At 46.2% G+C, this 144,179-nt stretch overlaps 1 protein-coding gene across 1 annotated transcript; it reads right to left on the reverse strand.

Moving 5' to 3' along the window:
• Positions 1–38,164: 38,164 nt before the first annotated feature.
• Positions 38,165–105,072, reverse strand: LOC119178237 (clavesin-2-like). Its single transcript, XM_075888578.1, has 8 exons — positions 104,421–105,072; positions 58,015–58,331; positions 52,686–52,845; positions 51,512–51,573; positions 45,137–45,330; positions 40,710–40,820; positions 40,543–40,642; positions 38,165–38,570 (listed from the first exon to the last, which is right to left on the reverse strand). Exons 2-8 carry the CDS (start codon positions 58,277–58,279, stop codon positions 38,416–38,418), a joined length of 1,047 nt encoding a protein of 348 aa, XP_075744693.1. The 5' UTR covers positions 58,280–58,331; positions 104,421–105,072; the 3' UTR covers positions 38,165–38,415.
• Between the last annotated feature and the right edge of the window lie 39,107 nt (positions 105,073–144,179).

A 144,179-nucleotide genomic window follows, 5' to 3' on the forward strand; every position in this document is an offset into this window, starting at 1 on the left:
CTCAGAGACTCAAGATAGCTAATAATTTTTTTTTACCGCGCACTTAAACACGAACACAAAAGACCATTCCAATAACAAGGCGGCCACCTGTGCGCGATATGGAATTGGTGACCTCGTTCCTATGTTGCAGCAGTACGCCTTGAACAGGCCCGCTACGGCGGGCACCACAGCCGAATGAAGGCAGTCTACACAAAGATAAAGTAAGATTTACATAAATAAAAACATTCGGTTGATGTAAGATTACAAAGCTTTCAACGAGCATTGTCTGGGTGAAACTCATTGTTTCCACGCGCCTCGCTCTTGTATCTTTCTTGTCGTATGTAAACGCCAGGTGTGTGTATGCGCAGCCAACTCCCATTCAATGGCTTCTGTGGACGAAGCCACGCCCTGACTGCAGAAAGTAAGCCAAGGCAAGAAAGAGAAGCACGAGAGACTATACAAACGCTCGCAGTGACATGCATAACGGAATGCAAAAGACGGAAAAAATAAAAACAAACAGGGGTGCTTTTTGTACGGAGTGCGGGGATTAAAAAAAAAAGAAAAATAAAGACTATGTATGCCGTTTTGTAAACGCAGTGAAACCGAAGACGCCCTAACAACGAAAACAGGTAATCCGACCTTGTACGTTGAGGTCCGTTCAATTAAACTCGGTTAACATCTACGAAAGGAGTTATAGGTAGCCGTACAACAAAAATACACTTCGTCTTCTTTGTATTGTAATTGATGACTGAAAATTTACGGACTTAGCAGTCGGCTTCGAACGTGTGTTCGTTTATTGTCAAACCGCGCCCATGTCAACGCCGTATCCGTGTAATGTTAAAGAGTTCAATGTAAATGGATTTGGAACGTCTAGCCGGTCCGTGTCGAGGCGCTACGTGGATTAGGCATGGTACCTTATTCATTGAGTTTAGCAATATATTTTTATTAATGTTTGTCCAATCATTGAGCCATTGGTCCGGTGTATACATGGGTGCTCCTATAACTTCAGTCGTGCGCCTGTTTTCTCGCGTGTAGGTTATGTCACACAGAGAATAGGTCATCAATAAGTGTGCATATGAATCCAAACACACGGACGTATCTTCATTTGGTACGCGTGAAAGCATTGCGGCCGCGACTGGAATGCCAACCGATTTGACCGCCACATCTTTGTCAATATAAGCTAATGGCCCAACAGGACGTTCATTGAGCCACAGTAGGATATATTAGGAAGAGTATCAATGAAAAAAAAAAGGCATAAGCTAGCGACTGGTTGCCGTAGCGGCAAGAATGCGACACGTGGCATTGTTTTTCCTCAGCCCACCGATACGGAGAGCGTCAAGAACATTCCATTTGCTAAAGCAGGGGTGGCCGGCGAACAGTACTGCAGCAAGCGGCTCCTTCTGGAGCAACTGCGATGAAAATACCATCATCGCTACTCCCAAAAGAGAAGAAAAAAAATGTAAAGCAGTCATGTGCGTAGCCACATCTGCCGATAAGCAATGAGCAAGCCTTTCTGAAAGATATGGTCTTTCCGATGAGCCAACAGCAAGGTGGGCTGCTTTCCGCGGGTCTGCCAGCCACCCCTTCTTTAGGAAATGGAATGTTTTTGGCAATCTCGCTATCGGCGCGCTTGTGAGCGAAATGCCGCGTGTCGTGAGTTTGCGACCCGCGCCATTCAAGGCTTGTGCAATTTTTTTTTTTTTACCTGTTGAGACTGTACATAACAGATGTGCCTGGCTCGCCTGGCTCTTCTGAGCTTAGCCAGTGATCCGGGAACTTTGCAGATAGCAGGTGTATATGCCTACACGTGGTTTCCTTGCACCGACCCAGTAACGCCATGCTCTTCTTACTACAACGCCCCTCATTGCCCGCAGCGGTGATGGATTGCAGGGCAGGCCGCTCGCAGTAACTTTGTTCCACGCGGACTGTTTAGCAGCACATTGCCTGCGCATGGGCGGTACGTGAAGAAAAATGGATCCATTTCCGCCGCCACGAGCTAAAGCGGCCATCGCAGAATAATAACACCGCGTTCTTCATCTTTGGCGACAAGCAATGTTCTTCGCACCACGTGTCCGACTTAAAGAGAAGGTGAGGTATCGTTCATATATACTTCAGTGTCGATTCTCGTTTTCAAGTGTATATAGTCTACAGCGGGGCACCTCCGTGCGTGCGACGAGCGCATCATATTTTCCTTCACGCAGTAGGTGCGGATAATTTTGTACAGAAGGAAACAGCCTTAAATTAGGTGGCTCACTTGGTGCTGAGCCTCAGTATACGTAGGTGCAAGATCGCACGCTTGCCGCATAATTAGCACACTAAAATGCGTAATACGGTGCAAATGTATCCGATCACCAGGTTATAAAAATGTTCTTTTTAAGAGTCGTGCAAATAATCGTTTCCTAATTGTGTCGTTTCTATAGCAATTAAGTAATTACGTAATTGACTTTATGGACTCAACCAAATACAGGTTTTTGACGAAGCGTGATCCTCTATCCTCAATAATGGAAACGATACTCACGGTGATATTCCAAAATCTCAAACCCTTTCAATGAGAAGCTTGTGTTCAGCAGGCCCCCAAATGGGATTCACTACCGGCTTCTCAGTCAGCTCTCCCGCCAGGATGCAACTTTACTGTGCCGCCTGTGGTTAGGAATGGCTTTTACGAAGGCGTACTCCTTTCGCATAGGAATGGCGGATAGCTCCCGATGGGAATCGTGCGACACTGACGAGACAATAGAACATCTACTGTGTTCATGCGAACGTTTTGGGAGCGAACGCAACTTGCTACGCGAAACGTTAGAGACACTAGACATTAGACCTTTTTCCGAAGAGAAGATCCTTGGTTCATGGCTCTACGTGTCGCAGGCCAGCAAAGCGACGCGGACATTGCTAAGTTTTCTAAAGACGACCGGACTACACAACCGCTTTAAGCGTGCAATGGACAAGGTCACATCTACACACACGTTGCCTTTCACTTCTATCTCTCTTCTCCTTTAATCCGCTCACCCCTTTCCCCAGTGCAGGGTAGCAAACCGGACGTGCGTCTGGTTGACCTCCCTGCCTTTCATTTCTTCCCTTGCTCCTCCTCCTCTGTGGTTTTTCACAAGACACTCCCGGGCTATTCTTCATTTTCATCTATGTAAAATCCCACTTCCATGTGCGGAGCGCTTTAAGAACTCGGGTTGTCGTACGCTGTCTTCGCTCGGCGTAACACGTGCTCAACCACGTATCAAAATAGAAAACGGGAAGAAAGCAAGAGAAACAAAGAGCAAAATAGAAATAAAGAGATAAAAAGTAGGAAGAACTAAAAAGTACAAAAAAAGAACGAGAAGAGGAAAGAGAGAAAGAGAGAGAGAGAGAGAACGAAAAGACCGGGAGGTTAACCAGATATTGGCATCTGGTTCGCTACCCAGCGCTGGGGGCGGAGAAATGAGGGCAAAAAATAGGGGGTAGGTAGAGAGAGAGAAAAAAAAAACGCACGCGCACTCATGTGAAAACGAAAACACACATAGGAAGGCCGTCCTAGCTACTACCGTTCAGTGAGGCCGGTCGATCGCAAAAAGTGTAGTAGCGCTTTCAGGGCCTTCTTCTGTGAAGGTGCATCTTGTCGATATTGTAGAATTCCTTGCTCCGACAGAGGTTGATTATCTAATTTGCTGAGTTCCTTGCGTAGGCATAGTCGTTGTTTACTATACTCTAGGCAGTCACAAAGAATATGTTGGATCGTTTCTTTTTTGCCACAGTGGCCACAGGCTGTGGTGTCGGCCATCCCAATGCAGAAAGCGCAGGCGTTGGTATATGCAACGCCCAACCACAGCCTACATAACAGGGTCTGGTCTGCTCGGCAAAGCCTCGACGGCACTTGAAGACTTAGCGTAGGGTTAAACGTGTACAGTCGGGCATGCTTGAAGTGTGGCTGATTCCATTGTGATGTGGTTTGCTGGTGAGCAAGCCTGTGGAGCTTTCGTGCAGCATCTGTCCTAGAAAGTGGTAGTCGTAGTTTATGATCTTCTGTGTGGGCTGAGCGGGCAGCTTGATCGGCCCGTTCATTGCCGATGATTCCGCAGTGACTGGGTAGCCACCGAGATGGAATTTGGTGCCCTTTCTCAGTCAGGTGGTGTATAACCTCTGCTATCTCTAGTACCAGCTGCTCATGTGGTCCACGGCGTAAGGCTGATAGTAGAGACTGCAGTGCCGCCTTCGAGTCGCAGAAAATAGTCCACTTGCGTGTAGGTTGATGAACGACAAATTCCAACGTGGCACGAAGTGCTGCCATTTCTGCTGCCATTGATGTTGTTGCGTGATATGTCTTGAATTTAATTGTCGTGGCCAACCTTGGTATCACTACTGCTCCTGTAGAGCTGTCCGGCTGAACCGATCCGTCAGTGTATATATGTGTGGAGTCTCGGTATTTCTCATACAAGAGAAGTAGTGTGAGCTGTTTAAGAGCCGATGGCAACCAATTGGTCTTTTTCTGGACGCCAGGTATGTTAATATTAATCATCGGTTGAGCGAGGCACCATGGCGAAGTCACAGGTCTAGCGGCGGGAGAGAACGAAGTTGGCATCGACTCGCCATGTGCAATCACTGTTTTGCAGTAAGATGTGCATGGTCGGTCCACTGGTAGAGAGGCTAGGTGATATCGAGGAGTTCGAGCAAGGTGTCGTATATGTGTCCTCAACACTTCATTATTAATGTTGGTCTTGATGAGGTGGTCCCTTGTGATGGCGATAGTTTCCGCTGTTGATGCACTTTGGGGCAAGCCTGAACAAATCCGGAGTGCTTAAGCCTGGACACATTGAAGCATTCGTATGCTTGTTTTACTTGCGTTGGTTAACGCAGGTAGGCTGTACCGAAGGAATCCAAGGAAAAGAACCCTGTATAGTCGCAACATAGCAGCTGTGGACATTCCCCAGGTCTTTCAAGCGAAGAACTTGACCAAATGACAGGTGCCTGTCAATCGCCTTTTCATGTATGATACATGTGGGCTCCATGAGAGGTCTCTGTCAATTATAATACCTAGGAACTTGTATGATCGGAGGTGACGTATTCTTTCGCTGTTTATCAGAATGCTATAGTTCTGCATTGGTTTGCGGGTAAATGCCACAAGTGCACATTTCTCAGAGGAAATTTCCAGACCCCGTTGGCGGAGGTAAATAGCAACTTGAGTGGCAGCTCTCCGAATTCACGCTCGCAGCAGCAGACGTGTTACTGCAGACGTCCAAACGCAGATGTCGTCCGCGTACATTGACAATCTGACAGTACTTGGCAGATGCTCTTTGAGAGCTATTAGCGTCAGGTTGAATAGTACAGGGCTAAGTATGCCACCCTTGGGAACGCCACGGTGGCTGTAACGTAGCGAAGTGTCACCATCCTCGGTTCTCACGAAAAAGGATCGCTCAGAGAGATAGCTGCGTAGCCACTGAAACATCCGACCACCCACTCCTACCTCCTTGAGAGCGGTGAGGACAGCTTCATGTGTGACGTTATCGTACGCCCCTTTAACATCAAGATATAAAAAAGCGCAGAGACGCTTACGGCCTTTTTCGTGTTGCACGTAGCTGACCAGGTCTATGACGCTATCAATTGATGACCGGCCACGGCGAAAACCCGTCATAGCGTCCGAGTATATGTTGTGGTGCTCCAGAAACCATTCTAGCCGTCCTAGTACCATTCTCTCCATCACTTTCCCCAAGCAACTAGTCAGTGCAATCAGGCGCTACGATGTGAGCACTAAAGGTGACTTGCCAGGCTTCAGTAATGGAACCAAACGGCTGGTCTTCCAGTTAACTGGGAGGGTGCCCTCTCGCCACGAATCATTGTATATCTCGAGGAGGGCACTCATCGCACACTCACCAAGGTGGCACAGTGCTCTGTATGATATTCCATCAGGCCCGGGTGCTGATGTCCGTCTACACAAAGCCAGTGCTGCTTTAAGCTCATGAATAGAAAAAAATTGGTCCATGTGGTGATCGCGTGATGTCGTGCCACCACGTGAGAGCGTGGCGATGTTGTGATCTGCGAGCTGACCAGATAATTTCGCACAGAACTCTTCTGGCACGTCCTTTTAAGGAAAGTTGGAGAAAAGCTAAGGGAATCAAAGAAGGCTTGTTGGGCGAAGTAAACGTAGCTGTGTGGTTTGCTCGATATTTTAGAATTTTACTTTTTGTTTTTGTTGCTTTATCTCTTTGCTTTTCAATTTTTTTTCTTGCGTTATTGGTTTTTTTGTTTTTCATTAATACTTGTTTGTTACAAATTCATTCGGAAGCATTGTTGTAGTGCTTATAGAAGAATTACGCATTGCTTTCTTGGCTATTTCCCCCAGAGTGTTATGTGCCACATTATAAAGGAATCAAATCAAGGCTGCCCCACTCCGTCTTTCTTTCAGGCTTGACACCACTGGAGTGAAGCTGCCCTTGTTTGCAGCCTGGATACCATGGCACATACCCACTATGGGGGATTGGTCAAGAAAACACATGGCATCCTATGAGTGGTAACGCGGCGACAAGTTTCTTAAATGCGAAGCATTTCTTAGCGAACGTCGGCGACCTTGAGCGTATCTATCTATCTATCCATCTATCTCTAGCCGCTTACGTTTGAGTGCTCTCATGGTCACCCTCTTAACGTGGTGTGAACCACAATTAGCATGGGAGGGTAAGATGGTTTGACGGATATGACGTGCTGGTCAAGACATCAATAACGTCACAATCCCGTCACGTGCGTCGTCAAACACTTTCCGCCAGACAGTGGCACATACCCACGGGCGGGTATGTGCCACTGGTATGCCGGTATGCGCGACAGGTGATTGAAACTCAGTATCTACCCAGGAACGACGAGAGCACACATGGACAACTTTAACGCTCGAGCGTTAAGAAATACCCGACATCGGTAGCGTCGACCGGACGAATGTAAAGAATAAATGCCAATGTTAAGCAAAAAGCGGCCGTAGGAAGCGCCTATACCCCCATACGAATGCCAATAATAAATTTCAGCGTCTCAACAGGATTCGAACCTAAGCATACTGCATGGCAGTCAAGCATTCTACCACAGAGCTATACGCCAGGTCTCGGAACTACTTTTCAAATAGATGCTAATCTTCCTGAAACGTTTAACAGTGGTTGCAGTGCTGCTTACACAATTTTATAAACATTACATATGTACTCCTTTCATACATCCGTCACGTCGGGCTAACGTCAATTGTGGTTAGGTGCCATGCGCTGAAGTTGAGTTATGTAGCAGTGTTCAGGGCCAGCATCTTCGCGAGTGTCAGTGCTTCATATCAGCTTCTGGTGTTGCTAATACGCATGTTCTCGGCATATTTGTGCAAGTGCAAACAACTGATTATATAAACATCTGCAGCTCTTCATTATATATCCGTGCGTGCAACATTTGTACATATATTTCGCGTAATTTCATGACGTGTTGCTCAATAAAAAAATTGCAACACGGACATGTTCCCTCCGCATGCTTCACATAACGTCGATTCCGAGGTACGAGGGACCTGCCGAATTTTTAGGGGCGAAGCTCCTTATAGCGGCACCCGTTCATCCCCCGTAGTATGTAACAAGTATACCATTTTGACCTCCAAGGTGGTGCCGGTGAGAGACTTCTTCTGTGCGTTGTTGAACAATAAAAAATAGTGCTCAATGTACATGTCAACGGCTGCCAATGGGGAATGAGAAACAGGAGCATTTGGCTTTTAGTTAACGCGCAAGCTGCGATCAGCATTAGCAGCCATTGGCATGTACATTGAGCACTATCTGACAAGAAAGGGTTGCTACGTTATACTCGCTGGGTGTAACCTCCTTAGCTTTAGAAAGGTTTAGCGAGCGTTGAGCCACAGTGCCATGAATACAATGAACTTGTATATACCATGAATGAACACGAGGTGGTTAAAAATAGGAAGTAGATACGAAGCGCGAGCCGTAAGAAAGTAAAAGCTGAATTCTTCGCCTCTCATTTCCCATTAGCAGCCATTGGCATGTACATTGAGCACTATCTGACTGAAAAAGTTTGCTACGTCATACTCGCTGGGCGTAACCTCCTTGGTTTTCGAAAGGTTTAGCGAGCGTTCGGCCGCAGTGCCATGAATACAGTGAACTAGTATATACCATGAACTCGAGGTGGTTAAAGGCGGGAAGTGGACCCGAAGCGCAAGCCGTAAGAAAGTGTGCGTGTGCCACCTCTCGTTTAGTCCTTGGAATGTCCGCTGGATGGCGGTGCTTCTATATGGGAAATATATGATGGAAAGATGTGAGATGGTGGTACTTGGAGTGTTGAATAGATGGACGAACGGACACATAGACAGATGCATGGATGGACGCATGAACGGACGCAGGGGCGGCTGCATGGACGAACGCAGGGACAGACGCGCGAACAGACGCACGCACGGACGGGCTGATGGACGCATGAACGGTCACACTGACTAACGCATGGACGGACGGAAACAAGAACGAATGGACGGACGAATTCTTCGCCCCACTCTCCATCATTCACTCCGTAGATATGCTGCCATTTTTTTGACAAGTTTGCTGTCGCCCACTGTACTTCGGACGCACAAGTTCAATGCACAACAGCACAGCACCGACTGTGTATACTGAGTACACCACGCAGCACCGACCGTTGTGAAAAGTACAACTGTGCATCTACTACTATACCGAAAGACGATGTTAGTATACGTATTAATTAAGTCACTGTGAAGCAGTAAGTATAATATCAGGTTTCGCGTCCCAAACCCACGATAGGATTGTCAGGCACGCCTTTGTGGTGGACTCTATAGATTGCTATCATCTGGTGTTTAAAGGGACACTAAAGGCAAATATTAAGTCGATGTCGATCGCTGTAATACCAGTCCAAAAACCTCGTAGTACTACTTTTGCGCCAAGGACGTGCTTGTTTTAGAATAAAATCACTTTTCAGTGGTCGCATCGCACACTTCTAATTACCCGCCTCAAGTGGAACCTTTCACGTCACTGTTGCCATGCGCAACGTGGCTCGACTTTACTGCGCGGCCATCGACACTAGTATAAGCAGAAGGAAAGTAGCGGGAGCCATAGCAACAACAACGGCCATTGAACAATTTCCTACCATGGCCTCCGAGATGGCACGCGTGCTTGGTTCAACTGGGCCCCACTAGATGGCATAACCTGTCCCGTTTGACCTAAACCCCCTTGATAGATCTAGTTTAACCAGGCAGAAAGGGAACTTTTGAACCACTCACGCCATTCCCCAAAGTAAAGTCCGTTTTTTTTTTGCGTGAATCAAACAGAAACGAACAAGCAGCATTTTATTACTTCTCTTGATAAGCGTAAGGTTATTTAGTGGAGCTAGTTCGATTACTAGTGATAAATTGTAGGTGGTAAGTCTGACGTCATTGGGATCATTTCGCGAATGTCCTATACTCGTGGCACATGTGTTCTCGTGCATTTACGTCAATTTCTCGGTAAGTAGGGCACTGTTATTGATAATAATGTCGTATTAGACGTTGTAATACATTGAGCTTTCACTCTGACAAATTGCTATTTGCTTTTAGTGTCCTTTGAACGTTCACTAACATCGCACAGTACGCATTCCCTTTACCATTTTGCCTCGGCCGATATAGTGTGAAGCTGTAAAGTGCTGTTATTGAAAATTTTTTGTGAAAGTCCATGCCCATACAAACTTGGTGATTTTATGCCTGCCATATACATTGCGCAATGCCAAAGTGCCGTATGATGTAAGGCTATTAATCTCACTCCGCGCTATAGGCAATGAAGGCAGCATAACGCGTCTCAGCGTATAAAAACAGAGTATGATTTTTTTAGTTTTCGGCAAATTTAGCTCCCTTTAACGCAGACCTTGCTACACTGAAAGTAAGTTTCAGGAGAAGTCGGAAACTAAATGCTCAGTGTTGATTGAGATAGAGCATGGCACACATTCTACGGCAATGCACACAGGTCCCGGTAATATACCCAGAGGAAAATAGAGGACCGGACCGTCTCGAGGAGCGATGGCTAAGTTTGCTGACTAGCTCATATTTGCACGACCAACGGTGGGCGATCCAGCGGGCCCAGACAGCGGTGAAAAGGCTATTCCTCATCACACATAACGTCACTGTGGACTGATTCCGGGCTGGTCACCTTGCAGGTGTTTTTTTTAACAAGCTTTTTTCTGCCCGTGCGTTCATTGATCTTAATTTGAAATGTTCAAATCTCCCGCTCTACATTCATTTGGTCAGTGCTACCACACTTGGATTGGAAAAACAAGGTAACCTCCGAGATGGCAAGCTTTTCGCACCACGTGATTTCAAAGGGCACCCTCTCGTAGCAACGCCTCAAAGCTGCATCCAAGGAGGCTATACTAAACCTCCTAAAGTGCCAGAGAGTCTCCGTGGTTGAAGCCGCCGCGCCGTCATATTGCTCAGGGCAGAAAGCAGATAGCCGAATTGTAGCGTGTGGGGCTTTTGCGTTGTTTTTGTTCTAGTATTGTTGCGCGTGGTGCCTTTAACTTAACAAGACGGTTCTGAAAACGTTTATTATCACAGACGATGATGGGGGGCTCTTGGGTAGCATTTGGCAGCGCAAATCATGTGAAGCGGACACTGGGCACAGCTTTCGATGTTTCAGTAGGGATGCTTCGCTCGCTCACTTTTCCTCCCATATTTTCGCCACTACGACTGCATTCGCGAATACATAGATTTCCTTTTTTGCGTCTGGGTGCACAGAGACACTGAGAATAATTTTTTGTACGTTTAAGGATTCCGAAGACGTTATATATTGCGCAGCACATAAAAGTGCACTCTGAGGCGAGAAGGCTAAACGTCAAAAAAGAATGACGACACGACCGTGTCGCCTCCGGTCAGTACACACGCTGAAGCAGGTTGCTTCGATGAGACAGGGTCAATAATTAGACGCAAACTTGTAACATTACTACCGTGTTTGCATCGTTTCCATGCGCACTTAGAAAAGCCAGTACTTGAGTGTGCCTAATCAAGTGAGCTCTTCGTTTCTTAAAGGTAGTTAATGTAGCACCGGCTCTACAATTCTCAGATTTTTAGTTTCTTACTTTTGCATGAGCACTACGCTCCAAATGCCAAAATTTCTGATGTTGCGATATGCCTCTCTTTATGTAGAAGAAAAAAAAACGATACCCTTTGAAGAGACAGGGAAATACACTTTCGCCTAAAGCGTCTCTCATTCATGGAGCTGTCAAAATCCCACCACACCTAAACTTCAACCACAAAGGAGGGGTACAGGTGAAAAACAAGACAAAACGAAAGCTTAATTACTCGCGAACAAGGCACAGTTAACAGCCGAAAAAGAACGGTAAGGCATCGTAGCAATGGGGCGTTTTAAAATACATTAAGACTTCTCGGAATTTCATTGACCAGATAATGGAGCAGAGCATATTATCAGATGAAAGATCGGAAGTTTTTTAAGCATGGTTTTCTCCGAATATCCAGAGAGAGAGAGAGAGAGAATAAAATGAGGGAAAGGCAGGGAGGTTAACCAGAAAATGGAGCATCCGGTTTGCTACCCTGCACTAGGGGAAGGGGGAATGGGGAAGAAAGATTGGAAAGAAAGCGAAGAGGGAAATAGACGCGCGCGAGAAAAAAAAAGGAGGGGGGGGGGAACTGGGGTGCTACAGTCTATACAATAGGCCGCTGCCACGCAAAAAGTTCAGTAGGGCCTTCACTGATTTTCTGTGAGCACACAAATCATGTCGTCTTTCCAGCACTGATTGTTCAGACAAAGGTCTGTCGTCAAGGCGAGCTAACGCAGCAGCTAGTTGCCGTCTTTGCACGCTGTAACGAGGACAGTGACAGAGAACGTGCTCTATAGTTTCATCGCTGCCGCAATGACCGCAAGCAGCACTGTCTTCCATGCCGATTCGGAAGGCGAAAGCTTTGGTGAAGGCGACACCAAGCCATAGTCGGCAAAGCACCGTTGTCTCGAGTCGGGAGAGTCCAGACGGAGGCCGGAGTCGACGAGACGTGTCCAGTCTACGCAGTCGCGTGTGCCGTAAGCACTCGGTGTTCCACAGGGATTTTAATTCTGCATTAGCGATTTTTCGGATTGTAATTGCAGCATCAGTCCTTGAAAATGGTATAGATTTTTCTTCACCATCTTCGTGTGCTGATCGGGCAGCTGCATCGGCATGTTCGTTGCCCAATATGCCGCAGTGACTTGGAAGCCACTGAAACGTGATTCTGTGTCCTTCGTCGAAGAGGTGGTGAAGCAGCTCTCTAATTTCCACCACTAGTTTTTCATGAGGTCCCCGGCGTAAGGCGAATATCAAACACTGTGGTGCTGCCTTAGAGTCCGTGAACACGCTCCATTTCTTGGCTTCTTGGTGTTTAATGTCTTGAATTGCGCTACGTAGAGCAGCAAGTTCCGCAGCTGTCGATGATGTCTGGTGGGATAAACGAAACTTCACCGTTGTCGCTGTTGCAGGAAAGATCACCGACCCTGCAGACCCATCCACTTTAGTTGAAGCGTCAGTATATAGATGAGTATGCTCACTGTATTTCTCATATAACAAGAGAAGAGAAAGCTGCTTTAGCGCTGGAGACGAGAGCCGGGCTTTTGACCCTATGCCTGGAACCGTGAGTTCAACATGTGCACAGGTCATACTCCATGGGGGAGTTGAAATCCTCGATAGAGTTGTATATCCCGTAAGAATGCGTGTGCGATATGACAAGACTGTCTGGCAAAATGAGGCACGAATATCCAGAGCTTCTCAAAGGAGTACGTGAAAAACGAATACCCCCCCCCCCCCTAATAAAAAAAAGTTTGCACCACACGCTGCACTGTTATTCACCAAGGGCATATATATATATATATATATATATATATATATATATATATATATATATATATATATATATATACATTTACATATACTGCTCACGGCTGGTTATTTTTTCATCCACTTTTCTTTCTTCTTATTTACAATCCATTGGTTCTAATAACTTCCCCTGTAAATTCCTTGGCATTACTGTCTGTTAGATCTCAATAATATTGTGTTAAAACACGGAAAAACGAGCCATTAGGTATACACTTTTTTCCCATATATATATATATATTGTAGCGAAGCCTCCGAACTCTGAAATGGGTCGAACGCTTGAGTACCTTCTAGTGGGGCTACCCAACAAGAACGCCGCTCGCGCTGGGAGTCCGTGCTTGGCCGTTACTGCCGCCATTGTGTATACTCGCTGTCTGCCCGCTAATAAACGCCATAACAAATTGGTGGAGAGTGCTACGATCCCTTTTGATGCCCTGGGAACTGCGTTCACGTACCCTGCAATCTACAATGTCCCACGACGCCTCGCAGCAAACGCCTCCTCCCATGCCACCCCCTTGTGCCGGTGTCCCCAGGATCCGAGATCCACCCATCTTCACGGGCGCCGATGGCACTGACGTGGAGGACTGGCTCGCTATCTACGAGCGCGTGAGCGTCCCCAACAAATGGGACGAGGACGGCAAGTTGACAAACTTGGTGTTCTACCTTGCGGGCGTGGCAAGCTTGTGGTACAACAACCACGCGTCCGATTTCGCAACCTGGTCCAATTTCAAGACCGCTATTACCAACGTTTTTGGCCGCCCTGCCGTTCGTAAGCTGCAAGCCGAGCAGCGCTTACGCGAACGCGCTCAGCAGGCCGGTGAATCATTCACCAGTTACATAGAAGATGTCCTGGACCTTTGCAAAAAATCCAACGACAGCATGTCCGAATCAGACAAGATCCGGAACGTCATGAAGGGCATTGACGATGATGCCTTCACGATGCTGCTTGCCAAAAACCCAGGCACAGTAGCTGAGGTCATCACGCTGTGCCAGAGCTACGAGGAGCTCCGCCGGCAGCGTTCGATGACCCGTCGCTCTACACCACGAGATGCAGGGCTTGCAGGCTTGGAGGCGAGCTGTGATCAGGTGGCACTGCTGGCAGACCTCAAGTCCTTCATACGTGAGGAAATCGCGCGGCAGTTCTCTCTCCTGCCCTTTGCCCACCCACCGGCTGCTCAACAACCGGCCCATCTGCTTTGCCTGCGGTTACGCCGGTCACGTAGCCCGTACAACCGGCTCTTTCTTCGCCTATTGCTGGCCACCTCAGCCGTCCCTATCGCGACGAACCACCGTCTATGCCACCGCCGTCTCGCCCAGGTCCATCCTCCGAAGGTCGCCGTCTCCACGACGTCGTTCCCTGTCCCCCATGAGGCCAAGTTCGGCTAATCATGAGCGGGAAAACTAGTCGTCGCAGTCCCCGAGGCAAGGACTGCGATGCTATTGCGATGTGAAAGCCCTCAGAACCGCCCATCTAATGTCATAGACGTGCTTGTGGACGGTGTTCATGCATCTGCTCTTATTGACACTGGAGCTGCAGTATCCGTTATGGACGAAAACTTCTGCCGCTTGCTTCGAAAAGTGACGACGCCAATTTCTGGGTTGTCCCTTCGTACTGCCGGTTCACATCGTATCCATCCTTCAGCAGAGTGCACAGCTCGCGTTGTCGTTCAGGACGTTCTGTATGTCGGCCAATTCATCATCATTCCTGCATGCTCTCATGACGTCATCCTGGGGTGGGATTTTCTCTCCCGCAACGACGCCGTCATCCATTGTGCCGCTGCCGAAATTGAACTCTCACCGTTCTCGCATTTGACGCCGGAAGACAGTCCCTCGACACTGAGTAAGATTCTCGTGAAAGACGATACCATAGTGCCTCCAAGTTCGGCAATGGGTGTATCTGTCTACTGCGCTGGACTCTCCGACACAATTGCACTCGTTTCGCCATCCGACCGTGCTTGCCGAAGGAAAGGGTTGCTAGTACCTTTCGCGACCGTGCAAATCACCCAGAGCAACGCCGCTATTTTTGTGACCAACCCATCCCCGTACACTGTTACCTTGGTTCGAGGGGAATGTCTCGGCAGAGTGGAACCAGTGGATAACGCACAAGTCCTGGACGTACCTGATGACTCGCGTTGTCCCAGTTCGTGTACCGTCAGCGCTGTTTCCACTTATGATTCATCATCTCCTGATGTATTTGGCCCTTACATAAATGACAATCTTACGTCGGTACAGCGTTCCCAGCTTCTGGACCTGCTGCGAGAATATCATTCTTCTTTCGATGTCGGGCGAAGTTCTCTCGGTCGCACGTCCGCTGTTACACATCGTATCGACACTGGTGCCCATCCACCATTACGGCAACGTCCCTACCGCGGGTCGCCTGCTGAACGTCGGGAAATTAACGAGCAGGTTGATGATATGCTCAGACGCGACGTTATTCGGCCCTCGGACAGTCCATGGGCGTCTCCTGTTGTTCTTGTCGCCAAGAAAGATGGTTCTGTGCGGTTCTGTGTGGACTACAGACGGCTCAATAAGATCACTCGCAAGGATGTTTACCCACTGCCGCGCATCGATGACGCAATTGACAGCCTTCACGGAGCCGAATTTTTTTCTTCTCTCGATCTGCGCTCCGGGTACTGGCAAGTACCCATGGCTGATGACGCTCGACCGAAGACTGCGTTCATCACACCCGACGGCTTGTACGAATTCAACGTCATGCCGTTTGGTCTATGTAATGCACCTGCGACCTTTGAGCGCATGATGGACACCGTTCTGCGCAACTTGAAATGGCACACATGCTTGTGTTACCTCGATGACGTTGTTGTGTTCGCTCCAGATTTCTCCACGCATCTCCAACGTCTGAAAGAAGTTTTCGCACGTGTGAGCAATGCCGGCTTGCAACTAAATCTGAAGAAGTGCCGCTTTGCAGCACGGCAACTCGCCATCCTAGGGTACGTCGTGTCTAAGGATGGCATTCTTCCTGACCCAGCCAAGCTTCGGGCCGTGGCTGAATTCCCCAAACCTGCGTCCGTCAAAGAACTGCGTAGTTTTGTGGGCCTGTGCTCATACTTCCGACGCTTCATACGAAACTTTGCTACGATTGTATCACCGCTGACGAAGCTCCTTGGAAGTAACGGGCCCCTCAATTCGTGGTCGTCTGAGTGCGACGACGCGTTCGCGAAGCTTCGCCATTTGCTGACGTCTCCTCCCATTCTACGCCACTACGACCCTACGGCCCCGACGGAGGTGCACACAGACGCCAGTGGTGTAGGCCTTGGCGCTGTCCTGGCACAGCGCAAACCCGGATTCTCTGAATAAGTCGTAGCATATGCAAGCCGTACGCTCACGAGAGCCGAGACAAACTACACCGTCACGGAGAAAGAGTGCCTGGCGATCGTCTGGGCCCTTACAAAGTTTCGACCTTATTTGTATGGTCGCCCATTCGATGTCGTCACCGACCATCATGCACTATGCTGGCTTTCATCACTGAAGGATCCCTCAGGCCGTCTCGCCCGTTGGGCTCTTCGCTTACAAGACTATGACATCCGCGTGCTGTACCGCAACGGACGCCAGCATGCTGACGCCGACGCCCTCTCGCGCTCCCCTCTGCCTGAAGGTGATGTGCTCTGCTCAGTATCCTCGGCTGCTGTTTCTGCCATTGATGTTGACATCATCGCTACCGAACAGCGAAAGGATAATTCGATCAGCCCGCTCATCGACTTGCTCTCTGATCCATCCGCAACGCCATCCACGCGTGCCTTGCGTCGTCAAGCTCGCCATTTCGCCATCCGTGACGGCCTTCTACACCGACGCAATTACGACGCCGATGGCCGGCAGTGGTTACTCGTGATACCCCGCAGTCTGCGGTCAGAGATATGTGAATCCTTCCATTCTGATCCGCAATGCGCGCACTCTGGGGTATTCAAAACCTACCGTCGTATTCGACAACGCTACTTCTGGCGCGGGATGTACCGCTATGTGCAGCAGTTCGTTCGCTCCTGCCTCGCTTGCCAACGCCGCAAACCGTCAGCACACATGTCGCCAGCCAGTCTGCAGCCGTTACCTTGCCCTGAGCGTCCGTTTGGGCGCATAGGTATCGATTTGTATGGACCACTTCCTCTGACGTCAGCTGGTAACCGCTGGGCCATCGTCGCCGTAGATCATTTAACGCGATACGCCGAAACCGCCGCTATCCCTGCGGCTACTGCGCGTGATGTTGCGTCCTTCCTACTGCATCGATTTATACTGCGCCACGGTCCACCTCAGGAGCTTCTCAGCGATCGAGGCCGTGTCTTTTTGTCGGAAGTCGTCGAAGCCATTCTGACGGAGTGCCATTCTGTCCACCGCAAAACTACTGCTTACCATCCACAGACGAATGGCCTCACCGAACGCTTTAACCGCACCCTCGGCGACATGCTTTCTATGTACGTCGCTGCCAACCACACTAATTGGGATAATATACTGCCCTTCGTCACCTACGCCTACAACACCGCCCCTCAGAGCACGACTGGTTTTTCACCTTTCTACTTGCTGTACGGAAGGCACCCGTCGCACACCATGGACACAATGCTCCCGTACACGCCGGATCCATCTGAGTGTACACCTATTTCCGAGACAGCCAGGCTTGCTGAAGAGTGTCGCGAGCTTGCCAAGACTTTTACGATGCAAGAGCAAGAGCGGCAGAAGAGTATTCGTGATGGCTCCACCACTTCTGAGCCCACGTTCCTTCCTGGTGCGCTTGTATGGCTCTCGATCCCGACCTCTGCAGCTGGCCTCTCTTCCAAACTACGTCCCAAATACGAAGACCCCTACCGTGTCATCGAGCGCACCTCACCCGTCAACTATCTGATTGAACCCGTTGAACAATCTTCGGACATGCGCCGCCGTGGGCGAGACATCGTCAACGTGGAGCGCCTGAAAGCTTATTATGACCCGCTCATAGTAACAAGCGGTTAGGTCGCCAGGCGGCTCCCTCTTCGACCCCGGGGTAATTGTAGCGAAGCCTCCGAACTCTGAAATGGGTCGAACGCTTGAGTACCTTCAAGTGGGGCTACCCAACAAGAACGCCGCTCGCGCTGGGAGTCCGTGCTTGGCCGTTACTGCCGCCATTGTGTATACTCGCTGTCTGCCCGCTAATAAACGCCATAACAATATATATATATATATATATATATATATATATATATATATGTATATATATAGTCAAGTAGATCCTCCGTGAGCGGTCACAACGTGGTTTATTTCGACGTTTCGGCCTAGAGTCTGGCCTTCATCAAGATTAGGTGGTGGTAGTGGTTAGAAGATGCAGTGCCTTTAATCTTGATGCGTGCAGTAGGGAGGCCCCTACTGTCGCGTGAAGCCGGGAGCCCCCTACTGCACGCGTAATCCAGAAGCGGGCAAGGAATTCGCATTGCGCCCGCTTACCAGCCTCTGCCGCAATACGCGGCACCCCTCTTTCTACGACGAAATGTTGACGGGGCGCCGAGTAGTTAAAAACTTAAAACTTCCTAAAACGCCCGCTTACCAGCCTCCGCCGCAATACGTGGCACCCCTCTTTCTACGACGAATTGTTGACGGGGCACCGAGTAGTTAAAGACTTAAAACTTCCTAAAAAGCCCGCTTACCACCCTCTGCCGCAGTACGCGGCACCCCTCTTTCTACGACGAAGTGTTGACGGGGCGCCGAGTAGTTAAAGACTTAAAACTTCCTAAAAAGCCCGCTTACCAGCCTCTGCCGCAGTACGCGGCACCCCTCTTTCTACGACGAAATGTTGACGGGGCGCCGAGTAGTTAAAGACTTAAAACTTCCTAAAAAGCCCGCTTACCAGCCTCTGCCGCAGTACGCGGCACCCATCTTTCTACGACGAAATGTTGACGGGGCGCCGAGTAGTTAAAGGCTTAAAACTTCCTAAAAAGCCCGCTTACCAGCCTCCGCCGCAATTCGCGGCACCCCTCTTTCTACGACGAAGTGTTGACGGGGCGCCGAGTAGTTAAAGACTTAAAACTTCCTAAAAAGCCCGCTTACCAGCCTCTGCCGCAGTACGCGGCACCCCTCTTTCTACGACGAGATGTTGACGGGGCGCCGAGTAGTTAAAGACTTAAAACTTCCTAAAAAGCCCGCTTACCAGCCTCTGCCGCAGTACGCGGCACCCCTCTTTCTACGACGAAGTGTTGACGGGGCGCCGAGTAGTTAAAGACTTAAAACTTCCTAAAAAGCCCGCTTACCAGCCTCTGCCGCAGTACGCGGCACCGCTCTTTCTACGACGAAGTGTTGACGGGGCGCCGAGTAGTTAAAGACTTAAAACTTCCTAAAAAGCCCGCTTACCAGCCTCTGCCGCAGTACGCGGCACCGCTCTTTCTACGACGAAGTGTTGACGGGGCGCCGAGTAGTTAAAGACTTAAAACTTCCTAAAAAGCCCGCTTACCAGCCTCTGCCGCAGTACGCGGCACCCCTCTTTCTACGACGAAGTGTTGACGGGGCGCCGAGTAGTTAAAGACTTAAAACTTCCTAAAAAGCCCGCTTACCAGCCTCTGCCGCAGTACGCGGCACCGCTCTTTCTACGACGAAGTGTTGACGGGGCGCCGAGTAGTTAAAGACTTAAAACTTCCTAAAAAGCCCGCTTACCAGCCTCTGCCGCAGTACGCGGCACCGCTCTTTCTACGACGAAGTGTTGACGGGGCGCCGAGTAGTTAAAGACTTAAAACTTCCTAAAAAGCCCGCTTACCAGCCTCTGCCGCAGTACGCGGCACCCCTCTTTCTACGACGAAATGTTGACGGGGCGCCGAGTAGTTAAAGACTTAAAACTTCCTAAAAAGCCCGCTTACCAGCCTTTGCCGCAATACGCGGCACCCCTCTTTCTACGACGAAATGTTGACGGGGCGCCGAGTAGTTAAGGCCTAAAACTTCCTAAAAAAGCTCTTTTTTGCCCCTTATCGAACCGCCAGAGCCAGGAGGCGCCGTCTGGTCGGGAAGAATGCGTTAGTGAAAGAAAGCATACACAGACCAGTGACATCAGAAAGGTGAAGGGGAAAAAGGGGAGAGAGATGAAGTGGAAGTGGAAGGAAAAGTGGAAGGGGGGCGCATGGGGGGGAGTCTACCTTATATCCTTTTCCCTTTTTTCTTTTTCCTTTTTTTCTCTTCTTTTCCTTTTCTTCTTTTTTCCTTTTTCCTGTCATTTTCCCTCTTTCCCTCTGATTTGAGATTGTATAAAGCTGAGCACCAACAAACTGTACCTTTATTCCTGATGAAGGCGCGACTCTAGATCGAAACGTCGAAATAAACCACGTTGTGACCGCTCACGGAGGATCTACTTGACTATATGCAACACTACGGCCACTCAACCACCATGCCTGCCTATATATATATATATATATATATATATATATATATATATATATATATATATATATATATATATATATATATATATATATTGTTAAGCGGTTTATTGACGGACACTCAGCGATGATTCACGACAGCGACAGTCAATGCGGGGATCGACTCTCTGCACGAGCTGCTCTTCTTCTTAAGAAAAGGGCGACCCACTAGAAGGCGTTGAAGAGGATGACCCACTGTTCAAAGGCTTTACCACAACTACCCCGGGTACGAAAAGGGAGCCGCCTGGCGACCTAACAGCTGGTTACAATGAGCGGATCATGATAGGCCTTGAGGCGCTCCACGTTAACAATGTCGCGTCCTCGACGACGCATGTCCGAAGATTGTTCGATGGGTTCAATCAAGTAGTTGACTGGAGAAGTGCATTTGACGACACGGTATGGGCCTTCGTATTTAGGCAATAGTTTTGAAGATAGGCCGGTTGCAGTAGTAGGGATCGAGAGCCAGACGAGCGCTCCAGGGAGGAATGTGGGCGCAGTAGTACTGGCGTCAGCGCGAATGCTTTTTTGCCGCTCTTGATTATGCGCAGTAAAGGTCTTTGCAAGTTCTCTACATTCTTCAGCAAGCTTGGCTGTAGCAGAAATAGGTGCCCACTCAGACGGATCTGGCCTGTACGGAAGTATCGTGTCGATGGTGTGTGACGGGTGCCTTCCATATAATAAAAAGAAAGGTGAAAAGCCAGTAGTGCTCTGAGGGGCGGTATTATATGCGTAGGTGACGAAGGGTAGAATGGAATCCCAATTTGTGTGATCGGCGGCGACGTATTTGGAGAGCATGTCGCCCAGCGTACGGTTGAAGCGTTCTGTGAGGCCATTCGTCTGCGGGTGGTAAGCAGCAGTTTTGCGGTGAACAACGTTGCACTCTTTGAGAATGGCTTGAACGACTTCAGACAGGAAGACACGGCCTCGGTCACTGAGCAGTTCCTGGGGTGGGCCGTGTCGCAGAATGAATCGTTGGAGCAGAAAGGAAGCCACATCGCTCGCTGTAGCCGCGGGAAGAGCGGCTGTTTCGGCGTATCGCGTGAGGTGGTCTACAGCAACAATGGCCCAGCGGTTACCAGCCGACGTTAGTTGAAGTGGCCCATACAAATCGATGCCAACGCGCCCAAACGGCCTGGCAGGGCAAGGTAGAGGTTGCAGACCTACCGGCGACAGGTGCGTTGAAGTTTTGCGGCGCTGACATTCTATGCAGGAGCGAACGAATTTCTGCACGTAGCGGTACATGCCACGCCAAAAGTACCGTTGGCGAATGCGGTGGTAAGTCTTCGATACCCCGGAGTGCGCACACTGCGGATCAGAATGAAAGAATTCGCATATGTGAGAGTGCAGACTGCGAGGTATGACTAGTAGCCACTGGCGGCCGTCACCGTTGTAATTGCGTCGATGGAGGAGGTCGTCGCGAACTGCGAAATGGTGGGCTTGACGACGCAACGCGCGAGTGGATGGAGTGGATGGATCAGTCAGCAAGTCTATCAGTGAGGCAATCCATTGATCCTTGCGCTGTTCAGTAGCAATGACATGAATGCTAATCGAAGAAATGGCAAGGTGAGACACTGAGTTGTTGGCATTGTCGTCAGGCAAGGGAGAGCGCGACAGGGCGTCGGCGTCAGCATGTTGCCTTCCATTGCGGTACAGCACGCGGATGTCATAGTCTTGCAGGCGAAGTGCCCACCGGGCGAGACGGCCTGAGGGATCTTTCAATGACGACAACCAGCATAGTGCGTGGTGGTCGGTGACAACATCAAATGGGCGACCATACAAATGAGGTCGGAACTTTGCAAGGGCCCAGACGATTGCCAAACATTCTTTCTCGGTGACTGTGTAATTAGTCTCGGCTTTAGTAAGCGTACGGCTCGCGTACGCCACGACATATTCCGGGAAGCCTGGTTTGCGCTGCGCAAGGACAGCGCCGAGGCCGACACCACTGGCATCCGTGTGTACCTCTGTAGGGGCCGTAGGGTCGTAGTGACGGAGTATGGGAGGCGACGTCAACAAACGACGAAGTGTTCTGAAAGCGTCGTCGCACTGTGATGACCACGAATGGAGAGGCCCGTTACTTCCGAGAAGCTTCGTCAGCGGCGATATGATAGTCGCGAAGTTTCGAATGAAGCGCCGAAAGTAGGAACACAGTCCTACGAAACTGCGCAGTTCCTTCACGGATGTCGGCTTGGGGAACTCGGTCACGGCCCGAAGCTTGGTTGGATCAGGGAGAATTCCGTCCTTGGACACGACGAAGCCGAGTATTGTCAGCTGCCGAGCTGCAAATTGGCACTTCTTTAGGTTCAGTTGCAGACTGGCGTTTCTCAGACGCGTTAAAACATGCCGAAGGCGTTGAAGGTGCGTCGAGAAGTCAGGAGCGAAAACGACGACGTCATCGAGGTAGCGCAGGCACGTGTGCCATTTCAGGTCACGCAGAACTGTATCCATCATGCGCTCAAAGGTGGCGGGCGCAATGCACAGCCCAAACGGCATAACGTTAAACTCGTACAAGCCGTCAGGGGTGACAAAAGCGGTCTTTGGTCGAGCGTCCTCAGCCATAGGTACTTGCCAGTACCCTGAGCGCAAATCGAGGGATGAAAAGAATTCTGCTCCTTGCAGGCTGTCAATCGCGTCATCTACCCGCGGTAGTGGATACACGTCCTTACGAGTGATCTTGTTGAGGCGTCGGTAGTCCACACAGAACCGCACAGAACCGTCCTTCTTCGTGACGAGAACGACAGGAGATGCCCAGGGGCTGCTAGAGGGGCGAATAACATCGCGGCGAAGCATGTCGTCGACTTGCTCGTTGATTACACGGCGTTCTGTGGGAGATACGCGATATGGACGTTGCCGCAGCGGTGGCTGTGCGCCTGTGTCGATGCGATGCGTAACGGTGGATGTGCGGCCGAGAGAAGGTTGAGCGACATCGAAAGAAGAGCGGAATTCTTCCAACAGGCCCAAAAGCTGGGAACGCTGGCCCTGCGTAAGGTCGTCGGGTATGCAGGGACCGAATATATCATCGGATGATGAAGCAGATGTCGAAACAGCACCAAGCGTACAGGAACTTGGGCAGTGCTTGTCATCGGGTTCATCCATAACTTGCGCGTCTTCGATGGGTTCCACGCTGCCGAGACATTCTCCTCGCACCAACGTAACGCTGTACGGAGATGAGTTCACAACAAAAATAGTGGTGCTGCCGTGAGTGAGTTGCACGGCCGCGAAAGGAACCAGCAAGCTTTTTCTTATGAAAACTCGATGAGATGGCGAAAGGAGTGCAGCGGTGTCAGAAAGGCTTGCGCAGTAGAGCGACACCGCAACAGACGAGTTTGCAGGCACGAGTAACTTGCTTGCAGCGGATGGACTGTCGGCCGGCGTTAAAGAAGAGAATGGCGCGAGTTCTATTTCTGCTGGTGCGCAATGAATGACGGCGTCGTGGCAGGAGAGAAAATCCCATCCTAGGATAACGTCATGAGAACATGAAGAAATTATGATGAATTCGACCGCATACATCACGTCCTGAATCATAAGGCGGGCTGTGCACATCGCTGTAGGGTGAATGCTTTGGGCGCTGGCTGTACGGAGGGAGAGCCCGCAAAGCGGCGTGGTCACTTTGCGCAGTAATGGGCAAAGTTTTTCGTCCATCACGGATACGGCGGCTCCAGTATCTACAAGGGCAGACGCACGAACGCCATCCACAAGCACGTCTATCACGTTCGACGGGCTTTCCTGAGGGCTTCCGCAGTTCGACAGCGTCGCAGCCCTTGCCTCGTGGACTGCGACGACTAGTTTTCCTGGTCGCCCTCGAGTGGACGTGGCCGCATCGGTGACAGTGAGCGACGTCGTGGAGATGGTGAACGGCGGGTAGATGCAATGGGGCGGGACGACGGTGACATAGGCGGCGGTTGGTCGTAAGAGCGGCTTGACTGGCTGGGAAAGTTGGAGGCGACCTGCGGTTGCTGCACACGATTGCAATATCGTGCCACATGACCGACGCAACCGCAAGCAAAGCAGATGGGGCGATTATCAGCAGTGCGCCATTGGTTTGCTGGTCGTATCCATGTCGCAGAACGCGATTGGCGAGCCGGCTGCTGATATGAGTGCATGGTAGGCGGCACTCGGGGCACGTGGGTGACGCCGGCGTATGTAGGCGAGACAGGTTCTCCAAAGGCCTGGGGCCTCGCGACGGTTTCGGTGTAATTTAGCGGGACAGTGACAGAAATCGGTGGGGGCGGCCTGGCAACAACTTGGGCGTAGCTGAGTGGCACAGATGCAGGAGGTGGCTGGTGGTATTCAGGGACGACCTCCGCGATTTCCTGCTGAATGGCTCGGCGGAGTGGAGGTGGAAGTGTACTTGATGGCTGTTGAGCTTGTTGTGGGGAAGCAAAAGCCAGTAGAGAGACCTGGCGGGCAACTTCCTCACGCACGAACGACTTGATTTCGGCGAGCAAGGTTGCGTGGTCTGGAACTGCTGACAAGGCCGAGAGATCAGCATCACGTGGTGGCGGGCGACGGGTCATCAAGCGCTGCCGCCGCAGCTCGTCGTAACTTTGGCATAACATGATGACTTCTGCCACAGTGCGGGGTTTCTTTGCCAGGAGCATGGTGAAGGCATCGTCGGCGATGCCTTTTAGAACATGCGTTATTTTTTCAGCCTCTGACATGTTCAGGTCGACCTTTTTGCACAAGTCAAGGATGTCCTCGATATAACTTGTGAAGGACTCACCGGTCTGCTGGGCTCGTTCACGTAAACGCTGTTCAGCTTGCAGCTTACGAACGGCAGGGCGGCCGAACACGTCGACGACAGCGGTTTTAAAAGCGGACCAAGTCGGGAAATCAGATGCGTGGTTATTGTACCACATTCCGGCCACCCCCGCAAGGTAGAAGAACAGGTTGCCGAGTTTAGCTGCCTCATCCCAATGATTGGGGACGCTCACACGTTCGTACATGGCAAGCCAGTCCTCGACGTCAGTGCCATCCGCGCCGGTGAAGACAGGAGGGTCGCGGATGCGGGGGACACCGGGACATGGCGTCGGTGTAGGAGGAAGCGTTTGCTGGGCGGCGTCTTGGTACATGGTTGGAGGCACGGTACGGGATCGAAGCTCCAAGGGCATCGAATGCTGACCGAAGGTGTTTGAAGGGCACAGCACCTCCACCAAATTGTTAAGCGGTTTATTGACGGACACTCAGCGATGATTCACGACAGCGACAGTCAATGCGGGGATCGACTCTCTGCACGAGCTGCTCTTCTTCTTAAGAAAAGGGCGACCCACTAGAAGGCGTTGAAGAGGATGACCCACTGTTCAAAGGCTTTACCACAATATATATATATATATATATATATATATATATATATATATATATATATATATATATATATATATATATATATATATATATATATAGACACCGTAGTGGTCCACCGCCGTCACTCGTAACGAGTATCGAACAAAAAAAAAACTCGGTAAATTAAAAATACCAATGACACATTGTGATTTTAACCCGGATCCACTGCGGGCCTGCCGAGTATTCTACCACTGAGACACGCCGGTTCTATGAACTCAGTAAATAAATAAAAAAAAACATGCCAATGATACAATAGCTTTCTAACCCGGGTCGGCTGCGTGCCAACCCAGTATTCTACCACTGAGCCGCACCAATGCTTGGAACTCGTTTCCAAACTGGTTTTAAGCAGGCTTGATGTCGGGAAAGGAATCGCGTTAATATGAGTAATAATGCGTTTTAGAACATCAAATGAACAGCCAGGCATCACACAATGCGAATTGCGTAACGACTTGGTCTTCCAATGCTCCCACCCATTACAAAACTTCCTAAAAAGCCCGCTTACCAGCCTCCGCCTATCTTGATCACCTATTAACTATGGCAAATAACCACTTCGCGCATATTTCTTCGTCGTCATCAGCCACTGCATAAAAAAAAAAAAGCACCATGATTTCCAACAAGTGTGTGTAGCGGATACTGCATACGCTTCTCCAAAGAATTACGAAGGATAGCATAGTGAATGCTGGCCTACTACACAAAATTTATTATATTTATGGCGCTGTGTGTACCCAGCAGTGTAGCATCCCAAGGAGTGTTTAGAAAAGGCTCTGAAAGGCCGCTCTACTAGCTTTCGCTGCGACTATGCTGCGCTGGCGTTTTTTTAAGACGCTCCAAACGCCAAGTGTGAAAGGAAAATTAAAGCAGATATGCATTAAAGTCCCTCCCACGTTCGCCTCTTAAAAATATTAAAAAGGTACTTTTGCAGCTATAAGCAAACACACGGCTCTAAGCACCCAGATCATTACGGCGCAACAAAGCAGGCCCCGCCTCCTTTTGCCCTGAGCAATATGGCCGCCGCGGCTTCACTTTGATATACGGGCGCGTATGCAGGACCACCACTCCAGAAGTTTCAGTATAGCCTCCTTGGCAGCATCAAAGAGAAATCGCGCTTTTACGCAGCCACTATTATTGACATGCTTCACAGACGTTGAAGTTCTGCGAAAAATTGCTAACTAGATTTCCAATTGATAACGGTATTTGGGGGTTCAGAACATCTTACAAACCCAACACAAGGGCAGTGAGGCTAAAGTGCTGCTCTCTTCCGAGTAGGTTAGAAAACTATGCTGATGCTTCGTTTCACGGTACGCCGAGACGCGTCGCCAGCACACACACAACACGTTTGTCTTATTTTCGGCAACTTGTAGTTTTCATATCTCAGTGGTTTTTTTCATCTGGATTCACCTACGGTTGCCGGTAGCGCTCCGTGTTTATGGACTAACCCCCTCCCCCCCCCCCCCCCCCCAAAGTAAATGTCGATAAACATTACCGGGTAAAATGTTTTTACAATTCGGATTTATCCTTGGAAGCTGCCATTTTAAAAAAAGCATTCTGAACGTTCAATGGTGTTTTCAAAGCTGTGAGTGCACCTCCATCATGGATAGTTACCTTGTAAAGTATGCTTGTGTCTATTACAAGAAGAAAAAATGTTCTAACTCGATTACTGGATTATCATATTTTCATGTTCAGATAGTATTTCATTTAATAATAATAATAATAATAATAATAATAATAATAATAATAATAATAATAATAATAATAATAATAATAATAATAATAATAATAATAATGATATGTCTTTTATTTTTGATAAAAAAAGATGAGAGAGGCTGGTATAATAGACTGTGGAGCACCTTGTACATTCGCCCGGTGCTTGAGTTTGGGTGTGCGTTATACGCGGGGGCACCTGCCTACAAGATACATCCTCTGGTAGTCATAGAGAGACAAGCCTTGAGACTATGCGTAGGTCTCCCCAAGTCTGTTTCAATCAATATCTTGTATCTTGAAGCTAGGCTTCCCCCACTTGCAACCCGTTTTAAATTGTTAGCTACACAGTCATTTCTTAGGCTCTATGAATCGCCGGTAAGGCGCTTAGAAACAGTTTTTATTGACCGTCCTGACTTGTTTTTTGGGGAATACTGGCCGAGATCTCGTATACCACAAATTTTGGTTATACAGCGCTTTCTAGATGATTTAGATGTTCAAATTGATCCTGTTTCTTTAATCAGTACCTATAACAGTGCTATTAAATTACAGTTTGATGATATCTTTCCGAAAATTCAAAATTGATGCCGCTCAGTTCTTTAGAAGCTATATTAGGAGATTACCTGGAACATACGCCAATACAAGCAGTCATAGCAACTGATGCATCACAAAGGGAAGAAAAATGTGGGATTGGTATTTTTTCTCCTGCCCTAGACTTGTCCTTTCGCTTCGCCTTCCCGATTATGTGCCCATATTTGAAGTAGAATTTTTTGCGATAATTTTAGCTCTCTGTAAAATAACTGCTTCAGTAAGAACCGCAGTAATTTTAACAGATTCACTATCAGTATGCGCCTCCCTTACTGCAGATGAGAACTCGCATGCTCAGAACGCTTTCAAAGCATTAGTTCCCTCGCATCTCAATCTCATCAAACTGGTCTGGGTTCCTGGACATAAGGGCATTTATATGAATGAAATGGCAGATGCGTTGGCCAAGTCATCTTTAAATGGACCTGTTATTGGTGTATTACCGGCATCGAAATTCTTGATAGGCGCTAGATTAAGAAGGAAACTACTGTTAGAGAAATTTTCTACGCCTTCACTAACAGCCACACCAGAATTCAAGCACTTGTTATACCATTGGAATAGTAAAATATGTCAAACGCGAGGAACGGAAGTCGCAATAACTAGACTGCGCTGTCCAATTCCACAGCTGAATTTATATTTACACAGAGCTGGTCTGGCAGCTTCCCCTCATTGTCCTGTTTGTGGAGTAAATGAGTCAACTGAACATTATCTCATTTATTGTAATAGATTCTCTGTCTTACGTAAAAACACTTTAGGAGCCGTTTGCCACCTTCTCGAAATAGATTTAAATACTGAAAATGTGCTTTCTTTCGGGGCTTTGTGTCTAGGCGACAGCGACGGGAAGATCGTTGACGCATTGCAGGTGTTCGTCAAAAGTTCAAAGAGGTTTAAGTGTTGAAATCATTGTTCGGTAGATTTTGAAATTTCCAAATTAATATTAAATCAAATGTGATGCTTTATTGCATTACACTACACATTATTTACAATTCAACCATCAAATTTGTCTTGTTGCATCTTTCTTTTATGACTCGTAAGTGGATTAATTTTAATCTGTTATTAAACAAGAAATTCATGAAAACTATCCTGTTCTTGGCCAATACCCCAGCGTGGGTATGCGCCACATCGTCAAGGATCTTGACTTGACTTGACTTGACTGGCTCCTGCCTCTGAATAGCTGAATAGATACTTAGGTGATTATTAAAGAATGTAAATGAACAGCCTCGTTAACAAAGTAACTAAGCATCCAGTTATAAAAAAATGGAGAAGCTAGATTATCAGAAACAATGCAAAGCACTTTCTTTGGAAACAGTTTACCGTAAGGCCACAATGCACCATCTTATAATGCATAATTAAATGAAGAATTTCAGAGAATTGAAAGTTTATGAAAAATAAACTTCGGTAAACGCAGAATTTTTTCCATAAAATAAACTCAAAGTAACACCCTCAGAATTAAAAAAAAAAACAAAACTCCTAAAATATGAACGCCCCGCAGCGGTGGTCTAGTGGCTAAGGTACTCGGCTGCTGACCCGCAGGGCACGGGTTCGAATCCCGGCTGCGGCGGCTGCATTTCCGATGGAGGCGGAAATGTTGTAGGCCCGTGTGCTCAGATTTGGGTGCACGTTAAAGAACCCCGGGTGGTCTAAATTTCCGGAGCCCTCCACTACGGCGTCTCTCATAATCATATAGTGGTTTTGGGACGTTAAACCCCCCATATAAATCAATCAATCCTAAATTATGAACTCCCACTGATGGTCTTTAGCGCTACAAAACAGCACTCATAGTTTGAAGTGCTGGGCACAATTTGGCCTAATGAACGTCTTTAATGCCTAATCAAATGTAAGTACACCAGTCTTTTTTTTTTCATTGAGTCCCTAATAAAGTCGGGCAGCTCCTCGGACGGGAGTCGGAATCGTGACTTTGCGTTTCATACTAGACCACCACAGCCTTGCGCTAGCGATAGCGAGTTATGGCCGTGTTGTGTAAATGCATTAGGGCTCATGTGATTGTTATCGTCTATGAGTCTCGCGAATTCATACAGAGTGCAACACTTGAGGCTGCGCAAGAACCTATAGCTGCTCAATGCGCTTCCAGCCCAGGAAAGGTGGGGCCACTAGAGTCGTATCGTTGACGAAACACCAAACGCAATTTATGCTGAGGGCGAGCTGCCACCGCTTGTGTCCCGATACAGGATTATACATCTAGTACGTCATTCAGTGCTTACAAGCTGGAAAGTCCTCTAGCGAACGCGTGGACAGTGAGTTCTTCATTTCGCGCGGTTGCTAGAACGTGCTCAAGATCTTTTTGAACGTTGAACCTTAAGCGAACAGATTGATAACCTGGGTGTATACATTGTTACATTAGTATTCGCATATTTTTATTAAAGACATTGCTTGAAATACATACACGTGCGTATGCACACTTGTTCAAAAAAAGGTGTCTAAATTTTAACTTTCGAAAGTGTGTCTGTTATCTCAGTTTGTTGGCTCATAAGTATTGCTTAGGTATCATATCGTAAATGCAAGAGAAGCCCTGTAAGGCCGCGTTATATGAAAATCGTGATTGACGTTGTGGCTGGGGAACCTTTACGTGTGGTACTTTGCACATTATAGAACAGCTGTAGAACAGCTCACTAATGTGCATGACTAATGCACCTCGACAGTGACAACGTCATTTCAAAGGCTTGATGTAGCATGTCGAAGTGGAAAAGGTATGATAAGAACGACAATCACTTCATAACTACTGTTATGTGATGGAGTTTGACGTTTCATCAACGACATGCCATAATGGTTAAAGTAGAATAATGATGCTTCGCATCGCTTTTAAGATCATGATACTGAGTCAGCTTCATCCTGCGAGACTGATGAAAGAAAAAGGTGATGTACGTTTTATGTAACTCTACCATAGCACAATGTTGAGCTGCAGTGAAGCACAAGTTTTGTAGCCTGGTGAAGAAATCGAAAATTTGCACGCGTGCTAAGCGTCGGCAATAATTTAATATTTGGTATACATCGGTGGTGCTTCTGGGACAAGGTGAGCGTAGTATGAAAAGCAGCTAATGTTTAGGCGGGGCATTCCCCAAGCAACACGTGTGTTAGAGATGTATACGACCAGTAGTCTACTACAGAAGGGTGGTTTTACGTATATGTGAAGCGGGCGCACTAATTACGGTGCGCTTCGACCTGAGTGGTCCCAATTTATGGGAAACCTTAACTTGAAGCGAAACTTGATTTTAGGTTGAGTAACGTAGCGCTTTGGGCATATTAGTACGTCATACCATAGTTTTTTAGCACTCGAAAAAAAAAAACACGAATGAATAAAAACGGGACAGGCGCTAACTTGGAACAATGTTCATTCCAAAAAAGGTAACCGTATATATAGGCAACATTGCTTTTCGAACGCACATTGCAAATAAGTATGTATCACATATCTTTGCAAGTTCCCATATATTTCGGAATGCGCACGTAGGATGGCAGCCGAGGGAGACACAACCAAGTGAGCAAGCCAACAGCAGCTGTAAGTACACAAACAGCGTTCAAGTAACGTGAAACCATTGAACTGGTCGCGTTTACTGCGGGGCGCTACCAAAGTGGTAGGTGTTCTGTGGCGCTACGCGTGGGAACTGCTCTATTCCAGTGGGGGAAGCAGATGCATACAATCTTGTATGAACATGCCAAGGGGTACATCACGAATGATCCTATCACTTGCCGTAATTCGGCCCTTGCTACAGTGACACGACCACCTGTGACCGATGAACACTTGATAACGGACAATACGAGACACTGCTTCGCTTTATTCCCAATGGTGGTCTTACGGTGCATATCTAATGCGCATATACACGTGTATACATAACATACACCCAAAATATGCGTTAACAACCAACTTGGGTTGCCTATATATATATATATATATATATATATATATATATATATATATATATATATATATATTATTAGGTTGTATACGAGGGACTATTGGTCAGCTGCCAGCGCGTAATAAGTTCACGTGCTACGTGACGCCAGACATGCTCATAAAGTGTGTGCCACACTCGCCTCCATGGCTACAGGTGGCGCTGACTGACACACCCACGTTTATAATCACATACAAGCCCAATAAAGTGGCTGGGGGGACAGCCGCCGTGGTTGCTCAGTGGTAGAGCATGGAACGTGTTATTCGAGGGTCGCAGGTTCGGTTCCTGCTCACGGCAAGTTATCTTTTTACCCACTTTTCTTTCTTCATATTTACTTAATTTTCTTCATTTTCGTCATTTCTTCACTTTTGGTTCATATTTTCATTACAGAGAGAGCGACAGAAAAGCCACCAGCCAGCTCCGATAGCGGGCACTGAGGCTCGTGACATTCCCTTCATCAGGCTACTGCATTTGTATGCTTTGCAATTCTTTCATATACAGTAAAACCTCGGTGACACGATCACGACTCGTACGTATTTCGTGGTGATGCGAATTGTTCACTGGTCCCGGCCAAGGCCCATTAGCCTGCGTCGTAGCGTTGTACGGTTGTTGCGAACCACTTTTCACCCAGGGACGTTTGATACAAACGTACGCTACCGCACAGACGACGCTGTGATTGCCGCGTCCTCGCTGTCACAGAGGACGCGGCAATCACGCGCGGGCCCCGGAAGCCGTGTGCGAGCCTGTGCTCTGCGCCTGCAGTTTGTCAAATCAGCAGCGCGTCGTAGCTTCCGAGGTTATGTGCGCGAATCTTGGGGGCTTAAATTTGCCTTCGTGTGCCTTAGCGTTGTGATTATGGCATTGGGATTGCAAATTTTTTAATTGCCTCGAGGCGTGTTACTGTGCACGAGGTGGCATAGTTGTACTGTGCTCACGTGTGCTTGCCACATTGATGCAAGTTATGTCATCGCAATCAGACCTCCTATGAAAGGTTGACGAGGACCGAAAGAAGTGGGCGGTCGTGGCGAAGCAGCTGGACCTCGCAACGCCAACATGAATGATTGTTGGGGTCGAGAACCCCTGTCAACCCTCCGATTCGCACGGGTGACTCCTTAATGTGCATAAACCCTCGCGATTATGTGGTTTCTGCCGTAAATCTCCCGAAAAAATGTCTCTCAACACCATTATGATAATAGAATAATTGAAGCAAAGGACAGCGGTTTGAAAAACTTTCTTACCTTCATCTATCGCGAGCAAAGCGCTTTGTGTGTCAACTTTGCCGCAGTGCTTGGTCGTCTTGCAAAAAAGCGTGATAAGATTTGAAAGGGCTTACTAGCTCTCACGGATCACAGCACATCTGGTTCATAAATTACACGGGCAATATATTTACGATTAGTAGTATAATCACTGACATACAAAAAGACTTTGTGAGTGCTGTTCATGACAATGCTGCGGCCCTGACAAACAATAAAGGAAAATGTACGCCAGCCTTCTTTTGTTGCGTACTAATAATCAGTGTTTAGGATGACAAGAATATTTTTCATGACCCGAAAGATGCATATCGCCGAGGTTTTGTTGTATGTAGTTGCACTGCTTTAATTAACCACCTTTTGTCAAGCTTTGAGGTGGTATCGTATAGCCATTATCTTTTATAACCGCAAAGTATCACGTGACAGTGGTGTGACTTTAGACGTGCGCTCCATTTGCCTTCTTGTTTTGGTGGACGTTTTTTGTTGTGGTACTTACCTTTTTTTTGTGACACAAAGGTTTTTATGATGATGACCAGACGCGGATCGATGTGGCACATACGCATTTGTTGGGCGAAAGCTTGCATTAATTTTAAATGCGAAGCATTTCTTAGCGAACTTCGGTGACTTTGAGCGTATCTATCTATCTATCTATCTATCTATCTATCTATCTATCTATCTATCTATCTATCTATCTATCTATCTATCTATCTATCTATCTATCTATCTATCTATCTATCTATCTATCTATCTATCTATCTATCTATCTATCTATCTATCTATCTATCTATCTATCTATCTATCTATCTATCTATCTATCTTTTTATCTATCTATCTATCTATCTATCTATCTATCTATCTATCTATCTATCTATCTATCTATCTATCTATCTATCTATCTATCTATCTATCTATCCACTTACATTTTGGTGCTCTCGTAGTCACCCCCCCTCCCTCAACTTGGCGTGAACCAAAATCACCGCGGGAGGGTAAGATCGTTTTAAGAATGTAACGCGCTGTTCAATACAGGAATAATGTCGCAATCCCGTCGCGTACGTCGTCAAACACTTCCCACCAGACAGTGGCACATACCCACGGGTGGGTATGTGCCACTGGTATGCGAGTGTGTGCCACAGGTGATAGACACTTGGTATCTACCCAGTACCGACGAGAACACACATGGGCAATTTTAACGCGTGAGCGTGGAGCAATACCCGACGTCGGTAGCGTCTACCCAACGAAGACACACTGCAGAGTAAATGTGAGAAAAAACTGACACAGGCAGCGTTGACCCCCCGACGAATGCGAATAATAAATTTCGGGGTCCCAGCAGGAATCGAACCCAAGCATTCTGCACGGCAGTCAATCATTATACCACAGAGATACGCCATGTCTCGGAACTACTTTTCGAATAGACGCTAATCTTCGTGAAACGTGAAAAGTAGTTCCAGTGCTACTTACCGAATTTTATAAACACTACGTATATACTTCTTTGGTGCAGCCGTCACGTCAGGTTAACGTCAATTGTGGTTATGTTCCATGAGCTGAATTTGATTTATGTAGCAGTGTCCATGGTTCACGGCCAGCATCTTCGCGAGCATCAGCGCTTCATATCGGCTTGTGGTGTTGCTAATAAGCATGTTGCAGTTGACATCGTTGCGCAAGTGCAAACAACTGATCATGTAAGCATCTGCAACTATTCAGCATATGTCTGTGCGTGCAACATTTGTATACGTATATTTAGCGTCATTTCATTACGTGTTGCTCAACAAAAAAAAAAATTGCAACACGGTCACCTTATCTCCGCGGGCTTCACATAACGTCGATCCCCAGGTACGTGGGATCTGCCGAACTTTTTTAGTGGACAAAAAGCGAATCATGGGATTTACCCAATTTCTGTGGCACGCACCCGTTTATGAGGCCCACATGTGTTACCACAGACCCCACGCATCAAAGCCTCGACCAAGCCCAGGTCCACAGATTAAAAAAGAAACCTATACCACGGCCGCTGGATAAAACACATTTTTTATTCAGCGGCCGTGCCTATGCTTAAGCGACGTCAAATGCACTGGAGATATGAAACAAGCAGACATGAATCTTGGCCACAGCTTTATACTTATTAAAATTTGTGTCACTCTGTCCCTATCAACTAAGAACGTTCACGAAACACTTAAAAACATGATGGGCTAACACGTTATGGCGTGTACTCATAGCGTCATATTTTTTGTTCTCTTCGTTGTTAAAAATACATTCTCGAACTGCATACCAAGCAACTTCTTGTTCCATTTTCATCTGACGTAGCACACCAAGCTTGCAGCCTAACTTACGTTCCCATCTTTCACTAAGATACCGTGCCTGTCGCCATGCTTCAATCATTTGTAATTTATACAATTTCACTTTTGAAGTCAGCACTCTAATTTTTCAATGCATTTATCGTTTGTTGAATACGTAGCCTCAAAATAGCGTTTTATTCATCATATTCATGGGTTCCTCTAACTTATAGCAATTGCTGCCCCTAATGACCACGTACTATCATGATGAGTGGACTACAGTCCAAGTGTACAAACTTAGTTTCACGTATTAGGGAGAATATATGGGAACTCTTTTCTCTCATACCAAGATCCCTTGCTGTCGTTCTGAAGGGCAGTGTCTTTCAATGGCTCGGCTATGCAAACCAACCTCCAACAATATAAAGCCGCGTAATAATCCATTTTTAAGCAGGGCTTTACCACAGGACATTTTTGTAACACTGTGGAACCAACGCAATGTAATGCGGTGAAGCACATTTGCCAGGCAACGCTCTCACAAACCACATTACACATTTCACTGTGGCAAACCGGGTACTCTCATGTGGTTGAATTACATGACTTCCCGCTATGTTTGTCATGGTGTGCAATCAAGAAACTGAAGAGTGAATGGTTGGGGCAGCTCGAGCAGTCGTTTTAGATGCGGAGCGTTTCTTAGCCCCACGTGGTCGCACCTCAGCTGTGGTCTTGCACTGCCACTGAGATCGGCCCACTTTTGACTAAACGATGATGTGATGACATCGCGTGAAGTCAGTTGAGATGACGCCATACGGATGTTCTGATGACTTCACAAATTTTAGCGACTTTTGACTTCACGATGGCGTAATCAGCTGACGATAATTTTTCGCATCACTCCTGTGTACGCCGATGGCAGACGCCGACGTGGGAAGCTGGTCATTTTACTTCATATTGCATCAATTTGCAACCTTCAATTTACACTTTAGCATTCTACGCAATAGTTATGAAGCGATGATATCAATATTTTCGCTAGTCTTTATATGGTAACAAATGATATTCGCAACAAAAACGAATTGCCCGTCCATCAACAATGCGGCATTTCATAGCACCTCCGGCGGTAGTTTGAAAAAAGTAAAATTGTAGGCCACTTGAGCTTCATTTTTAAGAGTAGCGTAACACGATAGCGTAATTGATCCGAGTTCGCATCACCTTCTGACACGTTATCGTGGATTCACTTTTTCGTGACAACGTTAACCACGGCGCTATAGTAAACGAACATATGTGTACCTAAAATATGACATTTAAACTATCCTGGAATGCCTACAACAAGTACAATTGCGAAGTGCCCACTACGCCATAATTCTTCCACTGGCGATTTAAGTAGACGCTACGCGTGTCCGTAAGGCAAAACGCGCAGCTGCATAGCTGCAAAATTTCACGATGCGGTAGCTGATAACCAGAATTGTGCCTGAGCGCCTTGTTAATGTTGGGCCTTTAAGTTCGCTTCGCTACTCGCTGCGCTATTCACACGTTCTAACGCCTGGGGTGATTCTGCCCTGCCGCCTCGCTTTATTACATGCGTCAAGGAGACATCCACGCACAACACGACATTATTATCAATTTTTCTTTTTTTTTTCGGAACAATTTCAAGCATAGGCATGGGTCTTTGTTTGAACACCCATACTTACCGTGCAGAGGACCTGAGTTCATTTCCTATCCGAACCAATGATAATTATTAGAAGCGAAGTTCCTTGGGGTGTGGGTCATTCCCTTGTAGTAGTAGTAGTATGTTGTAGTAGTAGCCACTTCTAGTTAGTTTCAAGAATTGCTCACAAGGTGGCATTGTGTGTATATGTCCTTAGAAATATTGTCACTAATTGGCGTTAGTGGTTTTCGTATAAGAAATTCACAGCATATCCGTGGAGTGAATGATGATGTGTGGGGCGAAGCATCCATCCGTTCATCCGTATGTCCGTCCGATGCGTGCTCTAGTGTGATAGGAGCCGATGGAGAGATAGACAGTCAGACGGATCGACGGACGGACAGATGAACTAACAGACAAATGGATGTACGCTTCGCCCCAGTCATCATCATTCACTCCGTGGATATGCTGTGATTTTTCACTTATTGCATCTTTCTGGAATGTTCCCTCCCGAACAACGGAAGTTTCAGCTCATAACCAACGACAGCGAAGCCGACACTGGAATTTCTGCGAAACAACCTCTTTAACGTTCTCGCGTTGATTCCGATGCTCATGCACGATGCTGTCGTCAATGCAGTGTTGATTCGTTGTACGATGCAACCAGCTGACCTGACACGTCGCTCAAAAATTACAATTGACTTCTTCTCACTAGCCTTGCCCGCCGTGGTGGTGGGGCGGCGAAGGTCACAGTGTCCCTTGCGTCCGCGGTGGTCGCATTTTCGTGGAGGGGAAACGCTGGAGGGTCATGTGATCTCAGTGCACGCTAAAGCTTCAAGAATACCAGGTGGTTACAGTTTACGGCGCCATCCACTTCGGCACCCCTCATAATCACATCGTGGTTCTGAGACGTAAAAACTTAGGTATCATTATTTCTCAATAGCCTGTATGAACAAGTGTCGTCTGGCAATAAGAATAATGACGATTACCTGAACTTGAACTCATTTTTTCAACAACCACTGTAATCTCAGTGACATAAACATTACTGACACTGCAAGGCAATGACATGCTAATTGATTATTATTATTATTATTATTATTATTATTATTATTATTATTATTATTATTATTATTATTATTATTGTTAATATTATTATTATAGCTGCTATTATTATTCTCGTTATTATTACCATTCTGATGGTTATCTGGTCTTTGCACCTTTTTGCTGTGGCCTTTTTGAGTTGTACTTACCATTTCGAGGTCCGGAGATTCCCAGGCGAGGTTTTATAAAATGCTGCTTTAACAGTGCGGAGTGAAAAAAGAAAGTTGTGTGGGTTTATTATCCGATATTAACAAAAAAAGCGTCTTTTTCTTGCATTGGCTGAGTGGCTGTCCCGCAGTGAGGCAGGAGTGTCGCAAGTACGAAACAAACAAACAAAGAACAAAAAGGGTGGTGTGCGCATGAGCGAGAAAGTGTGGGCGCGCGTGTCCACATTTCTATAGCACAATATTGTGGCGCTGGGGGTCGTCAGTGTGAAGTCAGTCCAGGGCGGGTGATCGATCAGTAGACCTCTAACCGCGTGATGCTGTTCCATAGCCTCATGAGGCTGTAGCCCTGACGTTTCTCCTTTTTGGGCCGCTTGCTCTCGTCGATGCCCATATGGTCGAGAGACATCAGCAGGTCCCGTTTCTCCTCGAGATTCTTGATCCAGGCCGCTTGGGTACAAAGCGATTTACTGTTAGCATAACGAGCTAGAACAAGGCCTCTCGACCTCCTATCAGGAAAAAGATCACATGCAGAGAACTCAGTGCCTCAAAGACTGCACTATTTAAACACAAAAGCGTTTCATTCTAAGTTCCGCCAGTATTTCGACGTCACTTCCGCGATGGAAATCACAAGTGCATTTTCTTCGTGCGAATTCTTGATGACGTCATTCTCGTGACGGAAATGACGTCATTAAGAATGCAAGTGAACCTGTCACAGAGAAAAAAAATAAGAAAACATTTAGCGTGGCACTTGGTCGCGATGTGGAAATAAACACTTCTTGGTTCGGGAAAATACGAGCCGGGCACACTAGCCGATGCACCACCAGCGGTAATGCTAAAAATGGCAAGAACATGCCTCATATTCTATGCGAACGCCTCCCCCGTTTACTACGCTTTTGGTAGATGCCACGCTGAGAAATACCAATATAGGACTAGAGTACAATTGCATCATTGCCATACTCATTTCTTGCGCGCGGTCCGCGCACAACTACTTCTGTGACGATGTATCTTTTTTTTCATGCTACAACGATTTCAAATGGGGAGGGATCAACCATCTATTTTCTCGTATGCGATGACGACAATGAACATGATCAAAGGTGTATGCAAAGGCAGGTAAGGCTCGGGATAAATCAAGAGGCGAGTGACGGCCAGATGCTGGTGGCGCAAGGACGTGAACAGCAATGTGTTTAATCTAAAACAAATGTCGGAGATGACGACTAACCCGATTTAACAGTAATCCGCCAACTGACAATGTGCCTTTGACAAATATATGCCCACCTGCCATAAAGCTGGCCTGCCTGTCAGGTGCGCTTATTCCTTTTCATACAACCTCTTCAGCACAATGTACTTAATGCAGAATAGAATAGCAAATCCAAGCTATTACAAGAAATTAAGGTACAAAGGAAGCACTCCTCAGTTCGCTAAGCGCAAAAGTAGCCTGCCTCACTTTTCTTCTCTACCCTTTATGGTCTTGGCTACTCGTACCAGGCAATGGTTAAAATACTGATTTATGAGAGTGTGACTTAGGGCGACTGGGCAAACCGAACATCCCTGACCCGCGGTCTAGTTAATAAGGCACTCGGCTGCTGACCCGCAGGTCGCGGGATGAAATCCCGGTCGCATTTTCGATGGAGGCAAACGTCCGTGAGGCCCGTGTGCGTAAATTTAGGTGCACGTTGAAGAACCCCAGGTGGGCGAAATTACCGGAGTCCTCCACTACGGCATTTTTCATAATCATACAGTAGTTGTGGGACACAAAACCACAACAATTAATATCAAACCGAACGTCCCTGCTCTTGAATTTTTTTATTTTTTATTTGAAGACTGCAGCCTTGTCGTAAAAATGACTACAATGCGTATTTAGGACCATATTTTCGCGTAAGGTACACCGCTGTGCCCACTGATGTTTGCCCTGTAAACAGTACCTTTATCAAGTAAATTGCTCAAGTAAACTACTGCTTCAGTGAAATCACAAAACAATAAGAAAAGAGAGCAGTGACTACGGCCTCTCAATTGTTCACCATTGTGCAGAAGCAGAGGGCTTCTGCACAAGCATAAGGCTTTGGTCTACTTTATATGCCCATGAAAGTGTATGACAAATCATGTTTAACTTGATCAGGTCTTTGGCTGTTTGGATCGGCTAATTAAAAAAAAAAGACACTCTAAAACGAACTTCTGGAACAGCGTGGCCCAAATTCGTATGAAATGCCAAATATTCACGGGAAGTGAGAAGTTTGAAGTGAACAAGCATGCAACGTCTAAGAAGAATTTGAAGGTGGCAAAGATGTATACTTGTAGCTGTCAGAATGAAATTTGTTTCATGACATCCTACTAGAGCTCCGCCCAATGCGACAGTCTCTGCGTGCTTCCGGTCGAAAAATGTTAAACACTGTGTCATCTGTGGATACACTTGGTTTCCTACCTGCCATCTCCTTGATCGGAATGCTCCCTCCGAATTCCAGGGGCAAGATCTCGGGGGCTATGTGCTCATGGAGACTGGATACCTCGAAGTGGACAAACATCTGCAAGTGACACAGTTAATGAGGTGAGATCACTGTTATTGAGTGGGCTCCAGAGTGAACTGCATACCCTGCTCTGCAGCTTCCGACTGAACATGCTCAGGGCCAGCTCGTAGATGGCCGAGATGTACCTCGGCACGTTCACCCAGTGGATGTTTTTGTGGCGCATCGGCCAGCCTTTCTGCGGAGGAGAAACGTAGGCAGGCGGCACAGCAGCTGTGGTCAGTGATCATGCACCGTTAGTATTAATGCATAAAACACGATTCTACTTGTTTGGGCAGCATGAAAGATGCCGCAAAGTCGCAAGTGATAATCAGTCAGAAAACAACATCAAGTTCACTTCAACTGTGGAGACATGGTGCATCTAACAAAATTGTGTTTTCCCATTGGTCGTTTATTTGTAAATTGTTTAGGTGCGCTGGCATAGCACAGTGACAACAGCTTCGCTAGTTTCTTTCTGGCAGGTTATCTAAAGGCAAACAAAAGTAGAAATCTGTGCGCCGTGCAGCAACATTTTATATTTACCTCAACAATGGTTCGGCATAGTTTAAGAACACATCTTGGAGCTGGTTAGCACGGTATGTTGAACGTTGTTTGTGGGCACGAATTAGTGCATAAAAGGGCGCTCCTTTTTCGTGAATGCTAATTCACGTCAAGAAATAACGTTCAAGAATGTTGAATATTCTTTCGGTGTATGGCATCACATGTGGCTTGAGTACAAGCACAGCTGTGCTGTGCTCGCTTAAGTTCCCGTGATTATACATCAATCGATATTATGAAGGGGGAATGTTTTGTTACGTTTCATGCGTTACAAGCAAAGTTTTTTTGTAATTTAACTAGCCGGAGACAACGGGCGTTAGTGAGTATTATACAGATGGCAGGGGGATGTGTAGGATGTACTCGATGATGTTGAAACAGGATTCAGGCTTCAACAGTGTAGCGAACCTGACAAAGGCAAAACTGCACAAGGCGAGAGCTGATTGATAACTGTATATTTCGTTCAAATGAAAAAAAAATGCCGCTTACATTTGTGGCTGGAACCTACAACAGAGCTGATGTTGAACATAGCGAAGTTTTGCTAGAGATGCTAACTTTTTGCTAGAAGTATCAAGTATGGCTAGACTTGGCTATTCTTATCCAGTTTCGGTCGGTTCCTCATCTTACGTATACGTTTCTCGTCGTTTTGGCGGGAAGAAGTAATGTGACTAAGTATATGATTCCAGGTGATTAGGTCCAGTGGCTTGTTGTTAGAAATTGTTACGTTACTGTGGTCCCGCGACTAGCTGTTATATGGTTTTTAGCGGGAACATGTCACATGACTATGTGTTGCTTGGTTTTAACGAGAAGATGCCAAATTATTAGCAATCACGTGGGGTTACATGATTTTAGTCACATGACAAGCTCTTACGTTGTTTATGGCGGGAACGTGTGACAAGGCACGCTGTTACGTGATGTGATTTTAGTAATGTCACTAGCTGTTACATATTTCATGGCGACAACATGTCATGTGGCTTGCTGTTGAATGACTTCATGTGATTTGAGTCATGCGACTAGTCGTTAGGTGTTAAGCGTGGCTAGTTGTTACGTGGTTTTTGAAGGAGCAGGCCAGACAACTAGCTGTGACATGGTTTTGGCAGGAACATATCATTAGACACCATGTTATGATACGTCATTTTAGTCACTTTTCTACTTGTTTCGTGGTTTAAGACGGGAAACAGCTGTCATGCGGTGTTGCATGATTTAAGTCCTATGAACACTTATTGAGTGATGTTAGTTACATTAATTCATGTTGCCGTACGTTACGTGATTTTTAGTCATGTGATCAGTTGTTATGGCATGTCCCATGATTTTAGTCCCATGACTAGTTCGATGATGTTACGTGGTTTTTAGGCTCCTAAATGTTACGCGATAATAATAAATTGCTAGTGATGTGGCTGGTTTTAGGTGGTGTTATGCGATTTTGCTGACGCGGCTGTAATGCGCGATGTTAGGTGATTTTAGACGTGTGACAACTTCAGGAATGTCACGTGATTTTATTCCCGTGACTAGTTCTTACGTCACCTTACATAATTTTTATTTACATACCTGACTCGCTCATAATAGCCACAGAATTTCACGTCGGACAAATTCGTGCACGTTATGTGGGAGTTGAAGCAGAAGTTGAAGAAGATGAAGCAAGCGTGTACCGGCTGATGATAATGCTGATTTCTGTTCGCACTATACCGCGCAGTGAAAACCCCGAAAAGCTCCTCTCTTAAACAGAAAATATAGAATTACACACGCAACCTAGAGTATACAACAAAAGAAGTTAAGGGGCCTGCTGGAATTGTCGCGTGTTATCCAGATGTGCAACTTGACAGTGACGAAGAGCAGCCAGCCTTTCTGTGACACCATGTAACCTGAACGAAGATATATTGTGTGTGAACAAAATTCTGCTATGTGTGTGAACGAAAATGTATTTCAGTTATTTATGTGTGAACAAAGTTGTATTGTGTCGGTGAACGGAGATGTACGTCATTTATTGATGTAACCCCCCTGCTATAACGCCTTCGGGTGCTGCGGGTTATCTGATGAATAAAGAATAAAGAATAAATTTTTGCAAATAAAAACGGCTGCAGCAATATCTATTTGGGAAAATAGTAATCCATGTCTTAGCGCCATGGTGATCCCGCTTAATGAACGTGGGATAACATGTCTGGAAAAAGCGTGATGATGCTTTGGATGTTTTGTTAAATTTAGTAGGTTGAGCGCGCCATCGATAATGTCATTATTTTTTCATTTCAAAAGTGTAGTTAGCTGTAAATCAGCGCTTCTGTACTGAAATTTCTCGCTTGTTTCATGTTCTACCCTGTTTGGACAATGAATCCAACCAATTGGCCATTTTTCCGAAACAGGAACTCCTGAAAAGAATGGTACTTTGTTGTTATACGTGCCAGGGTCTGAAGTATCACCATGTTCGGTCTGTCATGGATCTGTTTTAGTGTTAGAAAATAAATGATATACTTTCATGCGGTAAATATCTGAGGCTGCACTGGTGTAAGAGGTTATTTGTGTAGATTCGATTGAGTAAGTTTTTACCTTGTAACCTTCCTGTCACAGGAACATTTCTATACATATCATGTGCAACAAAACCAGTACTTTTTAAGGTTGTCGATTGTAGATTCCAGATGTTCTGTCCTGTCGCACGTACTTACAAGCCAATTTTCTTCTTTTTCATCCATCCTTCTTGAGCTCCGTATCTAAGAGATGTCCTTTCTGCAAAAAATCTCAAGTGTCTCTCGCTTTGTATGAGCACTGCTCGCAGCCCGATAGTGAAAGTGGCTACGTTTTGATTTTATGTCAAAGGCTTGGTTGTTGTATAGAATTCATTGCTAGCCCCACATTCATCTTGTTTTAAGTCAGTATATCTAGATAACCTAGGTATGACGAAAAATATACGTCAGAGACTTGAAGTCACTCGTTCCTGTTAAATTATATGAGGGAGTTGGTCCATGGCATCTTCAAGTTGGCGCATTAGGGTACCGTGGACACATCGAGTGTTGCCGCACCCCTGCTCTTGCTGAAGGTACTCCATGATGGCGTATTGCAACTTGCGAAACAAGCCTTAGTACGCAGAACAGCAACTGCCCTGCATGTATGCTATTTCTGTGTGTATATATATTGAAGATTTTAGTTATGAATGTAGCACATCAATTTTTGCATGAGAGTGCTTATGCCGTGAAAAAAAAAACTTTTTGTTGGTAGTGTATGACTCATAGTTATGTCGTTAGAGCACACTTTCCTATAGAAAGGGACGTTTTTTCAATGGCTGTACAAGAGCTGTTTTGATGGTTAATTCTTTGTTAATTCTGGACCAACATGACACAAACCTCTCTTCTATGAGGACAGTTAGAACCTAGGGTCTCAGTAAAACAGTTATTTCCTGCAGTAAATGGTACTTCCCAGAAGAAGGCAGATTCTTCTCGTACAACGAACAACTTTCCAGAAAATTTATAGGATAGCGATATCTGAACATTTTGTATCATAACTTGCAACTATACATCATTAGAGTGCAAAACTCTGCGCTGCATCATAACTGTGTGCTACATCATTAGAGTGCAAAAGGGTTTGGCTAGAAATTATGCAAAGCTGTTTTATTTTGTAACACAGCTCGCGTTCCTCCATAACTATAGGCAATGTAGCACTTCTTAGAACAATCCAATGATGCAAGGATGAATTGGCTGCATACAGAATATGGGCTGAGGACTTTCATACTACGTGGAATAAAGTGAAACGATGGAGCACCAGGACGAATCGAATATTGACGGGAATTCATCTAATGCAGCGTTTAAAGCTAATAATGCGCGCAATCACCCTCCCCTTCGTCTATTGTTTACGAAGCTCTCAATGTAGACGGAGGAGATGCGCGACTCATCGACACTAGTGCTTATCATAGATCTAAGTACACACCTACACCTTAAAAGAAGGTAACTTTCTACCAATGAGAGGAGCACTTGCCTCGCCATTGATCATGACTCGTTGGACATCCCTAAGGTTGACGTGCGCCAAGTGACTTAGCCTGAATCCGCTCTCGTCAAGGATGTAGGTGAGGCCATTCTTCTGGTTGTCCTCATCCTCCAGCAGCGCCTCGAAGCTCATTGAGAACGCCCGGTAGATGTCGATTGTTTTGTGGATGCGCGGTTCCAGGGCACCTGCGCAAGTTCACAATGTTAGCCATTTATGAAATGTGCAAGGCCTCGTGTTTACTAGTTGTCCGAGTTTGCTACAGTAAACTCTGACAAGTTTATTCGTGCTTAGAACAATTTTCTCACGTAAAATGAGTTAAGGCCAGACATCACCGAAATACGGCAATTTCGTTTTTGTGGAGATTTACACATTCACGTCGGTTGAGCTTATTGTCCAGTAAGTTGGTCTTACCTGTAAGGAAATTATTCTTATACGTGACTATTGCACATATTCATCACCTTCCTGTCCCCATCATCATACCTCATCATATTTGTTTGCTTTTTTTTTCTCGTGCAGAGTAGCAGCTGAGAGTGTACTAGCTCCGGCCCACCTCTCCATCCTCCTCAAAATAATTTTCTGTCTCTCTCTCTCTCTCTCTCTCTATGCCAATTCAATACCTGACTCACGTCAAGCTCCAATAAATCTGATCGTTGTCGTGAATGCACGTATCATTATCAAAAAACAGGTATGCAACAAACTTGCTAATGTTGGTACACCGGGCCTTTGTTCTAGTTAATGAGACGCTGAAATGAAAAAAAAAATTCACAGCATATCGATGGAGTGAATAATGATGATGAATGGGGTGAAGCATTTGTCTGTCTGTCTGTCTGTCTGTCTGTCTGTCTGTCTGTCTGTCTGTCTGTCTGTCTGTCTGTCTGTCTGTCTGTGGATATATGCTGTGTTGGCTATGCACTGCCCTAGACCATAATGAGGTTTGCCCTTAAAAGGTTAGGCCATTCTGTTTTAGAGATTCTGGGATAGACCGCGAAATATGGACGCTAGAACAGCGTGAGCGAACACATTTTTGGCATTATGGTGCGACTACCTTGAATGACACTGAAAGAGAAAGAGGCAACAAGTTTAAGTACTTTCCTAAATTCTAAAAACATAGGTTTTATAACTCACTAATTAGTCTATGAACTCGGGTTCACACAGGTTAGGACCTACCAATGAGTCAGAGTTCACGAAAGACCAGTAAATTTTGGCAAGTATCGCTCAAGGTAGTCTATCCGAGTGAAAATTTCTATGAACCTGAGTGAGCCCTAAGAAAAAAAAAACTGGCCCCGGATCTGCATGGTGCAGTGCATATGCCATTGAAAGACGATAATCTTGCGTCTGGAGAAAGCGAAAGAGACATTTATTTGATGTTCTGCGCGAGAAAATCGGTGAATGGTATACTGGAGGCGCTGCGTTAGAGTGCCTCGAGCGTGCAGCGGAGGTGAACGAGCGCATCAAGTCACGTCACACGTGAGACATAAGCGCCATCTGGCAGTTGTCTTAAAAAACAAAGCGCGTGGCTCAGAGACGGATGTGCGCGCCCGCCTCAGAGGTGATAAGGTGTAGAACGCAAGGCGACGGGTAGGTGCCACTACCGTTTCGTTTTAGCAAAGCGTTGGAAACACTCGCCTTTCCGTGCAAGCGTTGCATGGTCAGCGCAGCGTGATAAGCGCTACGCTCCTTAAAATTCCTTATGTATGCCTTTTCTAGTAAAAGACACACATTCAGAATATATACGTATCGTTATGGTGCCCCGGACATGCGCAGTAATTGCTTTTTTTTAATTGACAATTGCACAAGCATGAAGTTTCAACCTTGAGCAACATAGGTGGGCGCTGTGGATAGGGTCGGCCGTTTCAAGTACCCGATGCCTTTAAGAATGGACAAATAGACAAATGTACAGACAGACAGACAGACAGACAGACAGACAGACAGACAGACAGACAGACAGACAGACAGACCAAAATTTTTGCGTCGAAGGTCCCCAAGAAAGACTATCGCCCTTAAAAAATGTATCTTCGGAGTCAATTAGAGCAAGTTATGTGCAACTTGCGGGCTTGACGAAAATGATAGTCTCGGTAACGGCGGCGGTGTGATCTAGCGCACCGTGTTCATCGCGGAAATGTCCACTATGGTCGTGTAAGAGCACCCTCTGAAGTGCACGGGCACTGTTCACGTTATCGTGTGACTTCGTGGCTGTCACTTGCAGCCCTCACCCTAAGCTCCCAATTCAGCAATGTGTATCAATTTTCTCAAGCTCCCTTATCCCAGCAGCATTGACAGGACAAATTGACTGAGCTTTAACTAAGCAATGGTGGCGCTAGGCCTGAAAATCTCCACTCTTCCGCCTTTTTTTTTATTTGATGCTCTGTCAGTGTCTCCGCCGGATGCAGGCTTGAATGAAAAGTGGGGAAGGTTCAACGAGCTGCGCGAAACGTCTAAGCTTGTGCCAGTACGCCACGCGGCGCTATTTCACCCCTGCCCTTCAGGTCACATATTGCTAGAAGCTTCGGTGCGCTGGCTCTGAGGCTGCGAAAAGCGTGCGAGATCGACGTCGGAGATAATAACGTCAAGGTTCGTAGAATTAGATGTACTTAGGCAGCTGGTTCAATGCCTGTTCCTGCTCAGTGCTCGCCTTATCTCAATCACGTGCCTCATATCGATGCTGCTTGTTTCAGTGCAGGAACTACGCAAGCTTGAATTTTTCGCGACTGAAGACTGGCGCCATACTAGTTTCCGCGTACAACTGAATACCGCTTGACGCTACTCGTATCAGCGCAGCTGACTTTCCGTCTGAGGAGATGGGGGGCGGACCCAGTGCCCAACGCCAGCTTCGATAACACCGAGGAAGGTGTATGTTGAAGTTTCGACAGTGCTCGAAACGTTCAATCGAAAATTTTCAACCGCGAGTGTCGTGGAGGAAGAAAGGAATCCTAGGAGCGGGCAAGATGCCAGGCAAGTATAGCATAAGCCAGCTTCCTCTGACGCTAAGCTAAGACGTTCTTGTAGGTGCTTGTTTTTGAGATGGCTCTTGGGGAACACGCCCTCCACTGTTGCCATACCTTTACAAGGTTTCGGTACCATGTGGCACACTCTCACTAGGCGCTTCGTAGCAACCCTGGTCGCAGTTGCCCTCACCACATGGTCTTTAGCGAGCATTATTCTTTCGCGCATACTACACATACTCAGAGGCCAGAGAGAGATGAAAAAAAAAACAGCAAAGTTAATGACATATTTGTTTACGATTTGCTACTGGTTGGGTAAATAGATGTTCAAAAGAAGATGCTGAGGGAGACAACCCCCAAAAAGGAAGTAAACACATAAACACTTCCAGGAAGTGCGTTATAATACATAGTTTCAGAAAGGCCAATGAACCGCAAGAACTGCAGTAGCGTTTGCATAGCCTATACTTCTACTCACGCATGGCTCGATAACAGCCTATTTAGCAGAGGCATTTTTCTTTATTCTCAACTTTTGCTGCCGTGGTTGCAAGTAAAACATCCCAGTCATTGAAATTATTTCGAATCTACGGCGACCTAGAAATAATTTGGGGACACTAAAGCTTCGCCTTTAGGAGTTGAACGCAATAGCGACATGTTGTTTCTAGTGCGTACTTCAAACACTTAGTGCATGAAACCTTTTCGAATTTGCTATGCACCAACTATACGTGGCCTTCGGGGAATAGGTGCAGTAGCGTGTGTGCCTTTTCTAGTGGGGTACCGGCTTTCAACCACGGAGCCATTATGATAATCACATATTCTGACGCCCGTTAGCAATGTACTCTTGTACCACGCATTATTATTGCAATATTTTATGTTGCATTGCGAAACATGTATACAGGACGCGTGTGTTTGTGAAGCATGAAAGCTACTTTCACTACATTTTCAAGCGGAAAAAAGTTCTCACCGTTTGCACAAGCAGAGGCGGGTCCGTGTGGCAGAACATCCGCTTGCCACGCAAACAACTCTGGTTCGATCCCCAGTTGGACCCAAACAGGCCTGCTTCATTCCCCGCTCTGCTTCAGGATATTTTATTATTTACCTACTTTGTTTGCACCGTTCTCAATTTTTCGGTAACACACAAGATGATGATTTTTCGCTCACAACCAACTACACCGACGCCGACGTCAGAACTTCTGCGAAACGAGCTCTTTAACGCCATCGCGTAAATTTTACGCTTTAGTTCACCCTATAGAGACAGTGGCGGTACCTTCTCGTTACAAGAAAACCAAATTTAATTTTTTCTTGCCGTTGTTCCACGCAGCACCGTTTCGTGTTATGGGCACCTTATGGGCAAGAAAGCTACACTATTTTAACAGCGAAGTGGCTCCAGCTCGGCGCAAAATGTTTGCAGGGACCGAGAACTGTCTTCATCGTGCACGAGCACACACTGTCTTCTCCCTCCTCATTGTTGTCCAGTTCGCTTCAAGTACGCGTGCGCCGACTTCTAAGCGGTTATGAACAGAAGAATTGAAGAAAATAGGGGTGACCAGACAAATCGGCACAGATATAACGAGTGGAGAATGAAAGGTATTGGAGAGATAAAGAGTTCGCCGGCATGACTTGTAGTAATCCTGGTGGGTGAGACAACGAGTAGAAAAACAGAGAAAAATCTGAAAGAAGAAAAATAGATCCTTGCCCCCCCCCCCCCCCCCCAAAAAAAAAAAATTCTTCGCGAGACGGGATTCAAACACGGGTAGCTGCAATGCCACACAAGGGTGGCGCTAGAACGTTTTTAGGGGGAGGGGGGTATTCATGGTGTTTTACTTTGGAGGGTGGGAGAAAGGGTAGCACTGATATGATGTTTTGAATATATTTGCTTTCAGATGGGTAAGGGATGCAGGCGAGAATTTCAGGGAGCTGTTGCACTGAGACGCGCAAAGCTTGGCACATTGAAGATGACTGACCGTCAAGGAACTTTCAACGTACCAAACCTACTTACGACATATCAAAGCACAGCAACAACAACCATCTACAACATAGTGGCATATGGAGTTAGCTTAAACACGTGAGGATCGACCAGCTTCCACGCATTAGTACAAACCTACCGATCTTTGAATAAATGGATAAATTTTTGGTATTCGATTGAGCCTACATAAAAGATTACTCGCATGAAATTGTAAGTACTCCGAACATTCTGTCGGGACCAAGTAATTGGCTTATGTTTTCCACAAGGCATTACTTGTTCAGTTAGTTTAGCCGTCATTTAATGGAATGAATTTCTAATACCGCGTTCAGCTCATTTCTTTTCTTCAAGGGGGTTTTCACAACCGGATAAGTGTAAAATATGTGGGTTACGTGCGCCTTGTCACTGTCGTACTTGTTTACCTACATAGTGTGCATGATACATTAACCAGGCGTTGCGTTGTTATCAAATATCTCTAGCTATTTCCATACCGCAAATAATAAAAATTTATTTGCCTGTTCCGCGTACAGCTGCTCAAATCGAGGGCACGGTTTTGAGCAGTTACCACTGTGCTCGCACGTTGTGAAATTCTTGATGCACGGTGGACAAGTGCTCCTTTGCAGTGGAGATAGAGAGATGTAGACTTTATTAATTTCCGACAGATTTCTGGGGTGGGCTCCCACCTAGGGGCCAACGGAGAGACCATATGATCAAACATAATTTGCAGTCCTCATCACAGATATCGCTTAGGAACGACACCCCTCCCCAACTCTTTTCATACCTATCTCCATTTCATCTTTAAAAGAATAACCAATCTCTAGGAGTGACGCAGAAGTGTGACGCTTAAATAGCTCCCCCTTTATTGTTCAGCTGCAATCTGAAGCTCAATATGTAACGAAGGGGGCCATATTACAGAATCTGAGAGAATACCTGATGTTCGCGGTGTGCAACCTGAAAACGAGTTACCGAAGATTGACTGATGCGCTAATTGGCTTATGTTGACATGAAGTGATTCCTACGTAGGAGGTGAAAAAAGAAGCGAACACACACGAAAGCCTTTTCTGAGAACCCTCTTGTTTCGTCACGTGGTAGCATAGGATGCTTCATCTAATTGATATAGAGACACTTAGGCGTATGTATCAGTTGATCGTGAAAACAAGAGCTTGTATATAATAAAACAGAGAGATAGTCAGGAGGCTAGACTGAGATAGTTGGAGTAACACAAGAAGGTGATGAATGGGCTGTGTGATTACTAATGCTTGCCATTACTTTTCAAATGGAATGGTTGTACAAATTATCACCGTCAAATATAAAAAATACGGTGCGCAAAGAAGATGCGCGAAAAGGCAGTCACCAAGTGAATAAAGCCAGTGTTACTTGAATAATGCGGAGACGATGATGTAGTTGCGAGTGTTACATGCCTGACCGAGCTGGCAGGCGATCGCACGACTTAGGCGCACTTACCTGCTAATCCAAACACGACTGTGCGCCCCTGACTGTCCTTTTCGAAGAGTGGGAAGAAGTACCTGTGCAAGGGAGATGGCAAAAAGAAAACGGACATATAAAATTTAATTTCCTGCATGTACTGTTGCAAATGTATTATTTTTTTGTAAAGCACCCGTGTATCCCATGCTCCAGGAACACAATAGTTGCAGGATTAACGAGGACGCTGCTGATTAACATTGCGAATGCCCTTGAACCTGTATAATACTGTTATTATTGCGATATCATTCATGCAGATCATCCAACAGACTTTTGCTGTCGGTGTCGCCGTGGCCGTCATGTTCCGTCATGGATAACATCCCCCGTACATCTGATGTTCTACTCCCTCGTAAAAAAGCGCGCCAGCAAGGGTGTCACACGTTGCTCAAGCAGACATCAAACAAGCCAACCCGTCTTCCCATCTTCGTGAGACTGAGGCTGCATTCCATACATCCCTCCACATGTTAGACTTGCCGTTGAATGCTAAAACAGGATAGGAATCGCCCCGCCTGTCTTGAAGGAGCATGAACAAATGAGTAGGGGGTTGTCGCTCGGGCAGCAGCTGTTAACTTTGATTGAAGTTTGTGGTCACAATCGGCAGTCATCAGCGGACGGCTCGTATGTCCTTCTGCGTATTGCACTCTCAACGCGAATAGACTGCGAAAAAAAAGCATCTCTCCTTGGAACGGCCGCCTTCTCTTACCCCAGCGTTTATAGTGAAACGCGACATCAGATTGAAAAGAGTTAGCTGCCAACCTTCCTTTCCACAACGTTGCAACTTATTGCTCTTGCATTAGTTTATTTGCCTTTGCGGTGAAAACCTGATTTCATAAATTGCATTTGTGCACATAAGGTAGAAAATCGGGAAATGAATACTACTGATCAACAGCATCGATTGTAATAAGAATTTACCTACTACGCGGGCAGATTACGCACTTCTGCCGCGTTTATTGTGCACAGATTACTAGCGACGTTTATTCTGCCCTTCGACAAAAGAAAATTCAACCTTTGTTCAGCGCTGCAGCTGCCTATGGCGCAAAGCAGTATCGCTCACGTACTGCACATGCCGAGTCGGGTGCTGTTTCCGCGTTCGAATGTATGTACGAAAAATTCCTGCAAGAGCATACAACCACAAATGTCGGTGTTCACCGCTCACCCCTTCGCCAAGAGATCACGCAGGGACTCATCGTAGATGTCCGGGCATTTGAAGAATATGGGGTACTGCGTTCTGACCGTGAGGTACTTGTCCAGGGTCTCCTGTGCGGAGCTCATGCAGTACTTGCGTGCGCGCAAGAACCTGAGCAGGAATTTGTCATCTGCGACACAGAAAAAAAAAATACAGAGTCAGCAATAAAGTTATTCAATGACTACAGAATGAGTGACGCGGTAGACAGATATATATATATATATATATATATATATATATATATATATATATATATATATATATATATATATATATATATATATATATATATATGTATATATATATATCGAACGCGTTATTCGAAGGTCGTAGGTTTGATTCCTGCTCACGGCAAGTTATTTTTTCACCAACTTTTCTTTCTTCTTATTTACATTACATTGGTTCTAGTAACTTCCCTTATACATTCCTTGGCATTATTGTCTGTTGTGCCTGTGCGTGTTGGGTTTCTTTCAACGACTTCTACTTTGCGGGTAATATTTATTACGATTTCAATTGTAAAGCGACAGGTGGCCTAGGAAGAACACGTTGTGTAGATCTCTTCGCGGAACAGCTTGTAGGGCTAAGTGTTGATTACCCAGACGAACACTATAGTAGCGGCCCATAAGAATATCGTGAGCGCTGGTGAAGGGGTATTTCAAACCTTTGAGTGAATGATAATAACGAACTTGAAACCAGGTAAAGATAAAAAATATTAACACTTGCTTTATGGATATAGACAACGAGTTACTGTTACCTTCGTAATGCGTCCGTGACGTGAGAGTGAAACTTTATTCAAGAAAAAAGGAAATGAAGGATTTTGGAGCTTCTATGGTTGCGGCCTTGTGTACAAGTCTCCACTGGCCTTAGCCGCCCGCCGGACTTGATCGAGGAGCTGCACTCCAGGGTCCGAGCTGGCGAGTTGAGCCTCCCACTGCTCCACACTAGGTTTTGGAGGTTTGCCGAGAAAATCGGCTAAGTCACTTGGTTTACGATCGGAACCCCACGAGATGTGGTAGAGAGTCGGCCTACTGCTGCACGACGGACACACGGCCGCACAAAGCATTGTGTGTATACCATGTGACTTCATTACATGGGGAAATAGATTTGTCTGAATTTTTCAAAGGTCGGCGGCCTCTTCCCCATAAAAAATTTGTGAGGTCTTCTACATTTTGCCGCGTGAAGCACTGGTGAACGAGAATCTCTCTATGTAAAATTGCTATGGTCATTGACAGAGAGATATTCTTAGCTCGGATTACAAAACGCGCGAGCTAGAGCGCCCGCCCTTTCGTTGCCTTCGAGCCCAGCGTGCCCCGGGCACCAGATCAAGCGATGGTGGTGAGTGAGTTTGGGTCCTAGCGGCTTGAGCCCCATTGCTGGAAGGTGGCCAGTTAAATAGAGCCGGCAGGCCTCCTGGAAATCGGATAAAATAATTGATGACTCTCCTCTACGCTCTTTAAATTTTACGGCTAAGGCTATGGTCATCGTCTCCGCCTTTGTAGCTGAGGTCGTGCACACGGAAGCACTCGTCAGCAGCGCCATGTTGTTGTCGACGACAGTAATTGTGTACCCTTGCCAATCCTAACTGGCGTGAAGCTTCAGAGAACGAGCATGACAAAATACGCAAATTGTGCCCAAAAGTAACAGCTCCACCAAATGGTCCTCAATCCAGAGAAAGTTTTTTAAGCTACCGACCAAGACACAAAAGGCCGCGTTCTACATACACAAGTACCTAAATTTAGTTGGTAGGAAAACAAGTTTAAAATAAATTGCGTACACGGACATCAATCAGGAACTACGGCAGACGTGAAAAACAGCAAGACTGTACTCCGCCACTGTCAAACGAACGCAAGACAATAAGTACTTCATGAATAACAACTGACTACGGTATAATGTGTTGCCTGCATTTTGAAAGCCAAACTACGTCTATAAAATGTGCTTATGAACGCTACTAGGTGGCAAGACTAAGCGACCTAAAAATACACCTACACCTATTCCATGCAGGGACATTGAAGTCGGAGGTAAAAAAGGCCTTGTGAAAACAGAAAAGAAAAGAAATAACTAAAATAAAAGAAGCTTTCATCCTGTTATAGAGAATGACATGCTGGCTCAATATACTTCGGAGCGTTTAGTGGCTTTATATTTATCATTTTCCTTCCATAATTTTGGGCATAAAAAGTAGTCTGTCATTGCCTGCGGTAAACTTCATCATTCGTCAGCGGCCGCAACGTCGACTTCCGTTGTCTGCAGCAACCGTAAGATCGCGTGGTTGCGTTCACGTTTGAATGCTTAAACTCATCTTTTTCTTCCTTTTCTTCCGTACAGAAAGGCTAAAACAGAAGCTCATGTAGGCTGCACTCTTTCCAGAATGTGAAATTGTCTTGCACACATATATAGTGTAGCAAAACAGAGGGTGCGCCTCATAATATGTCATGAAGCGCGATGCATGCCACTGGCTCGTTCCCCGTGCGTGGTGAAAAAAAACTGCACCCTGCACGTTCGAATGATAGTGTTTAGCGTTTACAGGAAGGATTAAACCCGCCAATCACAACCGCGAAACCGTGCTACCATGTCGATAGCAAGCGACGCCCCATTCGTATAGGTCCAAAAGACAAATACAGCTTGTGGGTCGTGAATTCGAGTCACGGATGCACACGACGGGCAATCATGTAGCCCGCTCGTGCAGTCTTTGGTGCTCGAGCTTCCTTCACCACGACCCTCGCTTTTTTTTTTGTACGCCGAGTGTACACTTGACCCTGGCGGGTACTCGGCCGCCTGCCCTAGAAATACACCCCAAAGCGTACATATGGCAAGCTTCGCAAGCGGCGAGCAAAAAAGTATAGGAAATGAGCTCCCACAGATGCGGTGAGTGCAGGTGGTGTTTTAGAGGGCGCACTTATAGACGTGTTTTTTGTCTGTGATCTAGCCTGGCTGAGCCAGGAAGTGGTACGAAAAGGAACAGCAGGGGCGTGGAACCGTGCGGCAACGGCGCCATTCCGTTTTCAGCGTGCTCGGCACCGCACGTATGCAGGAATAGAAATAAGCGTTATGTTTACTTATTAGCGTGAATGAGTCGTGCTGTATACGCCAGCCCTTGTTTCCTTCGAGCGCCCGTATTGCCGCCAAACATAGAAACCCCGCGGCCTTTCTTTGTTTACGCGCCTATATTATGGTGCATGTCAGCGTTTCCAGAAAACTGTTTCCCAACGGAAAATTTGGCGCCGGTAAAGGGAAGGTCACGTGGCCCTCCACTCCATGTAAGGCGACTGTTTCCCCACGGCCGCAGGAAGGTGAAGCAAAAACACGTTTGAACAATGTTATCTGTTTCATTTATTCTCAGCAAGATGGCACGTATGCTCTGCTTATTTGAATACGAACTAGGTGTCAGGTGCTTTCACTGATGAACTAATAATATACCACTCAGCGTGGCGGGTGAGTCTGCCCAAGAATTGTTGTATTCGTTCGGGTTTTTTGGTTAATTACTGTCCCCAAATATTCGCTGCGGTTTAGTACTTACGTCTGGTGCAGCCAGCCCTTAAGTCGGCCTAATCTGAAAGCATCTCAACGGTTTTTGAGTGACAAAACAACGCACTGTCACAGCTAAACTAAACTCACGCGATGCCAGTAAGAAATGTTGAAATGCGGTTCTGTTCGTTACCAATCATTAAAATTCTAAAGCTTTCATGGTTAATAATATCAGAAAACACTTAAAAGGTTCCATTCGAAGCATTGTTGACGATGGCTGCCGGCCAAAGAAAAAGTGCGTTTTCCGACAGAAAACTTCGGTAAGTCGATTGTTAGTGCCTTCACATTTCTTATTAACTTAATTAGGGAGTGCCGTCCCTTCTGGTGTTTAAGGTGCTGGAAGATTTAGGACTTGCGCAACAATTACTAATAGTGCCCCGGTGACGTTCGAATACTGTTCACGGTCGTTGCAGTACTACATATTATTTCGTTTCTACCGGACAGTGCGGTGTCGTTACGGATGTCATTCCTTGTACAAAAGCCGCTGCGACCAATAGTAAGCAGTGGAGCAGTGCTCTTAAAACATGAGGCTTCTCACCAGAAAAAGCAAACAGCCTTTCCTGGTGAAAAGCGCCTTCCGGAAGTGAAGTACTATTTCCGCCCAATGAGCTGTGACAATGCGTACATTTATTTCTATGCCAACTGTTTGGCGGTGCGACACCAGGTGGAGTGGAATATACGTCAAGCCTGCATCGCGCCAATCAGTATTATTTCTTCTGACAGCTGCGCAGACCCACTGCACTTGTAGGGCCGCCGCGAAAAAGAAACGCGAACGATAACAGTCTGAAACGTCCCACTGCAACAAGATCATCAACGCGGTGCGATATTATATAGAACAGTTATAGCTTTCAGTTTGAGTGAGCATGAGGGATCTTTCTTTGGTTAAGACGCTCTGTCTAATGCTACGAAACGTGCAATAAAGAGTATCATTCTTTGAATATAAGTACTTGGCGAGTCAGCGGAAGAAGAAACGGAATGCATGAAGCCGCGGTTACTCAAACGCGCACACTTTGGGCAACTTTCGATGTGCACGTTCAGATCGGAAGCTAGAATCTTTTGTTGTGCAGGTGTCATATGCTGCACTGGTTCTCACAATGCAATTAACCTGGTCGGGATCAACTTTTTCGGCAGAGATTGTTTCTCTTTTGCAGCATGCGTAAGAGAGATAATCATGGTCAAGAAGTTACAACCGGATCAGGCACAATTGGGATCGAAGTGAACGTGAGACACCGCTACAAAAAAAAAAAATGTCCATACCTTCAATCGTCGCACCAAATACACGGTAAGCAAAAATGACCGCTGATTAGTAAAGAGTTAATTCTCACAAAAGGAAGTTTTGCAACCAGAAACCGACTGTTTTCAACATCTCAGCAGTGTTTGCCAAGAACAAAAGGATGAAATTCATCTATAGCACCTGAATCTTGCCAAGGTTGAGATACATTCACTGTCTGAATCTTGGTAAACTCTACTGAAGGATCGAAAACTTTTGGTTTAACTTTCGTCACTAAGGCACAGGTAGACGTGTAAAGATGCATATAGTGGACACTAGTATGCTTCAGACAGAGTATGTGCCATGGTTGCGGAGTGTTGTTCGATGTCCTGTACAGACCCGTGGGACCACTGTGGCTGTGTATGGACTGCCACTACTTGTTCTCAGTGAATAAGTGGTGTTGTAAGAATGAAATCGCGACTCATACTCATTAAGACTTCAGATCTATTGCTTTACACTTTGTCGCATTGAGACAGCGGTGGACACCCGGAGTGAGACCACGCATACCTGTCCTGCAGTTGACGAAGTGCGGCTGCTGCTGCACCCACTCTCGCAAAGCCTGGATGGCCTTCATGCGCAGGTCGTCGTCCTCCTCTTCCTCTGGCGGCAGGAACTCCTTGATGGGATCTGCGTACTCGTCCACCATGGCCAGCTCACGGCGCATGCGTTCCTTCTCCTTCTCGAACTTCTTGATCAGTTTGCGGTCCTTCTTCGCCCGTCGGCGGGCCTCCTCCTCCGCCGCTGCATCGGCGGTCGTGTTATTTGTGGACATCGCGTTCGATGCAGCTGCTGCTCCCAGTTACAGCAGCCTCGGTGTGGTGATTCTGCGTAAAAAAAGAAAGCACTCGTGAGAAGCGGTAATAGGTAGCAGTGACAAAAACATAATTGAAGTCACGCTTAAAATCCTTCAAAGAAGCCATGACACCCAATTTTCGATCATAATGTGTGGTATGAGGGTTAATCCATGTGCTGTCACAAAAAAAAAAATAAGCCGCAAGAATTTTAGTGCATTCGGTGAAGCGTCTAATCCATAATTGAATATCTTCAAAAGCGCGTGAGTGGCCCGAATGTAGGACGACACTGACGTACTCGTGAGGCATGACGCCTCAAGCATCTGACAGCGCGAGTGTCTGCTCTCCGGTGAAAGGTATGGTTCTGTGCTGAACTGCGTGCAAAATCGAGATACTTTAGCTTTCTTCAACTTGGCACTGAAATCGAATGATTTGCAGTGGCTGAACTATGGTAAAAAACGTCGGCTCCGCTTCTTGCAGCATATGACGTGACACGCATCATGACAAACTGGCAGTTGTCGGCAATGGGTGTAATTTAGAGCCGGGAACTTCGCTGACTTGCTTGCTTTGCACCGAATCATTCTTTCGTGGCTCACTATCTAGATATGTAAAGTCAGAACCTCTACATTTAGTTTGCTCTGGAAACCACAAATGCTGGGTGACTGTGTAATGGCCCCTTCAAGACACCGACCCACATTCGCTGAGTAGTGTGAATTAACAAGCGAAATACAAAAAAAATGTGAGGTTGTCCTAAACCTTGACACAGCTACACACCAACTAGCCCGACAGCATACGGTCCTTTGCTTGGCAGGGGCACACACACGTCAGCGTTTGTGTATACCCTGGTGCATTCGTCGGGTGTTTCGTCGCGCTGCGGAGTCCACCTCGGTGGACAAGTGGCTAGGGTGATCGGCTGCTGATCTGAAAGTCATGGGTTCGACCCTTGGTCGTAGCAGTCGCATTTTGATGAAGGTGGGATAGCACAGGCCCGGGCACTGTGCGATGTTAGTGCACGTTAAAGAACAGCGCATATGGTCGAAATTTCCGAAGCCCTTCACAACGGCGCCTCTGATAATCATATCGTGGTTCTGGACTTAAAACCCCAGATAATATTATTATAGTCGCGTTGCGGAAGCAGATCTCGGAGGTCATGCAGAGAGAAGCGCGTGCTTGAGATCTGCTCCGCGAGGCACCGCTAGTCACCCCCCCCCCCCCAAAAAAAAAAGCATCTACAATGTCGATGAACTCATTCAATTAATTCTCATTAGATACCATGATAGGAATTGACATTTGTCTTAAATGTATGCTACAACATCACATGCTTAATTTGAAACTAAGACGACCGATTTAATTCACACCTGTTTCTTTATTAGAAGGGTTTCAATTTTCTGAAGACCAAGAGGGCTTGGAAGGAACGAAAGTTTCACTCCGTACTCGTGCCATGAGTAAAATAACGTTAATTATAGGCTCATGCCATGAAAGATATGTATGTAGTTTTAAGACGAACTCCTTTAAGGCCTGACACTCACAATGACCATGTTTGTTCATTCTCTGGATTGGTGCCAGCTATGGCCTCTCCCCCTCGCACTCTCTCAGCAATCACGTGATTGCATAAAGAGTGCAAAAAAATTATAAAAAGAGATTGAAGCGTCAGTCAAATAGCCACAGGTTTTTGCCGAACACACTTTGGAATCTAAAAAGTGTATTTAGGTATTCGGGTGGTTCGAATCACAAAGGTCCTACAGCATATCGTGGAACTGAGCCTAAGCGTTATTTACAATGGTGCAGATTATGCACTGATAGACAAACGGGAGCGTACGTACGTGCGTAGTTATAAAGTGCACAAGCAAGGTCATAATTTTGTGTTTTCTTACCATTACTAATTAGTATCTTTTTGAAGAATAAAAACATCTTTGGGTTTTGCTGTGCTTGTACACACATTAGGCATATTTTTCAGGTGAAGAAGCTTTGACCTAATATTGAGGCCTTAACACAAACGGCTCGTAGCGCGATTAAAATTCGTTAGGACGTTCACGGTTTACTATCAAACTTAGTTTTCGCATAACCACCCTGCACTTCATAGAATATGGTGAACTATTCTTCAGCAAATTCCACATCGAGATCTTGCAAGCGAAGCTACCACTCCTAATGGTAATGTATAGCAGAGAGTTTGCTTCGTCATTGACAGGGGGTATGCGGAGTAGCCGATGCCGGAAAAAAACAAATGCGCCCCACCGGTCGGCAGACACATTCGTATCACAACGAGTTTCTTCAGAGCAGGTGAATGAATGTTTACTCCGGGGCTACTCGCTCCAGTTCGGAAAGCACAATGGATGTCATAATTCTGCACTACGAAGCTAAATCTTGGCGGTGAGCGACGCTGCTGTGGAGCTTCCTTGATTAGTTTTAGCTTCGTTAAGGCGAGCACAATATATCAGGTGGCTCCTTTTTCGTGTTTTACATTCTTTCCATTTTCTCACATGAGTATAGCCCCGCCGCGGTGGTCTAGTGGCTAAGGTACTCGGCTGCTGACCCGCAGGTCGCGGGTTCGATTCCCGGCTGCGGCGGCTGCATTTCCGATGGAGGCGGAAATGTTGTAGGCCCGTGTACTCAGATTTGGGTGCACGTTAAAGAACCCCAGGTGGTCGAAATTCCCGGAGCCCTCCACTACGGCGTCTCTCATAATCAAATGGTGGTTTTGGGACGTTAAACCCCACAAATCAATCAAACAATCGCATGAGTATAAATAGCGACATCCTTTTAAACAGCACTGTATGACGCCGTCTCTATGGATGAGCAAAAAAAAAAAACCAAATACTTATAATTCTTTAGCAGTGCGTTCTCTCTTCCCATCACTGGTGCATGGAAAGGAGGAGTGCAATGTTTGGTCGCTCCGTATTTCCGCTTTATACGTCATTTTACAATGTATTGTGCACAGTTGCAGCAGCGTGCAATAATATTACCACGCACGGCTGCGAGGAACAATGGTGAGAAGAATGTTCCAATCAGGAAGAGGGTCGACATAGTGGGCTCTATTATTGTATTGTAGGCAGTTATCACCCTCTATTGATGGTGCCACAAGAAAAGGCGCCTCCCGCCTCCGCGATCTTCCCTTCGCTTTCACTGAGCTGCCGAGAAAGAAGCTTCCCAGCAAACAACCCCCGCAGCGTGCTCTGGCTGACCAAAATAGTTGCCCGCCCCTGGAGAACACACGCGGAAACCTGCTCTTCAGGACCACGCGATGACCATGTGGGGCACCCCGAGACCTTTCTGACCCCCTTGTGATCTCTCGCCCAACGAAACGCGGCGGATGATAACGAATGTTTTCCATGTGTGGCCAACTGTCCTTCAACTAGGCTAGCATGAGTGTTAGCCATAGTAGTAATAGCATGCCGCGTAGCGAAAGCTGCGAACCAAGTACTTTTATGCTGATTCTTTAAACTTCAGTGCACGCTGTACTACGCCGCCCGGGTCATCCTCGTTCATATACTATGGGGCTGTCCCAGAATGCATATATGTGATAGTACACAACTCTTGTACATCACCGCAAAGATTGAGCGGGAGGCATTGATGCCCAGCTCCGAAACAGACGAGCAGGAACGTATCATTAGGCGGACAGAAGCAGTCACCCAGAAATAGGGGATCCGGGCTGATTAACCGTGGTTTCTTCATCGACTGAAGCAGCCACCAGTAGTCGGTTTCAAAAAAAAAGCTTTGTACTCCTCCCAAGGCTAAGGTAACATTATGTATAGTGCTGGTAGCTGCACAAGAAAGTGTTGAGTGCTCGTTTATTAATCTTTCCGATGCTCAAGGACTTACGTACGGGATGAACCAGCTTTCAGCAGAGCTTACACAGACCCTAGAATTCCAAAACTAAAGAGCCAAAAAAGGAAAAGCAATACAATAAAAGCCGTGCTTAAAGAGACTAAAAGTCTAGTTGGCTACTCTGCACCAGATGAGGCAGAAATTATGAAAAGAAAATGAGTTAAAGGCGAATCTATATGCCTTTGTGTACAATTTTCAATTAGTTCTGAAGTTTTCAAAGAAACATCATTTTCAGAGAAGCTCCGGCTGAAGGTGGCACGGGCCAGAGTTCAAAGTTTAATATTAGTTTCAGCAAGCAGGACGTTGTAAATCCTATCGAACTCGATGTCCCTTTACGCAGTACTGCTCTGGCGGTCGCATTCTCACATTGCTTTCAGATGCGGAAGCCTGAAACCCCAAAAAGCTCGTCGGTACCCGAACGTCGCCCTGGCACAGCTCCAGGTATAGCTTTCGGTGAAGTAGAGCACAGCCGTTGTTGTTCAGCTCAGCTGAGTCTGTCTGAAACCATCCCCACGCTGCACAAAGATGCGTCTGGATGCACCTTACATACGTTGAATGGAGCGATCACAGTATGAAGATGGATGTCACGAGAGGTCATTACGCCGGGCATAGCCGCTCGCTTAACCCGCGACTACCTCGCCGCGAAAGTGAAGGAGTACCTCCACATCCGCGCCTGCACCGGTCACGCGGTTTTGGAGGTCTTCGTGGCCCCGTGCTCGACATTCGCTTTTTTGCGACCCTGACGTCATGGCTGGCCTCTGTGTGCTCTAGCTCACGCGTGAGAGACTCCAGGAAGCGGACGAACGATCCGACGCCGCTGCTGGCGCTGCAGAGGACGGACTCTCCCCTTTCGTGCCGCCATTCCTGCCTGGCCTGCGTGTTCTATTCTACCGCATGTGCTTCGCGTGTAGTTCGCTGTGACCCTCTTTCTACGTGTGTCCGTTTGTCCCACCGCTGTGGCCCTTATGCTTGCGTGGCATTCTTCCAGAGGCGAGGAGGAAACTCTTCTCACTTTTCAACACGGACGCCGAGAGTCCGTTACCGTAAAGCGCTGTCGTAACGGTTCCTTCTTTTTCCTTTCGTTATTTACGCTTCGCAGTTGGTCATGGCCCGTTCACGGATGTGGACATGGGGACTAGACAGAGGACAGATCGCCTTGCCGCAGTGGTCTAGTGGCTAAAGTACTCGGCTGCTGACCAGCAGGTCGCGGGATCGAATATCGGCTTCGGCGGCTGCATTTTTGATGAAGGCGAAAATGCTGTAGGTCCTTGTGCTCAGATTTTGAGTGCATGTTATAGAACCCCGGGTGGTCAAAATTTCCGGTGTCCTCCACTATGGCGTCTCTCTTAATCATATAGTGCTTTTGGGACGTTAAACGCCATATATCAATCAATCAGAGGACAGCTCAACTGGCTTATGCCGCTTTGAGCAAACGACTGAATTGAAGGTGAAGTTGAAGTAAACGTCAGTGCCACGGAATGGGCCATTTTCTATTGCTAAAAAAGTGTTATGAATGTAAAAGCTATATCGAGCAATTTGTTCTTTTCTTGACAGATGCTCACTGCAGCTGAAGAAAGAAACGATCTACGTTTGCTACTTTTTATTGTTGCTAGGTGATCATTTGCGTTTTAGAGCCATGTTATCGTCTTCACGTGTTGACCTGCAGGTCTGCAAAGTCGTGATCTCTCCCCCCTTCCCCTTTTTAAGGGAGGGAGGGGGAGAGATCACTACGTCACCGGTGAGGCATTTAAATTTTACCTCACCCACATATTCGACAACGATGAGTCTTGGCAAAAGATAAAACAAGAAATGATCGTTTGGTTTAAAAAAAATACGATGACGACTACGACGAAGACTTGCTTGTAACCCACCATCCACAGACAACTGCACTCAGTCGTCAATTTTACTGGCAGTCTTCAACCATTCGAACGCACAACAAGATTCGACCTCTGACAAAAGACGAAGTGGCACACGAGTTCAGTGGCAGACGACAACGCGTATTTTGGGAAAAACACAGCCAGCGAGCGCGCCTCCCTTCTGCACGAAAGTCGGCATTTGCGAAGTCATCGCTTCAGCATATGACCTGAGACGTTGCCCAACCACCTGATGCCGTTCACTCTTCGTCTGGCATACGTGGTCCACCACCTGGGTTTTCGTCACGCGGTTCTTCAAGCGCTCCTAACGCTCCCCACTTGCCTCATAAGGACGCCTTGCTCATGGTAGACCAGCTGATGCATGGAGAAAATACCAAACAACACCACGACTACTCGAAGAGTGAAAATCCTGGTTTTACATCACTTCGCTCTTTCATCGCTCACAACGCACACCTCGCGCCTCACTCGCCCACTACGGTTGGGATAGAGCTGCGGAACTCCGAATATACTCAGCCAAGCCCAGGGCCAACCGTCTTCATTCATGCATCAGAACAGCTTATCTCCCAAGGTGCGGACACAGAGAAACAGCCCCAAGTAAAATCTGAACGAACCAATCCTCTCGCAGTGTCGCCGTCGAGTTCCCAGCCACCTGAGAGACCAATCAACACAGGAGGCTCGGAAGGATCAATTTTCAAGCACTTCCCTGTGCCAGGAACGTCCACTAAGAATGTCGTTGCAAGAGCCTCAGCAGATTTTTCTGTCAATTCTGGCACACTATCTCCATTGCCTGACACGAATCGCGACACCCTAACAAGTATCGACTATTTACTGATCAAATCACCATGCAAAGAAAACCATACAAATGTTCCTGAAAGATGCCCATCTGACCAACTTTCACAAAAAGACGAGCGATTTCAACAAAGGCAACTCCACAAACTCCAGGAACTACAACGGACACACCAACAAGGACAACGACGCAAAGCAAGCGTCTTAAAACAAATTCAAGAAGCGAGGCATCTTCGCATAAGGGATCGGCGCCAGAAACGCATTTGGCACAAAAGATCAAGACTGCGCCTAAGATTACAGCTCCGAAACCTCAGGAAACACCGAACAAGACAAGAAGTCACCAGTTCCACCACGCAAGGCTTCAGACACCATCCCATTAGTTTACGACAACGAGCACGCACGCAGCAAAGACAGCGACGCCGAAGACCGATCAACTGCAACGCTTTCAAACAGCGTCCACTCTTCGCAATAATGCCAGCTATTTCATCAGTCTCCACGTCCAAAGCATTCTTGTGTTATCCAGGACGCAACCATCAGCCTCGCCCGCCAGATCTCTTATTGATATCACCGGACTGCCACACTCTCCCCTCAAGTCTTAGCGACGAAGAAGCCAACACGTGCATTTTAAAATTTGTGAGACTACCTCTTTATTTTGACATTGGTGACTTCCAAGCCACTCCTTGTTTACTTTTTCTTGTTTGTAAGTTGTAACTCATGCCTTCTTTCGGGGGGAGGGGGAATCATGTGACGTATGAAGGTAGCGATGGTTGGTAGAAGTGAGATTAGAATAAACATGGGGTATGCGCCAGACCACGTCGCCCTTTCATCATAGCGTCATATATATATATATATATATATATATATATATATATATATATATATATATATATATATATATATATATATATATATATATATATATATATATATATAGTCGCCGGGGATTGAAAAGAGAGAAGGAAGCGGGAAGCTGCTTAAAGTCAGGCATGTCTTTTACGATTTTACGAGTGGCCCTTTCTTGCCGGTAGTTTTGCATTCTTTAATGCCCGATGCCTTTAATGGCACTGCCATGGTATCTTGTGCGGGGTATCTTATTATACACGTTTAGTTCTGCTTATAAGCTTTCTATCGTGAGGAAGTTGTGTAGCGACTTCGCGCATGCGCTGCTTTTGGTGTCATGAGTAAATACACTGGCCCTGTTGAAGTGGAACGCCTTGTACATTTGCCTTTTACATTTGTTATCATTGAATATCACATGTGCTTATTACCTAGGTTACCACGTTGTACAACTTGCTGTTGTGCGTAGTATATACCAACTCATATATACACCTTGTTCATCATCATCATCATCATCATCATCATCATCATCATCATCATCATCGTTTATTATTCTTATTCCTTAAGGGCTCCTGATGGGCATTGCATAAGGAGGGGGGAAGTAGCGAAATATACATACAAGGTCACAATTTCAAAGAAAAAAAAAGAGGCAGGTTAGCTCTGTACACTACTACAAAACCGGAAGTTGAAACAAGGAAAAAGCCTCAGATGGCTCACCAGGTGGTGCGCACATGAACGGTGTAGAAAGATAGTTTTGCCGTACACGGAGACAGGGCATGGTGGGACAGGTTCAAATAGCTCGAGTGAGGAGATAATGTATTTATTTATTTATTAAGGGTATGAAAAGTGATTAAAAGAAATAATCCATAGGGCGAATCAATTCTTATTGAAAGTTGAAAGAAGTGCAAATAAAGGATACTTAGGTAATGAGGGTGCGAAAGCGAATCGAACGTGCAGTAAATATTAAAAGGTCTAAGACGAAATAAAGAAGAATTAAATGTGAATTAAGCACTAGACGACCAATAATCAGCATATTGAACTGGTGATGTTGTCTAAGCGGCCAGAAGACGACAATCAAATAGAAGTAACAACCGATGCACAAGGCTACTTGCAGCCCTTCAAGGGATACTTCTCGAAAGCAGATGGGCCCGGCCAGTTCTTCGCCAAAAGGACGTCAAAGATATCAGACGTCGGTTAAGACTAGGGTCCTTCTCCTCTACCCCCCTTATTTCTATCCCGCTAATTCGAGGCTTCAGCAAACTCTAGGCATAAATACAGACGCGTTAATAAACTAGTTTAGCTGACTGAGGACTTCAAAGTAATTGAATGAGTGTCTGTACAAACCAAATATTTTCACATGTTCCCTCTCTAGCGTCCACTATGAGGACGGTGAGTAATTGCAAGTGCCGTCAGCCCCACATGTGACACGTGCGGTTTCCCCAAAACTCTGCCCCGCATTAGTTTAGCTGCCCATGATATGCGGAAAGACATAAATATGTGACGCCCACCGACGGGAAACCCGCTGAAAAGGCCGGTGCCCACAGTGTTGTACTGGATGGACATCCATGCGCTAGGCTAACAAACTGTCAGTGCTGATATAGTACATCGCCGCCGCTTGGCACCGCTGTACGTGGTCTTGTGCTCGGCTCTTTTTATTTTCCTTCTTATTTTCACTCACGTTAACACCCTATTAATGAAGAAATGCCGTCTGGATAACCACCCCATTCTTCACACTGCATCTTATTTCTTTCTCTTTATCTCGCTCCGCATCCTTTAAGAAAGGACAGATCACTATTGAAAGGAACGGCTCATGAATGCCACTCAAGTGCGGGAAGCTGGTGTTGACATGACTTTCTCGAGACCAGTCGTTGAGAATATTGCAACTGTATGTTCTCATCAACAGCTGTCAGACCGACTAATATCTTCATTCAGCGATGCGAATGAGTGTTTCCTCGTGCTTCTCTCTCTCTCTTTCCTTCCGTTAACTCGCAATAAAGATCGCCTTCTTTCGTGATGTCCTAAAGGAACGAATTCGGTGAGCATGACGGGCCGCGCCTCCGCACGCGCACGCCCTCTCCCACATCCGATCGTGTGCGAACGACGCAGGATTTTCCCGCTTCCACCGCATGTCTTCTCGATGCGGCGAGGCATTTACCCGCACTCCCGAAGGCGCAGCGTGAACACACGCTGCGCCTATGGCGAAAAATAGCGCTATAGCGTGCATAATCGTACGCGGTTACGGAGACCACCGGCGGCTTTTGTCTTTTCTCCGTGGCACTGCGCGAGCGACGCGAACACACACACACTTTGGCCGCGTGTGGCACGCATCGCCGTCCTCTCCGCGCCACCTGCGCACGAACGCTGGGCCTCGTAGCGTGCAAAAGTCGTATCAGCCTCGCGACGTGCTTTCGGAGGGCGAACGCAATGAACACGTACAGGGGTAGAACGACAGGCTCCTGGAGACACGGTTCCCCCACGTGTACGGCATGATTGCAAAGTAAGCACAATACCACGCTGGATACACTCTTCCTGAGGTTGCAGACTGGACTGTAGCTAGGAAGCAGGAGCGGTGGAACGGATCGGTGAAATGCAGTCGCGCGCCTCCCTCTGTCTTTCCCCCTCTTCTCTCTCTCTATCTCTTCGTGTCGCGGATATGACGATTTTGTCGTTCGCTGTTTTGAAGTCTACACGGTCTCGTGGCCACGTGCAACCGGGCCCTTCCTCGTGTTTGCATAGTCTCCACTGGGTCTATTTGCAGATGCTCATTAGGAAATCGACTATGCGTGCATCCTCCTCCAGGAAACGCATTTCCGTCTTTCCATCCTTCCTTCCTTCCCCTTTCACTTCCTGGCATCTCATAATATTTTTATCTATTTTCCTTTTTATCATTCCTCAGGTCAGCGATTGCATCGCGCTTGCTTGAACGCGTGCCACACGGTACAGGTGGTGCGCGTGACCCGCATGTGAGGAAATTCTATTACGTACGTGTATAGTATATGCTAGCTCGTGCAATGATCAACCGTAATCCGTTTAGGGAAATGACAGCGAATTGAAGAGTTCTAATAAGTTCGATGCGAAGGAAACTGAGCTGCTCGCGAAAGTTAATGATGACTGAGAAGGCAATGCGCAGTCATAAAACACGTCTACCTACTCTGATATCAATAATAATAATAATAATAATAATAATAATAATAATAATAATAATAATAATAATAATAATAATAATAATAATAATAATAATAATAATAATAATAATAATAATAATAATAATAATAATAATAATAATCTTTATTTCTCATCAATAGCTTGATGAAGGACAGCAGCAGGTAAGAGCTGCTCTCCGAAAGAGGCAGCTTGACTAAGGCCCACAGCCACCTTTGAGCACGACAGCTTTAGCAAAGAGTCAGCAATATGAACTCGAAAAAACAAGCAACAAAACAAAGTCCAAATTCCGGAAATCATCCTCCCTCCAGAAATCCCCATCCTCATAATTATCATAATTAGGCCCACTACAGGGCAAAAACCATGTTTCGCCAATCAACTCGGTCCTGTGCTTTCTTCTGCCACGTTATACATTGTTATGCCAGGAATTCCAAACCAAATCTCCTTGCTTCGTCAACGTATTCAGGTGGTAGAACGTCTGATGCCAATGGCGCCAAGATTGTTAGACTGGCTGATGCAATCAGCGTCGGTACCAGCCTGATGCGACGGGCGTCAACCGAGGCGGCAGTCCGGTGCAATCCAGGGCAACACCTGCGGTACGCCTGACGTCACTGACGACAAAACCTCACGCAACGTGCCGCGAGCGCTCTCATCCACGGGTCTAATTTTAGTCAGCGACCGATGGCGGTTCCTGATTGTAGGCTTTCCACTACTGGCTGATCCAAGGAAACCCCAGGGGCTATATCCTATGACTGAGTGTGCGCGCGTGTGCTGCCAAATGTGCTGTGTTTGTCTGTCTTCCCTCTCTGCTCTCTATCTTTCATCTCCCCCATCCCCCTCCCATGCGCAGGGTAGCAAACCGGCTGCTTATAGGCTGGTTAACCTTCCTGCCATTCTCTTTCTCTTATTTTGCTTCCCAAGGGCTATCAAAAAACAAGCTGCGCGATAATAGGCAGGCGTGTGCAGTGAAGGGTTCCCCTTCAGGGGGCGGTGAAGGTTTGTTGCAGTGCCACCCCCTCTCCCCTTCCTACCGTACCAATGTATGAGACTGACTTTGCACCCCCCCCCCCCTCGACCTTATTATGTTAATGTAAAGGGCTGTCAATGCCCCCCCCCCCCCCGTGCGCACGCCTACGTGCGCGAAGAAGAGAGGGCAACCAAAAAAATCCCGTGTTATCGTGGCACCTCTGTGCGAGCCCAATCAGCGGTCAGTCCCAGGGCCAAATATGTAACGCAGCTGCTTGTACTGTACAGAAATGTTGCCTCAACTCACCGTTGCCCTGTTCGCTTCGTCTATCAGCTCTGCGCAGATGCAGCCGCAAGCTGAGGCGACAGATACCGAACAACCTACACTGTTAAACCGATAATGTAACAAATTATTTCAATCAACAGTCTCTTCCGGCACAACATTGAGCGAATATGTGTGGCAAGTTTTCGAACGGTCAATAGGCAAGCTTCGTAGTTTATAGTTCCTGCTCAGTCCGTATTTTTTTATGTTTTGTTGCTTTATTTTTTTATTGACATTACAAAATGGTAGAAGTTGTGCGCTGGTGCCGGCTTTAGAGTTTTCCCGGCTATTTCTTGCCGCTTAGCAAATGAAACAAAACGCAACAAGTCAACAACATTACAATATAAAGATGTACTGAAACGCCACAAACTTCACGTCATCAGGTATACAACACAGAATTTGTCAGTTTTTTCCTCCTTTGTCCTTGTATATATTTACGCAACCCAGAGAGTTTATTGCGGCGCTGTTTTCGTGTAAATATCTTGATTTAATAAAAATATTTCAATGTTGAAGGCGTGTTCAGAGCGTTATGACAGCAATGATTATAACACGTCAACGAGAGAACATCCACGTTCTTAAATGCTTGCTTGCGCAATCGTGGCCTTACCGCCCCGCCGCGGTGGTCTAGTGGCTAAGGTACTCGGCTGCTGACCCGCAGGGCGCGGGTTCGAATCCCGGCTGCGGCGGGTGCATTTCCGATGGAGGCGGAAATGTTGTAGGCCCGTGTGCTCAGATTTGGGTGCACGTTAAAGAACCCCAGGTGGTCTAAATTTCCGGAGCCCTCCACTACGGCGTCTCTCATAATCATATAGTGGTTTTGGGACGTTAAACCCCACATATCAAATCAAACATATCAATCGTGGCCTTACCATCCGGAATGAGGCGAACTGGGATGAAGCTCAAGCTCTCTTAGTGCACGAGTCATGAGCAATTATGCTCCGCCTACTCGACGGTGAATGCACTTAGACGTACATGGAAACGCGCCGCGGTGTCTGCCATTAGAAGAGCTTGTGCCGACACATCTCTGAGGCACGGACGCGGAAGCCTGTCGTTATTATGGTCCGGTTCCAAGGCCAGCATTTCGTGTCTGCATGCGTCTCCTAGGGCACACGAAATCTCCACGAAGGACGCATAAAGCGACTGCTCGATCAACCACTGTTGCCTTTGGTCGGGCGAGAACGAGCACCCCATTCATTATGCTGGGAAGAATACGCCCCTCCACCCTTTCGATTCTCAGTATACTGATATACAATGACGTACTACCTGTGTAGCTTTGACCACAGCGGTCGTTTATGTGTCGATTTTCGTATTTTTTCCGAATCGACGCCATTTTGACGCGCCGCCACCGTGGCGTATAGACGTAGGCCCGATTCATGTTTTCTTTCATTGTTGTTCTTTGTTTTCGTTGTTCTCTCTATTGTGCCAGAACAGTACCAGCACTGTTAAGGATGGGACGGTACAAACAAACAAAAAATGAGCGTGAACTCGAAGAAAAATAGAAAGGCCGCGGAGCCTGGCTATTTCCATCCATTTTTGGCTCACGCCGCGCGGTTGCTACTCCCTCACCCTCTTCTTTTGCGAGACCATATACACGTACTCTAGCACTGCTTGACAATGGGCCATTTCTGCATACTGGACGCGCCGCGCAAAGGGTGATGGTGAGAGCGACCGGGCAATCTGCTCGTTATTTTGCGCGCTCCTTTTGTTTTCCACGCATTCGAGGGCTGGCCGACCAGCTGTAGCGTACCTCGAAAGGGGTATATATATATATATATAAAAAGAAGGCCGCCGCCTTTGCCGCGTGTTTCGTGGGGTGCTTGCAGGCTCGTTCGGAAGGAAGCGATGAGGAAGGAAGGAAGGAAGGAAGCCGGCAAGCCGGTCTGTCGGCTGCGGAGACGGTGCGGTGGGGGAAACGACGACGACCGGGAAGTCATGAGCTTCCCGTGTGGCGGCGGCTTGCATGCGCTTGACCGCGCACTGCAACCTGAGCGCTCGCCTAATGATAATAATGCGGAAGTCGCGGTGGAGAAGGGAATGCCCACCTCGTCAAATGCTTGGGATTCTCGTTGCTGAGGAAGAAGGAGCGTTGCATGCATGCTGCGACGTCGGCGGAGAAAAGGGAAAGAAAAAAAGAAGACCTGAAATTGTGCATGTGCGTTTATAGTGACGTGGCAAAGGCTGCAGTCTGCTTCCTTTCTTGTTGGTGTAGTGCGGTAGCAGTCCGTCAAAAAGCCCCAAGATTGACGTTTTATTGCAGTGCAGCTGCATAGGTTGAGGCTCGATAGCGACTGGCATCGGTGGCACCACTGCATCCGCAGTGGTGCCATCAGAACGTCATTCCCCGCGATATTCCAGAACGTCAACTTCTCCCCCTCCTCCGCCTTTTTTGTTGGCCCTCCAATTTGGAATGCTACTGTGGAAACAGTGCAATGGCTTCTACACATTAAACAACAATTCAAGTTTAGATTACGAGTAAACGACGATTTTCATCAGCACCCTATCGAAAACTTCATTGAAAAATCCTCTCAAGAAACATTTTTCTGTATTACGATGGTATTGCTCTTGCTATCAAGCTGTATATTTTTATTGTGTGATATACGTAAATGAAGAGGACGTCAGTGAACACGAGTGCTTGCCATCTAAGTTTAGGCCACATTTTACGACTAGATCGCATGCCAAGGTCATCCTAAAGTTAAGCAAAGCATTCCGTCAGGCAAAATGTCCAAGTGTTGTACAATGGCACAAGAATGCAACGCCTAGTCATCACTAAATCGGTGCCTAATTTTGGCGGGAGAAGGCTGAATCGGGATTCATTGAATAAGGCACCAGAATTATGGCCGTTCGGCGCAAAGAATATGCGCAACGCAGCCGTACCAACTCTGTTTTTTTTTTTCATTGGGCCGGAACCGGCTAGTCCACCAACGTGTGCTTCTATGAAACAAAATTAAGAGAGCTTCGTCAAAGTTGGTTTCACAGCAATGTTAGGCTTTGCTTGGAGAAGCCCACTTCATAAATTGTGCTGACTTTTTGATTTACGGGGGCATATTTATGAATAAAGGACAACGTAATGCTTCGAATGGCCCATGTCGCTTTGTGTATTCAAAAAATACAATGTATCAATAAAAACATACGACTGGCAGGCAGACAGACTTTGCGATCAAGGCTATAGTAACATCTCTGTCTGCTGATTTCCTGAACGGACTTGACAGTAAAGTGCTTTGGTATCAGGGCTGAACAGAGATACTCAAAAAAGTATTCTGGAATACAGATATAAAAATACCTTGGCTGAAAGCCTCACATTCAGATAATGAGATACAGTTGTCTTTGACGCAACGGAATATTTCGGAGATACAATATAACAAAGCGAAGATAGCTCCGGAATACAGTTACATGGATACAGATACAATACTGGCAGACTTTTAGATTCCGAAGATGCTGATGCTCCGCTCAGACATTTACTGGGTGAAGGATTATACCGTTACATATGTTCCAATGCATTTCTACTTGCAAGGAAAGACTATCGCTTGAATCTCATGGGAAAGGCAGTGCATTAAAAAAAGTGTATATTAATTCTAGACTCGAGGTCTGTTGTATACAAGGTTGCTGCGTTAGTTGTGCTTAAACTACAGTACCTTTTCAAATAGACTGTCATTTAGACAGCGTTGAGTCAGCCTTAAGACACTCGTGAATTCTCGAAATGACCTTCTGCGTGAACAAATATAGGGATGCGATGCCTGCCTTGAGAGAGAGATACTTTTCCGGGTAGAGGATGATAATGCCCCTTCCGGGATTCTGCCATCAGCTGCACCAGTCACTTTTCCCTCATGGACCGTTCTGTGTATATGGGAAATCCTTCACTACCTTCACTGTGTTGCCGACTGGTACAGGTCCTTTGCTTGGAAAAGGACAAAAAAAAAGTATTCCTTCTCCCTTCAAAACACGTTAGCTAATTTCTGGGAAAAAAGTAACGGGATACCCGCGTCCTGTACTGTATCGCGACACAATCGATACATTGCAAAGGTATTCCACTACCGAGAAACAAATATATTTTGCAAATGTATCTCGATACAGAAATCTTCCAAAGTACCTCTGAGATACTATCCCGATACGCTTGTATCGCTATACTGCTTAGGCTCGGTTTGTATGATATGTAAACTAGTAAAACTGTGCAGGGGAGTGGAACAGAAGTAGATGAAGTAGACAGGATGAACTGCGCTCGTCCTCTTTCCTTCTACTTTTGTTTCGTCCTCTGCTAAGTTTAATCTAAGTATCAATAGACAAGACAGATGATCGCTTAGCTGAGCTTTTTGTTGAATACTTATAACAGCAACATAGGCCAGCCCCATTATGCACGTTTGAAAGGAAAAGGGATTCTTATACATGAATGAATGGATTGACACAACTTTATTACGACCAATTATGATAGTTTAGAAAATGTGCTGGGAATGTACTTTCAATGTGCAGTTTAGAAGTTTCTCAAACCACACGAACGATACGAAAATTGCATTGAAAAGCACGTTACAGGAAGTTACCGATTTTCTCAATGTTTTGGGGCGAGAAAATTTGGTGATGTCTGTACACGCAGCACAGGAATTGCACAAAGATTTCATTCTATTTCTTTCGCACGCAAGTGTAAATGTCCCAATTGTTAAATCACTGTCCTGTATAGTGTGTCAGAGTCATCCGATTAATAAAAGGAGACGTGCCTATAAATGTGTAAGGGGATAGCACGTCGCCCACATTTTCACATGTTTTAACGCTCATGCTCGCTGTTTGGCTCCTAGTTTAAAGGTAGGCTTTGAGGCAGTTCAGTTCATTTAGTGCAATGCCTCTGAAAATAGCGTATACAGAGGCGAATGCTCTCTATTCTTGTAGCTAAACTATATGATGTTACACCATTGCCATAGTGAGCACCGGAATATGTGCCTCACATTTCAAAGCCACAGATGGCTGAGAAATTACTTTTATAATTAGTATGGACAGGAAACTACAAAAGCAATTTTAAATGTGCGAAACCAGTAGACCCAAAGAATCTCTGATATTCCTGGTTTCCTACTTTGGCAGTATCTGCCGGAATTATTTGGACAAATATGTGTCCAAAGGTCGTTCATATGCATCAGAGTACAATATTTTATATGTGAAAAAGAAGCAAAAAAGAAAAAAAATCGATCGGCCTAAAGATTATTGTCGATGTAATGTAGCTTGTATTGATATTTACGTATTTATGCCTTCACGTTAATCAGAACAGAGGCTCGACTTCGAAACTGCGATGGAAACAAGCTAACTTGTGGTCTATCGATAGCTTTCTCATGTACAACTTTAGGCATTGTTTACCTTGGTGCTCGTTTTTCTTAGATAAAAAAATTGTTCTTGATAAAGAAGTGCTTTCGAAGTGTAATGATACTTCTTTGAGTGCTGAGTGCGCTGAATAATCATTTAGTGCGAGGGTCATCGCTTTCGTGAGCAAGGGTGAGGGCGGAGGAGTAAGTACGTCTGACACGTACTCATGCTTGTAAAATGGCACATGCTAACTCACCATCATGGCAACTAGCACGTGTTTTGGGCGGTCATTTTTTTCTTAATGTACATACATAGGTTTATGTTAGCTGCGGTGCACCTCGGTGGCGTAGCGGATACGGCGCTCAGCTGCTGACCCGCAGGTCACGGGCTTGATCCCGGCTGCTCTGTCGCATTTTGATGAAGGCGAAATTATTGAGGCCCGTGTATGGAGCGATGTTACTGAACGACGGTAAAGAACACCAAAAGATTGCTATTTCCGGAGCCATCCTCTACGGCATCTCTCATTCTCATATCGTAGTTTCGGGACGTGAAACCTCAAATAGTAATTTATATTAGTTGAGATGTTGACGCATATTTCGCAAAAGCGTGCACGTGTTTGATATAACGCAATGCTCATACAGTTTTTTTCTATTTCAAAAACTGCCTATGCAACGCGCACGTAAAAGTGGCCCCTTCCTGTAGACATTGTGATGTGAAACAAAAAAAAAAAAACGTGGCTGATCCCCCTATATTTTAATAGGTATAACACTGAAGCGAAACGTGTTTTTATAGAGGTAGCTTAGTGTTTATTGTGCGTTGTTTCAGGAACAGCAACAAATTGCAAAGTCAACTCAAGAACGGCAAGCAGCGCGAAACTTGCAGCGCACACCTGAAGCAAAAAGCACGCACGACGCGTACACAGGACGAGCGTGGACTAACAACTGTCACTGCTTGACAGTTGAAGCGCGCTATTAAAAGAGAAAGAAGGACTCACGAAACGAGCGCACAAATGTACACAGGAAAAGGGCGAACAACTGTCACAATTCTTCCTGCGTCTTCTTATTAGCAGCGCGCTCCTTTCACAAACGCAGCCGCGCAGCGTGCGAAGTGACCTTCGTCCTCTCCCGAGTTACGAATCTGATAACCACGCGCGCAGGAGAGACCACACTCTGTGGAGGTGGTGCTTCCTGAAGGAGACCACCTTTAAAGCGCGTCCAACGCGAGCCCATCGCGCCATCTCGCCACTGATAACGAAAACGCGCTAATGTTTCGAATCTCCAAGGGCTGCCAAACGATCTATGGTGTTTATAAATGGCTTGACGTTAGCATTCCTGGCAACGTATACTCCGCGGCGTTATGGCCAGCGCCGCGCGTTGAGAATCGAAGTGTTGCTGCTTGGATTCCGCGTGACAAATGCTTGTCTTCTGGTTTCTTTCTTTGGAACGTCTTAGTACACTTTTCGTGACACAAGTGCGTCAGCCGAGCCGCGATGAACCCTGGCATAAAACACTTTTGTGGTATAAAAACACCGAACATGCTGGGCAGGAGACGGGGAGGGGTTATTCCACGCACCACAATTAAAAAAAATCTAACACCGCCGGGTTACGAATTGTCGATACCTGCCGTACGTTGTTCAAACACAAAGGCGTGACAACTGTTAGTTCACGCTTGTCCTGCCTATACGTGTACGTTATTTTCAAGCATGTTTCTTCGGGCTTCAGCGGTCCGCTGAAAATATCTAGATGCTTGTCGTTCTTCGTAGAATTCCAATATCTTGCTATCACATTCATTGCTTCGCCCTTGCTATGAAGGGGTGACTTTTTTTTTAACGTTTCACTCTAAGTGTTATAGCGTTGAGACACAAGGCCAGTTTTCCACGCAGACAGCTCAAGTCATCGCAGCTACCTAAACATCTCACGAGTTCTTCAAACAAACGTAACTGTGCTTGTAGAAAAAAGTGAAAAACTTAAGGGCTCGTTTTCCTTTGTTAGACACAGGGTTAATAAGAGCTAGCAGACAATGGCGCCAAGTAAAGTATACTGAATGTTATTAGAATTATCACTATTGTAACGTAAATGCAAAGAAGGAAAGCGCACGAAAACATATATAGCTTACCGATGGCAGGGACCGAACCTGAGGCTTTCTAACTACGCGTACGATGCTCTACCAACTGTGTTACAGCAGCGGCCATCCCCCGTCCACATTATGGGTTATATAGGTGAATTTAAACAGGGGAGTGCTAGTCATGTCATCGCTGTTATTAGCCATGACGGCGAGCGTCGAACTCTTTTCCTGCCCGGTGGCCTGAAGTAGCAAGTGGTCTTATTACAAGCTGGCACCGAACTTCGCGTACTACCTGAAGGCAACAAGTCCGCCAGTATGGCACTCTCACTTCGAACGGAAGAATGAAGAACTGAAAGGTTCCTTTTTTGTTAGACGCAGTAATAATGAGAACTAACGGATAATGACACCAAGGAAAGTGTATGGGATGTAATCTGCATCAATACTAATTTTAATGCGAAGAAAGAAAAGGGGCCGAAAAGATAATTTACCGTTGGCTGAAACCGAAGCTGGGACTCTCTGAAGGTCACACGATCCCGGCAAGTTATCTTTTAGTCCAAGTTTTCTTCTACATATTTGGGCTACTATTACTGCTAGTTACATCCCCTATACGTTCCTTGGCATCATTATCGGCACCTCGGGCATTATGCCAGGACCCCTTCCCACCACCTGGCGAGCCTCGCTGCTGAAAGGCCACGCACGACATACGGCACCACTGTCTGCAAGCACATCTCATCATTTACTGCATCGTACGCACCTGCGTTAAAGTCACTGTTTCCTTCTTGAGGCTTGAGCCGGCCGTGAGTTTGCTTAATGACCACTGGAATGCGAAGAAAGTCAGACCTACCGACACATTCTCTAAAACAACTGAGTCCATTCCTACTGGGCCAGACCTACAGTAACCACGTGGACATCTACATGGATGCCTCGACTATGTCGTACAGTTCTGGTGAAGCAGTGGTTATACCATAAAAAGGGGTAACTCTGCGTTTTAAGACCTCACATGCGACGACGTCCAAGGTGACAGAACTCGAGGCTCGGCGTAGTGCACTAGAACTCATCGATTCTGTAGAAAGACCAAGTAAATGGGCCGTGTTTTCTTACTCAAAACCAGCGTTACAGTGCCGGCGGTCAGTTCTCTGATGCAGATTCCACGACAAGTCGATATATGAAACCACGAAACTTCACCACCTCTTAATAGAAAAGCGCCACGACATCACCTGTAAGTGGTTGCCTAAGCATTGTGGTATCAGCGGGAATGATTCCGCTGACCATGCTACTTGCGTGTCACATCAGAAAGCAAACAGCGTTCCAATTGCGCTTTCAAGAGTGAATGCTGCGAGGCAGATTCGTCAACTGGCCAGCAGTCTCACACTGACTGAGTGGAACACACCAAGCATACGATGTACCAGACGGCATAAACTTGACCCTTCACTACAACTCCATCCTCCATCCAGCCTACATCGATGTAAAGCTTTGCTGTTCTATCACCTTTGGCTGGGAATTTTTTTTAACGAAATCATATACCTCGTCAATTGGAATGACTGACAGTGCGGCGTGCGATGCTGCACCGATGAAAATATTGAACATCTTCCGTGTCACTGTCATCGATTTGCCTGAGAGAAACAAGCACTTGCCAACACATCAAGGTGACTGGATGATGAGCCACTTTCGGTGCAGGTGCTATTACAGCAACGTCCACATCTTTCGACAGCCCGCAAGGCAGTGAAAGCCCTCTTGTGCTTTTTGCGGACGACGGGTTTGTGTGGACGCCCCTGACTTGTGGTGGAGTACTACGCACTGCAGTGAATTTACTGTCTATATCTCCCCGTTCTTTTCTTTCTCTTCCCTCTTTCTCATCTGTTTTGTCCCCTTCCCTAATGCCCCAGTGTAGGGTAGCCAACCAGATGTCTTTCTACTTAACCTTCACACCTTCTACCTTCGTCTGCTTCCTTCTTTTCATTGTCTGTTAGCTCTCAAAAATATTGCGTGCGAATATTTCGTGTGAGATAAACGTTCAAAACAATCGAGGGATAACAAACGTGTTGTGTAATTTTCGGTACGAATGTTGAGCATTGTTTAACTGCCCGACACAAGGCGCACACGTAACAATCTCGGTACGCTCTCAACATCCGCTGCTTATATTACCATACATGAATGCGACTCATCCGGCGTTGGAAGTCCAAACAAACCCCATCACTATCGCGTGCGCAACTACTTCGCATTCGAGAAAGTCGATTGTTTTCTTTTCCGGAGTCACGCTGAGTGCGAGGATTTCCTGTGAGTTCGTACAGGCGTTAATCACCAGAGGCAGGAAGACGCAGTTGAGCCGCATTCAAGCCGAAGGAAGCACTTGCGGCCCCAACGGCCCTGCTCGAAAAAAACACTCACGCTCCCATTGGCATTGGTGTCAGGAGAGAAACGTGGAGAGCGGACGCAGTTGCGCGCGGACCACGAGTTGCTAGAGTTACCGCATGTCTTACGCACAGGGGCCCGATAATGCCGCCGCCGACTTTTCACGGGCACTTGGACACAAAGCTAAAACGATCGCATCTGAGCACGTGGTGTTGAGCTGTAGGTAAACACAGAAGGACGATCTGATATTGAATGACAAGTACCAGTGATTGCTCAGGAGAAGCGCCTCTTCCTCCTATAGATTCGTTTACACAGGCACACCGGAATTCATTTATATCGTTAGAAAGGTCGGACGTCCCATGATGACGATCGGGGAGATGTTTTTTTGCTGTGCCAAATGTTACACTATAATTATTCTTCAGACTGCGAGTCCAACAGTCGGGGTTTTGTGTCTGAAAACTAAGATATGATTATGAAAGATGCTGTAGAGGAAGGCTCCGCAAAACCATGGCGGGTGGTTATGCAATGTCAATGCTTTTAACATATACGACGCCCCACGAGGTTTAGTAGCATGTTTATATTTTGGCTGTGGCAGTACACCATAAGCGAAGCACGCCCAGCTTAGCAGCAGTATCTAATAGAACATCACACGCGTCCTCTCTTCATCTGGGCGTTCTCCGACTTTATTAACATTGATTTATTACCATTCAAACACTGAATTTTTTAGAAAGTTTATAATGTGCTTTATATTTGTTTTTAGATTACATTAGAGTTATCATAATTATGTTTTGTACACAGTCCGATTATTACGTTTTGAATCTGCGGAACATATATGTATGAAAATCACAATTTGAATGTGTGTGCCCTGTTGTAGCGTATACTATTTTTGAAGTATCATGTTGCCACATTTGCCCCGAGCATAACTGTTGGGCAAGTAAAGTTATTGAACTCAACTCAACGAGCACAGTGACCATCACTAATAGCATTTCAAAGAAACGATATCATAAAGTACGAAACCCAAAACACACATAAACGACACGAACGACACAAATGGTGCACTGTGGCAGCCTTACCCTTCCAGGACTCTTCTTCGGGATTTTTGTGTTTGCCTGAAAAGTTCAGGAAGTTCGCCACAGCACAAGGATGAAAATAGTGCACGTTCACCGCATCGTGAACAGGTGGGGGCTAAGGAATTTGGCGAAAACAACTTTTATATCTCAGAAAACGAAGGCACGACATGAAAACACAACATGAATACCTGTGTTTTCTTGCCATGCCTTCATCATTCGGCAATTATGTACCAACTAACGAAGGAGAGTGGTTTACTTCATTTGTGTATATTTGTGCAACTTCGACAAGCACCGCACATGCCAGGACACAAAATAGTGCTCTAGATATATTTCATTGAATAATAATGATCGCGATTGCTTTTTATCGCCTATATTAGTAAAGAAATAACAACTCACCTCGTCAAAAAAATTTTCTAAAAGAGCTTTCTGCATATTCGATTGCTGCTGTATTTATACTTCTCTCTTTTTTTCTTGGTTCTACTTAGGTGCTTTCTAATCTATTATTGTAATACCCGTACGTGCATTGGTTGACCCAGTGAACCGACCGTACAAATAGCTTGATTGATCGAGAGAGGCGAAGGAGAACCAACTGGGCGCCGTGCTGCCACGAACTCTTGCCAATTATCTCTCGAGCCACGCCTAATTCCATGCGAACAGCAAGAGTAATTGCAGCGATTGCCATAATCGTAGGCACTTCCGGGGTCTTTCCCGAGGTCTCATGCTCCCGTGTTTGATTTTGTTAATGGCGAACACGCAAGACATGATATATGGGTACTCGCGATACGTAACCTGTTTACTGCCGAGACACATGCAGGCATAGAAATAGTCAGGTTAGTTGCGTCGTTAAGTGCCCTGATCCACGCTCTCGAATGCGCACGAGTACTGTGGGCCTGCACAACAAAATATGGGTGAAGTTTTGAAAGCTTGGTATTCAAGAATACTTGACCTCGTTTCTGCCAACTTGAAAAGTTCACACTATGAAAGTGCGAATGCACTATGACTCGGTGAAATGTACACTTTCATGAATTAACCTAAAGAAATTGGAATGGAATGCTTGCTTGTAGCGAGCTCTAAATTGTGACAGCGCGTACAGAGTGGTGGTAATGGTCACTGTAATGTAAACCATGATGAGCGTACAATATGTGTGTATTTTGTAGGCTTAAGTAATGGGACACTTTTCACAAATACATCAACTGCCGGCCAGGTCTGCGAGGCTAACATCGCGTGTGGCAACATTAACAAACCAGGTGAGATCAAACGTTGACCACCGTATACTTGACAATGAATTCAAAGCCTCCACAACAGGGCTTTGAATCGAGGGCTTTTAAATCGCCTAAATTTTACCAGAGGCATCCTCCTAACTCAGGAAGATGAGTGAATAATCAATCAATGTTTAATGGTGAAAATCGTTGGAGAGTGTATCAATTAACTCTCCTTGTAGAGTAATCAGTCATAATGTGGTGATGAAGGTTCTGATTCAGTGATGCCCACGCATATTTATAGCCGAAGAAATTGCGAAGTATGGCATGATAATGATACGACCAAATAAGTCAATACATTCTTGTTCTACATAGCTCATCACCACTCATAGTATATGCACTGTGGGAGAAGCGACATTTCCTAAACTAACATAGAGAGCCAGGGAACAGAAAATTGAATCTGTAATTACAACCAAAGTCTGACCTGACACTGTCTGTTTACACCCCTTTGCTCATCATTTTAGTCCTAAAATAGAAATCACTTTTGTTGTCAGGACGCATATGCCTTAATATCTTCGTTGATGCATACATTCGTTCTTCTATTTTTATATTTATAAAGCGGAAGAACTTAGTCCCAATACCTTCCGTTATCAGTCGTCATCTCAGCCTGGCGCCAGGCAGTTGACCACTAGACAAACTGTCCAAGGTCTGCTTCCCCAACTTCTACAAAAGGCATTCACACATTAACTGTTGTGGATATTCCCAACATTAAGATCTACTCGACAAAATAATAGGGCAGCCAAGCGGCGCCTACAAATAACATCTGTTGGTGCCTATTAGTGGGCTAATGCACGAAACTTCTGTTCAACCACGGCTGTATCCTACTGATAATAATACGCAGTAATGAGATTTATAGCTTTAAATAGTGCTTTGCTACACCTTGCACCTTCCCCGAAATATGTACAGTATGCATGAGGCAAATATGTACAGTATGAATAAGGAGGTACGTACGTATAACGCAGTGGAATGTCACTGTGTTATAACACCTACCTACGTTCCTACATATGGCTGTCTGGCAAGGAATGAATCTAGCACACGTGTAAATAGCTCCTGAGATGACATAGTTAGACAATCGCTGCATGTGGTAGCTCACGAAAGAACGTCGTATGCATTTTTCGGCATACATTGTTCCGACTTTCCGCCTGCGTGAAAACACACTATTTGTCCAGTTTCATTTCCTCTCTCCTCTATTGTTTAAAATTTGGATATAAAAGAGCAACTAATGTACCCTACAGTTTCCGTCACTTAATTGCACGTCTGCTTCACACACTTGTATCGGGAAGGCCTACGGGCGACTCGGAATTCTCCGCGTACGGTAGCTCGACAGTGCAGGCGTACGCCTTTGTGTATGCACGACGAGACAATAGAAGCCTGCGTCGCTTCATTAGATACTGCCTCCTACGTGTACACCCTCGCCTTGAACTGAATGCAGCACCAAGTCGCTTGCACTTGGGAGTAGCGCAGACCAGAAGGCATTGGCCCACACACCCACAACTGTTGCGCACGCAACATCCTACAGTCACCGTCGCCGCCAGACCTTGACACGCGGCCATAGCGTCACCTGGGTGTGATTACTCTGAGTACGGTTACGTAACGAGCAAGGGACGTTGACTTCTCCGTTCATTTGGCATCGTCGACCTTGCCCCACGTGCAGGAGAAACGTCAGGGCGTCGCTTGTTGTCGTAACGATTAGTGTTATTGTTTTTTCTTCGTTGCCTGGCGTGTTTGTCCTTGGGTCGTTTTTATCGGCGCTCCTGCTAAAGTGTCGCCTTGTACGAACGCTCAGACGTTTTGAGAGCCTTGGCATGTTACGCAGTCCCGAATTACGTGGATGACTCTCGAGTGGGCGTACTCGTCGTCTTACCGGCGCGTCGTAAAGGGGAAACCACCCATAGAAAAAAAAAAAGCTTGCATTTCTAGCTTGAGAGCAAACGGCAAAGCCAGAAGGTGTAACGTTTATGACAGTAAAAATTCGGAACGAGACTTTCTGCTGCTTAAACAACGCAATAGGACGTGTGAAGTGAAGGACATAGCTGACAAAAAGATATTGCAGCATAGCAGACTGACTCTTCATTAAGCGTATTTGGTTGGAGACGCAAAGAGGGAAGCAAAGTGTAAACATCTATACAATTCACAGTAGAGGTCGTAGTCCACGTCTTAGGTGTCGCCTGCGTTTTGTACGTGTCTTTTTGAAATGTAAGCACCGAGGGAACGCTACTGTGCTCCTTGGCAGGACAAGCCTTAGATGTTGAGAGTTCTACGAAAGCCTCTCACAGCCGCAAGGAGGTCAGAGACACATTCCATTTGGTTCATTGATTGCGACTCGAAAGGGGAGGATTCTCGTCTTTACTTTCTGCATTACAGCAAGCTTGAACTCATTGTTTCCGTAACTGCGTATTGATTATTATATAGTATATACCCCGTATAGGTTCATAAACATGGCGCATTTTTGACCATTTGTCTACGGTTTTGACTATTGGTCAATTGATTTAGCCTTAAGCTACACTCAGTGCTATTTGTCTTACTATTTCGTACACACGCTACTTACTTCCATGAGTAATCCCCGCTTGAATTTTTTAGCTTTTGTTTTACTATACTTCAGAACTGCGCTGCGGAAAATAGAATCGTCTTCGTTTGACCATACAACGAGACACGTCACGGTAAGACATCACACAGTTCTTTGTAAACACAAACAGCACTACTGTCTACCACTTACCCTTACCATTACCCTTACCAGTATCGCCAATATAGAGTACCCTGAGTATGACCAACTATGCTATTGTCGATCAACCTGATCCAGAAACACCAGTATCGCTTAACAACGAGGAAAGTTTTAAGACGTGTACAAGCAAGCACTAAGAACACGCCATTCATAATTAATGCCATTTGGTGGTCATTAGGGGCCAATACTTAAGAGCAGTCTTGTAGCCCACATGTAATACACATATACACGCAAAGTATTATGCATTAAAGCGAAGACTGTATCACACTAAAAAAGAAAAAAGATAACACACTAAAAAAGAAAAAAGATAACTATTAGATTGGCATAATAAAAAGTAATTTTATAAATTGGGCACGGAGCTGATCCGGCTAAGTTAGTTTTCAACCTTCAGGCATGGTAAGTTGAGATAGCTTTGGGGACAATGTGTCTACAGTGGTTGGCGAGCCGCTATCCCATGTAAGCATATGGCAGCGTGGCTTGGGAACTTTCTACAACCCCACTACGCATAACATATCTTGGTTCTGCACGTGTATATCTGTCCATGCCACCCGTTATGAATGCAACATTAAGCGGCAGCTTAGTGAGTCATTTTTTCACATCGTTGTGTTCGAACATAGAGAATGGAGAGAATATAAATTCCCTTGAAGAGATTTTCGGCCAAATGAACTAATATTTTATATTTATAAGATCTCTTACAATGAACAAAACGTTATGAATAGCTGGAATTCTCAATAGCGAATTTCCCCTACTCTTCAGGAACAGCACGCGAATTAATAACTAAGTTTTAGCCGAAAATATTTTTTCGAACATGCGGTCTGAACCTCTGTACGTAAAATGAGCTATCCTAATATTTATCTGTAACACTATCTTCGAAAAAGTACCAAGCCGCCCTCCACGGGATCTCACCCTTTTGGTCCAACCCAAAGACGAGAGTTGAAAAGCTGCTTGGAGAAGCACTCGTTTCCAGGCGACGTCTGCGTGGGTGTCCAAGCTTAGAAGCGTTTTAGTGAAGACCGCGAGATAGAGCGAATACAGCGTTCAGTGCGCCGTATAACGGGTGTTAGCTTCTCAAACAAACAGACAGCAATCGGTTTCAATCTTGTCGAAGCTAACGCACCAGCTCATCGCAGTGAACACGGACACGTTGGACAGTGTGGCTCATGCCGAGGTGACCCACTCGTTGTTCTCCGGCAGGTCCCCTGCTGCGTTTCCTTCTAAAGGCCTCCCACTCAGTTCAACCAACCTACTGGGCAAGAACGCGCGTTTTCCTACCGCATGCCATTCTGGCCCCTGCATCGTGCCGTGCCAGCACGCACATCGAATTGCGGCGCTTCAAGCGAAGCCTGCCTACACGCGGAACTGGATGTTGCGAACAGTGCAACGAAACCACTGTGAGTGGGTCAGAGATAGGATTCACAAACATGACCTAAACATAATTTTTTCCTGAAAAAGCTTATGCCAATATTGATTCTGAGCATGTCATTAGTAAAGCCAGCAGACCAATTACAAGGAGCACTTAGGAAACTGAAGCTTTTCTGAATTCACACCCAGATGGTCTGGTCTTTAGCCAGGTGGCCTTTAAAGGAACAGGTACTCTGGTCTAGCATATGCTTTCGTGTTGAGTAGAGCTTCCAATATAATTGTACTGCCACAAGTATAATTTTTGCACAATGAACCATCATCGAATTCGACTTGTAGTGTGACAGGATATAACTTGTAGTGCAACGCTCGTCCTACGTGTTTGTTTGATTCTCCTGGTCTACGCGTTTTAGCGCTGCTTCAGTGATAATTTGTAGTGTGTCCTGTGTTTGAAAGACGCAGCTATTGCCAGTGCAGCCTTGTATTTTATGTTGTTCTATTCAAGTCTAATGAAGTTGTGTGCTCTTCCGTCTCCTGCAATGTCTGCTGACATCTCAGCTAAAGGAATCACTTTATGCTCCAAGATATGCGATAACTCACGAACAACGGCTTCGATTTCTCACCGCGTTGCCTTCGAATAACTCTTATTATCCACTGCTCGGTTCTCCCTACATTACATCATCAGTCATCACGCAAGACACAAATAATTTTGTTTCCACAGACTGCTTCCCTGGACGCGCTTCGTGAATATGCTATAGCTCATTGAATGGAAGCTATGTTTTCGTACACAATAGTTCCACGCACTATGTCAAGTCAGCTTCCACTGCATACCACACAGAAGTGCGAAACCTTGATATATATATATATATATATATATATATATATATATATATATATATATATATATATATATATATAGCTGCTCGAACTCCTGACCCTACAGGAAGGTCACGTCATCTGCATGTTTACATGAAAGTTGAAATCATCAACAGAAGTTATATATCGGCTCTCTGTGAACATGTTTTTACACGGGGAGGTCTGTGAAATCACACGCTTTACTAGCATTACAGGATGACTAACAAAAAGGAAAACATAAACGTTCAGAGAGGACACGAAGACAGCACTGCGCACTCACCAGAACGACTATGATGAGATAGACAGGTTTCCAGTTACTTCGAAGACGGTTATTAGAAAACGGTATGTCTGAGAGTATATATACACCTTTTGGTGATACTTATGGGTAGAGCCAAGAACATGGACAACGCTGAAATACGTAGGCTACATGTGCAAATGTATTACATGGCTTCGTCCACCTTCCACCGCCTACCAGCTTGAGTAGAGTTGTACGAAAGTTTGTCAAAATCCTACTTGGCAATTCTTGAATCCCTCTTTTCATGGTGACAAGAAAACAGCTTTTAAATTCGCCCATGAAGGTTCTGTATCTGTTTACCTTAACACTATTGTTTCTTTCAAGTGTAGATAGCGGTAGTCACGCATTTCCGATGAATACAAAAGTGCGGATTCAGCTCCCTCATAAACAGGTGGAGCGGGTGTAGAATGACGCGCGCATATCTTCAGAAAACGAAAACATCCTTGCAAGACAATCTCTATCTACACACCACCCAAGGATATAGGAAAGTGAACATCTGACACTAAACGATATCATGCCACGGCTTACACACTTGCGCAACAGGACGACCTTCCTGCTGAGACCAACGGCTTCTTTTTCTTTTCTCCGCCTCGGTTTATCCTACTCGTTGTGCAACGTGGTGCAACCGAGGGCTGCAATATACGACCCTCAGGTAAGAACACGTAAGACGTTCGTTTAAAGGTGGCCGGGAAATGAACAGCGAACTGCAGGGTCCGCGTACGTGGCTGCGGCACGCATCCGATCTTATCGGCCCCGCGAATGCCTTCTCCGGCGGTTCTTTTCCTTCCTCGGGAGTCTATAGCAGGAAGAGGCCCCTAACGGTAGTCCCGCGGCGCTGTACTCGACCGAGAACGCCTCAACGGGTTTCTCTCTCTCTCTCTGCGTACGTGTCTTGGCTGTAGTGTGGGCCAAGCATGGCACCAACCCGCGCACGCGTTCGCCTGCAGCTAGCAGCTGGGCGCGCGAAGAAATCCCCGCGTCCGGAAATGGTGGGCTTCCGACTTCCGCAAGCGACATTGGATTCGAGCCCAGCCACTTTATAGCGGCCGCACGAAGAACGTTTCCTGCTTACGCCTTGTTTTTTTTTCTTGTTTATTTCTTGTTTATTCCCTTCTTCGCACTTCTCTGGGAGAAGTGTTTGTATTCCCTTTCTTCACCGGGTTCGTTTTATCCGGAAACGCCTTTTGTTTGCGTCCGCCAATTGTGACGCGAGAGGGAGGGGAGCAAACGCTCTTCCGAAACTCTTCTGCCGCGTTCGTTTCTCTGGCGCTGGTGATGCGGCGATATGACCGCATATACGCATTGTTCTTTAACGCTTACGCCGTCACGTCCCGACGCTTCAATGACGCCCATTACGTGAATCTCGGTGACGCGTTCATGCGAAACGTATTTACGAAGATGGTGCGTAGATGAGTATAGCTTCCGAAAGGTTATGCGAGTGTTGCGGTGTTCTCGTAATCTTGGGCACGGAGAAATACACAACGCAGATGTGAAACAAAAGAACAAACATGGCTGAAATAGACAACATGCCCGTAATAGAAAAAGAGACGACAAAGTTGCCAGATAGGCTGCAATGACGTTATATGGTGCGAAATATCACCTATACGTCAACAGCGCTTGTCCTGTATACTGTGTTACTTCGTCCTCTTGTTCCGCTGTGTTTCCCCAGCTAAGTATGCACCCTCTCACCCAAATGAAAGTATTTCTCTATAGTTCAATCTTTTCGATTAAGGTTCTTAGTATGGTACATATTCTGTACATTCTATCCTAATATAAAGGCCACTCTACAATAAGGTGTTTTCTTTGTAAGATCATTTCTTTGCCTTTGGCGACATGTACGTTACGTTATTCGCGTTATAACTCTACAATAAGGTGTTTTCTTTGTAAGATCATTTCTTTGCCTTTGGCGACATGTACGTTACGTTATTCGCGTTATAACTCAGGCTTGACCCGCTTGTCCCACCCTCATCGCAAGGTGTAGTCTTTCCCAAACGGTCAAACCACTTGCTTGTCAAGACAGAAGTTCCCAAGAAAGTAGATAAAGTAACGGGTTCATCGACCTATGCCCTTCCGCAAAACGATCACCCAGTGTCGAGCAGTTTACAGAGTCAAGCTGGACCGGGGATCAGTGTTTCAGCAATAACAAGTTTAAGAGAGGATTGTGAGATGGGATCGAGGTGCCCTTTCGGCAACTCCTTTTACCTCCAGCCGAAGGTGAACTCACGGCCGGAAAACAAGTTGAACGAACTTTCGCGCCGCCCCGGAAATAAAAGTCAGGTATGGAACTTTCACTACAATGGCAACCAGCCTCGGCCCACTTATGACTTCATTTCGTGCACCGCTACGAATTCCTCGACCAAAGGAAACATACGTGGCAGCTTCTTTCGCACGGGCCAGCGTTCGTCGGTGACGTATACCAGAGAGCTCGAAGAGGAAGAAGGAAAGACGCCGGAGCAGCGCAGTGCCCGTTTCCTGGGGAAAAAGAAAGCGGCATAGCCGCCTGGAAATTATCGCCGCCCGTCTTCCTATTACGTCCGTTCACGGCATTCGCTTTTTCTGCCTGCGGCTCTCCTTCGCATTGCCCCGCTGCACGGGTTACTTCATCGATGTTTTCCTTCCTGAAAGCTTTTGCGTTTGTTTGCCGCCTTGCTAGTTTCTATCCTTGCTCGACTCCGGAACCATGGTTGGCTGTTGATCGTATAATACAGGATTCCGCTGATAAAGATTACATAACGATCATCACGGAAGGAGGAGAAGGAGAAGGAAATGAAGAAATGAAAGGCAGGGAGGTCAACCAGACGCACGTTCAGTTTGCTACCCTGCCCTGGGGGAAGGGGTGAGGTTATTAAAAGAGAAGAATTGTAACTGCCTAAAACCAAGCCAACTGAGGCAGCACGTTCGACCAAAAATCACCAAGTGGTTATATTGTGTTCTTTCCACTGCGTGTGCGGTTTCATAAACAACGAAAGTGACTGTGATGCGGATGCCCAGCGTAAAAAAAAAAGAACATGGTATAGAGGAATACAGTGCAGCAGTATACTCGAATCGATTGATGTTCGATTTACCATGAAATCTATACGCTAGTAAGGCTTGCTGGAAGAAGGGTTTTTCTAAGCCTCCGAAAACGGGTCAGTGAGAAACGCGAGTGCCATTACGGGCCCTCTTGCCGAATGTGATAGCACGTGTGTGTTCAGACACCATGTCCAGGAAGTAAGTAAGGTGTCATTGACTTCCACGGTTCCCCTTGCGGACATGTATACACATTTAATATACAAAGAAAGGTTCTACCACTCTCATGCAATCGAACACCGTACGAAGGCTTTCCTTTAACTTGTGATGTCAGAACCCTTTCGACTCTTGGGTGCGTTCGCCAAGTGTTAATGGAAGCGGGGCGAATTCATTAAATCGGCTGGGTGGCGAAGGTCCCTGCAAGCCGGAAAGCCTTCAGCTTACCCTCTGAAGATACGAAGCACGCTGCATACCATATATGTTGCATGTGAATGTTAAGGATCTTCCATTAAAGACGGAGAAGGAGAGCAGCGCTAATCGCCGATAAGAGAGAGAGAGAGAGAGGAATAGATGTATAGAAAAAACAGGGAAGTTAAGCTGATACCAGTAACCGCTTCGCGACCCTGTCAATGGGTGAAGAAATAGGGATCAGAAGGTGGACAGATATAGAGAGAAATGAAACGCAAACGAAACAAAAATGGCACTTACAATCAGAGCCGTTCTGACAGACCACTTGAATTCAGAAAGCGCTTGCACAACCTTCGTCTGTGACGTTAAGACTTGTCGATGGCACATCATTAATTCTTTCAAGGGAGTTCGGTCATCCAACTAATCGAACACGCTGTAATGCAGCTGTTTTTGTAAGGAGTACTGTGGGCAGTACTGTTGTCAGAATAAGCTTAATCGTTTTATCACTGCCGCAGTGTTCGGAGGTTGCGATGTCGACCATTCCTATGCGGAGCACATGCATAGGCATAAATCTGACGGCCATTACCCATAAACTACACAGAAACGTAGAGCCATCTCGGCGAAGTCTTGAAGGAATTCGAAGGCTGAGCGTTGGGGTCTAGCGAATGCAGCTGTGCGTGCTTGAAGCTTGGTTAGTTCCACTGCGACGTGGTGTATCGGCGATCAAGCACGTGGAGCTTCCACGCAGCGTAAGCTCCAGGTTGTGGTATTTTTATTTGATTGTTGTCTCTACAGACTGAACTGGCAGCTTAATCAGCCAGTTCATTTCCGGCTATTCCATGGTGGCGTAGAAGCCATCATGTCGTGTCCTTTCTCGATTAAATAGACCGCAGAGCCATTAGTACTTCCGTAATGTGTTCGCCTGCTGGCATCTCAATGACACTAGAATGCCACTATAATTTGAGAGTTGCGTGCAATTTCTTCTATCTGAGCAATCGAAAGGGCTGTCGTAGCTAGAGGGGAAGTAGTGTGCAATTTGTTTTTTTTTCCGCATAATGGCGTCTCCGTGATGACCAATTTTCGATACATATCATTTCCTAAACAGAGACCTGCTTGAAGTGGCCGACGAAGGTGAATGTGCATTTTCTTTGTGTACCTCTAGAAAGCGAAGCGCGTGAAAAACTCTGCTCTGTGCCTATTGCCTCTGCTGACGCTGCGAATTCTGTAAGAGTGCGGGTTAACGCCAGAAAATGTTGCTGCTTTCTGTCGCTTTGAAAAATACTTTTTGACACGCAGTTAAGGGATGCATGGGGGCTGGCATGGGACTAACCACGGATTCCACATTGACAGGTTTTATCGTCGTATAGGAGCAGTTGACCATCCTGTAGTAACTAAGTTCATTAGCAAGGTTGGTGTAAAGACTTGTTGGTACGTTTGTATGATCTCTTGCGCTGCGCTGCTTTCACGCCACCTTAGAATTACGCCAAACATTCACGTACGTGAGTCTCCAAAAAATAACTTCCTCTTTTTTTTCCTATGGCAAAACCAGCGGCTGTTCTACCACATACTCAAGCAACTTACGCTGCGTGTCTTTAACGGCTTTAAGCGTGTATACAAAGCAAGCTGGAGTAGCGAGCACTTTTCGGGGGTAGCCGCTCGACACGCATATGTGGACTTCGCGGTCGCGGTTGCTATTTATCGCCTGCGCTCAACGGCGCACGGAAGCGGCTCGTAGTTCGTGTATGTACGTACTGCGCAAATCCTGATGCGTTTTCTTTACGTAACGGTTACAGAAAAGGCAATGGATTCTCTTGGCGGAAGCTGCTTTGTTCCAAGTTGTGACGAGACTCGAGCGAGCCCTCGACTTGGTCCTAAACGGGACACTAGCAAAATCGGTGAGGTCCGAAGGTCTAAAGATAGACTGTTGTGAAACGAGTGCGCATGCTGCCTTGGTTGTCTGTTTTTCTTTAGAAGATGCTCACATAAGGGCTTTCTAAGAGTTGCGGCGTACGGCAGCCAGTTCGCTACGCGCAGGGCGTAAGACCTCAGACGAGAGAAAGAGGCATGAAATTCAAATAAGATAAGCTTCAGTTCGTGACGTTCGCGTTAACGGTAGAGCACCATAAGTTAAGCTCAAATAGTAAATGATATTTATGCATCGTCTGAATTACCCCCTTTACGGTTAGGACGTTTCTAAAGGAAAAAAAAAAAAACTGATGCACGAGATAGAAAGACGGGACTATGAAAATCACTAAAGAAATTGGTGTGATGTCAACTTCTGACAGCATCAACAATAGTATACCTATGCATAAGTAGTGAGTAAGCAACGTTCTGAACATCTATTTTTGGTCAAGCAACATTGTAGAACACAGAACTCTTGCCTCGGCGATGGGGCCGGAAGCAAATAACGAGACGTGTAATTTTTGGTGACGTTTTTGAACCACCACTCAGGCTTTCCAGTGAATGTTAGTACAACATAGTTAAGGAAGACAGATTTATTACTTTAAGAAAAGTGTCATTCAAGCTGTTGTGAAACGTGTCGGTACTAGTTATAAGACCGGCAGAAAGACCTGCTGGATATATAGCATGCAATTACGCTCTACGTGCACCTAATTTATACCATCAAATGACCCCTTATTCGATCTGTGGCACCAGTTAATGCGGTAAGGAGAACGTCTCGTAGATCCTTTCGGCGAGGTCTGTGAAAACCGTGCGGATCGGTACTCGAGCTGCACGCACGACTTGTTCCGGTTAGCGCGCTGGTAAGCTCCTTCTATTTCCGCGTTTAGCGTCTACGGACTGCGCACACCGCCATCAGATATCTAACGACCAGTGGCTGCGGGTCTCTGGGACTATATTTAACGCTCACAGCTGGCGCTGTAATACGTGGGCAGCCGGCCTTTTGTTTTATACAGGTTCACAATGTGAGGGGCGTGCGTGTGCATGGCAAAGAAAGAAAGAAAGAAAGAAAGAAAGAAAGAAAGAAAGAATCCGGCACCACTAAGCCTTAAGTGTACACTCGGGCGCACCTGTGTGTGTATTCACAAGACTGCTTGCCACGCAGGACCTATATCTGTTCAGCTGAAACTCCACCGCTACCCTAGCGGTCCTCTCCATCTTTTTCTTGCGGCATCTCAAGTTCATTCTTTAACTGCGTTTCTTTGTCTTAACCTCTATTTTGAGGGGCAACAGCGAAGACCGGAGAGGGGTACCAGGAATCATGGCGGGGCGGTGTGGTCTGTCTTTTACGGCGTCGAATATAACGACGACACGTCGACTGCGGGAGCCGGCGTCTCGTTTTCGTCACTGAGTGCCTTCTCTTCGTCTCTCTCTCAATGTTTCCCTCCCAAACTGCTTGGTCGTCCAACGACGACGCCTTGCACGGCAAGTGGGTCAGGCGTACTAAAGGGGGCCTCCAGAGCCTGCAGCGCCTGTCGGAAAGCCCCGCGGTGGTTTTCACAGTTGACGAGACACGGATCCTCGCACACTATAAGACGTCGCTTGCAGTCTCAGTCGAACTCCACCCCCGCACTTCAGTTTTGTACCTCTTATTGTCTTTTCGCTCTTCCAGGAACCTGTCCCAAGTGGAGACCAGAAAATATTCCTTGACAGGTGCTCTTCTAGCATAAGTCACCCGAGAAGCCAGTGCAACTCTGGCAGACTGCTTTTATTTTTGGCAGGACCTCAGTTATCTGCGCTAATGTTTTTATTTTTCCAATACACGCTGGTTCGGCCTCTTTTGAGGGCTACTGATTGGTTATTGTTTTGTTGTTCTTGCGGTTGTGACCTACCGGAAGACCCTTTTGTTTGCCTATCTCTGTATTATAGTATGGGCGTTAAGCTGAAAATAAGAATATTGAAAATAAGAAAAGACGTGGTTTACATTGAACTACCTGAGGTGAGCACCCATACGCAAAGTTAAGCACTCAGTATACGTATCCAAGAGTCTTTACAATATTAGAAAAAAAAGCAAAATTAGTTATCAAAAAATAAATTTAGGTTCAGGGGAGAAGAACAACCTGAAGTTGAGCTGACAAGTTGGGACCAGAGAGGACTCTCCATGGAAGAAGCTAAGGTGGTCACACGAACCATGTCACTGCCTCCCCTAATTTCATCATTAAGAGAAAATTTTGGTGATTATATGTTTAAAATTTGTTTGTCAGACGCAAGAAGGTTCTCGCTATGCAAATACAGAACAAACAAAAAATGACAAGAAGAGAATCTTGTCAGTTTCTCTTGAAAAGGAGGTCGTGTGGTGTAAATAATAGTAAAAAAATAAACCTCCACCTCCATCAGCGAAACCCAACAGACATCGCGGTATTCGAAACGCTATGAGTTGGGATGCATGAACGCGCCTAATTGATGCAGTCCTAGTTAATTCGAATGGGTAGTCACAGTGGTGGCGGAGCAGTGTGTTCGGAGAGCTCGTTTATTGGACGCAATGATTTCCAACAAATAAGATTGTGTAGTTTAGCTCTTTTTACCGTTATATTTTTTTAGAAAGCGCTAATTCACACAATTTGAATGTCTGATTTCATCGCGAACATTAGAAGTAGTAAACCTTATGTGTTGGTTTTTCAGTAATTTTTTTGTAACCTTTCTGTCGAAAGTTTTTATAAAAATGACGTATTGATCATCTGTACGAACAATGCGCTATCAGCCATGGGTATAATTTTTTTCTTCAAATGCGCATTCGTTTATTCTTCAAAAGCTTCAAAGGGTTCAAATGCATCAAATTTTACATGTGACCTCTAAGCATTTCTTTATGTTACCTGAATCTATCTAAAAAAAACGGGGGGGGGGGGGGGGGGGTTGATTAAAGAATATCTAACGCCGGCAGCTTGACCTTCACAACGTTGGTTAGATATTGTTGTATTGTTGCTCAAAGCTGTACATTCACGATTCTTTTAACCTTTCTCCATATCAGAATGAGGTGATAGAAGACATATTCGGCAAAAAGTTGTGGTTCCGAAGAATTTAGGCGGCGCTCAAATTTCAATTATTTTATTCCCATAATTGGCCATACAAACGCAAAAGTGGCTCACAAGGAGTAAAGGACGGGAAGGGATCAACAGTGGACAAACAACAAATGTCACTGAAGTGAATGTTATCATTTCTCCGACCCCATTGGTTAACCACCGAAGTGACTAATATGGTAACTATGTTAATCAGCTGCATTGCTTGAAGCTTGTTGTTGGCGCTATGAGACACCGCTCTCAACGTGCGTATAATTAATCTTTCCTATAGGTGTTCATTGCTTGAAAGGACGTTGACTCCTCACAAAGTTTCCTTAACAGTATATACCAAACGTACAGTCAATCAGTACAGTCAAGAATGTGGCAGACTACGCTAACTGAAGTGTCGCATAATTTATGGGGTTTCGCTTGCCACAATCATAATATGATTATGGGTGCAGCGAAGGGCTCCGAACGTCAAAGAAAAAGGCGTAGGCAGAAATTTTTTGTCGAGAAGGATAAGGGGGGGGGGGGGGTCATTTTTTTTCACTTGAAGGGGGGGGGGGCAACCAAATCGTAATTTTGTGCTTGGTGCGCCACCCCTGGCTATGTCACTGGTTGAAGAACCTCGGGGTCTTTAACTTGCACCTGAATCCAAAGGCAGCTGAACTTTGAAGGTGTGACTGGCCCTTCCACATAACAATGCAGAATATGTAGAGAATGGTCGTATAGGCGTCTAATAGCTGCTGTACGACTGCGATGAGCTGTTGCACAACCACAGCATGTTCCATGATGACATTGTGACATTGGCGCATAAAATTTCAAAACTTGGTGTTTTCGTCTTCCATTCTTGCTGCTTCCCGTTGACCACAGTGTTGACACTTTATTAAACACATAAGTCAAGATGTGAAATCCAACGCTTATTCCGTTTAACATATTACTATAACTATATACATACTGTTTTCGTTTACGCTTGATCAATAAATTACAAGCTCGAAGTTCAAGCACAGCCATCACTGTACCACTCAGACAGGGCCTGCATAGACCTCCACCATATTTGTTCATTTTCATGACGTAAAGCGCCGTCCGTGCTTTTTAAATGTGACCATGCATTACCATACGGACTCGCGTTGTGGCCACTAGTGTCAAATCGAAAACTCAATTGTGGAGGGAAACGTGACCAGAGATTCTGACATCACTACTTATCGAAAAGTAATGTTTAAGGCAGTAACGATGCATCTTTAGTCTTCAGTATGCGTGGTACTTACATTGGCGCTGAGGAAGTTCTTACGATTACAAAGGGTTACGATTTATGTAACGTTTAAAGCAAATATGTACGAGGAGGAGTAGGAAAAATATAAACGGGAGGATAGAAAAAAATTTGCTAGTTTTTACACCGACTAGCTACCCTGTCCCTGACTAAGGGACAAAGAAGGCAAAATAATTACCAATATGGATAAGATAGTTAAAATAGCGGAGGAGTTTTAGAGATCTGTACAGTAGCCGGGACAACCACAACCTTAATAGTATAAGAACTAGCAGTAACCCGGATGACACCCCACCAGTAATCATAGAAAAAGTCAGTAATGATAGAAAAGCTTTGGAGAGCATGCAAAGAGGCAAAGCTCCTGGTGAGGATCAGGTAACATCTGATCTGCTGAAAGATGGAGGGCAGATTGTGCTAGAAAAACTAGCCACCCTGTTTACGAGGTATCTCCTGACAGGAAGAATACCAGAGTCTTAGAAGCATGCTGACATCATCCTAATACATAAGATAGGAGATGACAAGGACTTGAAGAATTACAAGCCGATCAGCTTGCTCTCTGTAGTATACAAGCTATTTACAAAGGTAATTGCTAACAGAGTAAAGAAACCATTATAACTCAATCAACCAAAGGAACAAGCAGGATTTCGAACAGGCTACTCAACAATCGACCACATTCATACTATTAATCAGGTAATAGAGAAATGCTCAGAATATAGCCAACCACTATACATAGCCTTCATTTAATACGAGAAGATGTTTGATTCAGTAGAAATGTCAGCAGTCATGCAGACACTGCGAAATTTAGGCGTCGATGAAGCATATATAAACACCCTGGAAGAAATATACAGGGGATCAACTGCTACCATAGTGTTCTATAAAGAAAGCAGCAGAAAACCAATCAAGAAGGGTGTAAGGCAGAGAGACGCAATCTCCGCAATGCTATTTACTGCGTGCTTAAAGGAGGCTTTCAGAAGCCTAGAATGGGAACAGTTAGGGATAAGAGTGAATTGAGAGTACCTTAGTGACCTGCGCTTCGCCGATGACATTGCATTGCTGAGTAACCCAGGGGACGAATTGCAACTCATCATTACGGAGTTAAACAAGGAGAGCGGAAAGGTGGGTCTTAAAATTAATCTGCAGAAAACGAAAGTAATGTACAACAACCTCGGAAGAGAGCAGCGCTTCGAGATAGGTAATATGACACTTCAAGTTGTAAAAGAGTATGTCTACTTAGGGCAGGTAATATCCGCGGAGTCGTACCACGAGATTGAAGTAACTAAAAGAACAAGAATGGGGTGGAGCCCATTTGGCAAGTACTCTAAAATCATGACAGGTAGATTGCCACTATCCCTCAAGAGGAAGTATAACAGCTGAATCTTGCCGGTACTTAGCTACGGAGGAGAACCCTGGAGACTTACAAAGAGGGTTCAGCCTAAATTGAGGATGACGCAGCGAGCAATGGAAAAAATTGTTAGGTGTAACCTTAAGAGACAAGAAGAGAGCAGAGTGGATTAGGGAACAAACGGGGGTTAAAGATATCATAGCTGAAATCAAGAAGAGGAAATGGACATGCGCCGGGCATGTAGCAAGTAGACAGGATAACCACTGGTAATTAAGGGTAACTGACTGGATTCCCAGAGAAGGCAAGTGGGTTAGGCGGAGACAGAAGGTTAGGTGGGCAGATGAGATGAAGAAGTTTGTGGGTAGAAATTGGCAGCAGCAAGTACAGGACCCAGTTAATTGGTGAAACAAGGGAGAGGTCTTGGTCCTGCAGTGGACGTATTCAGGCTGATGATGATGATGATGATGAGATACCCTGTGCTGGGAGAAGGGGTAAAAGACGATGAAAAACATTGCCATTCGTGTTGTAGGTTCCATCAGTTGCAAAAAGGGGTGCTAATATTGTAGCAGTGGGATCAACCAGTTCCCATTGCCTCGTTTTCGCATTGCATCCTGATGGTAACGGCCTCAGTGCAAGCACATATAGAATGTGGAGGTAGGGGATGTTGCTAAGAAATACTCCCCCCCCCCCCTCTTTTTTTTTTGGAGAGCCAAAGGCACCGCTGATTAAAGTTATGTGGACACATACGCACACACCCTCCGGAGAGGCTCTCACGATCCTATTGTCCTGCAGATAATTCCTACTGACACGGAAAGTGATCATTAACCTTTTTAATGGTCTCAATTAATTCGGTGAACGAGGAGAGGGAGGTAGAGAGAGAGTAGACACTCTTTCTGCATCGGGCAGCTATCGGGGCAGGCACGTAGGTTCAAAACACTAGGTTACCTATTTTGTGTAACAAAGGAGAAGAAAAAAAAACACAACGTTTTTCCTCGTATAGCCCGGAAACGTTTCGTGCTTTCTCTTACTGCCATTGTAAACCTCAGGGTTGTTTACCAAAGCTCTCGACTATGAGGCTACTATAAATATAGTCAAGTGCCGGCACGAAGCCAGTAAAAAGAAGAAGCGAAGATATACCCTCTAAAATGTTTTCCGGAGGAAGTGCGGAGTTAGCCCAAAAAGAGCTCGTGGCTCCTCCAAAAAACGAAATGTGCGCAAAAGATTGCACACGGCATCGCAAGGGGGGTCATTTTCCTGCTTGCGGAGAAAAGCGCCCCTTTTAAGGGGTAACTGCAGGAATGCTCGTGCCGTGTGCAAATGACCCCTTGGTGCCTGCGTAAGCCTGTTTCTTTTCAGATGGTGCCGTAGCGTGGTGTGGTGTAGTGATTAGTGTATGCGTTCGTGCGGACTGAGTGGTCGAGGGTTCGAATCCCATGTGTTTGCTCATATCACAAACTTATTTCTGAATGTGGATGTGCACATCAATTGTACATATAGTAAAATGCCTGCACGCACTTTCAAAGGTAACTTTTGTTGGAGATGAAAATGTTGTAGGCCTGTGTGCTCAGACTTAAGTGCGTGTTTTAAACCCCAGGTAGTCTGAATTTCTGGAGCTTTACGGCGTCTCTCATGATTATATGGTGGTTTTGGGACATTAAACCCCACATATCAATCAAAGCACTTTTAAAGACCTGTTTGAAAATGACCAAAGCCCTTTGAAAGGGGGAACCGTGAGAGCGCGGTTAAACTTTCGCAGTTACTCCAAAAATTGTGCAATGGGTGTGGCAGATTAGTTGCTCCTCTAAAAGAGCAACTTTAATACCCCTTTTCCTCCTTTACTTCTTAGAGTGTAGGAAGTTTCTTTCAGGCGTATGCAACGGGAAACCATTTCATAGCTCAGGACTTTCTCCTTGTGCTTTGTTATAACTGTACCTCAACGAAGACCCAACACCTCCTAAAATGGTGGTGATGAAACGTGCTAAGAAGATGCCTTTGCGAAGTATGGAATGAGTATCAGTCAAGACACTTTTGTTCCTCTTTCAGACGAGTGCTTTTATTTAACGCGCATGGTGCTTATGGTGGACATCGTATAGTTTCCAATTGTAGCCTGTCTTCGTATTTTCTGTAATAAATATACGCTTGAGGAACTGCATCTTCATAGACCTTACGAAGGGCCTTCGATACATCTTCACATGGGCCCTTCAACCCAGTAAAGCAAGCTTGGATTCTAATGCACTTCAATAGATTATTTGTTTATCAATCACTATCGGCTCATTTCCGCAAAGTAATGAAATTTTTTCATGGTTCCACTAATATACGATGTCCCTTCATGAATCTGTAGAATCACTATTGTTCCTCTGAACGTAATAATAAACTGCCCCAGTCATATAACGTCTTCCGTCAAACTATGTGCCACTGACTGCGTTGTGTATACTGCCTCCTCTTCTAGTCTTCCTATCGTCTTAACTTGCGAACTGAACATAATACGGTTTCATCATTTGCATTTTATAGACTAGTGATACCCAATGTTGCCAAGTGCATGAGCATGCGTATTTCTTATTATTCTTATTGAAACAATTTGCTAACTATGGTATCTGTAGAGCACACTGCTGGCAGCAGTAACGTCATTAAATTCAAGTCAACTCAGAATGCATACACCTGTAAGTGTTTCTTCTCACCAATACCCAGTATAACTCATGCAGATTATTGAGAAGAAATAATGAAACAAGTATTTTTCTATTCATCAGCTCTCGTCGACGCCATGGTGCTGAAGGTGGGAGGATGAGTATCTACCTGTACATTATCGCACACGATCAGTATCGCTTCTCGGCCTTTTGGCTAAGATCAAAGTGCACACGATCAGTAATGTATTATGTATACCGCCAGAAGACCACGACAGGGTAACGAAGCCATGACATGCTTCATCAGTTGAACTTGGAATATGTGGCACCCCATTTCAGAGATTAGTACAACCGTAGTACATTGAGACTTCAAGTATCCCGGTAAGCTCATTATTTACGCGTTTTTGGCACTCATTGGCCAGAAAAAAAACTCTTGCATCATTAAAACTACAAACCATTTTCATTTATAAATACACTATTCACACCCTTTTTGTGCAAGCCCGCACATTTGCCGGCTATGTTAAGACGTGTTAGTTGTTAATTTAAAACGCATTGTACCAGTTTTTCCCTCTTTTTTGGCTTGTATCAAGGTTATCAATGCAGATGTTAGCCTTTAACTCCGTTCCAAGGGTGATAGTGACACAAAGCTTAGAGTGGGGCTGCAGTGGGCTACCTTGTAATTGACAGGGAGGTCACAGAGACTGTAACACATTCAGCGACATGCTCATCATCAAAACATCAGAATGCATGATGAATTAGAAATACAAAATTGTGTTTAAGACGTTGTTATCACAACTATTCACACAATAATAGTCCCAGTCACCCGTGTGAATTCTCTGTTGGCAAATCGGCCCAAGTAAAGTGATAGTTTTATAAAAAGTAATTGCATGCGGCCAGATTAAACTCAGATGTTCCGGAAAACAGCAGCCATTATAGGGTAAATACTAGGTGTTACGCTAGGCAGGATAGAAAGAGTGCACGTTTATACCGAACCTTACGTCATCAGGCCTGGGCCATTCCACTTGCGCTAAAATTCAAATAAGAAGAAATAAGAAAGAACGAAATAAATGAAGAAAGAAAGAAAGAGAGAAAGAAAGAAAGAAAGAGAGAAGGAAAAAGAAAAAAAGAAAGATCATTATCAGTTAGCTCTGACGACTAGCTGTCTGTTAAATAATGACAGCGTTATATGAGGTGAAAGCCACAGACAAGATATCCACGAGAAACTTACGACCAACAGGCAGTCGATCGGCAGAGCTTGCAGAGGTACGTCGTCTCAATTATATCGGAGATAAATGGGCCGTAATCTATAGACATATGGGCGCTACCTTAGTGAAATAAATATTTACTTAGCTTACAGAAACCGTCTGCGAAACCGCCCCCCCCCCTCTTTTTTTTTTGCTGACACACTCTTTACTAATTAGAATTCTCCAACGTCTACTCATTTCGACGCTGTATATCTTAACTTGCGTTCTTTTATTATTGATGATTTTCGTGACATCGCCTCAAAGCTTATGTTCTTGCTATTTCTTTTACTGTTCTTATTTTTTAAATAAAAAGGACATTCTTCCTACGTGTGTGTTTGTTGTCATTTTAATACCAGCAATTGGAAGTAAGTGACATCATCGTTTTCGACCTTCCACGAGAATAGACTGTACGGACCATGCAGCTCTACCAAAAGTGATTGTAGTTACTTAGACGACGCTGTTATCACATATCCCTGCTTTTTTTTTCATTGTCTTATCAACAGCACTTTCTTCAAGTAGCCATGAACGGCAACGCACCCCACTGCACATTTTTTCTGAGTGCCAGCCATGTGCTTCTTTGACTACATAGCAAGTTACATGGGGGTGATGGCGTCCTTAATGTTGAACTCTGAAAATGCTTCCACTCGAAAAACCAAGGCTGAAATATTATTCAAAAGGAGATGACGCCATGAAATAAGCGAATTTCAGTGTCGCGTTGTTTAATGATGAATAATAATATTTCTTTGGGTTTAACAACTCAAAGCTACGATATGATTACGAGGAATCCCGTAGTGAAGGGCTCCGGAAATTTCGACCACCTGGAGTACTTTGGCGTGCACATAAAGCTAAATACGCAGGCTTCTTGCACTTTCACCTCCATGAAAAATGCTGCCCCCGCGGCCCGGATTCAATCCCGCGAACCTTCACATCAGCAGGGGAGGACCTTAACCACCAGATCACAAAGTGGGTGGGTGTTCTTTTTTTTTTCTCTATCATTTAAGCCATCGGTCAGATATAGGTGGTTGCGCCGCGAGAAAAACGCTAAACTGCCACTACAAATAAAAAACACACAAAAAAGCCTTAAATGAAACGATGATAGTCTGACTGTTATCCCTGTCGACATTTGAACTTAAAGCTCTTTCGTGACACTGCATGTTTCACATCTCATGGCAAAACCTTCCTGATATCTGCAATATTTCAAGCACTTTCACGTTAAAGCTTTGCTTCATGGTCTTTTACTGCATATGATGACGTCGGATAGTCCCATTTCATAGGTTGGTCTTTATGTAGATTCAACAGAGGAGGTTTCTAGCATAGTGAAGTATGAAAGTAACATTTGACTATCGTTCATCTGTATAGCTGTTTTATTGACAGTCACTCAGAATATATATATGTGAGCGTTATGTAACGGTTGTTGCAAAGAGCTGCCGAACGCCGTAGGTCACTTTGGTGGAGAAATTGGTTCGATCCGGTTTACACATTGCGTCACTTTTATTTTTGGCTCACCCTTTAGTTTTAAATAAATACGTTTCTTGTCATCTTATTTTACCGTGAGTCCATGTTAGCTTTGGCTTATAAACCGCACGGTGTCTACGCTGAAATGGCACATAACTGTCACCACACGTCAAAATCTAGCTCGTGAGCTGAAATTTACATATGAGAAAATAACGGCCCAATATCTTCATTCACGAACTTTTCACTGAGCTTATTATAGCAACACAAAAGGAAAGTGTTAGTTAGCGAGAACAATCTGGAGCTTACTTTAGTCATGCTCTAAAGCTGGTCTTCAGTCACTAGTGCACCAGGAAGCAGAAACAGAGGGTTAGGCAAGTGTATAGAGAATGTGGCAATTCAACTGCCTATGACCTTAACTGATGCTGAAATACAAACGTTCTTCCCATGGTTGACTTTGTATTCTTGATCTGTTTACTTCTAGTTCAGGCATTCACTTGCCTGATTCTGTCAATTGTGTAAATTAGTATCCGGCTGATGTTCACCCACCCTTAAAAATCAACAACGCAAGAAATTTTGAAATAGTCAAAGGCTGTCAAGCATTCACAACACGGCCCTGAAACTCTGTGTGTGAAATTATGATAAAAAGAAATATGTGCGATCATTCATTTTCTGGCTGTAGGATTTATGTATGGCAGCATCTGCTTATGTCACTGCGCCAGCAGAATGAAACGTCTGAACGCTGCCGGGGAAACTGAGAATCACTATCGCCGCCTAGAATATTGTATATGCTTACCTGCGAGTTCTTCCGGTCAGAAGCAGACCTCCCAGGCAGATGCTTCTCTTGCAGCGAGTGTAAAGTGATCACAGGTTTGAAAAATCCAGAACTCGCTGTCGTTCACTGTTGTCCGAAGCACGGAAGACCAAGACACCCGGAGTCGAGAGCACACGTCGTCGCAGACCGAAGTCGTTTCTTTCGGTACCGAGATGTTCGACCTCTATACCTGTGCACACGACTTCGCTGGCTTCGCTTGCTTCACGACTTAACGCAGTTCAACGACACAGCGGCCAATTAGTTTCCCGACAGTAAGATGAAGACCCGTACTCGAGTATCAATCTTTTTCTTCAGACAGTTGTTAAGCAGATGAACTGCTGAAATATAGGCACGACAAAACACGCTGGCTGACAGGCAGCAAGCACCGTTTGCTGTTGAGCGCACAGGTGGGCGTGCGAATAAGGCGAAGAATGATGCTTCCCGTGTGTACGTGACGCCCTGGCGTCGGCTACGCTGTGCGCGACGAAGGGGGATAAGTCCGACAAGGTGGGGGCCAACGGGCAGCGGCAGACGGTAACTTCCGCCGAGCGGGCAGATCAGAGAGGCACTGGGGGGACGCGGGCGGCGATCTTCCGATCCGGGCCCGACTGGAAAGGTTGTGCACTGCGTGTCCCGGAAAAAAGGGGGCCGAAAAATCACTCTCCTCGTTGACCCAGATCAGATCCCCGACGGCACGCCTCTCTTCGCCCTCGTCGACCAGGAGGGGGGGACCCTTTCCATTTCGCCGCTGCGGCCCTTCTTCCTGACGTCATCATTACGGCGGCTGCTTCGCCGAGATGATATGGCACCTCCTCCGTGGTCACGTGCGCCGACGTTACATTGCCGGATAGCGTCGTTGTGCGCGCTCGAGAGTTCCTATCGATGACCCGTAAGGGTTCACGGCGTCTGTGGTAAACGTTTCGATGCGTTAAAGTGGATAAACAAGCTGCCGTTGCAAGGCGGAAGTCGGTTGAAGCGCGACGGTCCTATCTTTTTTCACTTTCGAAAAAGGTGGTGCTGCATGCAATCGCGTTTCTTCGAAATGCACGGAAGCGGCAAGCGCAAATGCTCATGTTGGTTGGTAGCTGATGACAACAAATGAGGTGGGGTAGGGCAAGTTAGACAGAACGGGGTAAACCTGGCAGACCTGGTCGGAGCTCGCTCCGCCTGAGCCAATCTTTTCATCGAGTGCATCCAACCAGACATCACTTAACAACGTCTTCCGCAGAAGACGCAAGAAAAAAAAAAGAGCCACGTCCTTGCAAAACATTCGCACACCTTGCTAAAACACGATCTCGTCCCAGCGTTGGGGGGGGGGGGGAGATTCGATTTCTTCTTTTTTCTTTTTAATGTCGAAGATGCCTTTTTACACCACTTAAGACAGCAGGCGTGCTTTCTCATGTGCTCCGTCTCGATTCATATGGCTGAGCCCTCGAAATAATGTCTAATAGACAGTCTTTGAAAACCATAATTTCACGACTCTCTTAAGATAAAGCGGTAATTTTACGTTCAACAACACCTCATTTCTTATGTGATCCGGTCGTCTGTATAAAGTTGCTTCATGGCAATCAAATATGATACATGCTGAAAGTTTGACTGCCTAATGAAGGGCGGCAACTTGAGACAATTTTGGTTTTGTTCTTGTATGTGGTTTGTATTACTTTGTCCATTTGCGTCCTGCACGCACCTACCTTCCTGTACATTGCAGTTCAATTGCACTAAGTTTATAGTTCCCATTTTATTCTGTTCAAAGTACTGTTCAATTCTGGTCAGTGACACCAAGCAACGATGTGACGAAACACCTTCGTGCCCAACTGGGAAACGTCGTCTGAGATTACGTAATATTCTGGACTTTTATTGCTGACGCCGCCGATGTTTGCATTTCCAATTTCGTGGAGCATCTAATGCTTTCGCCCTAACAAAGCTGTTAGTCGAGATCAATAATTACAAAACGGGACAAGCGCTGCAAATCTTGCTCAGTGTTGAGCGCGAGGGTGCGACAAACCAGGTTGATGTTCTCCAAGATCCCGTGAGGCAGATGACACAACTCACAGTTCGCAACGCTCAGTGACTAATGCCATCTCGCGGTCTTGCATGGTGCGTGGGACCTCGCCTGGAGGCGCCCACTCACGATGCTGAGCACAATGCAAATGCGAAAGTGGCGTGAAGTGTCACAGAGTTTGCTCGACGAATGCGCGTGTTATCACAACCTTTAGCGACGCTCTAACTGTGTCTTGGTCATTTTGTTTGATATGATTGAGTTACTGCTTCTTTCCCTTCTTTCAAGAGACATAGGAAAGTTGCTAGCCCAGGTCAAGAACCTGAAGATCGCGGTTTTGAGGTTTTTCGTACGGAGGTACAGAGAACCAGTTTTCCATGTTCGTGTAGAATTTCTGCCGAGGGAATGACTGTATTGTTTTGTAAGTACGTATGCATGTTAAATAGCGTCCGTCAAATGAACAAAAAAGAGGCTTTCGGATCTGTGCTGTGTGAAAGGCTAGGCGAGTAAGGTATTACAAGAATTGAAAATCGTGTCAGTATACCATTGATAGCTGAAATATTATTGCCTGTCGTTTTCTACGGCTAGACGTGTGTAGGGAACTAATAATTAAGGCTCCGTGTTTGCGGTGCTCTTTTTTCTTGAAGTTCGGAGGGTGTTTTCAGGAGTTTACCTTTTTGAAGAAAATTTGGTGTTTGCCGGAGTTTCATTCTCGTAGATCTGTATATTTCCTGAAATGAAGTGTTTAATTTTCCACTATAGGCTCTTGCAATGTCTTATTATTTTATTCCCAAAAAATTCGTTGCAGCAATGCTGATAATCTTGTCTTCTTTTTCTCTCACTTCCTGTCTATTCACCTTGTTTATTAAAACATTTGATGTACAGTACTGTAAACTCGCCAAAGAGTGGGGAAGCAGGATCTGGGACGAGCAGATGATAGTCAAGCTGCTTCTCATATATTTTTCCCAGCCTCACTAATCTTGATGAAAAATAGAGACCCTACTATGATTATTATTCGGAACACTCGGGAGCCATAGATTAAATGACATTCTGAACACACGAATTGTATTTTGGATATCACATTGGTTTGAACGAGCAACCACATATAAACACAAACACCAATACTTAATACGAAAAACCTGCGCTTGATCATATTACAGACCCGTTTGATCGTATTAAGCTTGTTGTAGTAAACGCAAGCAAACTTTACGAGTTTTAGACTGCTGATGGAGGTGTTTGGTCACGTGAGTAGTGAATACGAAGGTGGGCGAGTGTGTCTTCCCTGCGCTGAACCCCATTCCACGGACAGTTCTACACTCAATGTTTTCAAATAATTCAATTGTAATAGACTCCACGAAGCTTCATCAACAGATTGCTCAAAAATGAAGAGAGCGAGATAGCTGTATTGAGTTGAATGGCAAGAGACCATACATCCCATCTCAAGGCAGCTGCGCCTGCCACAAAAGCGGTACCATCGACGCCGAAGTTCATCGGAGAAATCCAGTGTCTCTGTAACCCCAGCGCCCATTCGACGACCTGCTTCACTTACTTCGACAGCCGGACTATACACGGCTGGTATGAACCAGCATACAATCAAAGGTATGGTTGCCGTAGATTCTACTTGGCCTACATCGACGAAGCCGCAGCCGCAGAGTTCGGCCACGGCCGGTACAAACCAGAACGTCGTAGAAGGCATGGATACAACTGGCGTAGCTTGGCCTCTGTTGCCGAAGCCGTGGGAACATGCACATTCACTGTGCACATAAGCAAGATAGCACCGTGAATCCACCACTGACAAGTGTCCAGAATAAGACAAGTCAATCCTCTTAGTGCTTCGAACATTGTTAGGCACACATTGCGTGTTTGTTAGCAGGCTGAAACCACCTTACGCTGAGTCCGTCAGTCAGATAATAGATGCTCTATGTCCAGCGCTTGCAAGCCTTCAATAGGTACCATAACAAGATGGTCTAGAGTAGAACGTTACACGCATGAAATCCTGCGTCCACGACTATCGAATGCCGTAATGTAGTTTAAGATGACGTGTACCCTCTTGTATGTTCTCTTCTTTCTATCTCTCTATCTTTTCATTCCTTAATAACCTTTCCGCAGCGTATATAGGAAACAGGAAGCGCGTGTGCCTGGGCTTCCTGCTTCTCCTTCCCTTGCCTCCTCGCCCCTTTCCGTTTCAATGTATTCATAATTGTCAAGGTCACTCTGTTACTTTGTATTTATTGTTCTTTTGCATTAAACCCTTAATCTGGTAGACACTTTGCCGACCGGACACTTTGCCGACTGGACCTGTCTTCTACGCTTAAAGAAAAACCTATATAGGAATTGGTTTTACGCTACGATGCGTTTCACTTTCACAATTTTTCATGAAGGCGAAAGCCTCATATGTTTCGCTCAAGAAAATACTTTCCAAGATTTCGCGGTGCCTGACGATACTATGCCCGACAAGCTTCAGCGCCATGAGATTTGGTGAGACCTGACGGTACTTCACGAGCCTTTGGTAAAAGGAACTAACTAAAAGCTCTTCAAAAGTTGTGCGACGCTGAAGTAGACACATGTGTGCCATCGTCGTACCAATAGTCACAAGACTTCACTATCACATGACCTGACGCCGCATGAACTCTTCACAAGGCTGTCGTCGTGCCTCGCTCAAAAGTGGGCCTGTCCCGGATGCAGTTCTGCAATCAGTAGGCGACATAAAGCGTTAGAAGGCGGGGGGGGGGATAGGTGACGGGTAGCGATAGATGCAATTACTTGAAAAAAATTAAAAGAGAATGATTGACGACTTTCGAGTCGCCTTAAGCGAATACATGAATGGCCGCGTAAGTCTACTGTATTTCGTGCTCCACAGATAAGCTCAAAACGTCTCAGCTTTTTAAAAACGATGGTCACAAAAAACCGGCTCTGACAGTCCGTGTCCACCAACCTTGCCAATCATGAACTCATTCGTGACATCGTGGGTCAGAGCGTTCGAATACACGCATCGAATATCATGTCGTATCGGTGATGTTGAATCAATTCGCGTCATTAAGCTTGACTACTAAGGATCGTATCGGTTAAACTACCCCAGCGGTGGCGCTTGCGCAGTTTTAAGCTTCATGCTTGGGAACCGACAGAAAGCAGTGTAGTCACACCTTACGTCAAGTTAAAAAAAGAAGGTTTGCAGTCAACGCAGTAAAATAATCTAGCATTAGAAAGCATTGTGTTATTTCATGTTCCGCAAGTATTCATTATCCGATAATCTACAGCTATATATATCGTTGTTGGTCAGCGCAATTCAGTTTCGTCAATGACATAAACGTTGAACATATACCGGTTTCGTCTTTAACACTATTCGGGCTGGCTGCGTGGCACCAGACCTTGGGAATACCTGCCAGACACTCGAAAGAATGTAAGCCCAGGAAGGTGGATGAAGGGAGAAAGAACAAGACACATGGCAGGGTGGGTATACTTCCGGAATGACCAAAACATTCGAAAACCGAGGCCCTTCTTCGGTGCGGGCGACCTTTCCTGTGGCGAAGATGCATTCTTTTGCTCGCCCGTAGGAAAAGGTGAAAGTTATCCGCAGTCCACGGAGGCGCCTGGCCCCAAAGATAGCCGCCCTCGATGAGTGATGACTCATCGGGTCCAGCTGGCGAAACGTTTCCGCTCCTCGACGCCTACCAGGAAGGCGACACGCCCGACCCGGTTTGTGGACGCTTATTCCACGTATCGTTCGCAATTTCGGAGAGAGGCATGGTCCGCACGGTTTGGTGTCCACAAACTACGAGCCGTCCCAATGAATGCGGCATGGCCCGGTACAGAACGATCGACGCTGTAGTGTGCACGTGAGACCCACGTATAGTCCGAACATCCTGTCACTCTGCATGCTGCTTTTGTTGCATCTGCACGAGTTGTCTCTCGAACGACGTGGCTCTGAATGGCAGTTTCGGATCTTGTCTTTGTTTTTTTTTTTTGTTTTTTTGCTGTTTGTAACACGGCTGCTTACTAACCGCAAGTGGGCGTCTTTTTACCTTGAAATCAGGGGACCGAATTCACAAAGCTTTTGGCACGGAAGTGTTCTCTGCCATTGGCCTACTTTTGTAAGCGATGCCCGCCGTGGTACCTCAGCACGAGCCTTGTCGCGCTGCTACGCTACAGAGCTTGGTTCCCGGTCCCGACGGCCCTGTTTCGATGAGGTCGAAGTGCAAACAACTGTGAGCTTTGATTCGAGTACTATCTCCAGCAATTACTATTACAACTCCCTAAGCTATAACCCTGCGTCCAAAATGGAGCTTGGCAGATGTTATACTTTGGGCACTTTAGCGTCAGATGTTTTCCTAAACGTGAAAAAGCGGCTGTTGTTGTTGTTGTTGTTGTTGTTGTTGTCGTCGTCGTCATCGCGCGGAAAGGAAAATTACCTGCCGCATGGCTTTCGCTTCTGCAATCTCTGTTGGTGTTTTAAAAATTTCAATTATTCATTTAGCATGCCCTCACGTGAAGATTGCCTAGCTAAGTAGCAAACGCCAGAACATATCTTATGTGTGTGAAACTGTAGGAGAAAGAGCAGTGGCCTGTTTTCAAGTGCAGTCAGTTGTTACTCTTGTGCTGAAGTTTTTTTGTTGTTTGTTTTGATACAATGTCGCAAGCCGATGGCGTAGTAGCGATGTCCTCTCATGTAACCAACGACAGTGTACAACCCTGAAAGATAATAATTAACAAGCGGACACAACCTAACTGCACGAGCATATGCATGTTCAGCACATGTGCCTCAAAAACTAGAGTACTCACACCCACAGAAGCACATAGTTCCGCGAGAAATTAAATCAGTGCAGTTTGCCGTAGTATACGTTAAGATGTCGATTGTTTTTAGGCACAAAGTACGGAATGCATACTATTCTAGAAAATAAATGTGCTTCAAGGACATAATTCGGAGTATTTTGTACATAGCATAACTTTTTTTTTTGTGGTTGTCCGTGACACAGAAACCTCGTTCTCTATTTCCTGTGACCATTAGCTCAATTTTTTCTGAATATTGCGACACCGTTTTAGATGTTTCTAGGGGCAGTAGTTATTATGTTAGGTGATCTAAATGGCCACACAAAAGTTCATCCATACATTCATCCATATGTAGTTAAATGTTGAGTTTTCTGAGTTTGAAGGTTATTGGCACTACGCATGACAAACAGGTCGCCACATTGTTTCAGGTTGGTGTTTAGTAATACAGAACCCATTCTTCGCTTGAACTACGAATTTTTACCTGTGCACCTATTGGCAGAAAAATAACTTGTGTACGGAACTGTAACGTTATATAACCTTGAAAATGGTGCTCGAGATATGTCATGGAATATGGAAATGTTCCATTATCATACCACCCGCATATTATATTTCATAACGTTTGATGTGGATGCATACACACTATATGATGGCTCCGTGAATTGCCTCAGTATAACACTCTTATGAGTGTAGACCTCCGGAACGTTTAAAAGTAATTCACCACCAGAGAAACCTGGTACTCCATACCTTGGTAATAGAAAACATCGGCCACATTCTAGAGGGGATTACAAATGAGCATTTTAATCTTTCTATGCTACCACATTTTCACATTTTATCGCACTTGGTTGAGGCAGACACCTCACAAATAAAATAACTTTGGGTTCCAACTGGGCACATTGACATAAAAATTATTAATGCAATACGATAAAACAGGCCATAATAAACAGGTGCTCTGTGCTTATCGTCGGGCTTGGCGAAGGGTGGCACGATTCCGTACCTATGTCGCAAGGAAACTTTTGACCACCAACAAAGCCGACTTGAATCAAATTTCTTAATCACGATGAAATGGTCGCTGCTTCAGGCTTCAAACTACAATCAGCGTCGACATTGGCCCTTACCTCAGTCAAATAGCAATAGGAGGCATATAATATTCGGCCTGATCGCAATCAGATGTGACGGTGTAGCAGGGCTTGTTCCAAATCAAGCTTAACCCTTATCGGTGCCGGTTGCGACCAAAAGTATACCCATGTGACACAGGTATTCAAATATAGGCATGCCAAAATCACTTTGTTGTATATAGCCAAGTCTACGTCTACACAAGCTTATCGGAATACTCGCATATTATTTGAGTTTATCGTCCCAAAACTACGATGTGATTAGGATGAACGCCACTGTGGAGAGCTCCGGAAAATTTTGCCATCTGGCGTTTCGTAATGTGCACTTGCATCTCAGAGTACATGGGCCTAGATCTATAATTTTGCCGCCATTGAAATGCGACAGCGGCGGCCGGGCGAGCCAATCGTATACGCTTGACTTGCAGGCTATGATTCATCTGCAATGGTGTGTATGAAGACAACAGCCACCTCATCACCAGTTAAGATTATCATGCCGGGATATAAAGTAAACAATCATCATCATCATAATCAGCTGAACTGCGCCTACTACAGGGCGAAGACCTCTCCCACGTTCCGCCTATCAATCCAATCAGGTGTTTTCTGTTGCAACATTATACCTGCAAACTTCCCAATCCGATCTGCCCACCAAATTTTCTGTCTCGTCTCGCTCTTACGCGTTTGCCTTCTCTGGGAATGCTGTCAGTTACCCGTAAAGACCAGCCATTATCCTGCGTACGCGCTACATGCAAGGTCCATGCCCATTCATTCTTCTTGATTGAACTATGATATTGTTACGGTGTACCATGGACAGGATTAAGCCCCGTATGTTCCCTGACCCACTCTGCTCTCTTCTCGTCTCTTAAAGCTACCCCTATAATTTTCGCTCGCTGTGTCTTCCTCGCTCGCTGCCTCTTCCTCAATTTAAGTTGAATCATCTTTGTAATACCGGTGTCACATGGGCACTTTTAATCGCGATCAGTGTCTATACAGATTAATCATGATTCGGATTAGGTGCTGCTACACGGTCACCTTTAGTCGCAATCGCACGTGATCGGGGTCAATACCATTGCGATCCACGCATCTTAATCTACCAGAGAAATTGCGATTTCGCTGTCGTCTGCATACCATGGCCGAGCTTGTTGAAAGCACAATTAACAAGAATATCGAGCATAGTTCAGTAAAAACACTTTAAGCAGCTAGATGTTTATAAAAAATCAAACTCTAAACTGTTTAAATTGGAACAATCTGAAATATCACATGTTTCGTGATTCGTATCGACCGCATGTAGTTACGGGAAAAGCAGACGGCGAGCAGACGACCGTTGCCTTCCGCGGTTAGTTCACCTCTTGCACCGTGGGAACTGTCGGAGCACTTTTTGACTACGTCCCAATGCACGCGCTCTTTGTGGTTGATTGAAGAGACCTAAATTTACAGGAACTGACCAGTGGCAGGAGCGACTCGAACACTTGAGGTGCCACAAGTTAAACTCTGGCGCATACAAGATAGACGCTTCGCGACTGGACGGCTATGAGCGAGGGTCATCAGAAATTAAAGCGAAGATTAAGAATCTCACACAGAAATACAGGCAAGGGAAAGGAAAACTCTATAGAATGATGGCTTTATATAATTACTTTCGTAGAGGCACGCAAACTTTTGGTGTTGGAGTGCTTCTTGCCCGAATAAAAATGCCGATACGCCGAGTTTTGTCAGTAGCGTGTTTTGCAGCACGCAAGTGCCACTTGGTGCATTTTATCCGACCCAAGCTCGAACCAGATTAGCTCGGGCCGTGTAGCAGCGGTCACAAAGTTGATCGCGATCAAGAAAAACAATCTTGGTCACCCTGATCGCGAATAAAAAAATAAAAGTGCCAGTGTGACACCGGTACAAGCCTCCAAGTTTCTGCCCTGTAGGTAAGTACCGGTAAGAGGCAGCTGTTATATACCTTCCTCCTGAGGGTTAGTGGCAGATTACCATTCACGATTTGAGAATGCTTACCGAATGTGATCCACCCAATCCTTATTATTTTCGTAATTTCACTCTCATGGTTCGGCTCCGTGGTTGCTACAACTTCCAGTGTCTAGCCACCTATCGCAGAGGCTGCTTTCTGCCGAATTAATTGCACATTACTTTAGTTTTACGAATATTAGTTTTCAGACCTACTTCTCCACTTCCCGTATTCAGTTCAGTAATCATGAGTTGTAATTCGTCCCTTGAGTTACTCGTCAATGCAATGTGACGAGCGAGTCAGAGGTTAATAAGAAACTGTTCATTAAATTGTATCCCTGACTCTTCTAAATCTATATCCCTGACAACCTCCCGGAAATACGCGATGAATAGAGTTGGAGAGGTCATGTCTCCCTGCCTTACACATTTCCTTATTGGCATTTTATCGCTTTGTTAATGAATGAACGTGATGGCTGTGTATGCATTGTACATTTTTTTCGTTATAATAATAGCTGTCTTCCCAAGTAAACAATCGCTCTCGACTGGACCAGCGTTCGCAGACCAGTCCCTTCTAGCCAAGCGGTGCGCACTCGAAAGCTCTCGGGTAGGCGTCATCGGGAACGGGCAGCCTTGACTCGGATACGAAACGCGGCCCGGCGCTTGCGTCACTGTCCAACCGGAACATAATAGCGGACGTGAGCAGGGCTCATTGCGATAGGTCGGCGTATTCCTTAATTGTATGTCATGGCACAGTGAGCGCGGAACTCATACGGCGGCTCGCTCTGGTTAGATTCAATCATCGCCGTTTGAGAGATGTTGCGTAACGTGCACCTAAGGGGTCATTGACTGAGGAAAATACCACGTGCTTTGCGACGCCGTGTGTCATAACCTGCCTTTTCTTTTCCTCCTACACCTGTAACATCATCCCCTAGCGATAGCAATGTTTTTTATTATTGATTGTTGATGCGAACGCTTTGTCATGAAGTATATATCGTATCATGAGCAAAAGTAAATCATGTGGCCGTTGTAACGTGTTCGGGTCGCAACAATGGTCATGTAAGGGGGAAGAAAGTTTTTCTCGGCCTCATTGCCAATGAATGGCTCGCACGTTGAAGATACTCTAGCTTTGACCAAAAGCAAGTTATTCACACAGCTCGGCTATAATAAATCATTTTCTCCGATACGGCTTTGTTAACGGTATACTTTACTAATGAACCTAGCAGCTTGCTTAGCAAAACGTTGCATTCATAGAGTAACCACGGAGATAGCATTGGTCGTGTTCCACTTTATATTAGTAGCATAGATAGACAGAACGAACTGCAAACAGTTCACACCAGATGCTTGGGAAAAGCTAGAGAACTGTTAAGTCATCGACAATGCAGGAAGAGGTCTGTTCCTTGAGGTTCGCTTTCGGATGCATTTTTGGAAATTGGACTGGAAAGAAAAGTATATTTCTCGGAGTCCTTAAACGTGTAGATTTTGCTTAATAAAGAAGTGTTGAAGTCTGTTTCCTTGTCCAGTAGCACTGATAGTTGGGCGAGTTGGGGGGGGGGGGGGGGTTCAGCGTTACGAACGACGAGACACCGAATGAAGAAGACACAATGGTGGTCACCTGCTTCTTTTTTTAGCGTGGTTATGAAGTCTGTGGCTAAAAACTATTAAATTATAAATGCTAAAGTTCACTCTATTTTTTGAGCAACGAAGGTTTATAACAGAGTATGCAAATGACGCTCTTTCAAGATGATCGTATACATTAATGTTGGCCAGACACGTCACTGGAGGAGGAGGAGGAAGAAAGATTAAGCGGAAAGACAAGGAGGTTAGCCAGTTTTTAGGCCGGCTGGCTACCCTGTGATAGGGAAAGGGGTGAGGGGAATAAAAGATGTTAAAAAGAAAGTTTGCGAAGAGAGCGAGAAATTCTCCCAAAAAATTGCGACAAAGGAAAGGCAACATAAAAGAGTATAAGACACTAAAGTCTGTCTCTGGGGGCAGTTGTCCGCAAAAAGCACAACAAAGCTTTCAAAGCCTTCTGGGCTGAGGATGGGCTCCACCAATGACCCAGAATCCTTTGTTCCGACAAAGTCCGATCATCCAGTCTATCCAGAGCTGCAGTGAGTTCTTGTCTTTGCGCGTTGAAATGGGTGCACTCACGCAGAAGGTGCGCGATGGTTTCTTCGCAGCTGCAGAAAGTGCATGTAGCAGAGCTGGCCATTCCAATGAGATAAGAGTATGCGGTCGTGAAGGCCACTCCAAGCCACAGGCGGCATAGAAGAGTCTCCTGAGCTCGAGATATCCTTGGGGAAAGACGACGCTGCAGATCGGGATCCAAGTTATGCAGGCGCGCGTTTGTGAAGTCTGTTGAGTTCCACTGTACCAGTGTGAGGGCACGTGCAAGCGAACGAAGTCTTGTAGCTGCGTCGGTACACGATGGTACCCAATACACAGCCATCCCGTTCTCAACACGTCACTGGGCTGAATAGATGACTTACGCTCTGTTACTATGAATGCCTCAAGTATCTGATTAGAGGGACTGTACATTTTAAGTGTTTGCTGGAAAGTCTATTTCATAATGTAATGCTACAAAAAAAATGACGTTTCTTTAACAAGTTCTGTAAGTGATGATGGTTCTCTTTCTTGCTATGAATAAAAAATCACAGCACGTCCCAGGAGTGAAAGATTAAAAGTGGGGCGAAGCGTTCATCCATCCGTCCGTCTGTTTGTCTGTGACGGACAGATTAACGCACGCACGGAGGCTTCGCCCCCCTCATCATCATTACCACCGTAGATATGGTGTGAATTTGCATGCGAAAACTATGAACGTCATCTAGTAATGCTGTTTTCTCGTGTAGATATTACCAAGTTTAAACCCCCTTGATTATTCAATAGACAATTTCCAGCGACCTTAAAGGACATATACACACAACGCTATCTAGTGAGCAATTCTTAAATTAGAAGGGGCTACTACTACAACTTAATACTAATACGAGGGAACGACCCACACTCCAATGAGCTTCGCCGCCAAAACACAAGTTTGAGTGCAAGTTGCTATCAGGAATGTAACGCGCAGTGTAAGTATATTTGCGTTTGTCATATTACGCTGACGCTCCCTTCCATACGCGACAACCACTGACCTTTGATCTGTTCCTCCCATTTACCTCCTTGCCCAATAACAGAAATGGCATGAAAGACGCGGGCGCCCAAAGTAGCATTTATCATGGCACGAGGGCTTGTACGGGAGAGCTTGCTGTTATAGAAACAGAGAATAAAATACGTAACGACATTAATCTCACAACGAAGTATTTCATGATTGTGAAACTTTTCACAGGACTTGCAGAAATGCATTTATATATTTTATTTTCGTCATGAGGGCAGAACAATGCCAGGCCCGCGCGGAAGGCGCAGCACCGTCACAGCGAAAGCTAGAAGAGCGGCCTTTCGGAGCCTTTTTTAAACACTCATTGGGTAACTGCTGCAAGCACACTTGCTGAGTACCCACTATCGCATTACTAATAATGATTTCTGGATAGTTGGCCGGCATTCGCTATGCTATCCATCGTCATTATTCTCAGAAGCGTGGTATCCGTTAAACGCTTGCAAGGAATTCTGTGCCAATTGTTCATGCAGTGGCTGACGACGATGAAGAGTTATGCCTGAATTTCTTATGCGCCACAGTTATGAGGTGATTCGGAACACTCTTTTGTAGTGGGTTGGAGCATTGGACGACCCACTCGTTACGCTATTTGTGTTGTGTGATGACTGGTTGTTCGTTTGCTGTTCTGAAACGCTTTATTACTCATAATAACACGATTTCCCGACATCAAGCCTGGCTAAGGCAAGTTGACCAACAAGTCCCTAGCAGCAGCTTGGCTCAATGAAAGAAATATTGCTTGACCGTCTGTTCGTTCGTGGAAGCACAAAAGGTTCAACAAGAGGTGCCCGAATGGCTTCATCAAGTAGAAAGCCTTCTACAGATGAAGGAATTTTAAAAAGCCTGTTAAATATGATGCTTTTTACCTCTTTTTTTGTTTCATGTTTCTACTTTGTTTGATGTATATATGTTTGTGAATGTTGTATGTAAACAGGCAATAAAGAAAGAAAAAAAAGCAGCTTGGCTCAATGGTAGGATACGGGGCTGGTACGCAGCGGACCCGGGCTCGAGCCCTACTGTGTCCTCGGTACTATGGGTTGTATCTTATTTTCGCGATAGTGGTTACGGACACCAGCGGCGGCAGCGGACAACTGTGGCGACGCGCGTGACCCGAGATTTGATCTCACAAAAGCTTGCGCTGTTAAAAATTTCGCGCTTTTGGTGTCAGGCCTGAAGGAAGTGCAGAGCTGGGCAGCCTTCTTTAGTGCTTCTCTTCGGTTTTCTCTTTTTTTTTCTTTCCTCATCTATTTTTCTCTTTTTCTCTCTGAAATTTTTCTCCTTATTTCTATTTAGTTCTTTCTTTTTTCTCATTTTATGTCTGCATTTCTCGCTGGCTTTTTTGTTCTTTTCTTCTATTTTTATTTGTAGTTTTGGCTGCATTACAACAAATGACCACAGCATACGACAAACCGGGTACTGCGTCGTTCGTGTGTAGACCTACCAAAGCACTACCCCGGGCAAACTTAACTGTATGTTTTGCAACGGTCGGCGCACCTTATACACTGACCACTATAGGGTGCCTAGTCTCCAACTACAGTACTAAACCGTAAACCTAACATTCGTATTCACTGATAACATTCGTAATGTTCATATCCACTATTCACCATTTGTAAATATTACGAGAATGAAGAATAATAAAGACAACACATACAGGACTGCACCTTGAAAAGCTTCCATGCCGCTTCAAGTGTCAATAAATGATGTTTTTTTGATATCTGCTGAAGAAGTGTTGTGCAGCCTTCCAATTTTACCAAGGTTGATTCATCTAGAATTCTTATTCACGTCGTGTTCATTGAACTGGCATTTTACAAATACAGACATCAACCCGTGCGATATTGTCCCATAGTTTTTTGTGGCTTTTTTTTTCACTGAATCAGCAGCGTGGTTTCTCTGTTTGCTCTCCCCACAGGAAATGCCTTCTACAGCTTCGGTCTTTCTTCACTTGTCCAAACCCTTGACGGGAACACAAAGACAAGTGTGCATATGAAACTGCATAGTATGTAGACGAAACTCTCAGCTACGTCATCACTGACAAAGGCTTGCGCTTGTTTGACCTATTGCCCCAACCGCACACATCAGTACTTCTGCAGGCACAAAACTACGCACCGCTGCCACCCAAGGTCAGTGTCACATTCACGTGCTGACCTGCCGAAAGAAAGCGAGGTTGCTTGGTCAAGTAGGCAACAAAAAAAAAAAAAGAAGGGCTGTGCTTTTCTCCATCCACTTTGACAGCGCCTGACCTGACCAGGTTGCCACACCGGCCCGAGCACTTACAGCATAGGCCATACACAAATCACGCCTTTTTTCAAGTCGGCAGGCTGCTTGCTTGCGAGGGGCGCATTTTGACGGGACCTGCTCCAGACCTACTTGCCAGGTGAATCAACTCTTAGCAGTGCAACGGGAAGAGGAAGCCGGAACTGAGTCAGTGTTTCCGGAAGCGTGTAGAGTGTGGAATGCTTGGCCAGCGCTTCCTTCCATTTAGAGACACGTCGACGTCGGAAAAGGAAGGGAGGGCGGTGGAAAGCCACCATTGCGTGGCCAGGTAAACCGAGTTAGCTCATGCGTCCACTGTCGGTGAAAGCGATGATGGGCTGCGGCAGGAAGCATGCAGTTTCGCTTCGGAGGCGTGCGACGCACTTCGGGCGCCGAAAAGAGCAAACAAATCACGACATGCTGCTTTCGTCTCGAGTTTTATATCGTCATGAGCATTCCGGCCACAAGTGCCCGTGGTGCAAGGCAAGGATGGGAAACCTAATAATGACAACTACGCGACGTTACCCTGACGTTACCGCTTCGCGAACCATTCTCTGATGATTGCTTTCACATGCAAACTTTATTAGTTTAAAATGATCCGAAGGATGTTACACCACACGAGAACGGGGACAGAGGGAAAAACAAACGAATAGGAACTCAGAAGTTGGTTCGTCTGCACATTAAAGGAATTCTAAAATGTGTGTTTACAGGCAGAGGTCCCATGGTTGGAGAACAAAATCGGATCTCCTACTGTAGCAAATGTGCAAAAATAACTGACGCGGCAAACATAAATGCAGAAATCAAGCAATAAAATATATTACATGCAGATCACATAAGGATGACACTATACGCGCAAGAAAAGAAGGCATTTTATCGGCATATGTATGAACGACCATAAAGCAAGCAAAGAAACAAGAATCAACAAAGCATATGTCGCCGCGAGACCTAAAAATAATTGGGGATGCGTGACACCGGCTTTGACTCCGTTTTATAAAGTGGACGATCGTACTTTAAAGCTAAGTTATTCACTTTAGAGCTAAGGCTATGTTATAATTTGAACATCAACATAGATAATTTATTTTTTGTTTTTTTTTTCTTTCGGTATAAAAAAAAGGATTCTTCGCGAATTGCCTGCCGTACACAAATTGAGTTTGTTCTATTCGCCATCACCAAGGACGTTTCCACAACAGTCATATCTACCAGCGGTAAGCATCTCTCGTCCAAATCAGTACGCCACAAAAAATTTTCTTGAAGTGGTAGCAAGTCAGTATAGAACAAGAAACAAAAAAATCGGAAGGACTGTCCAGTTCAGTCGGTGCATCAGCGTCTCAGTGTGAGCCTGAATCCAGCATACCAGTGAAGCAGAAATGCTAATTTCCGTTCATCCGGTTCTGACAGTGGCGTAGCCAAAAGGTGGCACATTGTGTCCGTACCCCCTCCTCCCTCCTGCCTCCAAATTGTTTTTGTGCCATGGTATAGCGAGCGAAAAATGACCATTTCAAGGTGTTGCCCATCCCGAAATCAAGGAGGTGGCCCCCTCCCCCAGAAAAAAAATTTCTCGCTACATCGCTGAGTACAGATGTCGCATCCTGCACTGTGGGCTACGACCTTTCTTGGGGTAGTCTGGTATGGCAAGCTTAATTTCCCTTTTACTGTACGCCCTTGTAGCATGGAGCTTACAGTGCACCCTTACCCGGACTTTGGATGACTACCATAAACTCAAGAAAATCATGGACGCGGAAAAAATTTTTCTTTTGCAGCAAAAATGTTTTAACAGCATCGAATCTTTAAATGAGACATTGAAAATGCTTTTTGTTGTTGTTGTCACAATTTTTTTATACATTTATTATTATTATTATTTGCTTTTGTATGGGACTTAGGAGGAGGTAGTTCATTCCCGCTTTTGAAAAAAGTTTTGCGCAAAAGCCCTTGTGAATTGTCAAGAGCGTTAACATCGACGATGACCAATGTACTGCTCTATAAACCACATGTAGCAGGACTTCATGCTTAACTTAGCAACCATTCTTTTGCTATAGTGTTTATCCTGTTAGTGAGAAGGTCCGAGCGTCACGGGGATATTTTTTTTTCAATAAATCTGTGTATACCTAGCCAACTAAACCAAATATATCGAATGTGTATCGCGGGTCTCAGAACAGCTTACAGATCGCGCTTGAGTATGTGGAAAATGGAGAAATAGCAATAAGAATAAGCAACAATAAGCAATAAGAACATTGAGCCTCTCTAATTCTGTTCAACTCGGACAACTGGTTTCATCGACTGCATTGATTGCTTAAAGTAAGTTGTGGCTGCCAAAGTGACAATGTTCTACATTTATTCATGAGTTGAACCTTTCTAGACACTGCATATATGCAAATGAAAGAAAGGACAAATGAGCGAGTGTTTCAAGTTTCACTGACAGCTTTGTTCTAAAAAGCTACACTGCAGTACTCGGACGCTCTTTCTCGAGACGTGAAAGTCTGTAGCGATCTGGTTCATCGCGGTACAGACTGATCATACGGCATGATGAGTAGTTCAACTTATCTTGACGCGTTATTTGACTCTATTTCCTTAACTTCAATATCAATGCTGCAGATGCGGAGAAATCGAATTGGGACAATTACTACATATATACAATGGTATAACGCGGGTGGTTTAGTCGCCGGATAGCCAGCTATTCTACCCGATCCAGTTACCCCTATCGCTGACCTCTCAGTGAAAACGACGCTGCGGCTGAGGGGGAATGACGAAACCGCCGATTGAGAGGGTGAACGTCCTGCGCCTCAGACAGCAGGATGCTCTACGAGCTCAGCTGAGCGTGGCCCTTCTCGAAACCGTTCCAACGGAGGTGAGGCAAGACAATTCTGAAGTAGGCTCTGGTTTCCGTGGCTAGGGAGCCCGAGGCTAAGCGCGAGCTCTCCCTTCCCAACCGTCCATTTGGCGCTGCTCTACATCGGAAGTGAGCGGCATCGGCAGTCGGGTCCCGGCGGGGAAAAAAAAAACGAGCGCGCAATCGCCGAACACGCAGCGGCGGTCAGCGGCGCAACGCGGCGTTCCGACGGAACTTGTTCTGCCGTCCCGTGATCGTGTGAAGGCCGTTCGCCGGCGTCGAGTACAAAGAACCACTGACCCCGTTCAACGACCGCGCTACGGAAGTGTGCCACAGGCCTGCTCGGGCTTCGGGGTGCCGCCGCCGGCTCGTTTCACAACGTTCGCTATCGCGCTGGGGTCTATGTGACGCGCGTACGGTAAATAAAACGAAAAGACCAAACACACCCACCTTCTGCTTCTTCGGAAGGAAGGGGAGAAAAGTGCTGCCTAGGTGGCTGCTCGTCGGTCGAATCTTCTGGCCTTGAGTTTGAGCACGTGCGCGAGACGACAGCCCTGCCGGGCTGACCGTTGCGGCAAAATGCAACGCGCCTTGGTGGGGAGTGGGCAAGCGTGTATTAAGTGACCCGCCTTATACGTTGCAACAGCGTTTGCGCGATTCGAAGGCGACGAAACCCTTCGGATCCAGGTCGCCGAAAGCTAGCCAGGTAGGCGCGTAAACGCGAGAAAAGTGGAGATTGCAGCGCGACAGAGCCCATGCGCAGCACAGTAGATAGCGCCAAAAATTTAAAACGCGTTGAGAAAATCGAGCAGAGTGAAGAGTTGTTTTGAAACGAGCAAGAGAGTCTGAGGAAAAGCAGAACGTGAATTTCAACAGCTCTGCTTATGTTAGGAGCAGCCAGCGGCGAGAACCATAATGCGAGAACGAGATGAAGAGACCGGGTGAGCATTGTGTTGTCGGCGTGGCAGCAAGTAAGGCGTCAACGGGGCCGAAACAATCCAAGCTGTGCTAAATCCACTAACACGGTGATGCACGCTTCTGCAACACGTGCAAAACTGTGTCATTCACGAATACTCGTAACGCTTTCAGTTCAGTGATTATTTGCGGGAAGTGCAATACAGTAATGAGTACGATTGGTACAATCCAGATCACTGAAGCAGAAACACTATAAATGCGACCACTCTCTAGATCCAACATGCCTTGTAAGGAGACCTAGATATGTGAAACTAAGTAAGCTGTTCAACCTACAGAATACTTGGCTCTCTGATTTTGTAGCGACAGTGGCGTATTACACCGATAAACTTATAGGAATGTTGAACACAAAGCTAAATATATCAAGCCGTTTATGTAGAAATTCGAGGTCACAGTTCTTGTGATCCGGTAATTGGCGCCAATAGGGCACGCGGAATTATTCTGCCCCCATTACCTTTCTTTCGTTGCAGGATTACGAGACTGGACACATACCGATTTGCAAACACGTCCTGTTGGATATTGCAACGCACAGACTTACATTGCACGTTATTACTGAATATTCAGCAATGTCTGTTAAATTTATAATCCAATAACCTTCACTTGAACGTAATAACGTCTAGATCCATGAACTATAGCAGCTAGTTACAATCATAATACTGGCAGTGAGTGAGTGAGATTAACTTTGTTTAAACGTATCCTGAGGAGGCTGAGAAAGGGCCATTCCGACCCTTAATTCAACCGTGAGGCTCCCCCCAGGGTGGCGCTGGCAGCCGGCTTGTAGCGATGTCCCGGGCCCTCTGGACCGCCTGTAGTTGCTGCTTGTATTCGTTGCTCGTGAGTGCTTCCTGCCAAGCCTCTTGGGTATTCAGTTGTGCTGCGCTGTGGGTTGGGCACAGCCAAAGCATGCGTTCGAAATTGCAATAGGGATGGTCGCAAAAAGGGCATGTGGCTGGTGTGTCGAGACAACATATTTTGCATGGCACCAAATCGCAACGAGGCTATACCGCGGTTGGGCACAACACTCAACTAATCGGCCACGCCAAAGAGACAGAATATCCCGGCTATGTAAGTGCAATAATAATAATAATAATAATAATAATAATAATAATAATAATAATAATAATAATAGTAATAATAATAATAATAATAATAATAACCTTCCATTTGTATTTTGAGAAAGCAGCACAGAGATAGAAAACTGGCCGCCCAAAGCCACATCGGGCTTGAAGGGCAGAGCCGACAGATCGCAGACGACAAGACTTAATATATCTAAGACCACATAGATGCAGACACCTTTTTTTGCGTATGTATACAAAATAAAACGTGATTGTACAGCAGTGCAAGAAATGTGCAAGAATATTACAAACAGCGACATAATTATATACTTGAAAAAACTACTTAATGTTTATCATAATGAGTAAGTTGAACATACAATATTGCACTTCAAATTATTTCAGGCATTGTTGCCGAGTCATGCTTCCTGTACCTGATAAATAGAGGTTCCATTGTTAGACAACACTGGTGTCGCCTTTATTCGTAATCTTGTACGTCTTTACTTGCTTCCTTCGATACAGCGCTGGACATCATAACAGTGTCCTCCCGACTCATCGCCCTTCACTGTCCCGCTGGTCTAGATTGGCTTTGTATTGTGTTTCCTGATGTCCACTGCTACACATTGAAGCCTCTCTTTGAAAGAAAAGGAAGCTCATTGCTCGCTGCAGTGGCGCTGACATCGAGGCTGCAACATGTACAGGTTTTCTTCTTAACGTTATTGCCTGGACGCGTTCGTCCTGGAGTGGTGTGTCATGGCGTGGAAATGCACGGCACCGGAAATACGCGTGAAATACGCTTCGTTTGGTTTGGTCTCCGTATACTGCGCTCTCCTGGACTTCTTTGGTTTTCCCGTACTCTTTAATGCATATATAAGCAGCCATCCATACGGCACCTCAAGCAATATACTGCATGGGATGCCGGAAACATGGCAGGGGCGCCGGCATCGTGCACAGGTGCATGTTCTGTCTCCGGTTCCTTCGAGCGCGACAAGTGCGACGACAGGGAAAGGCTGGCTGCTCAGCTCCTGAAATAGCAGGCTCTCGTGCTAAACCATTCGGTGACCCGGATATTGATATCGCTTCGCCACCCGCGCAAGCCAAGGTGGACACTTCACTGAACGGTTCGTTCGCGTCGGCCTTCCAGGAGTTACGAAATTCTAAGACAAACATTAACACAACGGAACACTCTAGCACCTGCCCCGCGTGTAAAGGCGTTGATCTGTTGCTTTGCTTGCGCAACAAGCGTTTTGCAGCTCTACGATGAAGACGCCTATAACATGATCTTACAAGTCAAAACTTAGATGAGCTCATGAGGTGCGTGGTGGATTGCCATCCAGAAATCCATGAGAGAAATATGCGAAAATGCAGCGGGAACGTTCACCACATCAAGTTTCCTTTTTGTGTGTGTGTGTTCTCAGGCACAACTTTGATCAAACTCTGAAGCTTTCCTAACTTTTTTTTCTTGGCATTGTCCCAACGCGTGCTTTTATCGTGCCCTGTTGAAATAATCTCGCTGCCTTGTTCCGCGCAGTTCTCATCCTCATTTTATGCTGTCTCGTGGATTCAGCTTTAATAGAAAGCTTCGACTTCGGGAGCCCTTGACGTCACTTCTTCATATATTCGGACATGCAAGACTCTCAAGAAGGTTTTTATCAGACAGCTTCTGGGATCTGGGAGGAACTGATTCAAGTTCGGCTGCTTTCACTCTATATTCATATAACCGTAGACGAAAATCTGAGCTTGAGGCCTACTCCTATCAGGCCCGTAGCCAGGAGAAAAGGGGTGAGCCCCACTTTGCAACCCCCCCCCCTCCCGATATTTGGAGGGAGATGTATGTTTTACCGAGACCATACATAAAAAGGTGGCCCACTCCCGAAAAAAAAAAAAATTCCTGGACGGGCCTGACTTCTATAGTATACATGATCCTCTGTCACCTCTCGTCGTTTTTTTTTTCCTATACCGATCCCCCCTCCCACCACGCATGTTTTTAAGGTACAGTAGAACAGAGCAAGCAGCAACTAGGTTTGACCTGCAGACTTTTCTTGAACTAATTGACGTCCTCTCATTACCTACGTAAACAATACACTGATATGCATTTGTAAAAAAGGTAACAATAACAATGACTTCTTCTTTTTTTTTCCTTATGAAAAATAGGAAAGTACGCACGGGAACATGGAAAGGTTCGTGGTCTGTTTGGCCTTTTTGCATTTATGATATCAGTATATGTCGCACCAACCACAGCTGGAACTTGTGGTGGCGCTTCTCCCTCGCCTGAAGACAATTATGTTTGGCATGCATAGCATGCTTTATTGTACGTGCAAAAAACAGTGGTATTATAAATGTGCTGCTAACGTGCTGCTTGGCCACGCATTTGTTAATTGCGAAAATTATGCGCTTGGGCGCGCTTATATGTTATAAGATTAAGGAAAAGAGAGAAACAGGAAGGCGTTGCTGTAAACAACTGCTTTCTCACAATCTTTTTATTGTGCCCGTAATCGTAAACATGTATCCCAATCGAGGCTCTATATGGTGCATGTACGTATGCGCCATGGTTGCGATTGATTGCAACAAGCAGGTCGTGTGTGATCTGAGCCCGACTCCACAAAATGATACCAAGCCCTCGGCGGTGTCATCGCCCCACACGCAGGGCGCCTATTCTAAGACGCCGATTAGTGCTCCGTGATAACGCCTGCCCGCGATGGTCGTGCACGCAAAGTTCGTGAGGACCACTCGTGTCACTCGGGTTTCCGTGCCTTATTCGGCCGATGAACTTCCGTGTCATTTCGGGTAATGGGTCCACGGGAGAGTTACCTCACTAAGTCCTTATATAGCAACGACTAATTTGGGGCTCATCCTCTGTTCGCGCATACACGTAATTGCACGTGCAATAAAGCTACACGGCCAGTTTTATGTGCATTTAGTGCAGGCACATGTCACACAAAGTGGGACTCCTTCGTCGCCGCATACGTTTGATTGCAACGTCATGCTCGCCGTAAGCGTTGTGGACGCCGCCTTTTACAGAGGCGGAAGTTGTTTTCTTTTGAAGAGCTTGAGACGAGGTGTTGCGGTAGCCACTAGCGGAACAAGTATAATCATTCTTCGCCTTATTTTCTTATTTATAGCCATCCGGTGAGACAAGAAATAGAACGGCTATAAATGATGGTGGCATCTTTCACTCCATTCAAGAGCTCAATTAGCTTCCCGCAATTGACGAAAGCTACGCAGAAGAAAGCGAGTCCTTTTAGATTCGCTATTGTATACTGGCACAGACGTGCCACGATAGCTTGGAAGTGTGGCGCGTGTAGAATTGGCGACCTGCGCAAAGTTAATCGTGGTGAAAAGTTGACAGGTTTGAAGTTTGAAGTTTAACCGCGAACTTACAGCTGCACACGGTTGAAAAACTTTTCCTTCGCTTTGAAATGTTGATCACCTTTCCACTCTGCGATCGGCGCTTGCAGTGGCTTCGAAAGTCTTCGGTCTTTCTCGATAACTAGGTCTTTTTTTCTCCGTTCAGCTGCAAAGCTATTCTAGAGCGCCGTAATTCGCGCGGCATTGCAGAAAGAGCCAAAAGGTGAGTATGCGCCATAGAAAATGAACAAGGTGCATTACTGAGCACAGCAAGGGCGAAAGAGAGAAAGATACGACATGAGGAAAGACAGGAATGTTAACCGGAAACCAAGCGTCTGGTTCGCTTCCCTGCACTAGGGAAGGGATAAGGGAGGCAGAGGAGTAAAAAATAGAGATTGAGAGAGTGAGAGAGAGAAGCATAAACACACACAACAAACACACAGAAGCGTCGCAATCATTCGGCAAGGCGGGTCGCTCGCAGGAACGGCAACAACGCCTTCATCGCTTTGTGGTGTGAAACTCGATCTTTCCGGCATTCCTAGATTGATTTTTCAAAAAGCGGCAGGTCGTCGAGGCGTGAAAACACTGCTGCGAGGAACTACCACTGCGATCTGTAGTGCGGGCTCGGACTGAAAACGTGTCCAATGGTTTTATCAGTGCCACAATGTCCACGTGCGACACTGCCACGTCTGCCCATGCGTCCGCCCATTCGTAAAAGACACCCCACGCCACATGCGAAAGATAACGATAGGATCAGATCGGGATAGGCCAGAGAAGTTGTCGACTTGTTTTACGATTAACCTCCCTGCCGTTCCGCTTCACATCTCTCTCTCTGTCTCTCTCTCTTTGTATCTCTAGGTTGTAGCCATGGGTCAGCGCGATTATTACTGCGGTGTGGAGAAAACCAGAAAAGTTCCACATACATTTTTTGACATCATAGGCAAGCGTAGTATAATATTGAATACTGCATCGCTTTTTTATAGTGAAATGGGGTTCATTCCACCATTTTCGTGAGCATTCTTACCTTCATCGTCGGCGTGCTCATCACCGGTGATGCCGCAGTTACCTGGTAACCTCTGCAAAGTTACGTCATGCTCTTTGTCTATGAGTTGATGACGCATTTGTCGTAATTACAGAACCAATCGCTCTTAATACCCATGCACGACGTAAAGCACTTCGAAGACAGTGCTGAGTTGGTTTCAGTTTGAGGAAAAATGCTCCATTTTATTGGTACTTCTCGATTGATCTTGCGCAGTGGGTTTGGAGTGCCGTGAGCTGCACGGCTGTGTGACGTTGGAAACTGGGTGCTTTCACCTTTGTAGTTAAGCATGTCACGGCTCCTGCAGATCCTTCAGCAGTTACCGAGCCATCCGTGTAAAGTTTAACATTGTATTTGTAATCTCCGTGCAGTTCGAGTCGAGTCAACCGTTTCAAAGCTGGCGTTGACAGCTCCACCTCCTTACGAATCCTGGGCACTGCCAAGTGTCAGGATACGTCCCGTGGACGTGCGGTCTCCTCGAACGTACTGAGAGTAAGACAGTATTTTCTTACAGAAGGAAACACCTTGTCGGTCTTTTGGAATCGCAGTGAGGTGGTGGGTAAGGGCATAAACAAGGTGGCGAATGTGCGCTCCAGAGTAATGTGCATTGTGGTCGGATGATCTTTGGCGATCGCGATGTTCTCCGCAGTTGATGTGTGGCGTGGCGATCCAAGACAAACTCTGAGTGCCTGGCTCCAGACGTTTTGGAATGTGCCTATACTAGTTTGGCAACTGTTCATCCGAAGTGGAGAGCTCTACCACAGGTATCCCAAGGAAGGGCGAGCGTTAAAGGAAAAGACTGCTTGGCGAGGTGGGGCACGTGAAACATGCGGGGGAAAAGGACCCGATCACCTAAGCGACGCCGGATGGACATGCACTCTATACCGGATGTCACTCTCTGGCTGACCAGCACTGTGGGGCTGCGGCTGGGGGGCATGGCTATCACTACTGTGGACGCCGATCATGAAAAAGTGCAACGATTGTTCTAAACATGCTTTCAATCAGACGGTCAACACGATATGCCATTAGCGTGAAACACTGCATCAGTCATCGTATCTATACACTCCTATGAATGGGAAGACTTCGAGAAAGAAAAATGGCAGCATATCCACGGAGTGAGTGATGGGGAGTGGGGCGAAGCATTCGTCCGTTCATTCATTCTTGCTTCCGTCCGTTCCTGCGTACGTCTGTGTAACCGTCCATGCGTCCATCCACCCGTCCGTGCGTGCGTCTGTTCGTGCGTCCGTCCCTGCGTTCGTCCATGCATCCGCGCCTGCGTCCGTTCATGCGTCCGTCCATGCATCTGTCTGTGTGTCCATTCGTCCATCTATTCAGCACTCCAAGTACCACCATCTCGCATCTTTTCATCATATATTCTCCATATAGAAGCACCGCCATCCAGCGGACATTTCAAGGACCAAACGGGAGGTGGCACATGCACACTTTCTTACGGCTTGCGCTTCGGGTTTACTTCCCACCTTTAACCACCTCGAGTTCATGGTATATACTAGTTCACTGTATTCGTGGCTATGCGGCCCAATGCTCGCTAAACCTTTCTAAAACCAAGGAGGGTACACCCAGCGAGTATAACGTAGCAACCCTTTCTGGTCAGATCGTGCTCAATGTACATGCCAATAGCTGCTAATGGGAATCGCAGCGTGTGCGTTGCCTAAAGGCTGAATGCTCCTGTCTCTCATTCCCCCTTAGCAGCCATTAACATGTGCATTGAGCACTATCGTTTATTGTTCAACAACGCACAGAAGAAATCTCTCACCGGAACCACCTTGGAGGTCAAAATCGTAAGGACCGCTATTTCGGGTATGTGCCACTAGTGGTTACGTGGCACATTCATTAACCCATTCATTAACCCATTACTACATTCATTAACCCATTAGGCAGCAAATAATAAAATTACGGTAGGAAATACGTGAACATGCGAACCTAAATAACACTCACAACTATTCAACAGTTTCGCACTCTATGTTTTATGTGGTTCTATTTGAACATGCTGAAGTTATATACGATCTATGCTTCGGTGCCCTTAATAGCAATATCATCTTCGACTTTGAATGGAACAAAGGCGGTTAATATTGTACTGTCCTTGTACAGCTGCAATATATTGTTATGTTTGAAAGAGACCCGTAGAGGCTGAAAGGGGCCGTTTATTAGGTCGTGAGGGGCAGCTCAGAAGAGGCCGACTGGTTAGAGATCCTTCTGATCCTCTTCTTCCTTTCTCACTCCAGGCGACAAGTGCGTTCACCGTATACGCTTCGTTGTCTTCGTGCATGGGCGCAACATTCCTCTTCGTGCAGACGAAGGCCGCCGGACGAGTCAGTCGAGTTGTCGTGGCGTGTACAGTTTCAGGAAGACAACACGAATCACTTGAGTTTTGGCAGCTCATTGACCACTCGCCGTGAGACGAGCTATTGCATAGTTGACCTGTGTAAGTATGTCGACAATGACAAAAGGTCCATCGTAAGTGGCCAAAAACTTTTGGCATAATCCACACTTGCGCATCGGAGTCCACAACCACAGCATATCACCACAGCGATAAATCACTGGTTGATGGTGAATGTCATAGCGTGTTTTCGCTTTGTCTTGTGATGCCAATGTGCTTAGTCGAGCTTAGCAACGCGCCTTTTCAGCGAGGCCGAGAGTCTCGGTGACAGTGACGTTGTCGTAATCACAGAAAGGTAAGTTTGTGTCGATTGTGTGCCGGGGCGAACATGCATTAAGCAAAAAGAAAGGGCTCTAACCTGTAATCTCGTGCTTCGTGATGTTGAACGCGTAAGTAATGAACGGGAGTACGTCTTCTCAGTTCTTATGGAGACATACATAGACAACATGTTGATAATGGTGCGGTTGGTATAAAGAAGGACGTGGCAGCAACGCCTATGTTGGTATAACTCATCCCCTGACGAAGGGAGGACCCCTCCCGAAACTGTTGGGAAATAAATATATTTATCCTTGTTGACAACGCTCCCGTTTTGCCATATCCCATATGTAACGCTCCGTCAGCCGATTAGTTGGGGGGTGGTATGGTGTCGAGTGACGCAGGCGGGATTCACACAAAGTAGCTCCTCCACGACATCCGCTGTGAATTGTCGCCCACGATCACTGATAATCAGGCGAGGTGGGACGTGTCGGAGGATGACGTACTGTAGCAAAAACGACGAGACTTCACTGGCAGTTGCGGAGGGGACGGCCGCCGTCTCGCAGTAGCGTATGTAGTGGTCGACGCAAACAATTATCCATCGGTTGCCCTTAGCGGATTTTGGAAAGGGGCCCAGAAAGTCAATCCCCACTTGATCAAAAGGTGCGCTTGGAGTTGGAATCGGTTGTAGAAGACCAGCTGGACCAGTTGATGGACGTTTGTGACGCTGACATTGCATGGAGCTTGCAACATAACTCTCAACGGACTTCGGCATACCAGGCCCATAAAAGCGCTCTTTAGTCCGATGAAGCGTCCGCGCCAAAGCTAAATGTCAAGATGTAGGGTCGTCGTGCATGACACTCATAATAACTGTTCGCAGGCTCTCTGGGACCACGAGAAGGAAACGCGCGCCACTGCTGGAGAGGTTCCTTTTGAACAACAGTCCATCATGCATACAGAAACGGCGTGCAATAGTGGAAGCGGATGCAGCGGCGAATAGTGGTGCTAGTTTAGCGTCCTTCCGCTGTTCTTCTCTGAAACTGTGGTAGTCCGGAAATGTAGGCGACACAGACGCTACAAGCTGGTCAAGGTCATCGGATTCACAGCCCGTTGTGCTAAGTGGCATACGTGAAAGACAGTGCGCGTCAGCATGTCGACGAGCACTCTTGTAAGCGACAGTAAAACTCTATTCTTGTAGCCGGAGTGCCCAGCGCGCAAGGCGGCCACAAGGGTCACGAAGGTTGACAAGCCAACACAACGAGTAGTGGTCGGTTACTACTGTGAATGGGCGTCCGTACAGGTAAGACCTAAATCGCGGAATTGCAAACATTACCGCCAGGCATTATTGTTCCGTGACAGTGTAGTTTCATTCCGGCCTGCTTAGAGAGCGACTTGCGTATGCGAAAACGGGTTCGCGGTCACCGTAACGTTGTACTAGGACGGCTCCAATGCCTATTCCGCTAGCATCCGTATGAAGCTCTGTCGGAGCAGGACTGAAGTGCTGAAAGACGGGTCGTGACGTCAGCAAAAATTTCAACTGACGCAATGAATAATCGCACTCCGGAGTCCCTTTAAAGGAATTGTCCTCACATAAGAGGCATGTGAGAGGATACGCAACGTCGGCAAACTTCGGAATAAAGCAGCGGAAGTACGAACAAAGCCCCATGAAACTGTGAAGCTCCTTGGTGGAACGCGGCGCATTGCACGCTTCAACTGCGGCTTTCTTCTGGGGGTCAGGGTGGATGTCATCCTTGTCAACGAGATGCCCGAGCACAAGCGTCTGGCGGTCTCCGAAGAGGCATTTCTTCGAGTTTAAAACTAGGCCAGCGTTTCGGATGCAGTTCAAAACAGTATCCAGACGAGAGTTGTGTTCACTGAACGTGCGGTCAAAGATAACGACGTCGTCGAGATAGCACGTGCAGATGTTCCAATTCAAGCCACGCAGAATTGTGTCCATAAACCTCCCGAACGTTGCCGTTGCCGTTGCCGGTGGTGCATTCCATAGTCCAAATGGCATCACGTTGAATTCAAAGAGCCCATCAGAGGTTACAAAGGCAGTCTTTTCCTTGTCCTCTGGGTGCATCGGAATTGGCTAATAACCGGATCGTAGGTCTACGGAAGAAAAATAAGAGGCCGAATGTAAGCAGTTCATGCGTCCTCTATACGGGGCAGCGGGTATACGTCCTTTTTAGTCATGGCGTTCAGTCGGTGATAGTCGACGCAAAATCTCCAAGATCCTTCTTTCTTCTTAACAAGGATTACCGTTGCTGCCCACGGACTGGCTGACTCTTGTACCACTCCCTTTTGCATCATTTCCTGCACTTGGTCGTTGATAATTTGTCTTCCTGACGGGGAAACACGATATGGTTTTTGGCGAAAAGGACTTACCGAGCCAGTGTTGATGGTATGGCGCTTTCGAGACAGAGGGATAGGAATTACTTCGCCCTTCTGCGCCAAGTCAAATACCGAAACGTGCTTCAACAGCACATTCATTAAAGTTCGGCGCTCGCTTGAGCTAAGCGACTTATTTGTCGTTGCCATAGGCGCCCCGTCCAAATTGTGACAACCAGTTTTGTCACGTTCTTCCGGCACATCTGTGAGCTCGACCACTGATAAGGTCGCGTGTTCTTTGCTGACCGAAGCTAATTTCAAACCATTAGGTAGTGTCACGGGATCAGAGGAACAGTTTTCAGTCCATAGGCCAGTTCGTCCGCCATCGATCGACACCACACAATGGGGAACCAACACATTCTTCTTCACGCAGTTTATGGGCATTGGTTCTATGCTCGCATCGAATCTGTCAGAATCCGCGACGCGACGAACAACAGGAACACGTACGGTAGACAACGCAGGTATGAACGTATCGCCACAGACACACAGTGTAGTTTGGTCGTCCGCTGGAGTTTCCAGAAGTTCCGACGGCATCTGGCCACTCACAAAGACTTTCCCCGTGCGACAGTCTACAGTGGCACCACATTCTCGCAAGAAGTCCATGCCGAGAATGACGCCATGTGTCGACCGAGGAATAATCGCAAACTCTGTCATTATGATAAGGCCTCCCAACAATATTTCAGTACAACACACACCAATAGGGCGCAACGGTTCTCCACTCACTCCACATAACGTCGAAGTTTCTTCCCAGGTAAAAACAACTTTTCGCTCTAACACGTCTTTAAAGGAAGCACTCATCACGAAAATTGTTGCACCTGTGTCCACCAAGGCCATTACAGGCACATATTCCACCAAAACACGCAATTTGTTTTTAAACATACACACAGGAGGTATTTCTGTCAGTAGCACGTTTCCAGCAACCTCACCCCCATTGGCCGCGCTGGCTAGTTTTCCGGTGGCGAAGAGGGCACTTTGCGACGCAGCGGTGAAGGAGAACGATGAGCACGAGGTCGCGGTGGGGGCGTTAAACTCCTGTCAGATGGTGGGGGGTGGTTGCGGAAGTTGCTGGGCCAATAGTTGTCATCAGGTGGTATGTGGGCCGGCCACCAGACACCATGAGACTGTTCGAAGGGTCGTGAAAAGTCGGATGGTTGGTGATACCGAGGAGTAACCCGGCGGTTGCAAAACCGCGATATGTGGCCTGGCACACCGCAGGAATAGCACACCGGCCGAGGTCGAAACGTTGGTCACTCGTCGATGAATCGAGCGGCATCATTTGTTCTTGTGTAACGGATGTACTGGTCAGGTACGTCGTAACGAGACGTTGGGTGTCGAGGAGGCATGCGCTGAGAGCGTCGGTCATAACGCGACGCGGGAAATCGGGTTGTCATCCTTGACTGTGGGGCTGGGCTGTACTCCACAGTTGCCGTGCTCATCGTTGGTTGCCATGGGGTCAAAGGAGGCGCATCCATAGCCTCACGTGGCAGACACAACTCGGGATGGTCAGCTGTCGAACACGAGATTTCTCGGTGGGACAGTTCCTCGCGAACAATCTGTCGAATGGTAGAAAAGAGGTCGAGGCCAGGATTCGTGTCCACACTGGCAACAGTTGTAACGTTAGCCAACCGACCAAACTTGGGCGCAATTCGACGCATCTTGAGCGTTTCAAACGTTCGGCAATACTTGATGACGTCAAACACAGAACTGAGGCTTTCTTTTCCAATTAGAAAATTATACACCTCCTCAGCAATTCCTTTGAGCAGATGACCAACTTTGTCCTCTTCCGACATGGTAGCACAGACCACCTTGCACTGCCTTAACACTTCTTCTATGTAAGTGGTGCATGTCTCACCTGGTAGCTGTGCCCGTTGCGACAGTGTTTGCTTCTTTCTAGCAACCGAGACGCCGAAACACGCCCTGAGCTCTTCAACAAAAAAGGTCCCACGTCGTGAGTGCGTCCTCGTGGTTCTCGTACCATACCAGTGCGGTGTCGGTCAGGGAGAACACTACGTTGGCTAGCATAGCGGCTGCATCCCAACCATTGGACTTGCCCACAAGTTTGTACTTAGTGAGCCAGGCGTCGACATCTTCTCCGGCTCTTCCTCCGAAGGGCGGTGGAACTCGGTAGTACGGAAGTGGACCAGACGGTGCTATCCTGGGAATGCCTGCTTCTTCATGCATGTCGAAGTCACTCACGGCAGATGGTGGGAGACGGGCAAGTCGACGGCTTCGTCGAAGCTGTGGCAGTGATCGTTCCGTAGTTGAAGCGCTTACCCAGCTCCTCCATCGCTCTGTTACGTTTGAAAGAGACCCGTAGAGGTTGAAAGGGACCGTTTATTAGGTCGTGAGGGGCAGCTCAGAAGCGCACGACTGGTTAGAGATCCTCCTGATCCTCTTCTTCCTTTCTCACACCGGGCGACAAGTGCGTTCACCGTATACGCTAGCTTCGTTGTCTTCGTGCATGTGCGCAACAATATATAAAACGCTTTAGAACGATGTGTCGGACTATTGTACGCATATTCTGACTCGTGACGTGAAAGAATGAGCTCTTTATTCTAACTGCAGCATATATATCTTCTTTTTTAAAATTGTTCTCCTGCATTTCGCTTACCACTATATGGACCTCGAGATGGCCTGTAGAACATTAACATGACTGGAGCCACTAAATAAAAGCCAGTTTTTAAAACATTTCTGTGAATTCAGAAAGAAGAGTCCTAGTAACTATACATACAGCGCGAATTGGGAAATCCGAAGTAGACAAGCACTACCTTGTGCTCGACGTTCCTCGCTTCGAGTTATTTGCTTACTGTGGTCGCTTCGCCTGAGGGTATTGAAGGGCTTCCTTAGTTCACTGCAAGAACTAGAAAGTTGTGATTCGCGGCAGATATTTTTTTTACAGCTGCTCTGGTCTGACGCACTGATTCCAAGCGTCTACTTCATCAGTGCTTAAGCGCCGCGAAACGAAAATAGTACATGGCCAAAATTTACAACCGAGCTTCGCGCACTAGACGTTGTTTTCGGGTTGTTGTCTTGGAAGTTGTAAAGAAATCCAATGGCTATTATTCATCCCCTGTGAAGTAGAAGCTTTAACATCCATCCTATAGTCATGTATGAAGCACTCCGATATTTCCTTTATGTACACTCAAGCTGCTTATAAAAAAATGGCAGCATATCCACGGTGTGAATGATGGAGAGTGGGGCGAAGAAGCATTCGTCCGTCCATTCGTTCTTGCTTCCGTCCGTCCATGCGTCCGTCTGTGTGACCATCCATGCGTCCATCCACCCGTCCGTGCGTGCGTCTGTTCATGCGTCCGTCCCTGCGTTCGTCCATGCATCCGCCCGTGCGTCCATTCATGCGTCCATCCATGCATCTGTCTGTGTGTCCGTTTGTCCATCCATTCAACACTCCAAGTACCACCATCTCGCATCTGTTCATCATTCCCCATATGGAAGCACCGCCATCCAGTGGACATTCCAAGGACTAAACGAGCGGTGGCACACGCACACTTTCTTACGGCTTGCGCTTCGGGTCTACTTTTCACCTTTAACCACCTCGAGTTCATGGTATATGCTAGTTCACTGTATTCATGGCACTGCGGCCCAATGCTCGCTAAACCTTTCTAAAACCAAGGAGGTTACGCCCAGCGAGTATAACGTAGCAAACTTTCCCTGTCAGATTGTGCTCAATGTACATGCCAATGGCTGCTAATGGGAAATGAGAGACAGGAGAATGCGGCTATTACTTTCTTACGGCTTGCGCTTCGTATCTACTTCCCACCTTTAACCACCTCGAGTTCATGGTATATACTAATTCATTGTATTCATGGCACTGCGGCTCAACGCCCGCTAAACCTTTCTAAAACTAAGGAGGTTACACCCAGCGAGCATAACGTAGCTACCCTTTCTTGTCAGAGAGTGCTCAATGTACATGCCAATGGCTGCTAATGGAGATTGCAGCGTGCGCGTTAACTAAAAGTCGAATGCTCCTTTCTCCCGTTCCCCATTAGCAGCCATTGGCATGTACATTGAGCACTATTTTTTATTGTTCAACAACGCAAAGAAGAAATCCCTCACCGGCACCAACTTGGAGGTCAAAATGTTATATTTGTTAAACACTACAACGGCTACGAGGGACAAACGGGTGCCGCTTTAAGGAGTTTCGCCCCTAAAAAAGCAGCCCTCAATTCGACGGTGCAGCAAATGTGTGTAGCTGCTAAATCAGCGCTTAACTAATGAATAACCTAAAGTTGCAGCTATAATCAGTGAGATACAAACGCGCTCTCGGCGGCGCACGTGCGTCAAGTTTTCTCAATCGAAACCATGGACCTCTATAGGAGCACACCACTTCCTTCGAGAAATGGAAAACGCCGGGTGGCACCCATGCCAAATGCGTTAAGAGCACCTTCCTCTAATTCCAAGCTCCAACGCCGCACAGTAAAGTGCGTAAACCCACAGTAAACCCGCATTGTTTCTGCAGCGGTCTCTTTATGTCTCTTTTATTTTGCTTGTCCTGCACGGCGGTTGAGGAAAAGCGCCATGTCGCAAGGCACTTCTAAATATAGGGCACCAAGCACGCAAATCGCGTCGGCGTCCATGGCGAGGTCTCATGCTTTTTTTGTTTTCTTTGTTATCCGAGATTATTATATGCGCTTTATTATGTATACCGTCTCTCCTTACTTCTATGCCCAGCTTGAGATTTTGAAACCTATCAACGAGCACGGGAAGTTGTCAATGCACTCTTCGACCAGCTCCAGTGTGAAGCTACATGATAATGGGTTTTTCTTGCAGCGTCACTAGTGAGCATTAGTGGGCGAGAAAAGTGCGAAACGATTTCGCAGCATTTCAGCGTGCCGTTTGATGTACACAACACTCGAGCACGCAGATAGAGTCATTGGTTCACATGGGTATTTCGCAAGCTTTCTCATCTTTCTATGAACTACGCTTACCCTGTAATTCTAAAAGATGGGAAATGGGGTTAGAATTTCTTTTCCTTTAAGCGTTTCGGAAACTTCCGTCATGTGGTGTACCGAATGTAACCAGAGAGACGGACAACAAGAAACCTACACATTTCGTTCAGTGCATACTTACGCATTTCAAACGTGCTTAGCTTGCGAGCTCGGGCTTGGTCTACCGGTTTGCATGCTACGAAGAAACCGTCGTCGCCCTGGTGATCCATTCACAGCACAGGTGGGCAATATCACGTGAAAATGCTGTCTGCCGAGCGTTCGCCTCATCTGACTCCACGGGTGTACTAAAGCCCTACAGCTTCTGAAGTGCGCGAGGTAGACAAGCTGCTGTCATTTGTGTTCCACGCTGCAGCTCGAGCTGGGATGGTCCGACGGTTGCCAGTAACAGTTGGTGCTTCTGCGGTAAAGTAGATTCAGGTAGCACTGGCGGCGTGTTTCTTTGCCGTACGAGCAGAGGCGCTGGCTTCCCATTTGCCTAAGGAAGGGGACATGACAGGCATCGATTCAAGTCAAAGATAAGGGAAGAGTGAAGAAATGTAGCCTTGATAGGGGGCATCTAAATTACATAAAAAATAAGAAGTGCAGAGCATACAAAACCTGGTACCGCGCCTCTGCGCACCAGACATATCTACATCAAAACGTAGACACCGACTCCATAGAGAATCGTTATCGACAGTAAGCACTGTCTCATGGAGAAACTACACGCAGTTATGAGAGTTCTATTTAATCTACCTGCTTTCTGAAGCTTTGAGTGTTCAACATAAGGGTCTTTAAACAAGGGATGTTTAGACATATGTAGTGGCTATGTGTGTGCGCGTGTCTTTAAATGAGCAGTTCTAAATTACCAGAGTTAGGATTTGCTGCAAGAATTCATAAGTAGTGTATGCATGTGGTTATGAATGGCATAGTATGAAGGTGGATTAGCATTTGAATATGGAAGATTTGGAAGACAAAATTTTTCTCCGAACTGCCATGACGCCTAAAAGCCCACCGAGTACGTAGAGAGTAGCGAAAAGTAGTAGCAAGTGACGTATGCACAGCTGATTTATATAGAGAGCGGCAAAAAGATGGCACCAATTTATGAACGGAGCAGTACGATAGTAAATCACGCGCCCAAGCAGATCGCGGAAGACGACCCAAGGCTTTTTCTTTCCGTCTCATTAACTTCGAATGCGTGAGGATTCACAACTGGGCTTTTCGTAGACTGAATAGCAAGGATGTGGATTACGTGTGGGACCATGTTCACTGCAGGTTAACAACGACAGTCACGTTGAGCGATCAAGGTTGGTCGCAATCTTGGTAAACAAAGAAAAATTTCTTGTAACATGTACAATTTTCAGGGCTCTCCATAAATATATTCAGTCGTACAGCAAGATGGGATACATTTCGGGAAAACGAAAAAAACAACCACGAACGTCCCTACACACGTGCTTGCTGCACTGCCACTGTCCTCACTCAGACTCAAAACACCGGACCATGCTTGGGGTACACGTGACCGAAGATGGCGCACTTGCACAGGTTGCGGGAAACAGCCGCTGCACCCAGTATCTTACGCAAAAATACATTACGCAACCGGTCCACAGCCACGCAACCTCCTATCACGAAAAAAAAAAAAAGAAGCGCCGAGACCAACGGGCTCGGAGGTATATCGTGGCCGCAATCTCTCACTTCCAGTACAAAAAACATAAAAGACCCCCTCCCCCCCTCCCGATAGGCGTCCGGGTTCGACCTGCTCCAGGTTATTTTCGTTTATTCGAGCTGCAGGCGCCTTTTTTTTGCCGTTGCCTTTCCGGGGAGGCAGTGATGTCACGTATTACGTCGACTCGCCTTGGCGTGCGCGCAATTTACAAGCATCCTGTTCAGCCTCTCTCGGTGCATTTCGGGCGTAGCTTTCACTGGGTATAGGCGATTAATTGTTTTCTAAATTCCCACGAGTATGGGGCTGAGCAGCGCATCTGAACAGCCTTACGGGAGCGGCTGACGACACGCGATACAACCATGGCTGACGACACGCGTTTAACCCTTATGGAAGCCTTGTTTCCTCGAAGGCATTTTGCAAGCTACATTGAGGCAATCGCTTTAAGGAATAAGCAATAAGGTGGATGTCTGTTGCCACCTTCTTGGACTCTCTCCTTTCTCTTCCACTTAGGCTTTCATTCGTGGTCTCGTAGCTACCTGCAAGAGCGAACGGCAGCCGCGGTCATGCCGTATCCTCCCTCTCTCTGTCTCTCTCTTGTACGTTCCCGTGACCCAGCCGTCGGAAGTCTCAAATCTCCTCGACAGGCTGGCCCACTCTGCCATTGCCGATACTCTCGTATGTAGGCAGCCGTCGATGCTCGGGCGGTCGGCTACGCTCACCTCCGCTTTTCCAATGCATCGGCCGCACGATACAACATGCAGGTCTTCGCCCGCTGGCAGCCGTACGAAGTTGCCGCCACCCTTACCGCACTCTCGGCCTCCTTTGCCAGCTGTTGCGTGTCCCAGCAGTGCGTTACGTCTCGCCCGCTCGTTTCGATAGGGAGGATGCGCGAACACTGGTGGCCGGAATTTAAATGCGCGCCACGTCGATAAAGACTCTTAAGGTTAGCCGAGTTGTGCCGATCACGTGCGTCTATGCTCTGAAGAACCTCTTCGCAACGCGCGGGGTAAAAGGCTCACGCTCGTGGCGACGTCCGATGAGAGGATTTGTCTAACAGCACAGAATATGGCACATCAGCAGGCGTAGCCAGCCAGCTTATTCAAAAATCCGGGAAGGCAGCTGAGAGGGAGAAAAAAGGGGGGTATGATCTCGCCACAGTAATGGGTGACCTCTGGTGACTTCAGCATTTTCATAAGATGTCTTGTGTTCAGGGGTTGCGTCATATTTCAATGCTGACAGTAGCTCGTCCAGAGAGGTGAGTGATCTTACTAAAAGCTGTCTTTGATAGTACATTGTCATGCCATGTATGACCAGAGTGACGATAGGCATTATCCAAGGCTTACAGAGCTTGCCTCGAAAACATTTGCAAAGCTTTTCTTCCATGTGGCCTAAGAAGTGTTCGCATATGAAGTTATTTGTAATTCAAACCATTTCCGCGCGTTTTCACAGAGAAAAGGCCTCATATTATATACACGGTCTTCATCGCTCTACCGGTGGTTTCTGGCGCATGCAAATTCGCAGACGTCCAGCCAGGTATCAGCACTTGAATCACCGTAAAACATGTCTGGTCGAGCAGGAACTTCTTTCTTTTCTCTTACATTTACAGCTGACAAAACAAGATCTGGAAGTTGCTGTTCGCTGTATAGCTTCTACATTTCAAGTAGAGCTTCGAGCGCACCTTCAGTGATAGTATCAGTGATGTTTGTTGGTGTTAGCAATTCACGTGCCGGGAGAGCTTTCACCAATTGTGACGCCAAATCACCAAGAGACATGTTCACAGACACGCAATCTTGGGCGACAAGGCCATCCACAGTAGCTCCGGCGATATGTGCGATCGTCTGAAGGCTCGGTGTTGTAGTGGCTTCCTGCAGCTCCACGTATTTCTGACCCTCTGCTTGGAAGCCCACAACGAGGGGCTGCTCTAGACGACGAGTGTAGTTGAACTTGATCTTCATTTGCAGTCTCCTGACCTCGGTTGCGCCAATGCAAAGGTTTCCTGCAGACAACGAGACTGCATCGGTTTATTGATTATACATCATCCGGCCACAGTGCACATAACTTTGGAGGTGCTTAGAGCTCATATTAGACACCTTGCTCGCGCCCCTGCCCACCACCTAGCTTCGCTTCCAGAAGATCGACCGAGTGCCTCCTTCTGTAAGAGAGTATTGACTTTCCGTGAGTGCCTTCCAACAGTCTACACGCCTCCGGAACGGATACTAACACCTCCTTGGTGCTTGGACCGACCAAAACTGCGCTTGACAGTGCCGGGGATTCGCAAGAAGGCGGAGCTCTCGGCGCCAGCTTTAAAGCAGATGATTCTACTCATGCTACACGAAGAATACAAAGATCATGTCAAACTTTACACGGATGGCTCGACAACTGTTGGAGGATCTGCAGGAGCTGTGATCTTCCCAGCAAGAGCCGAAACCATCCAGTTCAGAACGTCACACAAGACGACATCGACAGCCGTGGAGCTCGCGGCACTCCGCAGCGCACTCCGCAGGATTGACCAAGAGACACCACAAAAATGGAGCATTTTTACTGATTCGAAACCAGCTCTCCAATGTCTACAAAATGCTCTACGTCGTGGACCTCAAGACCAATTGGCGCTCGAAATACGACAACTGTACCATCACCTAAAAGACGAAGGACATGACATATCTTTTCAGTGGTTACCAGGCCATTGCGGCATCATTGGTAACGAACATGCCGACAATGCAGCTAAGAATGCTCACGAAAATGGAGTGATGGAACCTATTCCACTATCAAGAAGCGACGCAGCAGCAAAGATTAATACACTTGCGCAGGATGTCGCAAGGTCTATGCGGAATACGCCCGGTTTTCTCCACACCCGTCTTCACCGCCTGGACCCATACCTACGACTTACTATTCCATCTGGCCTACCCCGATCCGAGACGACCCTTCTCTGCCGTATGTGGCTTGGGGTGTCTTTCACGAACGCTTTTACCTGCCGCATCGGAATGAGAGACAGCGCTACATGCGACCATTGCGACAATGACGAAACAATTGAACATATTTTATGTCAGTGCCCCCAGTACAGCTCTCAGCGACAGTCCCTCTCAGCAGTGTTTGCTCGCCTCGACGACCAGCCATTTTCTGAACAGTCAATCTTGGAATGTCGGAAAGATCGAGCTTCACGCCAGAAAGCAACGAAGGCGCTGATGAAGTTTCTGCGAGCGACCCGCCTCGTTGAACGATTGTGACACTACTGTGTGCGAGTGTGTGTGTGTGTGTTTGTGCTTCTCTTCCTCCCTTTCCCCTTTTTTTTGTCTCCCCTTACCCCTTCCCCAGTGCAGGGTAGCAAACCGGATATGTTTTCTGGTTAACCTCCCTGCCTTTCCGCATTAAATTTTCTCTCTCTCTCTCTCATTCTCTTCTCTACGTCGTCGTCTTCTTCTCAGATCTGCTGCTAACACTCGCGATGTGGATTGCTACAAATGAATAAATACCTGTTTAAGAGATCTGATTTCGCTATCACGACAAAAATGAAATATCAGATTTTTTGTTGTTTTTTTATTGTCGTTAGAGTAAAACTGTGGAAGACTACATTCGCCAACATTCATTCTCTATGGTGCGCGCAGATACGCAGTCACAGAGTGGCACAAATAA

Source organism: Rhipicephalus microplus, chromosome 1 (assembly GCF_043290135.1).
Source record: "Rhipicephalus microplus isolate Deutch F79 chromosome 1, USDA_Rmic, whole genome shotgun sequence".
Lineage (NCBI taxonomy): Eukaryota > Metazoa > Arthropoda > Arachnida > Ixodida > Ixodidae > Rhipicephalus > Rhipicephalus microplus.

Bases quoted from the DNA above. Each gene is read 5' to 3' on its own strand.
- LOC119178237 (XM_075888578.1), bottom strand. From the start codon at position 58,279: ATGTCCACAAATAACACGACCGCCGATGCAGCGGCGGAGGAGGAGGCC. The intron at 52,846-58,014 runs GTATGCGTGGTC...TCTGTGTCGCAG, and splicing joins CTTCGTCAACTGCAGGACAG to ATGACAAATTCCTGCTCAGG. The intron at 38,571-40,542 runs GTAGGAAACCAA...TTTGTACCCAAG, and splicing joins TCCGATCAAGGAGATGGCAG to CGGCCTGGATCAAGAATCTC.